Raw genomic sequence first — 130,909 nt, forward strand, 5'->3', positions numbered from 1 at the left:
TTCCAATTGGATTTCCTGTGTTTTACCCTCCAGATCGGCTTCATCAAGCCCCACCCGATACTGTCGCAGATGCAGCAGGAGGCCATGGAGACCAAGCTGACCTTTGACTCCTATGTGATGCCGATGCTGTGCCCTCCTGTGCCCTGGACGTCTGTCAAGTTTGGGGCCTACCTGCTGACACCTACCAAGCTGATGCGCACAGTGGACGGAGCCATGCAGCATACGGTGTTGTTGGAGAAATGCCAGAACCTCCATGCAGTCTTGGATTCTCTCAACCAGCTTGGGAACTGTGCCTGGAGGATCAACAAACCCTTGTTGGATATTATCATCTCCATCTTCAATGATCGGGGTAGTGATAAGTTAGACATCCCTGCTCCTCTGTCAGAGGCCCCCAAAATACCCCACTTCAACTCCCACGATCCCACTTATACTGCTTCTGAGAAAGCCCACATGAAGAGGGAGGCGATTAATGCCAAAAAGAAATACAGTGAGATGCACAGCCTGCGCATGGACGCTCTGTATAAACTCTCCATCGCCAACCACGTGCGGGATGAGATCTTCTGGTTCCCACACAACATGGACTTCCGGGGACGTACCTACCCCTGTCCTCCCTACTTTAATCACCTAGGAAGTGACGTCACACGGGCTATCCTTGTGTTTGCAGAGGGGAAGCCCCTCGGTCCGAAGGGCCTGGACTGGCTTAAGATCCACTTAGTTAATTTGACAGGACTGAAGAAGAGGAGCTCACTAGAGGGGCGGCTGGAGTACGCCGACAGCATCATGGAAGACATACTGGACTCTGCTGACAACCCTCTCAATGTTTGTCTTTATTGCTTTTTCCTTTTCATTGATGGCTTAGTCCAACCATGCATTCATTGTCCCACATAGCAGTTGTTGTTAGAACTACTTATTTTTGAAGTATCCATAATTACATTTTACAAAAACAGCGACTTTTCAATTTCTGAAATATGCAGATTACAGCATAACCCCTGCCTCTTTCACTGGGGAATGGGCACTTTAAGCAGTGACAAGATCTAAAGGGGACATGAATATCTGTCAAAACAAAAAGGGAAAATGCTTTTGAGGCACTGTTTATGTACGCAGGATAATGTGCCATGTGCTTGTGTTTGTCTTTCTCAGGGTAAGAAGTGGTGGATGAATGCAGATGAGCCTTGGCAGGCTCTGGCCTGCTGCATGGAGATAGCCAACGCTGTGAGATCTCCAGATCCAACACAGTTCATCTCTCATTTCCCTGTTCACCAGGTGCCGTAAAAAACACTTGAAAGAATTATTTATCTGTGTACAGAGTTGCATTGTGATTCGACTGTCACGTTCAGTCTCCTTCTGATGCCTTCTTACGTAAGACTGCATAAAGCTGCAAATCAGAAATGTCAAAGTAAATTCATTATTTTTCACTGAGGTCAAATAAAGAGGAAACATAATTAGGACTGATTATGTTTAGGTGTAGTTCCAGTTTATAGGCTCCTAAAAATAAGGTGTGCCACTCAGTCATGTTTTATAATGCTGTTTCAGAGGGCACATCAAAGTTAACACGGCGGGACCTCCCCAGCCGTCTGTGGCCGTTTTACGTTATCAGCCATAAACCTGCAGCCCTAATCTTACCAAGCAGACCGCAGCCTCAGCTATCCTGCATCGGGATCTGTCATATAAGCCCCAGTTTTCTCTTATACAAACCAAAGCAGTAAATAATTCGCGTCAGTTTGTTTACTGCACTGTGTGGCCCTGTAAGTGTGCAGCCTTATGTCAGGAATTGAGTGATTTCCAGGTTTAAGCAGTGCTGCCTGCCCCTCAGGCCTTTGTTAGTGGCCTTGTTATAATGCAGCTATTATTTGGCACTTGAGAATGAGTGTCTCTGATTCATGTTACTCTTAGGAATACTCATGTTCGGCAATTTCTTTGAATAATTAATGTTAATTATACCAAACAAGTTATTGAAAATCGTGTCAATAAAAGTGCCAGTAAAACTGCAGTTAATACAAGTGGCAATAATTTTCCCGACTCCGGGCTCTGAGCATAATGAAAAGAATAAGACAAAAGAAAAAAGCATTTGAGGAAAAAAAGCAGTGCAATCAAAATGGTTTAACGTATTTAGCATCTGCTCGCGGCTGTATTTAAACGCTGCAAGGCATTCACCGAGTGCAGCTCTGAACCTGCTCAGGGACCGCACATGAAAATTAGCCTTTTGGCTAAATCTGTCACAATTACGTCAAATTGATGGTAATTAATGTGTGCTATTCCTGATGAAGTAAATAAAGGAGAGGACAGAATCTGCACAGCCAAAAGGAGTCAGTTTGTGGGAGAGACTTTAACTGCAGTTACGGGAACGTTGCCAACTTCACTGCGATATTTCTATTAACGTTACCTGGTGAGCTGACTATGTGGACGTTAATGGTACCCAGATGCAGTTAATCTCATTTAAACTGCTCAGTCTCCGTCAGCTTCAGGCATTTCATTTTTAACAGGGAAGATGATAAACCCCCGACAAATGCAATATAAAATTGACCAATTACTCTTGATTCGGTGTGAACGGGCGAATAATTTATCCTCGGTTCATTTTCATCTCTTCTGATGCCAAATCCAGTCCAGATGTTACTTTGAATGATGCAGTTAATTCAAGATGCTCATAGATGGTTTGAGAGTCATCAAGTGCAAAATTCACTTTGTGGCTTTGGGCTGCGGGACATTACAACATGTTATTATGAACCATCAGCCTCAACCAAGTCTCTTTTCTCATCCATTGAGCCCGAACTTGTGTGTTCAGTTTCTCCTTGTTTCTGTCTTCCTTGCTGGTCTTTCACTTCCATATTCTTTGAATCATCTGTTCTTTGACTCGTTCAGCCTTTCTCTCTGTCTCATTTCTCTCCTCCTCCACATCACTGCTTTAATCTCTGCTCTCCTTCCCTCCGCCTCTCCTCCAGGACGGCTCCTGCAATGGTCTCCAGCACTATGCTGCTCTAGGCAGAGATGTTATTGGGGCCACGTCAGTCAACCTCATGCCCTGCGAGGTGCCCCAGGATGTGTACAGTGGAGTAGCCCAGCAGGTCAGCACCAGTGAGCTGTTTTTGGTTTGCACTGTTTTGTTCCCTTTGAACTGCACAGACTGGGAGAAAGTGAATTGTGGTAGATTTCAGCAGCGAGGCACGCTGCAGTCGCTGAGCTGTTAATATTCAGATGACTCACTATATCCCACAGTGAGTAACAGACGAGGCGCTGAGAATGTATTTCAAGTTTCTCACTTTAGGTCTTGCATTTAAAAGCGCTTAGTTTCTCATGCCTCGCATCAAAGTGCAGTGAGAGTAAACTGCCTCCCATATCCAAAGACTCAAAGGACAAGTCTGCATACAGCGCTATCAAAGGACCCAGCCTGCTGTGAACCTGCATATTTTTAACCAGAAACAATTACCTAATTGTGGTGTAGTGACATTTTAGTACAGGAGGAATCTGAGTGTGCTGAGGAAAGAAAGTCTGTCCCAGGTCGAATCCTTCCAAGGGTAGTGGCTGCAGCTGCACAATGTAATGTGGATGCGTCAGTGAGCGGAAAAGTGGAGTACAGTTTGCTGCAGGACGCTGTCTCACTGTGGTATTTTTACCTCTGGGCATTGCAGTTATTGTTAGATAATGCTGTAGATTATATCAAACGTGTGGCCGACCAGGATGAAAGAAATCTGGTTTCCTGTAAAGATAAGCTGTGCAATCAGTAACATTTCCAGCAGTCATATTAGTGGAGACCTGTTAAAACTAGTTGAGCAGCAAAAAATTAATTGACAGCTGTTTTTTTAAGTCATTTTTAAGGCAAATGTTGCTTAAAAAATATCACTATGAGAAGCTTTTCTTTGTTTTATGTGAAAATGATTTGAATATCTGGGTGTTTTTGACTTTCGATGACGTCGCCTTGGGTTTTACAAAACTCACTTTCAGCACTTCTGCCCTGATTATGTGTATTAGGATTCATGCTCAAAGTTTAAGAACATCCTCCAAAAGACATAAACAGAGGCTGTTTGACATTTGCATGTCACGTGTGTTTACCCGCGACGTGTTTCAGGTGGAGGAGTTCCGAGCACGGGATGCGAAAAGCGGTCTGAAGATCGCTCAGGTCCTGGAGGGCTTCATCAGCAGGAAGGTGGTCAAACAGACCGTGATGACTGTGGTGTACGGGGTCACGCGGTACGGGGGACGCCTCCAGATAGAGAAACGACTGAAGGAGATTGATGACTTCCCCAAGGTACGGTGGTGGTGGGTGGGTGCTTCCCTCGCCCTGCGCACTGTTTTATTTTTAGTGTTGTGTCAATGTGGTATGACAGAGTAGCCTTCCAGCTCAGGATCCCCCTCTAAATGGGGCTCTCCTCACACCTCGGGCTATACATTCTTACACACACATCGAGCCCACGCGGACTCGTAATGAAGCACAGAGTCCTTTCTACTGAGGTTTATCCTCCCTGCGTATTACAGCTCCATTGTCTCCTGCATGTGCATGAAGGCATTTATCACGCGGTTGACAGTCACTACACACAATCTCAGCACAAAGGCGTTTTCAGTAACTTTGACCTTGAAATTAAGAGTCCAGGTGAGCTGCGTGCACCAAGAGCAGAAGCTTTTAGCTTATTTTAGTATTATCTTATTGCAGTGAAAGAAGATATTCCATGGTTGTATCAGGGAGACCAGGAGATAAACAGACATATTTGATATCCTGTGCGCAGTCATTATGAATCTATTTTTAGCTCAACACCGTTTCACTTCGTTTGGGTCGACGTAAATGGTTCTTTGGTGGATACACCAGTTCTGTCAAACGACACCATGGCAGGAGAATGGAAGCGCTTAATCTTCTTATAGCTCTGTAGTGCTTGTTATCTGTCAAATAGCTATATACTTCCTTACAATAGTTGGAGTTAATCTCATTGTGTGTATAGATGGGATCGGCATGATCCTGCTGTCAGTGTATCTACCATCTCACAGCCAGAGGACTGCGCTAAATGACTTCTGCATAATGTCCCTAATTGTTTAAACAGGGAATAGGGAGGAAGTGTAATTGTGAGTGATTACAAGGGGATGGATGGGGGATGAGACGGTTCCTCCCGAGGAGGAGATCGTATCGCTCTGATAATATGAGAAATATACTGCTTTCATTCAGCGATCAGGCTTTTATCACTTATATTTGCATTATACATTTAATCCCTAATGATAACTAAGTGAAAAGGCAATCTATAGTTTGTTTTAATTGAGAAATGCAGTGGAGCAAAAAAAAGTAATCTGTGTGACTGTGTGAAAAATTACTCAAGCATGATCATATGTTGTATTTCCAGGAGCATGTGTGGGATGCGTCTCATTACCTGGTGCGTATGGTCTTCAGTGGCTTAAAGGAGATGTTTACAGGGACCAGGGAGATCCAGGTGGGTTTTTCACACCTACATAAAGTCAAACACACAGAATTTTTCTCGCTGAATTACAGCCAATACAAACTCACACTCGTGTGTCACTAATTGCACAGCAGGGCTAAACATTCGGTAAATACAGTGTTTGTTAATACAGTTGATCCTCTTATCTTTATGTTAGTCCATCATTTTCTTTTCATTTCCTAATGATTTCCTGGAAAGCAGTATGTAATTTGGCACTAATTATGGGGAAAACAGTACAATAAACAATAATGAATTAATAGTCTTAGGCTTAATTGAGTCCAATTCATTGCAAGTGTAACGAGTCTTTTAGTCACGTTCATTTCAGCATATATGAAGACTCATGAATTAATGTTGAATTTGGTTTATATTGAACTTTCTTTTCAAAGAAATTTGTCTTTAAATCAGCCGCAGCATATAAACCCAGCATAACTCTTACTAAAATACCTGAAATGAAAGAACTTTTTATCTATTTTCCTTGTAATTAATAACAAATGACATGATTCTTTCCAGGAATCTTCTTAGGAAACACCCGTAAAATAAAACATTTTACTGATATCTGACCTACTGCTGCATATAGGTTGTTATTTTATTTTCATTAGGGTCTAGTCTTCTTCACTATCACCCCAGCAGTGGTATCCATTCATCACACAGACTCCATTTCTAGATTAGGACGTGCACCTGGTGGGGGATTGTGCATTATCTCCACGGGCAGAGGAGTCTGGCCAGCAAATAGAAACACCACCTACTGATGCTGTGTGTGTGTCCTTTGGGGAATGTGTGGGGACAGCCCAGTCTGAGATGAAAAATCCCCTTCCCATCATACCTTGGGGCAGACCTGATGCTTGTGTGTGTGTGTGTGTGCGCGTGCACCCGCTGCTATTAAATAGGTCACATCCTCTCACATTTCGCCGCGGTGAGTTAGAGAGAGGGAGCTAATCAATCCCCGATGCTGTCATCCCTGACCTCTCCTATGTTCTCTGTACATTTATTCTGTCAACACCTGCTCATTCTCCTCAAACTGCGCTCCCACTGCCTGTCCACTCTTCTCCCTCCCTCCCTCTCGCTGCCTCTTATCAATCTATTGATTGATCTCTCACTCCACTTTCTTTGCTTTCATGTTCTCTTCGTTTCACTGTACCTGGGAACATAAGGAGGGAGGTGATGATGAATGGAGCAGCTTTGGGCCAGACTGCTGCCTCGAGTTGCTGGGACGTATTTATCTTTCTCACAGCTCTCTGTGTGCCTGCATGTGTGAGGAGGCTCTTGTGGGACATTAACGGAGCTTCTATTCTTATAAACTGTGCCAGACACTTATGCAAACATCACGGTTGCACTTTTAGAGTAAGCAACAACTCCCCACCTGTTCCTCAGCGACTCGGCAACAATTGCTCGCAGCTCCGGGAATTAGAACAGCAGACCTCTGTGTAAAGATCGTCCGCTGATGCTGTGGAGAGAAAGTTCCTATTTTCTGTTTATTGTTCCAAATGCGCCGTAGTTTCTTGATTTTATGAAACCCTCCACCCAGCAGAACAGGAGAACTTCATCACCCACCTGTCCAAACTCGGTGATTTCAACTTGATAGCTCCATTGCATGCACACACGCACGCACACACACACACACACACACACACACACACACACTTACAAACACAGCAGAGGTATTCACACGCCTGATTGGTGAAGGGCTTTGAATATTTTCTGAGATTGCTCATCTTACCTCTGCTGGCATCCATGTGTTGCAGGATTGGCTGACAGAGAGCGCCAGGCTCATATCCAAGTCTGGCCACACTGTGGAGTGGGTGACACCCCTGGGTTTACCCATCATTCAGCCATACCACCGCACACGCAGCCAAGTGGTAAGTCCCTTCTTAAGGCATGTGTGGAGGCTCTCTAGAAGTCTCTCAAAGTGAAGTTATGATAATTTATCTCAGTGTAGGATCTTTTTTTTTTGGGGGGGGGGGGGGGTGTACTCCACTCTCCGTCACGCTGCAGAGCTTTTGCATGATTTAAATGTAATCTCACACATTTTCAAGGGGAAGTATTTGCGCTATTCCTGTCCTCTCTTTTGTACAGCTGGTAGAGGAGCTCACCTGTCATCTTGATGCAAAGCGCCACAACCACTCTGCATCTTCGCCATAGTTTCATACACTCAATGATAGACGACTTTTCTGTGTTTTCAGAAATTCACTGGCTGACCTTTCGAGTGTTCTCCTCTCGTATCTATTCCTCTTTGTCTTGCTCCTCTTCGCTCCTTCTCTCACCTTTCACAACACTCTCAACAGCCCCACAACTGACCTTTCCACAGCACACACTGTATCCAGTTATTTAACTCACATAGACACAAGTACTTACAGTAGCCATTAATCTCTGTCCTGACACACCAGTAACTGCTGTGTGTAGCAGTTTAGTGCTGTCATGTCACAGTAAGTCTTTTGTCTTTTTGTTCCAGTTTTTCCATGAGGTATTAACGTGCTTTTAGGTCATTATCATAATTTCACAGTGTAATTTCCACTCATTATGTTTCATTGGACTTTGATGGAGGTTCTGATGAAGCTGATAATAATGAGGGTGGCCAGTCAGCTACAGCACACACGCACAGTCCAATGAGTATTTACACACTAACATAAGAACCATAGCTCTCCTTATAGCCGTCATCTTAAGACAAACTCTAAATCTTGCTAAGAATTCAGTGTTTATTCTCTGACAGCAAGCTGTTGTCCTCACGCGGCCTGCCCGTAGATTTTGCTTCACTCGTTATGGTCTGGCAAGGCTCAATAAGCATTTGCTTGAACTGGGGGCGCTGCCAACGTGCATAGACCAAAGCTACTTTGCATTCGATTTGATCAGCCTTTTTTCGACTGCTAGATTATTGACAAGTGCTCTTCTTGGCTCGAATGTGAACATGACTGGATGCCAGTCACTGGGGTGTCCAGGTTTTCAAAAAGCGCTTCAGGAATTCAATCTGGGGACAAAAGGAGAACTCAGTGATAGACCGGCGACTGCTCCAGGTTTTCCCCCAGACTGATAACTCAGCTAACTCAGATAAAGTAAAAAGTGAGCTTGTGAGAAACATTGTTGTCTGACTTTGGGTTCAATGTGTCATCCCTTTGTTTTGGTAAAACTCAAATCATTGACTTCTTATCGTTGCTCTTTCAGCTCACTCTCCCCTCTCTTATTTCCCCACCTTGAGCCTGATTTCTTTGTCTTCTGCTCCACAAAAAAAAAAAAAAAAAATCCACCTCCCTAAAATAACTATTGTCTCAGTCCTCCTACATGCGGGACACCCGACCTATCATGAAGCTGTAAGTACCGGATGCTTTGCGGCCGGAATGTCCCAGCTGGGCTGTCCAAGTCTCGATGGGTTTGGTGCGGGAGTGCACCACTGATGGTGTACTGTGATTGCTGTGAGTGGCCCAACTTTAATGGAGCTCAACAACATCACTAGAGTTGTCCGACACTATGGAGATCCTGACAGTAGCACGTCTAAGAGATACGTTCATGTGGCAGCACATGTGCAGATAGCATGCTTTTGTAAGTGTGTGTGTGTCTGTACATAGAAAGGAAAAGACTGCATATGTCTGTGTGTGTGCCATTATATAAAATCCATTTTGACCTCTCGTATCCTTCAGCTCATTAACTAAGTGAGAGGAGGAGACTGACGTGTAGCGTTTGCCAACCACAGGCAGACAGCTCGCTCATAGGCTGACGCAGCATGACGCCTGCTCTTTTAGCATGACATCAAGCAGAAGGTTGTCTTAGAGGGGCACCTCACAAGCAGGTGCGAGAGAGAAGGGTGACAGATGGTGGGTCCCCCGGGGGTGCATCTCTCTCGCTCGGAGCCGGGCGCATTCCCTTGATTTGATCTGCTTCTTTTAATGTCCAGCAGGGACAAGGAAGCTGATTAGCCTGTGCTTTTTTTCCCCAAGGCCTAAAGAAGAATAAATGAGTGAGCGAGTGAAGTGATGACTTCATGGATGAACGAGGTTTAACTTTCTTCATCCCCTGCAATAATTCTATAATCCAGTTGCATCACTGGGCAACAAAAATGAAACAAACTTGCAGAAAGGTCACCTTTTCTCTGCATAGCTGGATTAAATTCAATCTCCCAGTCGCCTCTCTGCCTCTTAAATCCAAGGCGACAGTGTTTCTGGGGGTCATTAGTAATTAGACTGGAGATAGAACGGGAAGATGAAGTGTGATGCACAGTAAGAAAACCAATAAGTGGAGAGAAAGTGGCCACAATAGCATCACATAATCAGACATGAGTGTGTGAGCTTGTACGCGCTTCTTTGCGTTTCTGTTCGTTGGGTCTTTCCAGTGAGCTTACAGAGACGAGCACAAATGGCGACCTGTGTAATCGAGTATTTTCCATGGCTGATGGGGAGGTGAGGAAATTAGAGTAGGATGGAGTCGCTGAATGCAGCATGAACATGCATCAGGGAGGCTGCTTAACAGGATTGGGAGATACTAATCGGATCAGAGGTCACTCTGGCTCAGATTCCTTCTTTATTTTTCATTCCCCCTCCCAGGCAAGGTTACAGTGAAATCTCACTCTCAGAGGATGGTGACACAGGGGAGTCGCCAACTGGATTGGCTGGATTTGACTGGATTTGTGAGTTTATAGCGTGACTAAAAGCTTGTGATCTAGTGTCCTCTATGTGGAAAGAATCAGTTTGGTTAATACACTCAAAAACGTAGTAAAGTAGCAGCTGGTGGTCTGATAGTGATACATAAACAGTACAGTGTCACCATTAATAAGCAGTTAAATATAATGTGTTCAAAGAGTTAATACCTTTAAATTAAAGAAAATAAATGAGCTTATTGATCATGGATGGATTATGAGACAAGGGGCCCCGGGCACAGACACATAAAATCTCTCTGTGTCCGTTTTGCGTCTTTTTGTAGTTGTTTTGTGGGTTTTCCTTTTCATTTCTTTCTGACTTCTTTGCAGTGGTTTTGCATCTCTTTGTGATTATTTCATGTCTCTTTGTGGTAATTTTGCAAACTTTCTGGTCTTTTTGTGTTTCTTTGGTTGTTTTGCATCTCGTTGTGGCCGCTCTGAGTTTCTTTGTGGTCATTTTTTTGTCTCTGTCTTTGTTCTGGCCACCCGGTGTTTCTTCCATCCAATCCATCCAGCCATGTTATTAATGATAAAACCATATCAGAATTATGAAGACTTCTGTTTCTATGCATTCCCAATCCCATGTATGCTGTGTCTGTCTGACTTACTGTTCCATTGTAGAAGCAGGACTGAATCAGACTCGGGGACACACTCTGGGCCTGTGCAGTCAGAACGAGTCTGCTTTTTATTCTAATTCTGGGGATCGACGTGTCTTTAAATGTCGGCGTGATGCCCTCCATGCCTCCTTTTGCTTTGGAACAGAAGCGAGCCATTCTCGGGGGTAACACAGGGTTTCGTTGAACTTGCAGAATCTTGTGGCATTTTGGGGTGAAATAATGAATGCAGCTTGAGTTTCAAGGGCGAACCCGAGCGGTCGGAAAAGTTTGGTAGAGAGGAAGTCTGGAAAAGGTCAGTGGAAGTGTGGTGAGACACAGGGGTGTGTGCGACTCTGACTCTGCACCTGACTTCATCTATCTTCAGGGGGAGGTAGAGGCCCAGGTGACCCCGTACAGCATAAAAAGGAGTGTGAGTTGTACCTGTTTCCACTTAAAGAGATGAGTCGTGCGATATTAACCTCCGTGTGATGAATGGGGATTCCCCTCTCTGCAGCATGGCTTATATATGGCTGTTGTGTCCACAACCATATGTGCCGCAACTCTCAGGTGATTTAGACGATAGAGGCTTACTCCCCACAGACACAACGGGGTTATCCAAGGTCTCATTCATCACAGCATCAGGTTTTGAATCAGGTCTTATACACAAATCATGCACATATGCATTATAATGATGAGGAGTACGGTGTATAGTAGTGACCTCATTTACAGCATGGCAGTCCATTACTCAGACCAAAGGTAACCTCCATTTCTGTTACCCTCACACCTTGGTACACACAAGTCCTCGGTGGATGGATGGATGGATGAGATAGCAGCCATGGCACAAACTAATGGGTTTTTACCACACTGCGCTTCTATTTTAAGGCCATTTCTTGATAATTGTGTGATCCTGTCGTTCATCACACAGCGACCTTCAAGCATTTGACTGGAGTCACCAAACGGAGTAGCTGGCATGCTGCCTGAGGCGAGCTTTAATGTGCTTTCATCTATGTGAACACCTGTCACTTAAATCCCTGTATGTCCATGTCTTTTTTTAATGCATGCGTTTGATTTTTACAACAGGGCTGTCACACAGAAATATTCATTACAGAGGAGTCCTGCATGCATTATTGGAGCCTTATTATCAACACATCACCTCTGATACTGTTTTCATGCTGGCCACATGGCTCGATGGATGGACTGAACTGAAATATCTAGACAGTTATTACACTTTCTTCCAGATATTCATGGTCCTCTGAGGATGACTCATACTGATCCCTGACCTTTCATCTAGCACCATCATGAGGTTTAAATTTTTTAGTCTTTTTACGGAAGTGTCGCAGCAGTCATTGGATAGATTACCTAAACAGTTGGTGCAGATATCCATGGTCCCCAGAGGATAAATCCTCCTGACTTTGATCATACCTTAACTTTTCCACCAGCGCTACCCGCAGGTCACAGTTTTCACTTGGTCTGTGAATATCTCAACATCATGAATCTCAGAAATTTTGGTCAGACTTTCATCCCTCTGAGACAATATACAGCATCCTAATGATTTTGATAAGCCAGCATGAGGTTGGCGTTACTTTTTTTGGAAAGTCTCACAAACTGTTGGATGGATCTCTGTGAAATTTGGCACAGACATTCCAGCATCTCTCCAGATGAATTTTATAACCTTGATGACTCTGTATCTCTCCATCTAGTGCCATCATCAGGTCAGATTTTTAGTTTATCCAATCCTGTAGATCATCTCTTCGTCGAATTTGGAAAAAGTCTCCATAAAAACAGCTAAGACAGATTTAAGCGGTGAGATCGTACAGAGAGGCGTCCTGGAGCTGCTCCTGAATAATGGAACTATTACGACACCTGACAGCACCCGCGGTGATTTCACTGAGACATGGAGACATTCATTCACAGCTGTAAGCCTAACATTCAATTAAACCTCATCTGGATGTAATATCTCAAGCAAATGTTCCATCAGCGATGCTGACTTAACAAAACTGACCAGAATCATTGACATAGCACAGTGTAATTCTGCTCCAGAGTCCATTTTTCCCTCTAAATGTGTGAAAATGCCTCACTATCAGGATTCACAACATATTGCTCTCATGCTAAAACCTTTACAGCTCCCAAGAGAGCGTCCCGCAGGAAATGTCTGGTTTCCAACTTTCCAGAAGGTCATTATAGACTTGGAGGAAAGAGCGTGGAGCTGAATGGGGAATAGTTTGAATTGTGGAAGGATGTGCACTTCAAAGGGCCCGTGCGTCCTCAGTGTTCATCCCATAGAGAAGCGAGCAAGATCAAATAAAAGAGCTGTACATTAGCACTGAACACATGGTTATTAAAGACTCCTCAGGGTGGCACTGGTCATGCTGTGCTCTCCTTCGCCCCTGTTCAGAAGAGTTATTTGTGTTATGGATGACAAACGAGTTGAACTCAAAGACCCCATCCAGCAATGACAATTTGTCAGAGTGTACAGTCAGTCCATGGCGGTATAAAGCAAACATTTATTTTCTTTCTGCTTATCTTGCCCCACACACAGGCAGGACACACAGACCCCACACCGAAAGGCTCGTTCCTAATCACTGAGCCACCATGCTGCCCAGTACGAATTGAGCTGTTTCTTTATTTTGCCTGTTTGTGATGCGATTCCATGTATTTGACCCAAAAACAAGGAACTGAATGCAAATCTGTCCTCATGTGAGCCCATTAATAAATGGGAACAAACAAACTCAAACACATTTTCCATTCATTCATGTTATTGCGGGGAAATCTTTTTCTGAACGGTAATGATAATAAAAGCACTTTGATTTTTTTTTTTTTTCAGAGTACAGATAGATCTAAGTGTTTGTAGGACCCTGAATATGATTTACTTGAAATGGCAGAACATTTCTGCGCCAAAGCTGCACTCCATCAGCGAAGAAAGAAAATGTGCTCAGGGAGAGCGACGGATACATTAGTGTAGGCTGAATGCAAGGTAAACAGGCTAATGCAAAGTGCTCACATTGACGAGGAGCTGGCTGCCTGCTGCCAGCCGTATCTCTTTCCTGATAGTAGCCTGTCGTTCCCACCCAGGCACCGTTCCAAGGGTCAGGGAAAGACTGCCCCGCCGCAGATGCCTCGGCACGGCTGATTGGACGGACCCTAAAGGCTTGGGAGATTAGAGGGCTAAGTCTTCCCTCCACAAGAAACTAAAAGCTTGAGTGTTGGTCTCACAGTGTAAAAAATGGGGGAATGAAGCAAAAAGATGAGCTCAAAAGCAGTTATCTGCCTGATGCCCTCTCAGCGTGCACAGACGGGCAAATAGCTCGCTGTGCTTAATTGATCCCACTGATGGTCCGTCATTGGGGTTGTATTGATAATAGTTCATTGCTAGTTACTTTCTGAAGTTGCTCTTTAAAGAAACAGGTATTGTGTAATTGATGAGGTCTTATTTCGTGATAATGTGCGCTCTTTGCCACCGCTCTCCTTCAGAGTTTTTCTTCGATTAATTAACTCTAATAGAGTCATGAATCACCATGATTTATTACCACCTACTTTGAATAAGCTGTAATTTTGTGGCATATTCTTAGTTCCTCAGTAATTAGTTGTTGTAACGTTTCCTGTGCTTGATTTCTCTTCTGTCTCTATTTTTTTTTTATCCTCTCGGCCTCTCTTTCTCATCTCTTTCCTGTCCGCGGTAAAAAAGCTCTACCTCCTGTCATGTCCAGGTCTGGATGTGTATGTTGTGTATTTCCATATACATGCTTGTGTAGCTGTGTCCAAATGTCTGCAGGTAAGGTGACAGCGGGCGTCACAGCCCCACAAAATAGCATCTTTACTCCTTTAATTGCTTAAAAGAAGATGTCAGGTTGGGTTATAAAGCTCATTTTAAACTGGAAACCAATGGCATCACTTAAGCAGGAACCAAAGGAGGGATGGGATGTCTTAAAAAGCTGTGACGGCCTTGTTGGGTGGGGTTTTGTTTACACTCACTTGTGCAGTTTTCCAGAAAATAAAACCCGTTTCGTGGAAACTTTACCAGTAGGGCGATTGAGGCGCTGCCGGTAAAGGCGAGGTCGCTCTAAAGTGCTCACACACACACACACACAATCCAAATCTCCTCTTCCTCAGCAGACTGTTTACCCTAGAATAATGCACAGTACTATCCTGATGAGCACTTTGCCACAGTACAGCTCACTTTAATCTCTTTTTTAGCCAGGATCCACTGGGAGTAGCAACACTAAAAATATCCACACAGAGGACGCTGCAAAATGACTCTGAAATGCAGCACAACAGGAAAAAAATAGACCTTTCCTGAAATTTAATAGAATAATCCATATTTGAAGATATTTTATCTGTGTACTGGGTTTAATTCATACCTCCCATTACAAAGATGACGCAGCTTTTTTTAAATGACGTATTAAAGCAGAGTTGAACCTCTGAAGCAGTCACAGCCTTTAGGGTCAAATAGCCTCCTAACCGCTTCCTGTTGCCACATCGTCTCTGACCCAGATAAGCAGCTGGATGATGGATACATGGATGGATGGAGGGATGGTTATAGTTCTACTTGCGTGTAGTAAATTCATTTTCACGCTGGATTCTGGTCCGGTAGGCTGAGAATTTGTGATGACCAATTACAGGTCAACCTGAAGCATGAAATAAAGATGGATTTAACTTTGGTATGATCACTTTCGTGGAAATTTCCATTAGGTGAAGTGACTCATGTCAGCTGTGGCCTTGTTGTGCTGAATTTGTAATCTGCAAAATGTCAAGTGCTTCTCAAGTAATGAACTGGGTTTTTCACTTTTTCTGCATTTCAGTTTTAAAACCTCGTGGAAACTCATCGATATTCTCTTGTCCTGCATTCCAGGGTTCATCCTCCTAACTCTTTTTAAGTCCTTGATATCTGATCTGTCCACTGTTTGTTGTCTGACGTTTGTCTTAAAGCACTATGTTGTTTCAAAGTTAGAAAAAATGTTTCCACACCGTGTGATACTTTCACATTTCTATGTTGCACTGGCAAAGCGATTATAAATCAATAAATCTGTTACCAGAAAATCAATCTGCAACTGTTTTGATAATCCATAAATAATTTAAGCAAATTGGTTCAATGCAATTTACTGCTTTTGAATATTTGAAATTGCAAACAAATGTCTGATTAATCAATAATGAAAACAATTGTTAGTTGCAGCTCTAATATTTCGGATCCCCTTTATCCAAGATTTTAGCGAGGCTGTGTCGTACTTAAAGGGAGTAAAATACTCAAAATATGTAGATGTCTGGTGAATAATTTCATGCACGTTGTCCTTGAATCTGACCATTTGAGAGTCACGCTCGGACTTGGACAACCATCATCATCCTGCTGGACTTGAGATCATTAACCCTCCCATTTCTTTGCCTTTGTTCTCCAGCTGAAGAGCACAATCCAACACATCAACCTCCAGATCAGACACGACACCAAAGAGTAAGTCTTCCTGCAGCTCACACCTGTTTCCGTCTGTTCCTCCGCTCTCACACTAAAACTGACCCACAGCAGATGTAATGTTACCGTGTTATTCTCTTGTGGTGCTCATTGACATTTTGTGCTGAAATGTCACATTAGTGACCTGGAACAAAGACAGAGGATAGCCGCCCAGAGAAATTGTGATTCCAGCAGGTCTTTTTGTCTTTGGCTGCAGTGAGTTTGCAGCCTCGACTTTTCCAAATGCGACTTCACACTTGACAACTTTCTGCTCAGCTTTTAGAGGTGAATGGAAGTAGAAAGTACTGTAGAGCTCTCTTGAGGCAATTAGCTTACATATTGAAGACTCACAGCAGCACAAAAGTACTGTCTCCAGTGGATATTTTCACTAATTACCTACTCAAACTTGGATGTAGCTTTGCATTTGTCAAAAAGTAGGAAATGCCATCAGAAGTGTTTGGAAACTGTTTTGAAAGCGCAGTTTTACACGCTCACTTTCAGATGGAAGAAGTCGAACTCGGGCTTCTGTTGTCCAAAAGCTGCAAAACTGCAAAATCACATTACTGCCAAAATACATTCATTAACCAGAAGAAAGGGGGACTGTGCAAGAAAAGGGCTTCTTGAGTGGCGAAACACGAAGTCGAGATATGAGATGCAGCAAAAAGCACATCAGAAAGCGCTAAAAATAGATTCCAAATGAGGTTTTATAATGAGAAGTACGTGCGGCGTTATTTAACCATGTACTCAACATGACAAAGAAAATGTGAGCGTTTTATAGTCTCACTTCAACTAAATTCAGTTTAACAATAGAAACACTTGCCAGCATTAACTGTTACACATATTATCATGTCCATGTGTAGCTTGTTATTTCAGCTGACAGGTGGCCAATAGAGATAAATATGCATTTGTTTTACTCCCAGGCAGTTATGCATGACAAATGACAGCGAAGCTTCATCCTTTTAATGCCAATCTTTTGATCAGAAGAGATTTAACATATGAATATTTCACATTGAATTATTGTGCCTTTTTATGCACCTGTGATTTACTGAGGGGGCGTCCACTTCCATAGATTGTATTTGACCTTTTGGGCTAAAAAAAGGCAGAGTGATGTGTGGTCTTCTCTGAATAAGTGCTAGATTGGGATGTGTGAATGACTGCTACAGTGAGGAGACGAGAAAAAAAAAAAGACGTGTAGATAGAGTTTTAAAAGAGATGACAGAGGAAGGGTGATGTGTTTGAGTAGAGGACAAAAAGAGACAGAGCGAGAGCACCGGACTGGAGACGGAGACGAAAAAGACTGACAGCCGTCCTCCTCAAGTTGACATCTGCAGTCCATCACAGATCCAGCTGTGTGAAGACTGAAACACCAGTAAGAGCAGAGGAGGAGATGCTGCTTTGAAAGGCCGTCCTGTCTGAAACTTGAAATGTGCTGTCGGAGAAAGCATCAGCGTTTCTCAGGCTGACATTCTCAGCTGAACGTGACACTATCGCCACGGCTGATTTTTTTCTCGGCTTCTCCTTCCGCAAGCGGGAGGACACACAATCACACACTCACTGTGATCAACAATCCTAAAAAAAAAAAGCTCGTCCAGCGTCTAAACATGTAAATGGATTCACAGACGGAACAGCGACAGCCTTCAAGCTCTGGCTTTTCTTGCCGTTTCCTCCGTCCCTCTCGTGCTGATTATCCAGGCCTCCAAACTGCACTGGAGGAAGAATCTTAAATGCTAAGCCCTATGCCAGCTTTCAGTATCTCTTGTGATATGGAGTGAACCTTCAGCTCTATAGGGAGGACGGTTGCACTTAAGAGAGCCGTGGTTGCAAACCCTTAGAGTACTGACTGTGCACCTTTCCAGTCTGTCAGGCCTCTGGGATTTGAAGGTGACATGTTTGTTGAGCGTGGGAGACAAAGGGAAGGGAAGAGGAGGAAGACGCTCTCGCTCTAAGCGTGTGCTTGCAAATACATTTCCAGGAATCTTGTTTCTGCTCAGCTCAAGCCCAGAACAGCAGAACTAAAAGCACAAAGATAAAAGTCTGACATTTTCAAGCCAAAAATAAAACGGACAGAAGGAAAACGAGACTGACAGACAGGCATCGCGTGTGCCTGTGTGGAGCTTTGGGTTTGGCCCAAGCTTTCTCCGCTCTGTCTCCATTCCCATTAGAAGAGCGTTCTGGTCTGTGGCAGCCCAGAGGATTTGAATGGCTCAGGCTCAGGGTAATGGGAACATGGGGATACAGATTGGTAGGATGCTTTTTTCACTGCCAGTCCCATCATCATCATCATCAGCAGCAGCAGCAGCAGCAGCAGCAGCAGTACTGTGTTTATATTACCTTGTTCTACTTCTTTTGTATCACTTCTGTGTTTTGTGTGCTCTCATATTGACTAATTAGAGTCCCCCAGAGGTCACATAGTAGAAAATGAATATTAATGCTCAGATCCATGCACACAAATAGACCTTTTCACAGCAGATATTCTGACTTGTCATAGCAGGAAAAACACGTCCACAGCACAACAAAGTCCCCGTGTTGAAGGAGGAGTTCAGTGAGGCTCCAGCCAGCAGACTGTTAGCTTAGCTTAGCACAAAGACTGTAAACCGGGGGAAACAGCTAGCCTGAGCCTGACCAAAGGAGCCGAATTAACAAGTTAAATCTTCCTTGTTTAAGTGTAAACATAACAATATATGTTTCAATTTTCTAGTGTTTTTATATCAAAATTCCTCTTTTTTGTCTTTTGTAAAGGTGTTCACTCTTCACTGTGACATTATCAAACTTAAAAACATCCTTAACGGTCCAGTTCTTTTTATGTTACGGTTACTAACATGAGCTGTATTCCAATCAGTGCACAAACAAAAAAGGGAATCAGAACATCGGTTTGCTAACTGTCTCCCTGGGAGTTATGAGCACGGTTCAAAATGAGGCCACATCAGACTTGTCTGAAGCATCTGGCTGAGTCTTAGAAAGCATCAAAGCACAGGTACCATTACAGAAGTGTTTTTTAAATGTCTTTGCTTGGTTTTCTGTCCATTCTCAGGAGGCCGGACACAGTGAAACAGAAGAACGCCTTCCCGCCAAACTTCATCCACTCTTTGGACTCCACACACATGATGCTGACGGCGCTCCACTGCTACAGGTATCATTTAACAAACTGTAATTAGAGCATGAACATCCTGAACAGAACAACATTCCTCGTATGTCCTGTTGCCTGTTAGGAGTCGTGTGTCTGGAGTGTGTCTGTAATGTGCTTCTGACGTTGATTCCTCATGCGTGTGTGCTCCCATTTTGAATGCAAGCATCACCTCAGATAAGGATTGGAGCATATGCGTCGTAACATAAGCTCATTTCACAGAATTGGCCTCATGACAGGTGTGATAATTCACACTGGAACTCACGCAGGCTTTGAATGAAGGTCCGCCATGGCTTCTCAAAGTCTGCCAGATTTTAATGACTGTCTCATTCTTTTATTTTCTTCCCCTGATTTCAATCCCCGCTCTCTTCACCCCTTTCATCTCCTCTCAGTGCCGGCCTGACATTCGTCTCAGTTCACGACTGTTTCTGGACCCACGCCCTCACTGTGGACACCATGAACAAGGTATCAAATCACAGCACAGCCTTTTTTAACTCCCACCTGTTCAGATTCTTTCACCGTCCTTATTGTCCTTTCAGAACTTGTCTGATTATGCATCATCAGGGTTTAGAATTCTGCTGTTTTTAGATTAATTAAAAGCTTATGGTGATTTCATTCCTCTGGTCCTTGCTTGCCTTTACACACAGACTTATTTGTTCGTTTTTGCTGAATGGAACAGAGAAATGATTGTGTGTTTCTGAAAGCACCGCGAGCTGAGCTTGTTTTACTACTTTTACAGTGGATGCTGGTGATAAAAATACATTTACAGCATCAGCAGGGCTTCTGTTCAAGTGGAAGCATCAGCTTTGTGCAGCCAGTAACCAAATATTTTCACTGTTTCATGCATTAACAGGCTGCTGGCTGCAGGTAGCATCATTAGACAGAGCCTGTTGTGCTGGATAAATGACTGTCTGCCCCTGCCTGCTGAAACTAGCTTGTCAACAGGCTCAGGCTGTGAGACAGCATAGAATAAAATGGACCAAATTACCATAAAGTCCCAGTTTTCTCTAGATGTGGCTTCAGAGCGCAGTCGCAGTTTTATGTCTTCACCCAATCTCACAGGAGTTACAACCAATGAAGCAGTTCTCCATCAGTGCATTTATTCTCTTGATGTGCGAGTGTACGCCTTCCTCATTACATAGGTGATTGAACGCAGCGGCAGAGGAGGGGTATTAAATATCTTAGTCAACACCTGAGCAAACGAAGAAGGTCCTTATTTTTTATGGCGGCTGAATCTTCCTGCCAGGCTCCGAATGACGTCATTGTTTGTGCACACATGGGGGCAGAAAGCAAACCGGGATGACTGAGAGCTTACAACCAGATCAGTCTGAGGAGCTCTTTTTGTTCTTTAAACTGCACCAACAACTGAGACATGACAAAGGTTCAAAATTTCAATAAGGAAACCAGCCTGTTAGCTCAGTTAAGATGAACTAAATTGGGATGAAAACAGCAGGAAGTGCTTTCATGCTAACAATCAGTTTCTTTATTTAATGTTATGTTTGTGACCCTTGCTCACCCCTGCTTCCTGTTGATGGGCTGAGACCGATGAGCTCATTTCTTACCGCCTGTAGAGCTAATGTTAGCCACACGACCACATGTTCTTTAACAAATTTACATCTGAAAAGTAGTTATGCTGGTTTTCCTGCAAGTTTCTGTATTTCTAAATGCACAAAATGTTTATATACAGTACAATCGTCACATGAGCACACATCCTGGGAAACCCATCTATAACCTGCACAGGTGATGCTGTCGTTCTACATTCTACCTTTTTTGTGTTGGAGCATGCAGTTCTCTCTACTCACATTTGACAAAAACATTGTTCACAGTACAAATGAAGCAGGACTGGAGAGGAGATACAGCCGAGGCAGAGTTGTTTAAGCACTGGAAAATGATCCGTTTGCCTGACGTGGTGATAGACTGATGTTTGTTCTCCCTCTTCCTTCTCTGCCCTCTTCAGTCCTTTCCTTTGCATCTTTTATCTTGCCAAGGGGCAGGGAAGTGTGGGGAGCTTGTCAGTCAAGTGTTTGGACCGCATTAACTCAAAGTATACGTCTCTCTGCCTCTTTCTCCTCCTGTCAGGTCTGTCGGGAGCAGTTTGTCGCCCTGCACAACCAGCCGATCCTTCAAGACCTGTCCAAGTTCCTGCTACTCAAATACTGCACCAGACTCCCGTGAGTTTACACACCTGCATGCAGGAACACTTTTGATTATTCACACCGTAAAAGGTATGAAACATGGACATATGCCAGACTTCACCAAACTCATGGCGAATACGCAAATGGGCGTGGGTGGAGCTGAGGCAGGTAGAATTAAACTGGTTGCTTAAACCCAGAAGTTAGCTGTCACTCAAAGCAGCCATGCCCATAATTATGCATTATGCATCAAATATAATTTAAATTAGTGAGTTTTATCAAACTTCCCCCCTGTATGGTTGGGGAAATTAGCAATAGAGACCAGGTACCAGGCTGGAAACATACTTATTTCTCCTGTAAAGTTGAGCATTTTAATATGAGGGTCTGTGTGGGGATTGACTCACTTTTGGAGCCAGCCTCAGGTGGCCATTCGCGGAACTGTAGTTTTTGTCATATTGGCTTCAATTTTCAGCCTGCGAGGTTGTCCTTTAAGTCCTTTGAGCTATCTTTTTTCACATAATAGTTACAAATTTTCACATTTATTAACTGGCGTCTGCGATCTGAGCCTCTTGTTCTGCATGAATTGTTCTTCCACAACAAGCATCGCTGCCATCTGTGTTTGTGTAAGGCTGTGTGTTATCTTTATGGACTTTTACGGTTTAGACAAAAACCATCAAACATGCAAGTCCCACATGTACATACATAATAAAAGAGGCCAAACAGAAGGCGCGCACACAGAAGAGGTTATGAGATTGTAAAAGTTATCTCAGCGTGCCAGAGTTTTTCCTCCACTTGTCTGTGACATTAGATATAAAATGATTTTTTCTCTCTCTCTCTCTCTCTCTCTCTCTCTCTCTCTCTCTCTCTCTCTCTCTCTCTCTCTGTCTTACTGGCCTCAGGCTGGGTTATGCTCATCATCTGACTGTGTTTTTCTCTCTCTGGGATAATTGGACACCTTCTCCACAGCCTTTACTCCACAGCAGCCCTCGTCCTCTTTGTCTCTCTGCCTCCCTTTCACACAGACACATGAATGCTCCCGAAGCCTCACAAACACATTATTCATTCTTGTGGGCACCGGAGAGAAAGGCGTGTGGGAATAGAAAGACTTTTTGGTTTCCTTCACTTGTCACAATGGAGAGACTTTTAACCAGGCCAGAATTTATTAAATGTAATGAGAATTTAAACCACTGCCTTTGTTAAACCAAATGTCACTTGACCATTACAATGTATTTATTTCATTGTGTCCACCACTTTAGTCCAAACTGAAATATCTCAAACACCAACTGATGGATTTCTGTGAAATTTCATACAGACGTTCATGGTTCCCAGAGGATAAATCCCTCTGACTGTGTTGTCCCCTGACTTTTCCTCTGCTGCCACCATGAGGTTAACATCTCTATCGCTATTAAATGGATTACCATAAAATTTGATTCAGACTTTCATGTCCCCTTTAGAATGAACGGTAATAATTTTGGTGATCCCTTAACTCAACTTAACTCCTCAAGCTAAAAATTAAATTCATCCTGTACTTTGGTTTGTCATCAGTCTGAGCTGTACGAGGTATTTAGTGCTAATTAGCATATGTTAGCATGCTAATACATTAAAGTATCAAAGTGGCCACAGCAAACACACCTGCATCATCAGCATATTAGCACTGTCATTTTGAGTGTGTTAGCATGCTAATATTAGCATTTAGCTCAGCGCACTGTGCTCAAACACAGCCTCAAAGAGCTGCTAGCTGCTGCTTTGCACTGTCATCAGACTACGTCTTTTGTTTGTCATTGATTTGATGGAGAGACCCTTACTTTGAGTTTTTATGTATTATTTATTTTTCTACAGCGGGGCATTCTTTTTAAAAATGACGACCAAATAAAAGATGCATGTTCTTTTATGTGCTTTTCAACGTTGACAATAGTCGAAGTCTGTTCTCATCCCACAGGCAGAACAGTGAAAGATTAACTCAGACTTTTTTGAGTGTACCAGTCACATCTCAGGCACATCAGGTGTGTTGTGACACCTCTAGCACATCACATTAGAAGAAATAATGACGGGCTCGTTCAAATGCAGTCGCTGGACTGGCTGTTTGTCTAATAAATGAATGTGAGTCCAGGTTTGTGTAACCTGCAGAGGCTGAAAAGGTGGGACCATCAGGCAGCAGAGCCGGTGAATACAGTTGATTGCAGGCTTAAACTTCTCAGTCACCTCAGAAAATCCAGTTCCCTTTGACATATTTCATACTTCTATCATTAGACACACAAAGCGTTACTTAAGTCTTAACTTGCCTTTACTCTCCTCTTTTGTGGCAGCACCGAGGCCAAGAACAAGAAGTACCAGGAGTACAGGAGGCTGATGCTGCTGCTGGACAAAGTGCCCCAGACAGGTCAGTCTTCATGCAGCTGCCAGGCTCTCAAACACCTGGCCTCACCAAGGCTCGGTTATTGTGGGAGGGAGCCAACACACAGGAGCTGGTTTTAGATTATTTTTTTCTTTCTAATTGGATTGAAGAGGACTTTTATATCCTGAAGCTCTGTTTGGGGTTAACACAGTCCTGTACTTTCTATCCTCTTCTCTAATTGCTAATTGTTGTTGCCTGTTGTTTGTGTAGTCATCCCATTGTCTGTAGTCGGCTGTCCAGCGGTCTGTGTTGCACAGAGGACGCTGATTCAAACAGGAAAAAGCCACTGAGTTCAGCTAAAATTCAATTTACACTACCGCTAGCAGGTCCCGATTCCTTGGTTTGACGCCACTGCGAGCGTTTGTCTGTTGTTGTCCAGAGTGGAGGCATCACCTCTCTGTCGGTCAGGTGGACGGAGGCTTTGCTGTTATGTAACCCCTCACTCCACCTCCATCTGTACACGTACTGTGTGCTTGGCACTGACAGCTGGGTTGTATAAATTGATTACTGTTAATTGTGTCCCTCCTCTGCATAATCAGCTTACGTGGCTGAGTTCAGTCAGGTGTGCTCCAGAGAGGGTGTGTGTGTGTGTGTGTGTGTGTGTGTGTGTGTGTGTGTGTGTGTGTGTGTGTGTGTTCCTGAATGTCCACTGTGTTCAATGTTCAACATGAGACTCAATGGATCTGGACTAAAATCCATTATAATCTTCACTATGAAGGATCCTGAATTATTATTAAGGTGAACCTGGTTTTGTTGTGGGTAATCCAGCAGGATGTCAGACAAATCAGGTGCATCTATGACCACAGAGAAGAGGGGGAAAGGAAGGCCGGAGAGCATTCTGGGTAATTTGGAGCTATTACTGTGCAAAGACACTAATGCTTCAGCAGAAGAGTCTGAGTTATCCAGTGTGCTCGTGTGTTTCCTCTTTTAAAATCTGACATTTTTTACTTTGGTGTCATTTCACACCACTGAAGCTGTGAGTTTATAAGACCCAAAGTGTTGTAAGTGGTTGTCAGGACATGTCTTTTCAGTTCTGTGTGCCGTCACTTTGCCATACGACGCTGTACATTATGCCACTATGGTAACAGTCTGTCTGTCTGGTACCATGATGACATAATGTTCTTACACAACACACACTAACTTAAGAAAAAATGCATGATAGACATAAACTACAAAGATAAACTGGATGGAGTAGACTGAGGTTTGGAGCTCCTTGCTGTGAGGATTAACATTTTAATGAGCTGAGACTGTTTCAAGAGTTTATATCAGTTCAACCTTCATGTTAATGTTTTGAGAAGTACATAAACCTTTACATAGTTTGTATTTTATCTTAAGTGTTCATGTCAACATCACTTTGTAGCCAGATTAAGTTTTAGCATTCTCAAGCTTTTTTATGGCTTTTCCTCAATAATTCAGCTGCAGCTGTCAGGAGGCGAAGAGCACACGAGGTGAAGGCAGAGTGCAGGGCAGCGTCTCATCCACAGCTAATATTAGTAATTCAAGTGGTGTTTGAAAGTTCATAGAAAATGTGCAGGTGCCCAGTAAAACTGAAAAGCTCTACCTAATTTAGAGATTAAAGTTCCTGAGTTTGACCCACTTTAAAAAAAAAAAAAAAACTTCTTTTCTCCCTCTCATGAGGATCATAACTCAGGAACAAACTACATCCTATCCACATCCTAAAATTATCAGCATCTTCTTTAATTGATCATTGATCGCATTAAGGATAGATTAATCTCCATACAAACATTTATTAGTTATCAGGATAAATAAACCTCTTGATATCTTATTTTCAAGGGTTACCACACAGTACAATACATGTACATACAATACAAAGCACATATTCTTTATCAGTGACAACCATCCCTCTCAGGATGAATTAAAATGACTTTGGTGATCCTGTCACTGCTCTGTCGCTAGCTTCTGTCCAGTGCTTTGGTTTATAAACAAATGCCTGTGAAACTACTGACATTAGCCTCATCTGTGCTTTGTGTTTTGTGCTAATTAGCATAAGTTGGCATGCTAACACGCTGAACTAAGATGGTGAACACGGTAAACATTACACCAGCCAAACATCTGCATGTTAGCATGATAATTCTCAGCGTGTTAGCATGCTGATGTTAGCATTTAGCTTAAAGCACCACCTAAGTTCACGCTCACAGAGCCAGTAGTGTAATCTTAACAGTTATACCATTTGATTATTCCATTGATTGATTATTGAAAATGTGACATCACAGATACTCAAAGTCTAGCTTGATAGTGTCAGTATTAAAGCTAAAGCAGGGAAATTATTTTTTCATCTGTTTTTAATGCTGTACTGGCTGGTTTGTGTCAAATTCAAAGCGTACCTATCTTATCATCATATGTGGTCATTTCAAGTTTTGTTTCTACTGTTATTAAAGTTGCAGTGCATGTATTTCCGTCTATCCACGGACTTGAACCTGCTCTGACACATCGCCTCTTGCCTCTCCAGGTGATTTTGATCTCCGGCAGGTGAAAGAATCCACTTACTTCTTCAGCTGAGAGGCTCATGAGGGCGATCCAGCGGAGGGAGATGAGTGGAATTGACACAGTGCAGCGGGGAAGCTGCAGGCCCCTGGGTCTCACCTGAGCCCCTCAGACATCAGGACATTGATCCAGCCGTGCCCGCTTGCCTCCCGGTCCACAGTCTGGCTGGAGCTGCTGGAGTTACTGGAGGTGTTCACACACAGTAAACCCGCCTGATTAACTGACTAGTGGGCTGATGGAAGGAGGGGAGGTGGGGGGATACTCATCCAGGCGAAAGATGAGGAAATCAGCACCAGATGGGAATGTTAAGACTTCAATCAGAGCAAAGTATCTCTTGTAATGGATATATTCAGGTGTGTGTGTGTGTGTGTGTGTGTGTGTGTGTGTGTGTGAGAGTGCGTATACACGAGCCTTACCAGCTGAATCACATGTGAGCCGTGTCTGCTCATCACTCAGCAACACCCTCGACAAGACTGAGCAAAAACTTTTCACCTGCAGACTCTAATTGCCAGCGAGTGGCGGTGTGTGAGCGTCGTCATGCTGCGAATACCTCCACAGAGCGCCGACCCGCCGCTGCGCCCATCTCACCTAATCGTGGATCCCGTCACTGACTGGGTGGCAGGATGCTCTCTGACACGATGTTCAAACATTTAAACGTTTTTCTGAGGAAGAGGAGAATTTTGAGAGGAAACGAAAGGTGTATTTTCTTGAAACGGGAGATACTGGACTGTCAGAGAAAGAGAAACGTGGAGGGATGAGCGAAGCGGCTCTTTGACAGCACTGCGTCCTCATGATTCTCACCTTCTTGGAGTGACTAAGCACTTGACAATTGCCCTAAAATAAATGTGTTCCTGAAAATGTCTCCTTATTCATTCAGTGGTTCAAAGAAATTGCTGGTATTCTTAGTGTGCTTAAATGGGATGAATGAGACAGCCTCTTATTTAGTTATATCTGCATATTTCATATTTCTATTGCGCATCACGAGATGAAGGCCTCCTTTTAGATGCACCACAAAGGGTTTGCAGGCTTTGCTAATCAACTCAGATCTTATTTTTCTGGGCCAGTGCCACATCTAGAAGTAAAAATAGCAGAAGTGCTATCTGATCATTGCTTGGAAACATTACAGCAGCTTCAGACAAAAGGTGCTGTTGATGTTCAAAGGCAAATGTAGGCTCAGACAAACAAAGCTGGCTGAGTGACAATGTAATGAAATGGAAATAATCTTCGAGGGGGCATGAATAGTGTGCTGATTAGACTGTAGGTTTCAGATGATCTGCACAGCAGCGTGCGCCTGGAGATGCTCGTCATGTTTTCTGATGTGCATGAGATGTGACCTGTGACTTGATCGGTTGTTTTATTGTTTTGGTAAGAATGAGCGATCGCCTAATGACTTAATTTTACAGCGAAATCTTCTTTGAACTGTGTTTTTCATTCTCACTGTGTGCTCTGTGAGGACCTGCCATTAATATAGCCAAATAACATGTATATTCACACACAGGGTATGTGAATATGTTGAAGGGTTTGTGTTTCTGAAATGAAGATATCGCCTGATTTTTGCTTTCGTATTTACTGACATTTTGAATGAAAGCAGAGTGATGGCGGGATGTGTGCAGAACTATTTCTTGGCGGACAAAGTACCTTCCTGGAATCTCTGCTGGTCCCCTGACAACCCCTTGATTTTTTTTTTTTTCCTGGGATGACGAAGGCAGGTCACATTCATCCAATCACAGCGAACCTTCTTGAGGTCAACCCATTAGAGTAAGGGGGCGGACTTTAAAGAGTTCGCTATGATTGGAGGATGCCGTCGCCATCATAGAAAAAAAAAAAAAAAAAAAAAAAAAATCATTGTGAACTACCGTAGGTGTCGACCGTTGCTAACGCTAGTCAGTCACAATAGCACCCAGAGCTTCTCTCTATTTTTTCCTTTTGTTTACTTCCCACTAGAAATTTGTTCCATGAAAAGTTACTGAAGGTGGAAGATAAACCTCTGAGAGCTAAGCTAAGTTGCTAATGATCAGTTAGCTTTAGCTCAGTCGCTAAACTTCACACAGTCTCTGAGAGCTAACAAGTTGCTAATGGTCAGTTAGCTTTAGCTCAATCGCTAAACTTCACATAGTTTATTTAAGAGATGTACCAGCGGTTTCATCAACTCCTGTGATTAATCTCTCATTAGCGCCTGCAAACCATTGCTCTTTGATGGGACACTTTTTACTCTGATTTGATTTTGCAGCAAAAGTTTGCAGTTTGAAACCTTATTGTTTGCAGGCCTTTGGCACTTTGATGATCTGCTCAACTGTTTGGTCGGGAACATTTTGATTCACTATGTCTTATTAAAAAAGTGCTGATGCAGCCTGATTGAACCATCTCTACTGCTCGGTTTAATTACGCTATGCAAAATATTTAAATACACACACAATAGATGTCGCTGTATATTGACATGGTATGTTTTTCAGTTTTTGGCTCCTTACAGCAAGTCAATAACAAACAAGTCCCTCCAGACCTGAGGACTCAAGGTGTCGTTTTCAAAGGTAAGGATATTTTTATGATACATTATAACTCCAAATAGCTTAATTACTGAACAGAATTATGTAACTTGGTAAAACCAAAAAGCCTAATAAGGCTGATATCAATCTCTTAAAACATGCTCTACCAAATGGTTTGAATTTTTATGGTAAAAGTAGCAAAGTTAGCATATGTAATTAAAATTGTTTGCTAAACAAATTTCTCATCATTCATTGTTTCAATATAATACATTATTCCATTTTATATATTTTCTAAGTATCAGTTGTCATTTAGTGTCAAGGTTGCAATGCTAAGACAAGAAATTTACATACTGAAAGTAAAACATTTGTGGGGGGGGGGGGGGGGGTTGTATTTGTAGTTTATATTATATACTTTAACCATGAAGCGATGTCTCCTGTGTGGTTGATTCCTATTTAAAAAAAAATTACAGTGGGACTGTTAAAACACTGATTGTTGTTATTGCTCTGAGGACACAAAAACTAGGGAAGATAAAATATCCATTATTTTTGTCTTAGTTTAAAGGGTTAATGCTAAGCTAAGCTAAGCATCTCTGCTCTTACTTTGTCTCTTTGAGGCGACTTGTCAAGGACGGAGCTCTCTCCTGTGACGTGCTCTCAGGAGCTCACATACTTAACACATATTACATTTCACAACTTAGCTTCTGACACGCAGCTGTACTGCACAGCATGACCTGAGCTCAACACCAAGGAGTGGTCATGAGCGGATGGATGGATTGTTGGAAGCTGAGGGTATAAGTGGCTCAATCAATACCTGTGACTCATGCCAGAGGGGCGGCTATGAATTAGCGTTAAAATGCTGCTGCTACAACACTTCATAAGGCAGAAAATGTAGCAGGGTCCGTGCAGAGGGGGTGACATGCACACCTAACGCCAGTTTTTGTTGAGATGACGTTTGTATTTTGGGCGTAAACTACTGTTGACTTTGGCTGAGGGAGTAAACAGGATATTGAGGATGTCCTTGCAGCAGATTGCAGTTGCCGTGTAGCTTGATGGGCCTGTCTCAGTTTCTCTGGGGTGATTCCAAGGATGTCTGCTGTTAGATCAGAGAGCTGCACCGGTCCTGCCTGCGGAGATGGAACACAGCTTGTAGCAGGAAATATTCAGATATCTTCCATCACGGGTTCCCTCCAGAGATTAAAGCATCTTGTTGATGAGTCTGTATTACGGAAATATATTGTGCGAAGATGATGGAGTTCTGACGTCCCTTGAGAGCAGAAAATGCAATTATTCAATACCTTTCAAAAACGTTTTTCCCTTTGAGTCCACGTTTCATATTTTTGCTCGACTTACTCTTTGTATGCTGATGTGTCTAAAACACAGCAAGCTTTTCAAGTATCCTTGTTTTACAGCTCTGTAGAATTAAACATGTATGAAAAGCCTGCAACCATAACTGAGCTTTTTGATTGATCCTGAGCAGCACAGTTAAGTCTGTTGATGTGCATCTAATTTAAGTTCAGCTATGATAATGTTTAAAGCAGCCAGATTTAGACAGGATGTTTATATGTTAAGGTATCAGTTAGCTACAGTGCAGTAATACTTCAATGTCACAATATAATATCAGATTCTTTGAGGTGCTCTGAAGTTAGATTCTTTATTACTGACAACGTGGTATATTTGACAATTTTAATGAACTTGAAACAAGCTGTGCAGTCCGCTTACTGCCTTCATCAGCACATAGTGATCTGCAGATGAAGACTGTGAGATGCAGCTGAAAGCTCTGGTAAAAATGTAGTAAGTGTACCTTGAGTTAAGATTATGTCATTAAGCTGTTGCCAGTGTCAGATCATTGCGTGTCTGTTCTTCCAGCTGATCTGCTTTCAGCCCACAGTCCAGCTCGATGCAAGACAAGTGGAGGCTTGAAATTTCTCATCAGCGTGAATGTGAGTGGCCCTCTATCTGTGTCAGCCTTGTGATTGAGCAGGGAGCTGTCTGCGGGTGCTTCCCTGTCTCACACCCAAAGCATGCTGGGATAGGCTGCCGCTCACCATGACCAGAAAGAGACATACGCCGTTAAAGACAGCAGACAATCATGATTGCATTAGCTGATAGAATCCAAAATGTGATGAATATTCGTCATGGCAGACACATTAGTCTGGACCACGACCTGTTTTACATTTAAATTACATTTGAATTAAATGTTTGCTGATGTGATAACATGTGAGTGAATGACACCACACCTTCAGAAGAAAGCGTATCACATCTGGACAGCAGTGTGGGGCTTTTAACAAGTTCTTTATTCCAGCCACAGGATCATCAGAAAGTGGACACTATGGAAGCGTTGGTCGCTATCTGCCAGGCATGCCAGGGCTGGAAGCCACTCTCTGATAGCTGGACCACTCACTCTCACTGAGAGTACTTTGATTTCCTTGCCAGGCTCCTGGGCTGCCCCGGCCTATCTCCTGCCCCGTGGCGTCGTGAGCGGCCAGCACTCAGCAGCACAGGCAGGGGGGCACAGTGTGCAGACAGTCACACAGTGGAGAGGGAGGCAGGTGGAACAGTGTTGGTAGGTGTGTGTAGGTGTGTGTGTGTGTGTCAGTGTCAGGTATGTCTGTGTGACATTCCTTCTTCTGACTGATGTGATGGGTTAATTAACAACCATCAAAACGCATACAGTACACACACATCTGGCGCCTGATGCAGTGATGCTTCAGTGAAGTGCATCTTCTAAGAGAGGGTGCCTTCCTTTAGAAGTTTGAATCCAAATCAAATTTTTATCTGACGTAAACATGTTTCTGCAGTGGGTTTCTAACTGTGTGGATGTATGGACTTCCACTATGGTAATAAAGCTAATATATTACAGGCAGAAAGTTCTAAATCTACAGAGGCTTCTTTAATCAGCTGCATTTAAACCTTTGGATGGCAAACTCACACGATGAGTGTCTGAAGTCTTTTCAGTGTCCCCTTTGGAGACCATCTGTCCCGACTGTGGAAGGGAAAACTCTGGCTGCTGGACCAGCAACATAGACAAGAAGGCCATCCCTGATGCCTCATCAGGGATCATTAGCAGAGGAGAATAATGGATTCTAGATGCTTGAGTGATTTCCAAATTATGCGTCTGCATTTTCAAAAAGTGTTGGTCTCCCTCTCCATAATGCAAGCCAGGGTTTTCAAATGCATTCTCACTAAAAATCTACATTTTGACTGTTGTTTGTTGTTAATGAAAAGATATTTTGTCATTCTTTAGCAGGGCCCTCTAATCACTCGTCACTAATCACATTCCTGCAGGTGGAAAACTTGCTTTCCGACCCTCTGTGCTGTGTAATCATGTCCCTGCCACACAAAAGCTGCAGCTGCTTCACAGCAACAGCTTCGTATTAGTCACTGTTGTTTGAGACTTATAACTCAGGTGCATACGTGTTTGTAAAAGACAATCTTTTGTGCTTTTTTTGTCAGCAGGTGTTTAAATGCAGAAATGCATGAGTCAGGTGATTACTGCAGTCTGGCTGAATGGCAATCTTCCAACATGTTACAAGGTAAGAAGACTATTTCTAACCCTCTTTTGTATGAATGTAAGCAAGCAGGTGCTAGCTAAAAAAATGTGTTCACACACTTAAAGTGAAAGCAAGTGTAGCAGATCTAAACTGGACAAGCATCAAAAGAAAGACCTGTATTCCAAATTATTGACAACTGCACAAAAAATAACACATTTTATCATGAAAGCGTTCAGATATTCAACATATAAATCCACTATTCCACACAAGAAATAATGCAATCTTTTACTTAGTTTGAAGAATTTTTGTTTATCTCTTGCTTACCACACAGATCATCAGTTATTAGATCAGTAAGAATGTAAACAATCAGTAGCAAAGATCCAGAGGCCATTATAACTTTGACACATGAACAACAACATCATGACTAACAGAAAGCAGAGGCATTCGCCATCACATGCCTTTATTGCATTAAGAAGTTCTGTTCATGTCAAGCATATGCAAAGTTATTAACTGCTAACCTGCTTGTTGTTTTACAATATGCTAACCCAAATTATTGATCTAAACATAATGCAGTGGAATCGTATTGTAGTCAAATACAATTTATTACAATTTATTTGTTTTCCTTTTTACATGTATTACAGTGACAGTGATGTTTGCATTGTGAGGAGCTTTTTTCCCTTTTTTTTTTCTTTTTACAGCCACACACACAAAGAATATAATACATGTAGGTGGAGACTACAATATATGCTAGGCACCGGGTATGCACAGTACATGCTATGGGATGGGACAACTGCAGAGAGGCTCAATGAAGGAGAATCAGGTCCCTGACACAAAAATGCTTCTAATGCAACGTTAGTGTCTGCCTGAGATCACCTATTTGGGGAATTCATGGCTACTGGTGAAGGTCTCAGTGTGCATTATCTGGCCTACACATGTCTGCAGTGGTTGGTTTTAGTATTTGTGTTGGCTTTGTATTCAGTCTCTGTATTACAGAATACCATTACACATGCTAACAGGTCTGAGATCAGAGACAGAAAGCAGGGATGTAAAGGAAGTAACAAATAAATGACCGCAGTTTGATATTGAATCATGTTGTTTCCTTTAAAATACAGAAATACTAGCATAAGTTTATTGGCCAATAAGAGAAATAATCTGAACTCATTAGCATGCATGTATGTTGCTTGACAGAAGTAAGCTCATTATCACTTGATCCACATGAGCAGCCCTTATAGGTTCTAAACTCTCTGACACTCCATCATTGACTTTGATGAACAAAGACACATTCGAATAAAGATTTAAATGGAAAATAGTTTGAGCTCTGGAGAAGCTGTAGCATTGCAGAGAGGAAAGAGGAGGATCTATGAAGGAGGAAAGCATTCTGAAATCAAACAACAGCTCAAATACAGATCTGCTGATGTTGCTGTGTGTGTGGCACAGATGCCTTCCCAAAGTCTGAAGGCTGCACTGATAAAATTGAAGCTGAGTTGCTGTAGAATTTACATCACACTAAATGTGTTTGTAAAATTGCAAAAATAAGAGGCAAAAGTGCATTTACGGTGGTCTGGACAACGTGCTGATTCAGTGGCACAGACGGAGAAAAATTCTGAAGGACCAGGCTTTTGCAAATGGGCTGGGGTGAGAGACTGGAAAAATAAAGAAATAAAACAAACACAATAGAGACCATGCAGATCTCACAGCAGCTGGCACAGGATTATATACAAACTGTGGGTGGTACTGTGAGCAAATGTAGGAAAAGACGTCATACATCTTTTGTAATGCAAACGGTTTTGTTCTGCTTTAATTATATGCTCAAGTAATATCAGTTCATATCAGATGATAATAAGCATTTCGCCAAAGATTAAAAACATACTCCATTTTCACACATTTTCTTTTTAATTATGTCTACAGTTACAGTAAACTAGGCTAAATAAATAAATAGTCTGGTTTACAAGATGAACACTATGTTTACACATAGAAATAACAACCATGTCAGTCAAGTAATTGTCACCAAAGAATGTGTTTTAAATCTGAACATCTGCTCAAGTTCTTCCAAAAACAGACTTTAAAGAAGTCCTCTGCAAAATTTGGGAAATCAGTCCAAAAGGTGAAATATTGCATCTCCATTAACACCTCAAGGATACAACAGAGCATCATCTGCATAAACTCACTCTTTTTCAGACAATTATTGCTTTGTGCGATACTATACATCACTTTCATACAATGTGACTGAATGAGTTTAGTGTGATATTCTCTGATTTGTATGTTTAGTCAGAATGATTCAGTCTGCGACTTGACCTTCATATCTTAACAGTTTGAAACATTTCCATAGAAAAAAAAATCCAGCCTTGAAACTTTGGTTTCACTGTTCATTCTTCAGCTTTTATTAAAATTGTGGGGTTGAGTCGCTGTCTGCTTGTGATTCAGGTTTAGCTACTGAGCCTTTTTTTTCCCATTTCATGTCTTTCTCCCTTTTTCCTGTCTTCCTCTATTGTGTGCTTTCCAATGAAATACAAAATGTCCATAAACTTATTTTGTCACTAAATGCATTTCCTGTCCAAAGGCAGTGCTTCCAGGGCTTAATATGAGGTTCAGTGAAACACTAGTCTCAAAACAAGCCTCTATATTAATTATTTTTGAGCATCCAAATAGGTTCCACAGGGCATAATTTGGGCATAAAACAAAAACACAACAGACCTCAAAAACACTGTATAAAAATACTCACAAACCTTCAACTTTGTCCCATTCTGCACTCTCAAGGTGGATAACGGTGCAGGAGCTGAAACTAAACAAAATGAAAATGCAAAAATGATCATAGAGGAGGAACTCATCATTGGCACTGCATAATGAAACCCAATCGAAGGAGAATAATAACAGTCCCAAACAGACCCGAGGGATTCCAATTTCCAGTCTCATTACCCAATAATGGTTCAGGCATTAGTGAGATGAGGCGAAGAGAATGTCAGGTCCGGGAGAAAAGGTTCCCTTCCTAATGCTTTTGGACACAAATCAGCGGCATCCGATGAACTCTTATTGAGGCATTAATGACAGAGGCACACTGTAATATAAATCCCGCAAAGTCTCTGCACTGTCCTTGGCTGTTGAGCAAAACAGTAGCGTTTACAGTAGGGCTGAGCTTTGTAGGAGCTTCATTATCTGTATGAATTGACTTTGGCATTGTGACACATTGCCCAAACTGCTGCTACAAGAAATGTGAGATTCAGGGTTGGAAAAGAATGGATTTATATTGTGATTATGTGAGTATGAATGGCTTTACATACATTTTGAGTCATATAAAATTCTTTGTTATTAACTGGCAGTGAATTATTATTTCTAAGATACGATAGAATACTTTCACAAAGTGTGGAATATTACTACTCTAGTACTACCCATTACTTCAGAAATCAAACCTGCTGTTGAGAGAAAGTGTCTTTTAGTCAGATTCATTTTCATTAGCTCTCAGTAATTCATTAATCTTAAAGTTGCAGTAATCAATTTTTGGCCACTTGGGGGCACACAAACAGCAAAACAAGCTGACAGACAGTCCTGACATATTAAGTTGTTATGGCAGACATGTTGGAAAACAACTAGCTACTTACATATCCAGCAGGCACAAGCGAGACATACTTCAACTGGAGTCCTCTTTCTGGCCACCTGACAGATGTAAATCTGATAGTTACTGGCCTTTTAGATCATGTTTAGTCTTCACCAACTCCTGAGAGAAATATCTGGCTCTTTAGATTCTTACATGTACAGGTCACACATTGTGGGTTTAAGTGAGCTTTTTTGCTAAAGAGTGGCTTTTTGCTACTGGAAACAGGGTTGATGAGGAACATTGAACTGTAGAGAAAATCTGTGGTCTTTAAAGCCAAAAACAATGAAAAAAAAAGGCTTAAAAGCTCCACAGAGTTGCAGCGTTGAGCGATCATTCTCGGTGGGTGCCTCACTACGAGCATTTCCCTTCACATTACCCTTGGTCATTTGATTCTCTGTTAATAAAATTGATTAATGCAGTGTTAAATTAAACAAACATGCAGACATTTCCTGTAGAAATCGATGGCTTGGCTGGAACTGAACAAGCTGTCCCACAGCTGTAATTTCAGTATGAAGGATTTTCATTGTCTGCAGCTCACATATTTATCTGTGGGGACTATCAGAGGCAAGGAAGACTTACAAAAGAGGCCAGCTAGATTGTGAAAATGCCAGTTTGATTTATAAATATACTCATCCATCCCTCATTCATTCATACAATATATTGAATCTTATCTCTTACTGAATATTATCCAATTTTGTGCAAATTTGGTCTTTAGGATACTTCAGAAACACAAGAAAAATACACCATTTTAACGTTCAAACTTTTTATGACATTTTAGGAAACCACAAGTAATATATCTTCGTATTGTATTTTACAGCCAGCCAACTGACAAAATGTGGTAGACACTATTTAAACCCCATTAAAGTGCCAACTTCTGATATCTGAAGTAGGTCCCTGATTTTCTTTTAGTCCCATCCGAGCCCAAATTTGCATTAAATGAGGTGAATGAAAGGATAATGAAGCGGATGTACCCCTATGGTGTTGACTATGCTGTGAGATACAGTAAACAAAGGAGTTGGACATGGACGATGCTACTTTACCACTACTGTTCTGTGCAACTACTATGGTCTGTGAATAGAAACGTCTCGATGCTGCAGATTCAAACGTCAACATACAGGCTTTATTATGTTAGAACAGTCTCCTCGCAGATTCTCCCTGCTGCCACTCACTCAACAGTCATACATTCGGATAGTCAAACTGGAGTGGGTCGAGAGAGGAGGAACTGTAGGAGAAAGACCCCCCTCCCTCCCATGTTCCTGCAGTCAAGCCCCTCATTGAGTCACTCCTCCAGAAGATTTAATTAAGATCACAAGTTTGAGGACAGCCTGGATCTGACTTTGATGTGGTCTGTCTCGGGGATGCTCACTATAGAGTCCTTCTTGGGTAGTCCCGAGTCCCCCAGCCCTGTTCCCACACCCCCTACTGCCAGCCCTGCACCAGCCCCAAAACCCTGCAGAGAACCGGGCAGGGTTGGTACAGGGAAGGCACCCACAGACATCTGGTGGGGGAGTACCACCCTAGGTGGTATGCCGCCCCGGACGCCTGTGTGACCTGATGGGGTCTGAGGGGGTCCAATAGAAGTGGAGGAGACTCTGGTAGACTGGGGTGGACTAGGGGCACCTGGTTGCACCCCCTCATGAGGCAGTGAGGGCTGAGAGGCTGACATTGACCTGGCATCTTGGCTCAGACTCCCCATTTGCAAGGAATGGGTACTCTTATGCGTGCTGGGCCGGTGGGCAGGGCTGACTATGTGCTGCTGGGCAAGAGAAAGCTGGGAGCCTGAGGTGGGACCAGCTAGTGCACTGGATCCATACTGGAATGATCGTCCTCCAACTGCCAGTGGGCTCTGGACAGGGGGGCTGGACAGGATAGGAGCAAAGGCACCAGACGCAAGGAACTGAGACTGCAGTGGAGAGGCTGAGACAGGGCTGGATACACTTTCGATCACCTGGAATCTCCTCACCATCTTGGGGGACTGCAGGTTTCCCATTCCCACTGAGTTCCCTTGCATGGGGGGACAAAAGTTCATGGCTACAGCCTGCTGCAGACTGGCAATTGCTGAATTCTGGGGCTGGGTGGAGGAACCTGGATGAGTAAAGATCCCACCATGCAGAGGAGGCGTCATGGACATGGCCCGCGGTCGTGGAACATCAACTTGCTGAACCATCTCCCGATCGTATTTAACTATCTCCTGGATCATCTCATTCTCACGGTTGTTGAAAACACCTGAGTTCAGATCATGCTGAACTTTGTGCATCAGGATTGAGTTTTTCTTGCCTGCAATGACATGGACACAGAAAGTAGCATTGTTGCTGAAGTAGTTGCTATTAGTTGCAAGAAAGAAAAACCAGCCTCAGTTGTACAAGTGAAGTTTGTTCTTGCAGTACCATACCTTCTCTTAATATCACTTAAGTTTTTCAAGACATAGAAATAACAGCTTTACTGTTTACCTTTAGCTTTTATTCTATTCCTGGCCACAGTAGATATATATATGGGACTATCTGACGTTTTCTGCACACACACAATCCATCACTGACACACACACACACACAGATAGGGAGAAAAATAGAGAGCATCTTATCTTTCTGCACTGATTCTCTGTTATGGGGATTGGCCAGTGTTTTTGCCAGCCAGAGTTTTTGCAGAGTCACCTCAGTGCTGACAGTATGAAAGAGACCATGTCTATTGCCAAAGCATTTGTTTATTTGTGCTTCTATGTCTATGGATGTACTGGCTTCTCACCGCTGTCACATAATTAAGATGAGCATGTTAGAGACCGTTGTGCCTGAAACCTGCTGACAGTTGAATTTACAAGTTCCTCCTCTCTGACATGATGACCAGAATGGGTGATGGAGGAGGTAACAGAGACATCTTTCTTCTTGATGATGCAAGAGAAGGAACCCAGAAGGGATTAATTCTTTCTAACCCATGAATCAATTGCTTTGACATGTGAAGAGAGGTAAGTAATGGCAGACGAACCCTCAATACGTCAGCTGTTTGTTTTATTAGATTTTTCCTTCAGAGATGCTGTAGTGTGTTGGGCAACACCCCTTTTCCTCCAATCTTTACTGTACAGGACAGATAGGGTTGGCACTCTAAGCTTCTCCAGACTTGTACCCAGCTGATGGGAGGGCTGAAATGTTGGAATGTCTGGAGCAGTGAGCCAATGATGACGATGACTGTAAAGGTCAGTCAGAGCAGCTCTCTGCTCAACAAGCGCTGCTGGGCAAGAAGGTTGGGACCAAAGACAAGATTTCAGCTGCTTGTTGGCTGTCGTTGCTGAACCCAGATGACCCACCATCTGCTGTACCTTGAGGACAAACTCGGTCACAGCCAGTGAAGTCACAGGATGTGTGCATGTGGGAAACTTTAGTAGTATATTGCTCTTCTGCACTACTGTCACTAGCAGTCAGCTTAGTTCTCTGACGCAGCAGGCGGTCTAGAGAGCTGACAAGAAAGCAAGGTTGTTAGTCAGCACAACAGCCTGAGTGATTCCCATGAAACAAAGAAGTCTAAAAAGCTGGTGATGAACATTTTCCTCTCTAACACTGTCAGACGCCTGGCCAGGAGGAGGAGGTAGATCCAGACTGCGATGCCTCCTGTGTTCTCCTAACATGTTGCAGGGGTTCCAACTGTGGACTGACGGAGGTTGCAGATGACGCTGTGCTGCATCCTGGAAAAGCCTGTCAGTAATGTTTGAGTTCTTGCTTAAATGGCAGTGGTTGTTCTTGGTATGCTTCCTCCTGACGAGGCTAGAAACTGGTAGATCAAGAGTGTCTGCCTCTTCCTGGTGGCACCAGCCGAGTGGCCATCTTGGGCACTCATGGATGGCAGATTCTACAGGTGACACACAGGGGTGACAACAACTTGCCAATGGCACCTCAGGGTGAGTGAACAGGGCAAGCGCCACCTGATAGGAAGGTAGGCACACAAGTTTTCTCAGGTGCCATTGCAGAGCATCACTGGGGGTTATGGAGCCTTTTAGAGGTCAGATCCCTTTTGAGATCAAAGCAGCTGGGAAGCTGAAGGTGCCTTATTTGCAGAACGCACACATCTGTTGTGTTGTTGCTTTTACAGCAATGCCTATTCATTACCAAGTAACGCCTCCATCCCCCCTTAAGGCGCTGATATGCAGCTTCCTCTGCTGATCTTATCTGACACTGTGTTTCAAATTTGATGCATTAAGAGTATGAAGACAACAGACAAGGGATTAGCCCTTCTCTATGTGGGAATGGCTCACAGGTCTGAGACTGTTTTTGTGAGAATGTATGTATGGATGGCTGCCTGTGCAGTCAGGTCTAATCAATCAGGTTGAACTGATCGTAAATATACATTCCTGCTCACAGGTGCTCAACAAAAATCTTAGATGTGACTGAAGCTAAAGATTTCAGTTTTAGAAAAAAAATAAAAAATTGACATTTCAAGCATTGGATTGCACTGGATTTTAACATCCAACAAGCATCCTTAACTCTTAAAAGGAACAAAAGCTTGTGTCATGATTTGCAAGTCTGTATTTACATTTATATTCATATTCTTAATAAAGCTTCTGGTAGCCCTGGATTGTTTGATCCTGACTAAAACTGTTGACAAAGCAAAACAAAAGAACAATTAGTGGTTAGTATTCATCAAGTGCACACGGAGCCCACTGGGAATATTTGGTTGGTTAGGTCCTAAAGCAGACATGTCAGTCTCCCTCCAAATATGTGAGCTGACTGACTGAAGGCTGCTCATGTGTGGAATCTGGCTGCTATGGCAACAGCTGGCAGGTGGCGGATGCAGGGCTTTTGTAAACATGTGAAGTGTGGTCATGTGACGGGGGGTGTGACATCAGCATAAAAATAACATGGTTCTGTTTGCTTGTTAACACGGGGCTTCCAAGGCTTCGCTAAGACAAAGCTGTCTCTGTGCATGTTTGTGTGTGTGTGTGTGTGTGTGTTTCTGCATGCAAAGATCTTGAGACAGTCACTGCTAAGCAATCATTTTAACAAAACAGTGAATTCATCTGGAGAGAGTACAGAGGTACGAAAGGTGATATTGCAGTTTCTGCCATGATATTCACAAGTGTCATGTATGTTAAAGAGCTGTTTTCTAAAATGACAGATATTCACAGCAAGCACTCAAATGTCAGGACAAATTTACACTCCACAAACTATATAATAAATGATTGACAGCCATGAATGCGTTTTCATCCTCGACTGCTCTCCTTCATACACATCGTCCCTGTGGGGATCATCCATACATTACATCACAGCTGTCAGACAGTGCAGCGTTTTGACAGAGACATCACATTAATGAATGAATACATTTTCCTTATGCCTCATTTCATCTCGTGAGTGACTCATGTGCTTATGAAGACACCATACCTGTGGCTTTTTTTCAGTGAAGCGCGATGCTAATCATCTGTGAGTAAATCTCCAAGACCATTGTTAGGTCTGGAGGGAAAGATTCATTTGTTATATTTTGTAATTTAGTTCTAAAGACATGATCAGAGGCTTAAAAACTGGACTCACGTGAGCTCGTTGAGTGGACAGAGATTTGGTCTTAAGGTTTGGATACATGACATGAACATTGAACACCTTTACACACCAATTAACGCCACCATGTTATATTGTACTGCATTGTTAAAACAATATCAAGGTGGACGTCTTACCTATCCTGTCCAATCTGTCAATGGCAACCGTCTCAAAGGCCCTCCTCATCATGGGATACTCCTCCAGCACCTCATTGAAATTGTCCACAGAGAGAGAGTACAGGCGACAGTAGGTGTCCGCTCGCACGCTGGCCGTCCGTCTGCCACGGGTCAGCAGACAGATCTCTGATGGGGTGAGAGAGAGACCAGACGAGGGAGGGCCAGATCATATGATGGCAGATTTCAGGGTGTCAGACAGTGACAGAGAAAAGAACAGAGACGCTATAAATGAGGAGGGATTTGTTGAGCAGTCTGAAGATGGTTAAAAGTTGTCTTTGCCTGGTTCTGTTTGCTTGTCTTAACTCTTAGTAAGGAAGATTCTTCTACTACTGTGTAATTCAAAGCTAATTAGGTAGAAAAAAAAACTCTTTTAGGATACTGTATGTGCCATTATTTAGATTTTATCAGGACACTTTGGCCCAAACTTTCAGTCACCTGACAGTGTTTAAATATTTGCACTCACTGAGCTTTCCAAAGTCTGGGCTGTACCAAACTCTTTCATTCTATCAGAATGAAATTGGTTTATGCGTGAACTTGTGTGTAGTGAGTCTGACCCACTAACAGTCAGACTCAGTATTTCCTTCAGCACAGGCACAGCACTGACAGCTGTGTAAAGGAGCAAACTCTATATTTGGAGATGTGCAGCCAAGCTTCATTACATTTAGTTGTTCCCCATCCCTTTCCCTGGTATCTTCTTCTCTCTAGCTTTCCTCTTCTATGAGCTGGGGCTGACTGTTGTCTTGACAACCATATGCCCTCCTTTTCCCTTGCCTGAAAGGTCGACCTCCCTGACTCTCTGTGGAAAAGGGAGAAAAATAACGAAAACGCGAGGAGACTCCATTAAGAGTGTGCATAGGGGCAGTATGCTGTGAATGGACTGTAGCTGTCTGTTCACGACTGCGGTGTCTCCAGCACAAAGCAAACAAACCAGCAGGGCTTCAAGAGACAAATGATGCATATCATTAAAGGGCAAAAGAAATATTACACGCCTAAGTAACTGCGCAAGGTTCCAGGAATAGTTCAACATTTGGGAAGTGCGCTCACTAGCTGTCTTGATGGGAGTATGATTGATAAGGCTAAGATAAGACTGGTACCTCTTTCATATCTGTCCATTAAATTTGAAGGTAAAGCCAGCAGCTGGTTAGCTTAGCTCAGCACAAAGACTGGAAACAGGGGAAATAGCTTCACTGGCTCTGTCCAAAAGTGGAAAATAAATTAAGCTCACAAGAGTGACTTCCTGGGATCTCTGATGGTTACTTTGCCACCTCGTGATGATGAGACGAGTCAATAATATGTCATTTTTACTCTTTGCTTTTTGTACTGATGAAATAAACAAGATATACCAGATACAGCAGATTTTGTTACTTGCAGAATGAGCAAAGCAACTGTTTTCCCCTTTTTTCCAGTCTTCATGCTAAGCTAAGCTAACTGGCTGCAGCTCTAGCCTTATATGTACCTTACAAACATGAGAGTGGAATCAATATTCTTGTCTAACTCTTGAAAAGAAAGTAAATTCTAAGTATATTTCCCAAAACCATGAACTATTCTTTTAAGTGTCTTCCCCTGCATATAAACACACACACTGTCTCCATTCACCAGATGCATGCAGTACATCCACATACATTCACTGAACAGAGGTTATTTAAATGCGACCTCGAGTGTGACCATGTTTCCTTCCTATCTGATACAACATTTATAAATCCAGGGTAGATTAATGATTAATAAACTATTCAGAGAGACGCTCTGCTGATTATTGTTCGTGGTTATGCTCCTCGTGGTCAGCCGCTGTGATGGAGGTTAAAGCTGTGTGATGTGCTGTTTAAAGCTCTGCTCACAGACATACTTTAGAAATACGTTTCGGAGTTTCCTTTCTTACGTGTATGAGTGTGTCATGTTTGCGAAACAGGTTCAGTTTTAAGCACTACAGATGCTCCAGTTTTGTAAGAGTTGTGGAAAAACTCTCCACAAGATGCCCCAGACATCCTTGCATAAATTGTCACTTGGGATCTTCCTGGTTTCCATAACACAACCATTTGCATATTGCTTAGCATCATTAGTGGGAAGTGCTGGGAGAGGATAACTAATGAAACCTGCAGGGCTGCATTAAAAAGCTGTTCAAACCACAGGGTAACCATTTGTAGCTCGTGGATAGGGCAACTGTCGTCCTCAAACACGATTAAAAATCCAGAAAAGTCCAGGATGGGTAAAGGGAATTCCTGTTGCCATTAATGGAAAATATAATGTCCAAAATTCTCCTTTACAATTTCATTGCCTTATATGTTCACAGCGAAACTCCTTCTCCTTCTTAGGGTACCAACAGAAACACATTCCCTCATTCTCCTCTTCTATATTCTGAAAATCTATTCCCGTTGATAAATAATCACTTAACTACAGAAGCCCCTCCATCTGCACTGCTATGAATAAAAGTTATTGGTTAATAATTTTAATTACAGACAAAAACGTGACTTTGAGGCAACATATTGTGAAAGCTTTGGCAGTCCAGAACAGTCACGACAGCGGTTAACACCTACCAACTGTAAAACTCACCAAACCCAGTTTAGGATCAAGCAGCTATTTCATGAGCAAATGCTAAGTAATGTGATGGCTGCGGCTGGACAACTGGTGCATTGTTCTGCCAGACGGCAATTTTGAGAAAACAGCCAAAGGCTAAGCTGCAGCTGCATTTACAGCCATAGAAACTGTTCAGTGAATACAATAACGACGCCAATCCAGCCAAAGTTTGCAGATGAGAAATGTGAACGGCAGAACATCGCTCTCTGCTTCCTGCCACTTACTAATTGAGTGATTTTACCACAGACGCGCACACCGCACTGCTGTGGTTAAACCGTGCTGTCCCTCCAATCCAAGCCCACCGCTAGTTTAGTCTGTGAGCTGTGATTTCCTCCCGGGCGGCAGGGATGACTCTGAGCAGTCTATGCTTGACATTACAAACGGCCCCGTCATCACCATTGTGCTGTGCTAATTAGCTGTTAATAATGGTGTGTGTGTGCATGTGCCGTGTATCTGCGGCGCTCCAGCTGTGCCCCGGGCTGCTGGCACATCAACATTACTGCCAGTGAACTCTGGTCTGCTGCGAGGGGCTGCCGGATGTTAAAAATGCAGCCCGAACACATCAACCCACGAGACTTGCAAAAGCGTGTGGGTGTGTGTTGGTGCACGCCTGTGTGGGTTTATGGGTGGCGATAGCGGCAGTGGCACCACATGTTTTTAAACAGCCATAGAGGAACAACAGCCGGGGAAAGTGGGACAGACGTGGCTGTGAGGCAAGGCTGCACGAGAAGTCCAAGTAAAATGTCAGGGTGCTGCTGTTTTTTTCATCTGCTCGCTGCTACGACTTATTTAAACAGTAAACACACATCTGTGATATCACTGTAGTGGATTCTGTCGGGATTCAAAGAGTAAACAACATATGAGTGCAAGCATAGAATAGAATAGAGTAGAACAGAATAGAATAATAAGAGCAGGCAGAGTAGACCTGTTCTATCTCATTCTGTTATTCTGTGATGTTAGATTATGTTATATTCTACTCTGTTCTGTTCTACTATGTTATGACATTTGTAAAGAGAATAAAACAGAACAGATTTTCTATGTTGCTCTATTCTGCACTGTTCTGGTATGTTCTATTCTATTCATTTATGTCTTGTTCTATTCCATCGTGTTCTATTCTTTTCTATTATATTCTATATATATTATCTGTGTATTATCTCTATCCTATAATTCCGCTCCGTTCTGTTATAGAATGGAATAAAATAGAATACTAAGACAGGCAGAACAGAGCAGAACTGTTCTATCTTATTGTTCTATTCAATTAGTGAATAATTGAATTCTGTGATGTCTGATTATGTTGCTCTGTTCTGTTGCATTCTGTTATGCTATATGGAAACAGAATAGAACACAGTAGAATAGAACAGAGTAGAGTAGAGCAGTGAGTGATGATCCTCAGGCGACAGAGGCGGTGACTTACCTCCGAAGTAGGAGCCGTCCATCAGCTTCATGCCGATGTTTCCTTTGGTCAGGACGCTGACCACCCCGTGCTGGATGAAGTACATCTTCTTGCCGATGGTGCCCTCTCTGACGATGTAGTCTCTGGGCTGGAAGACTTCAAATCTCAGTTTGGTCAGCATGGCCGTCACAAAGTTGGGATCAGCGTTGGCAAACAGCGGCATGGAGGCCACCAGCTTACGGCAGTTGAAGTTGACGATTTCCTAAAGGGTAACAGGAAACAGCGTCGACATCAGACGGTTATAGAAACTGGAGGCTAAGATTCAGCTTTTTTGTTTTTGGGGTGTTCTGCATTAACATTTCAGGAATAAGATCAACTAAAACTGGTTCCATGATGGATTCAAGGTAAACACATGATGGTTAAGTTCATTAATTTCTTTTTGTACCTGCAAACTGCTGTTTACTCTCAAAATCAGATAATAAAAGCACCATTTCCACTGCAAACACTTTGTACACGATGAACCATTTTTGTTTTTTAATTACCTTGAAAGACCCTGGCACAGCTCATTTGAGTATCCTCCCTATTTCTCTCTTCATTTTCTGTTACCTGAAGCGTACTTTGAGCTGTCCTTGAAGCAAGAGGACCTTGTTTACTGTAAAATGCGGTAAACTGTTTCTGCTGGCAGCAGGAAAAACAACTTTAGGCTGCGTGGGAACATAAAAAGCATGTGAAAATCACTCCTTACCCATCTGTTCATTAAAAATCTATTCATTTTTTTAGTGAAAACTGGTAAAAACGGGTGACTTCATTGCCCAGTGAGTGAGTAAATTGAGAGCAGTTAATTTGTAAATCGATATAGAGGCATTTTTTTAACTATCAGGTTGTGTTTTTCAGACAAAAAGACCATAGATGAGCACTTTTCCTGCTCCATTTACTCTGTGGACAGTTGAGATGTGTGTGTCATACCTCGCGCAGAGGCTCATTAAGCTCCTCCAGGATGCTCTCCTCATCAAACATCTTGCCCTGGTACCTGTGCTCGTAGTAGTCGTGGATTTTCTGCCGGAAGTCGGCGGGCAGTTTGTGGAACGACATGTACTGCTCCACTTGTTTGTACTGGAGGATGGAGAGAGGCGTGAGAGGGATGGCGGTGGAGGAGAAACAGAAGCATCAGTGAAAACAGGATCAGCGACTCTTTTGTTAATTGTGAGGAAGAGGTTTGTCTTAAATTGCAGCATCATGTTGATCTCACTACACACTTTGTTTATACTCCAAAACAACTTTTTCTCAGTATCTGTTATCATCAGCTCCGGCTCGCTCATGTGTGCCCTGATTAAGATGCACACCTCTGTGAACATGACGATCCTGTGACCCATTTATACCTCGTAGCTATGAGAGGAAAGCTGTGATGAAGCTGTTGAGGAAACATGACAGCTCTGTTAAGCCCATGAGGATTCATCACGCTCTGCTGTGTTTAGAGAAGAAAGATGCCGCTATTGTACATCTTAAGCGCGCCGAGTCTCTCTCTGGTGGTTGCGGTGTACAAAATGCTTTATTTTGAAGGGACAAATATACAGAAAATATTATCACCATTGTTCGATTCCATGAAACAACTTTTCCACAATCTGTGAAGGCCCTTGTCCACAGAAAAAAAAAAAGACAGTTACTATTCTGAGAAAGCATGATCTTTGTTATTTATGTTGGATTTGATAAATATATAATTATGTTGCTCGGAAAAAAAAAAAAAAAGAAGCTGAAAATGGAGGCTGTCTTCAGCATTTTTCTCACCCAAGTGATTCACACCATCACAAATTCACCTCTGTTTACCTACAAATGCAGCCTGAATGTCCACTGCTCTCAACTCATTATGACGCTCCGTAACACATTTCATGCCTGGATTCCCTGTGAAAACAGCAGCCACGGCATCTACTCTATGGCTTCTCTTGTAAGATGGAATTGCATGGCACAGTGTCAGTCGGGATAAATCTTGCTATTATTCCCCATTCGTGGCAAAAAAAAAAATGGCTTTGGGGTTTGTTTCATGTATACCAGGACGATGGGGGATTGCATGTGTTTTCACGTGTCACCACCTTCCTGTAGAAATAAATAAAATACACCCTTACAAATACACACAACAACATCCTGAGGGTGAAAAAGTGATTATGGGTGACCCCGGCATCGAGAGAGCTTCCTGTTATATCAGCAGCTGACTCCAAACACCGAGAAATGCAGAAAGATGCAAAAACACAAAAAAGCCCAAATCTCATTAAGTAAAAAGAAAAAGCTACAAAATATATGAGCAGAAACAATATGAATAAATCAGCTTCTCAAAGCAAGATGACGGTTAACTGAAACCAAACGGAAAACTAAAATCGGGTGGTGTGAAAAACATTTTACTGAACTAAAAATTAAAATATACAGAAAATGCCTTCAGTTTTAATCAGTTTGGTCAAATCTGTCAACACAACAATTCACAAAGAGTTGTGTTTGTATTGTAAAACCAATTCTGAACTGCTTAAGTCTGACCCCTGAGCCCTATATAAGAATAATAATCTAAAACTAATACTCAAACTCATAAAAACTAATCTACAAATAAACATTTTAAACAATAAAACTGAACTGAAACACGCTCTGGAAACTAACTGTACAGAAACCCAAAATTAAAAACAAAATCTTCAAAAGAATAAAAATCAATTCTGTGTCAGAAGTCCCCGTGGCCCTGTTGTTGGTGCGGCTTTAAAACATTACATAAGGTCTCCCAAGTGTGTGTGTTTGTGTGTGTTAAGCAGTGTGAGTCATCCCCCTGTGGAATAAACTGTCAATTGGATGAGTAGTAGATTTCTAGCAGGGGGTCAAGGGAGAATCTCCCCAGTCCAACACCACACTGGGAAAGATGCAACAAGACGCGGCGGCTCAAATGTGACGGCTGGATGAGAACTGCTCTTCTAAACAGCTTTGGGTAATAACACTCTGAATTCTTACAGTGCCACTTACTGGCAGTGAAAAAGAAATTGATTGCACCCTGTCAAGCGAAGCCGTCGTTGTTTGCAGCGCACCTGTGGTTTTTGCAACGTCTAAATTAATCAGCAGAGTTCTAATTCTTTTGCTTTCCACCTTTGATGTTCGAGCTGTCACGGCTGTCAGCTTTCATGCCAGTGAAGAGCCGCAAGTTAGAAAGACAAAATCAGAAATTTGCTGATGAAATAATTTCAGCTCTCAGTTTGATAAACTCAAAAGTGGTTGTCAAGCTAAAAAGAGAGGTGGACAGTTAAGAGAAATTCACGCTCATCCATCCATGCATCCAGGCCATATGGATAAAATCCTCTGTCACAGTGCATCTATTGTGCATTGCAATATTTATGTATGTTATAGTGCATTTTCTGGAAAACCAATTGAGAAGATCAAAAGTCAGTCATTGACTAATTCAGCAATGAACTACCTGCTTGCCGCAGTGGCTTTAAATGTGGGAGGCTGTTAGCTTCTACCAAAGGGGGAGAAAGAGGTCTGATTCACATGCTGTGTCTTCTTAGCTGGCGTGCTAACGTTAGCCACTGCTCAGCCAGGAAGGTTAGAGGGCGCCTCAATGACATGGAAGAGCTGCTAATGCTGATGGAGCTGAGTGATGCAACCAGCTATTTACTTTAAGTAATGAGACTAATAATTGACTTCAATTTCTTTCCCAACACTGTATGTATCATCCGGTCACTGAGCCCCTGCTATTGTTGCCACAGTCATCACATCTCAACCCGACTGATCACCTCTGCAAGTGAAAACACTGATCAGAGCATATCTTACATAGACCTACAGCAGCACTGCTCTGCAGTATGTCAGGAGTCAGTGGAGGCTTCTGGTGGCTCAACACTTTTTCATGACTTTATTTCCTTTAATTTGTCACCGATCTGCACCTCATTAAACCACTGGATGGCCAGCAGATGTTTTAGTGACTGAGGTGTAGGAACGGTGCAGTAAATATAACAGAAGATTATCTTCAGCTGCCTCTGCGTGTACATGAATCAAGAGGAATCTGATTCTTTCATTACCTAGAGTGCCGATACTTTCCACCCTGTGAGTCTTAACCAGACAGTCAAGATTTATTAGGACACGCCACGTATGGAGGACCAGCGGGGGCGCTGACAGTGACCTTGCTTGTAACAGTCGATGACACATGCATGGGATAGGATGGCTCGCTGTCCAGGAAATTACATTTTGTCACACTGTAAGGTGACATATGGGTTGGAGAAGAAAATGGAGGCTTGACCCTGGTGGATTGGGTGACACGGCAAATCACAATATCCTTAATACAGCACATACTGGCTGTCGTGGGAGGACATCATTAATTTTGTTCCTCTACAGGGGGATTTTCTCTCCATGATATAAAGCTGTGATTGATTCTTACAAAAGGGAGAAACTTTATGTAAGAACGTCTGTGGAAGAGACGGTTTTCCCTGTTTTTCTAATTTTTTTAGCCTGTTCTTGTTCTCCAGTGTGATTTATATACTGCACAAATAAATACTACATGCACATACATGCAGAACAGCACATCCTTACACACAAGATGAAAGCCTATGTGGATCACTTACTTTAATGAACCATATAATGACATTACATCTGCAAAAACAATTTACTGCATCTCTTTCTTTATGACACGAATCAATTTTGTATTTGAATCTCATTCAGTTTTAATTAATTGCCTTCAGCGCGCTTCATTGAGCATGAAAAGCCACGGCAGCGCTAAATGAAAATCTTAACAGGTTGTCACTTTCAGCCATCTTTTCAGATTTCTAACACATCTTGAAAGGGTTAACAGAATCCAGGCAACAACAGTCTGAATTTTCTTTTGTTTTCATTTGGGACGTAAGATGGGATTCAGCAAAATGAACTAACAAACCAAATACAACAAAAACAGGAGGAAAGTCATTTTACTCCTCGCCACGTGTCAGTACCAATAAAGATGCATCTGACTCCCGGAGTATCCAGCTCATTCAATCAAGCATGGGGATAAACTTGGATGCTCCTATTAAATGTTCCCTGCCTCGAAATTCAGTGTGTGACAGTCTCAATTAAACTGAAATGACGTCTCTCTCTAACTCTTTCTCTCTCGTTCCCTCGCTCCTTTTAAAGAGCTTGTTGGAGGAGCTGGGTTTTATTGACTTTCTGATTTTCTCAGCATTAGACTTAGATTAGTGACCATGTCACTCAAAGCCAGTGGAATGGGCGTGAGACTCAAAAGGCCTCGTGTTTCCAAAAAAATAAAATAAAAACCTGCCAAGTGAGACGCAGTTGGAGCAAAGCTGAAATGCATCTCCCTCAAGTGTTGCATTTTGAGAGAATATCAAAGGGGAAGATGGGACAGGTGACAGGTGTCAGTCAATGCTCTGCCAACAAACACACATAAAAAGACATACAACCCGTATATATGAGCAAACCAACATGTTTATAACCAGGTTTACAGAACTTATATTCTCCAAATTCCACTTATTGTGGAGTAACTGTATTAATAATGCAGTGCCCATGATGTTGTGACCGTGAATGCAGATAAAACTGGACTTACACCCCCCTGCAGTACTTGTATAAAACTAACAAATGCATTACATGACTTATATCAAATCTGCTCCTCTCAGCCTGTGGACTTAGTTAAGGGGAGAGGGCGAAGCAGCATGGAGGTTTTTTATGGGACATAAAGCCTCTAGTTTGTGGCTTGCAAGCGTGATGCATGGCTGTCACTGTAAGCTGCCACAGAGGGAAGGGAGAAATTGAATTGGCCCTTCTATTAATGGGCCATGTCACTGAGCGTCAGGGCTCAGGATATGACAAGTCTTATATCTGTGTGTGTGTGCGTGTGTGTCTGTGTGTGTATAAAACCCAAGTTGACTTTAGCAGCATCCTTTAGCTCGTTGACTGAAGAGCACACAGACCCACAGAAATAAACACACAAATGTGAGCACACATAAACACACCCTCGGGCACACACAAGTAGGAGCGCACACACTCACCACATTACAAGTGTGTGCGTTGATGATGGCGCGGAGGGACTGAAAAACATGTCAGAGGAGACGAGAAAAGCTCACAGTGTTCATACGAGAAGACGTGTGATGTGTTTGAACTTATTATTGATATGTTGCCTTCATCATATTCATTTGTCTTGATGTATATAAACCAAACATAAAAGAGAAAATGTAGATAAGGAGAAGCAGATGAGGAACGCCCACAGTGGTAACATCAAAAAAGCAACCACTGGGGTCAGAGACACGGAGAATGAATGAGTTGGCAGCGGCATCTGGACTCCACCAGTGTCATCTGGACAAAAACTTATCCTGTTGGGATAATTAATGAACCTATAATCACAAAGATAAATCGACACGTACTGGCTACGAGGATGGAAAAGTGTCGCCTAAAGTGAGAAATCAGGCGAAACTCTTTTCAATATAAGAAAACGCGATTAAGTCAAACACATTTCAATAGAAAAATCTTAACTCAGGGTCCACTTATTGGCTGTTTCTGGAGCTTTCAATGTCTCTCTGTCTCTCTTTCAATTATGAAATGTGGTTGAAAGGTCCAGAAAAAGCAAGAGCACCTTGAGCTCGAATTTTATTTTTTGTCAGTCTCTAGCTGATGTGTTTAATCTATCAAATCTAAGTGTCAGAGAGCCAGATTGTCCGGGTCAGGTCATCGTGCAGGTTATGAAGTCGCTGTTTGACGTGTCAAGGCTCAGTGGATCACTGCTCGTAACCAGAGGCCCACAGGGGTCACATCTACCTCCTCTCAACACTATTCGGACACTCTGCTCTATTGTGATTGAGGGGGAGGAAGTGATGGGGGAGGAGGACTGGGAGTGTAGTTACATAATGGCTAATGCCCTCTGTCCATGTGCGGTGTCCGCTGGCAGATGGTGTGTTGCCCAACAGTCAAGGACGAATGGACAGATGAAGTAGGGGAGGGCTGGAGATGGGAAGAGTGGAGAAACAGGGGATGGAGGCACCAGTCACCTCAGCACGAAGGAGGGGACGACCGCTGAGCTGCCGCCACCGCCTCATTTATACTGTATTGTTTGTGGAGATGGTGTGAACAGCCGCAGACACGTGTACAAAGAGGCAAACGGCATCATCTACAACATCTTCACACGTCAGTGCCTCTTTAACTCCGGCCACATCATCGCTTCGTTATCCTACAAGTCATGGATAAACAGTTCAGATCGCTAGCTAAAGTACAGTGGTTGGAATAGTTTTTTTAGTCCAAGCCATAACAGCCTGCGAGAAACGGATGCCAGCTGGGAGGCACTGCTCTCCAGAGTTCCTCATGAGCATCTTCTCTCCTCTCACATCCATATTCTGGACCTTCTAAACACACCGCTAACCAAACAACATGTGTCCATTCTGATAAAGCAGTAGAAATACCAGCATGCTCTGTTTAACTCTTGAACCGACAGTAAACAGTCAGAACCCACGCCTCTCTTTGGTCAGCGGGGTCTTTGCCTGCAGACCGGAGACGACGCTTAGTGCTGGAGCTATGACATTTCTGTCTCAACGCTGAGCACGATGCTAACTGTTTACTCTGTGCTGTGTCAACAGAGGTCCACACTGTCACGAGCATTTACACTATCTTAGACAAAGCTTGTGCTTTGTCAGAGAGGCGAGTTCCCACCCATAGCTTTGTCTCCAGCCTGTTATCTCGTGGCGAGACTTACTGTGGACCGCAGTGCAGCATGGTCCAGTTCATTGGTTAATGATAAACAGAGTCACGGGGGACTGGAGAGGGAAGGCATGTTGGATGAGCTGCCTCAGAGGCTGCTGCCACTTTGTTCATTATTTCACTCGTGTGCACAGAAGAGGAGGACGGTGACAGCGATAGCAGGAGCTGACAGAGAACAGCTACATGTAGCTGACAGAGAACAGAGACTCCAGCATAGACTCAGCAGCTCATTTACCCTTTCTCTCAAAGCTTCTGTGCTCGCTGCAAGAGGACATCCTTCAGACTTCTGGCATTAATGTCAAACAGCCCATCTGGAAACCAATTACAGAGTAATTGTGGAGCAACTTCTTCCAACTAAGTTACAAACCAAATTTGGCAAAAGACTGGATGAAGTTTAAGGAAAGTAAGACATGGTGGAACATCTGTTTTGACAGAAATGGCATGGCCAACCAAAAAAATCCAGGAAGCAAGAAGTATTCCTCTGTGCCCTCAGGAGTTAGGAGGCAAAATGCTCAATGTTTCATAAATGGTCAGTTGCTAGTCCTTGCCAAACACTAATCACAGCCTCCTTAGAACGATGTAGCTTTCCAGCAACTTCCATTAAAATCTGCCAACAACTTTTTGAGCAGTGCCTGCTAATTAACAGACTAACAGACTGAACCAATGGTATAACCCTGTTTGCAGAAGGACAACAAAAATGAGAAACTTTGTTTACTGCTATTTCAAAGTTTACAAAGTTCATGGCAGGAAAGCATAAAGGCAAGAATGAAATGGTAAAAGACAAAACAGTAAAGAATGAAACCCAACAAAGATGTAAAAACAGAAAACATGATCAAAGGAAAAATAACTTTAGAAACTGGATTTTAAAAAATGCACGGGGAAACAACACAAGGTTAAAAGTTGGTGAGATCAAAAGGCGATTACATAAACGCAAGTCTAGGAGAAGTGGATTTAGAAGACGGTGCTGAATTAGTGAGTCTTTGGCCAGTCTTCAGATCTGAGCCCGCTGACTGGAGAATCGGGTCTAGTCTCCGAGTCTCAGTTTAAAATCCTGCATAACATGTAGGAAACTACAGCAGGACTGACTCATTTAAGGGTGAGTTTACCCAAATTACATTATTAAAAGCATTAAAAATTACATTTAAAAGTACTAAATCAATGGGCAGTTTCCTAACTTCCTCTCACCTTTGTATTGTGATGGCAGCAGAGTCCTTTTGTATTTTCGGTAAACCGACCCTTTAAATTTTACGTTGTCTTCCACCGATTTCACTGAAACTGGGCTCACACAACATGGACCTCTTGTGTGTTTGCCTGTACCCATCACGTTCAGCTATATGCTCAGTAATTATGGATGCTTTATGGATGTATCTATTAAAAATGTACCATTCCCTGCTGTGTATACCACGCTCATGAAATCTGACACATACATACAGACCACCACAGCCCCTCCCACGGGAGAGCTGGTGTGATATAAAGTCGGCATCATCATGGATACTCGCTGATATCATGACCTAGAAAATAAAGCAAGATGATTATCCCTCAAACATGTTGCACAACCAAGCCGAAGAGCCGGAACATCAACAGGATGAAGCTCCACGTTGAGGCCGGATCAGCATTTGTTGCAGAAAGAGACGTAAACCTGATCACCCTTTGTTCTAAACATTGGCCAGAGGCTTTAAGTCAACAACAAAGCTTGACCAACCGCTCTGATGTGTATGTGCAAGTCTGCATGCATGTGCACGCGTGACAGACAACATGAGACATCTCCACATCACCCAGGATCTAAGGAAGCTAACAAGACGCAGAGCAGCGCTGACACCATGGCCTTATAAAGCCGGAGCGCGCTCCCCTCCCTGGCCCGCAGACACAGAAAGCTTTGATCTGCCGTTGTACGGAGATGACAGACAGGCCGAGGCCCAGCGAGCTGCAGCCATGAATATCGAACTAATGGAACAGATGCTGTTCCTATCAAAGTATGTTGGAATCAAATGAGCAAACCCTCTCTGCTCATATCAAATGTGATAACCTTATCCGTATTGTTGTAGAGGACAAGCACTGTAGATTACACCTCTGCATGCAGTCTCCTTATGGTGTCTTGCAATACTTGAGACAGAGGGGCCACCTGGGTACAGGTAATCCTGCAGCTAACCCCCTGCTTTATTTCACCACTGATCTAAAGATATACACTGGTAGAACATCACTCCTTTTTTCTGTTCCTTTTCTCCACAAGATCTCTGCTGATAGGTTCAGATTTATTCATCCAAGTCTTTGACATATCTTTTTCTGAGATTTCTGCTGCCACCTCAGTGGTGAGCTGGTGCTCACGCCAACCAGAAACGAAATTAAAAAATATCAACGTAAACAACTCTTGTGTCCCAGTGACTCTGGATAATCCAAAGAACACAGAGTCCAAAGTTCTCATAGGGATTATTCCCTCGGTGAAAAGAGGTGTTGCTGCTGGATTTATTGACAGAACAGCTTGGGAAACATGCCTATTGGTTCTCTTTCTGGAGAGTGAGATGAGAACACTGATCTCAGTGGCAGTAAGCATGAACCAGGTGCAGATTATTTTATCTTTGCAGACTGGAAACGGGGGAACACATGCAGCACGTAACTCCCTGTAAAAACACAACTTGTCATTACTTTTGTCCCATGTAACGTGTTATTTAGTGAGCTGTAAAGCCACTAGTAGACATATAGTTTAACGTTGGACAGAGCCAGGCTAGCTGTTTCCCCCTACTTCCAGTCTTTATGCTAAGCTAAGCTACTAACCTCCTGGCCTTAGCTTCACACTTAACGCAAACACAAGAGAGTGGTATCGATCTTCTCATCACACTCTTAGCAAGAAAGCAAAGAACAAATGATTCTGTTAAAAGTTAAAAGAAAGCTCCATTTTCTACTGCTGTAATGCTGAAATCTCAGAGACGGACATCTCAAAACCTGGACAACTTAAAACCACAACTGCCTGCATGTCCAGGTGCTGTTTTTCTTTGGTACTTTGGATAAACTGACCATTAATCTACCCCAAACTATCAACATTAGCTTGATTTGCTAACCCCACCTCAAGCACAACAAAACAACTTTAACTCCAGTGAAATAACAGCAGAAACTAGCCAGATCCTTACCTTTTCTTGGTATTGTCGTCGGGATGAGTCCAGAGACTGGATGAGTGCGGTTGCATGGCCAATGAACATGGCGTAGCAGGTGGCTCCAACGATCATACTGAGCATGGTCAGCCAGATGTCCGACATGCTCTCTGGGGCTTGTCTTCCGTATCCAATGCACAGCATGTGGCTCATGGCCTTAAAGAGGGCAAAGGAGTAGAGCTCGCTCCAGGAGTCATTCTGTAGGGAGAGAGCAAAGAGACAAAAAGGCAAAATTAAGTCGGGAAAACAAATTATTAGGAAGGTGGAGGAGATGGAAGAGAAAGGAGAAAAATCTGGGTTATTCTCCTCCTGAAATATCACCATACTTTTATACTCTTACTTCCATGCTACAGTGATTTTGACCTGATGACCCGAGCCTGTCGTCTCTGCCAAAGGGAGACTGTTAAAGGCAAACTCCAGTTAAAGCTTTACACATTAGAGTGTGACACAAGTGGTGAGAGAGAGAGTGAATTTAACAATAAGAGGGCTCAGGAGCGAGTCATTCCTTATAAGTACATGACCGTGTGTCTGGTGATTGTTTCAGGTTTGGTGGAGAGCCTTATCATCATCAATGAGCACCACGCAGAAGGAGAAGAGGAAAAAAGCGAGCGCTAATGAGGAGCCTGTACATCTGCCTGCTCCGGTCTGCCTTTGATTGGTGCTCACACACTCAGTCAACCCTAATTCTCCCATGTTAGATTCATTAGAAAGCCCTCTACAGGCACCGCTGAACCTCACATCCTCCCCTCCAACAGCTGTGGTTCACACACTGTCCAGAGTTTACCGCTGTGTGTGTGTGTGTGTGTGTGTGTGTGTGTGTGTGTGTGTGTGTGTGTGTGTGTGTGTGTGTGCGTGTGTGTGTGTGTGTGTGTGTGTTTCTCCTCCAGCTCCCTCTCTGGGACAAGTGGTGTCTTCAGTCACTGATTGACTGGTTGGATTCTTGTCTGATTTGTGTTTTTCCAGGGGCATTTGCATTTCATTTGAGATTCAAATTGGACTGGTTTTGGAGGAGGTGAAAGAGGACGAACTGGCAAAAACGAGTGCCTGGAAAGGTGATTGGGAGGAACAGCACAGAGGGATGATTTTAAAGGCACTTAGCCTCACGCAGCAGGATAACCAGAAACCCTGGTGTCAGACTGTGAGCTTAGCTCAAGCCCTCGAGCACAACTCAAAGTTTCATATCTGTTTTGAGCTGTCAGCTGCATCAGTTTTCTGGATTTCTTTGAGGAGATAAACTGGACCTTCTAATCTTCGATACAAAACAGAGACACCCACGGTAACAGTTTGAAGCCTTTAAGATTATAAGCACCATTGTCACATCTCTGGCTTTGTTGTTGTTTCTATACGATGCAGCCTTGTATCTGCAGTCCTTGTCTTGCTGTCATCCGCAGCCCTTAAGCCCATTATAATAAGCAGCATTTCCCCACAAAACCCTGACAGAACATTTACATTGCCTCAGCCTGAGCCTCATCCCTGCTGGTGAACAGACGTGGAGCTGAATCCCTCCAGCCAGCCATCAGCATGCTGGCCACATTGCTGGTGGGTAAACAGCAGGAGTAGGAGGCCCTAACCCAGAGCTCAGGCACAGAAATAAACACCTTGTTACACATCACACGGCTGCATCTGTCCGTCTCAGCTCTCACAGACAGACACACAATACTGATATACAGTATTTTGGAGCACAGAGCACCAGACAATCTATTCTAAATGCACTGTATAAAGGAAACTAGATTACACAAACGCTAACAAAAATGAAAAATGGACTGCTGCTGAGTAGATACTGCCCCAGGCTTGTCTGTCTGCGCTCTATACGACTCCTGATGATGAAACAGGCTGTCTACTACAGTCACATGCTACTGTGGCATTTATAAGACAACATTACTGTAAAACCACTGGCGTCCGGCCAGTAACAGTATAACTCATCTGTGGGTCGAAGATGCATTACTCTTAGTCTGTCTGTGTCTGTGTGAGCGTTGGTGAAAGCCCACTGGTGTGAATCAGCTCCTGTATTCCTAGAAATGATTTTGTTGACGTCAATGCCTACGCTGCAGGCGAGTCTCCCGTTTCTGATTTCCATACAAATACACATCAGGCACAACTGATGCTCCAAGCTCACGTATTGAGCGGAAAAAAACATTATACGCGTAGTATGAAGCTACAGCTAATTAGCTTAGCTGAGCAAAAAGTCTGGAAACAGTGAAAAAAGCTAGCCTGCCCACTTGTTAACAATCTCTAAAGCACACTTTAAAGCTCCTTTGTTAAATTTCTGATTGTTTCTTGGCCAGGCGCTGTAACTTCATCGAGTTTCCACTGCTTGTTTGGCAGCTAGCCGGGCTAACTGTTACTTCCTGTTTCCTGTCTTCATGCTAGGCTAAGCTAACAGGCTACCAACTTCCTATTCAACAGAATGGAATGTACTTCTAATGTATTGTAACTCTTGGCAAAATAATCATATTTTCCAGAACGTTTCCGAAACTATTCCTTCACATTAGTAGCTCTAACGGGTCAGTTTGAGATGATAGCTCATTAAAGCCGACACAGTGTACAGCTGTCTCTTACAATTGGAAATTACAGCCTTCATAGTAACACAATAAACTAATTCTACAGAGATATCACCCAGTGTGAGGTGGGCGGGTGGGGTGGGGGGCAAATTAGATTAGCTGTGTTCATCTTATTTGCCATCAGTCTTCACTGAGCAGCGTGGATGATAGCTCATTGTGCATAATGCATTTAGGGAGGAACACAACGGGAGAGTGGGACATCTACGATGCATGAAGTATAGAATAGTGAGTATACATGCATGCTGGCTGTTTTACTGTGTGTGCGTGTGTGTGTGTGTGTGTGTGAGTGTGTGTGACAGTCATGCTGCTGAGCATCTCTTTGACAGGGTGCACCGCCTCTCTGATGGTCTATAACTGACATGGTGAGTTTGGTTTGCTTGAAAGGGCTGACATTTAGATGACACTGACATTAAGAATTTTAATATGTAAACTGCCATAAAAGACCTTGTTAGCGATGTTAAGATTCATTATTTAGAAGCTGTGGGTTCATGTATTCATTATTTAATACCAGATGAGTATGGAAAGCTGCAAGTGCTTGACAATAATTGAGGAATGCCGACGTTAACAGCTAAAATATCCTCTTGATTACTAATGCATAAGCTTAAATTGGAGTGTGTGTTGAAGTAAAAATAACGGACTAATGAGCAAACGTTAAAGGCATCGTGGTGTGTTTGTAAAAGCAATTGCAACACCACAAGTCTGAATTCAAGACTTGAACTGCAGCATCAGATCCTCGTGTTGCTCTCTGAAGTAAACTATTAGCTTTTACTCAAAATTGAAAGTGGTACCAAATGGTTTTTCTGGGGGGGTCATGAAGCCAATTAACATGTTGAGGAAAAGTCAGGAGATCATCAAAGTCAGCAGGATTAATCCTCTGAGGACCATAAATAAGTTAAGTATTTCATGGCAGTCCTTTCAATAGTTCTTGAAGTACTGCAGACTGGACCACAGAGGACCAGCAAACGGACCAACACTGCCATCCCCAGAGCCTCATCGTTAGCACAGCTACAACGCACAGGGCGCTCTTCTCGACTTTAATCTTTCAGGTCCGTCTGCTTTACGAAAGTCTTTCTGAGCCGACACCTGTGTATCCTTAATTGACTTCATCAGATGTGAAATGGATGCTTGTAAATCATGTGGCAGCATTTTAATTGATTTGCACGAGGAATTTGACTCAGTGGATCATAGCTCGCTGCTCAATAAGCTGCCGTTATTGGGTTTGAGCTCATTAGCATTAATTGGTGTTTCTCCTTTGACAGATGAAGAGGAAGCAGCCCGACATCGCGTGTTCAACCGACTTCCACATAATGCAATAGATTAGATGAAATGATCTGTTTACGTGTTGGTTAGACTAACGATATTTCATGTCTCCGGTATAATTATAATTTACACTCTGCAATGACATTATTGATCCATCATTGAACTGCTGCATGAGTTACAGCGGCTAACGGGAGAGTCTGAGTTATTTTTGAGAGTTTCTTGTCCAGCTCTATGTTTCAGGTCTTCCTCTTATGGTCCATTGTGCTTCTTTAAATATTGTTAACTTCTCCTCTCTGCTGACACAACATACAAAAATTGAGATCTGATGCACTGAAAATCATTGTCACATCCTTCCCTTCACTCTGCTGTAATTTGAGAATATGAAAACGTTTGTGATCACTTTCCGAGTCTCTCTGAGTAATTTTTTTCCTCTACACACCTTGTCTGCAAAAGGTCCACTTGTATGGCTGAATGTCTTGCAAAAGCTGTTTTCAGTTTTTACTTCCATCATGTGGCCTGACCCGTGTTGTCCTGATGCAGAAGTGAATGCTTACGGACCACATGACCACCAGAGGGCCCTCAAGAGCACTAGAAAGAGAGGTTTTTCAAGAATATGACACTATGCTAATGCTGACGAGCTAATACTGCTATTTTAATTGTCCTCAATTTCCTCATCTCAGGCATTGCCAAAAGAAAAATGAAGAAAACAAAGAGAGAGAGCAGAAGTCAGGATTCAGGTGTGTTAAAATTATTTGATTATTTTCACAAAGTTCAAAAAAGTTTCCTCGAACTCAACAACTCAAAAACTCAGGGGAAAAAAAATCTAATTGTGTTATAATTTTTCTATCATTGAAAATTTCACTTCTTCCAGCAAATATCGTAAATAATATAACTGTAATAATTCTACATTATTATCTAATAATTATTACCTGTACTGCAACCAGCCACCAGGGGGCTTTCACGTAGCTTTTCACGTCACCTGTCTTTATACAGAGTCTGTGGTTCAGCCTCACAGAGCCGCTGGCATGGCTGTGGCATATACTTTTTAAAAATTAAATATGCGGATCTGTACAGTTTTCCATCCTAAAGAAACTTTATTTAACTGTTCAAAATAGTCTGTGTGTCTGTGTCACCTCCTTTACTCTTAATTCTGCTCTTGTCTTTACAGAAGATATAAAGGCAGAATTTTATCCTCTTATTCAATAACACTGCATACCACTGCAAAGCTAAATATGACAACACAGCCTTTCTTCTTAAATTGGGGTTGGTCTCACAGGGGCAACTTGCCCCACAAAGACTGCAGCTCCAACTAGGCTGTGCAGCATTTTCTTAAAGTTAGCTCACACATGGTTTCACACAGCAAAACACAAGTGAACCCAGATAATAATAATAATAATAATAATAATAATAATAATAATAATAATAATAATAATAATAATAATAATAATAATCGGCCGATGCACGTATCCTTATGCATTCATTCAACACATTAGAGCTTCATTATAATCAAAGACACATAAAATCACTTTACCTGGAGGTTTCAGGTCTTTGGAATAATTGCACCATGTGGGACAGCAGAAAAACATTCAACCACTGTAGGCAACCAGCCCACATGTATATGTACTCTCCCATTAAAGAGAGACAAAAATACCCTGAGAAAACCTGTATACAACACTGAACTGCACCACCCACTTCAAACTTTCACCATATGAGCACTGAAAGAGGCTGTTGGATCCTAGCAGGCAAGTGTCACTCGCTCACACACACACCAACACCTCCACACACACATCTGAGCAACTGTCCATTGTTCTCATGTGCGCTGACAGGACTGCCTGCCATTTAGATCACTTCAGTAACTGAATGAATGGAGGATATCCTTATTAACTTTCAAAGCAGGAGGGTTTCTTGAAGTGCATCTGTGTATGTGTGTGTTTGCATAGATAACAAAGCCACACAAATCGGGGTACTACTGCAATTACAGCAACTCCTCTGCTACAGCACGATGCCTCTCAGCAGCCGAAATATTAAATACAGAGAGCGAGCTCTGAGTGAAGCAGAGGGAAACTGAGAGGAAGAGAGGCTTTATTCTAATGCCACTGATCCAACAGCCAATCAGGCTGATGTACACGGAACAAAACCACCTGTCATCCATGTAACAGAGAGCCCCCTAAATAACAGCCGTGATGATTTGGTCTCTTGTGCTGCAGGAGCCTGATTGTCAGGCTTATAATAAACACAACTGCCTGCTGCGCACATATCTTTCACAAGCATCAGATATTGTTTTTGAGTGTTCTGAAGCAGAGCTGCATACATTACAGGAAAGGAGTTGCAAGGAGACTATATTGATTGTTTGTATGTTACATATTCTCACATATGCACAAAGACAGACACATGGAAGCAGGTATGAAAGTGCATATGAGAGTGCCTTCTGAGGGAGTCAATGAATCACGTGCTGATCCTATCAGGCTGTAAGTGCATGGACGATGCCAAGAGGAAAGCAGGGTGGAGTCCGGTAAATGTCCGGCGCAGGCAGACAGCCCGTCCGCCTGAAGTGAAGCACGAGGATCATTTAACGCTGCATCTCTCATTCAAAGCCACTCCGAAGAGGATCTCTGACCTTGATTACCCCGAGATGAGAAAGCAGCGCAAGCACAGCGGGCGGCCACGCCCACGTGGGTGCTCGCTGGCACGGTGGCATCGAAATAACACGCCTCAGTCTGAGGCATCACAGAGGAAAGTGAATGCAAACACACGGGAGGAAAGGAGTGCAGAAAGAGGGGGAAAAGAGGGGATTCATGGGCGACAGCTTCGAGAACAATGTGCTTTCTCTGCATTCATACCCTCTGGTGATCATTAACACTGTACACAAAAAAGGAATTGTGCAACATGGAAGCTGCCTGTTCTCTGAGATTGGAAGACGGAGTGATAATAAGGGATCAGCACATTTATATTTGCATATCTGTGACCTGAGAAAACAAGTCCAGATGTCGAGGTGGTCGGCATGTTTGAGCACTGCAGGCAGGAAACAAGCGGAGGCCAGTAACAAATAAACTTCAGCCACTTTATTCCCTCAAACCAAGTCAAAGTCTATGACGTTACTGATGTTTACTGTCAGTCAGACGGGACATGCAGAGCTGAAGCACTGCAGTGGACTTCTTCTTCCACCAGTGATGGAAAGTAAATTACATTTACTTAAGTGTAATATTGAGGTACTTGTATTTCCATTTTCTGCTATTTTATAATTCTGCTTGACTACACTACAAGAAGGAAATACTGCACTTTTTACTCCACTACATTTATGTGATATCTTTAGTTTTGCAGGTTAAGTGTTGTACACATTACTGCATCAATCATTATAATCCAACAATATAATAACCAGTATTCTGAAATGGACCATTCTGCATAATGAGTACATTTGCTTTTGATACTTTAAGTGTATTTTGATGCTGAATTTTTAGTAAATATCTGTTTATTCTGTATTTGATGCAGCAACACAAATTAAAAAAAGTTTTGAAGAAGCTTAAGACTGGGAAAGATGTGGAACGCTCCAAAGATGTTTGGATCATTCCACAGGTAAACAGGTTCATTGGTAACAGGTGACAGGATCATCCTGGAAAGGCTCAGTCGCTCACAAGCGAGGATGGAGCGAGGTTCACCACTTCATGAACACATGATTGTATAAAGGAGAATACTACATGGACTCAGGAACACTTTGGAAAACTGTTGTCAGTAAACAAAGTTTGTTTGCAAATGATTACGTTCTGTTTTTATTTACATTTTACACAGTGGCCCACCTTTTTTGGAATGTATTGGGGTCGTATTTCTGCAGTGTAGTATATTCTTCTTCCTCCACTGTCATCTAGTGATATAGAAGAGATGTGTGAAATGTGTGTGTGTGTGTGTGTGTGTGTAGACAGAGATGGACAGTGACAAAGAGAAACAAGAGATGGAACGACAGAGAAGCAACAGCGATGTCCCCTAAGGTCAATGGGTGTGAGATCCATCTGGTCCTGGAGATCTCAGGCACACACACACAGGCACACACACACAGGCACACACACGCGCGCGCACACACACACACACACCTATACGCGCAGGCACACGCAACAGTGTGTCATGGCACACACTGTTTTCAGGGGAGTATTTTCGAGGCCTGAGTGTCACAAATCTATGAGCTAAAATTAGAAGGTTCATTCTCAGCATATGAAACATTTCTTAGCGACAGCAGCGTCAGGCGGCTCAGGAAACAGCCTGCGCCTGACAAAAGCACCAGGAAGGAATTATCCAGTCTGCTGAACTTCCCTAGACACAACAACGATATGATGCTCCCGCCGAGAAAAAAAGTTTAGGCTTCCTCGAAAGCCAGTTTAAATTATTTGCAGCTTCTGATGCTGCAGCGATTAACAGCAGTCAGCCAGAGTCTCTAACACTCATTTGTCCTATTGGGGCTGAGCACAGGTAATACAGGGAATGTGTTTAAATGTGTATATGCATGTGAAAAACAGTGAGTAAGACAGAAAGAAAACAGGCTTACGTGTTTCACTGCTCATAAGCTCTGACTCAAACCCACCAAAATCAATTCAAATTCTACTCAAGTTAAGTTGCTACTCAAAGTTTCTGAAATGACAAAATGCCTGACTAGTTTTGGGGAAATGTGTCTAAAAAGATGCAAATCATAGTGAACTGATTTAAGCATTTGAGCATCTTTGGTTTTGACAGCCGCGCACAGAATCCTTCCTTCATTAAGGTACAAATGTTCAGCGTTCATTGAAGCCGTTTTGGAAGCTGCAGTTTGTGCTACTGTTGAATTTTATTCATGTGGACTTTTTCTAGTTCTAAAGCTACTTGAAATTGGATGTAAAGAAAATTTTAGGGTTCAAAGGTTGACTGAGCAAGTGATGCTCCTATTTGGCCAAATACTGGCTGGTTAAAGTTCAAAATGAACACACTTTTAATAATGATTTTTCATCAATTGCCTGGTTCAATAATTGTTTTTCATGCAGCTTGAATGTAGCTTCCACTCGCTCTCCAGAGAGCCTTTTTCTTTCATGCCAGCACTCGTTTTGGAGAAAACCTCTCCTAATGGTCCGTCTATCAGCAGATGGCCACAAGCTACCTGCCAGCGAGAAGGAAGGAAAGACATCTGAGAGCAGAAGTAAATACGAGAGGGATACAGAAGAGAATGGACGAAGAACAAACCGCATGACGGGCTGCACGAACTGAGCAAAAACAGGCTTTTTTCATCCCTCGCTTTGTGTACACTGGCATGTCTCCTGGGTTTAACTAGAGAGGGTTTAATTGAGGCCGGTCCTGTGTGTGTGTGTGTGTGTGTGTGTGTGTGTGTGTGTGTGTGTGTGTGTGTGTGTGTGTGTGTGTGTGTGAGCGCGAGCGTGTGTGCATGCATGTGTGCAGGACTCAACCTTAAATAAATCCCATTTCCCCATCTGCCTGCAAATAACACACCTTTGTGCTCCGTGGAGGATACTGTATGTTGCATGCTCTGCTTTGCAGTAATTGTTCGGCCAGACACTTTTGCATACTGATGTTCGTGTGACTGTGCACGCAAACAAACACATACACACAGCATTTTACTTACCACCATCTTGTTGAGGGACACCCAGCAGTCAGACGGAAAGTCCTGCAGCATGGGAACCAGGAACTGGAGACAGCCATCCCAGTGACACAGCAGCAGCATCATACCAATCAGGTTGAATATTCGCATCACAGCACTGGCCAGGTCATAGGTCATGTGGAAGATCTGTCAGGAGGAGAGGAGACAAGCAGAGAGGGGGTTATGAAAGTGGAGAGGAGGGAAGGACAGATAGATGTGTGAGAGGAATGAAAAATCAGTTTGTTTATCCAGACGGAGGTAAAGTGTTGAAGTCTTGAATGTGTTTTCAGAGACAGGACGAGCAGCACATCGTTAGACTGAGGAGAGAACGGGAAGCAGCTGAGATACAGCTGTTGTGCAGCTTGTGCATATTTTAACAGTACAGATCCTGATTCACGCTGCAGTTTGGACTTTAATTAATAATCAGAAAACATTCAGCACATGTTATATTTCAAAGAGGAAGTCATCACAGAGTACATCAAATCAATCAAAGGTCTTAAAGTCGTAGCAATAACCCTGATGATATCTGTTCCTCACCGTTATCTATGGGAAATAATTTGACTAGCATACCGTTAAAGCAGCATTAATTATTTCCTTTTTTGCCACTTGGGGGCAGCAGAACAAAGTGTGAACACAACTTTGATATATTATCTTTAAGTTGATATTGTTTCAGTTGCTTATTTATACAAATAGCAGATATCAACATTAGCATTCAGCTGGAGTTGTGTTTCTGCCCACCTGGCTAATATAAGTCCAATATTCCCTCTTTCTAGCTAGTTGCTAACTTTGCTAGTGTGCCGTTTGATGCTGGGCAGGTAGAAACAGTGTGTTTATCAGAGCTTTTAGCCAAAAACAGCCATCTGCTGTGTCTGATGTGGAAATGCTCTGTAGAGCTGAAGGGAACTGCAGAGTCTGATGATGACACCAGATGACAGCGAGTCATGTGACTGTTTGTTAGTATTAAGTGCAGCTTTAAGTAGAACAACAGCCTGAGAGGAGAAGCTGAAGGGAAGTTAATGTTAAAAGTTCTTCAGCAGTGGTGGAAAACTCGCCGGGTTTCCCACTGATGTATGTGTGACTATAACAGGAAACACGTGCTGTATGTCTCTCCTCCTCCATCTCAGTGGAATAATGTGTCGGGCTGAGGTTCTACTTCATAATCAGGTGGGGAAAATGAAGCAGCGCAGTCTGCGGTCTGTTCTCGCTCATGATAAAAACCTCATCGGACTCTAATGAAGCTTTGATCAGCAGCCCGGGCCGGCCTCTCTCTACATTTACTCCCCCTCAGGTGAGGAGGCTCATTTGTGAGGAGCTGGTGTTGTGGTCGCAGCCTTGTAAACACCACTTGCTGTGGCTTCGCTGGCTGCTGGCCAGGCCTTGTTACCAGTATGTGTGACTGTGCATGAGGGTAGATGTTCGTGTATGTGTGTGTGTGTGTGTGTGTGTGTGTGTGCACTGGTGTGTAATCCTTGCTTAGCTGGGCCAACTGGAGGCTTTGCTAAATTGTGAGAAAAGCGTATTCTCCACAAGGGACAGAGAATTGCCCTATAAGAGAAGTGGGCCAGATGCTGCATGTTCTATATGCCTGCATATTATATATATATACATACATAAATTCATGTTTATTGGAGAGTCCCGCCTTATGGGCTAATTTGACAGTTTCTGAAAAACAAAGGCTCATTTCTCACTTCAGACGAGAGAAGCATCCAAACATATGAACTCGGCAGACACACACACACACACACACACACACACACTGCTGTGAGTTTAGAGTTTGGGAGCAGCCAGGTCAGGACATTCGGTGACTCATCCGTACTTCAGAGGCCTCGCTGCCCTAAACTCGCAGCTTTGCTTGAATATCAAAACCTGCTCTCGTCTAAAACCCCGGGGTGCAAATGTCTCTTTTTAAATACAGTGCCAACACAAGAGAGCCAACCAGTCGAAATATTCCTCCATTCAACGCAGCCAACACGCATGTTAAACTCCACTCGCTAATGTGCATGTGCTCCTGCAGCTCTGGGTCTTTTCTTACGGTCAGTGTTTGGCTGCATATGTTTACCAAACCCTGTGGATTTCTCTGAATTCATCCTGTGTGTAACATTACACATCGACTCCTTTAAATGCTCATTACACATAAGTGTTGTGTACGTTGGCTGCCTCATTATCCTCCATATATCCTCGTATCCTCATGTATTCAGCATCAAGGTGTTGTTTCTACTTGGCAGCTTACATCCTGTTTGAATATACATGAAATATATGTCGAGTTTCATCTTTATTCTTCACTCTTCTGCATATTTTAAGACCAGATGCCAAAGAAAGTACTTTCTAGACTCTTTCGGACTATTTCCTATCGTGGCTAATGAGCTTAGCTAATTGGGAGAGGGAGAAAGGGAAACACACTGTAAGGCCCTGCCCTGTGATTAGGAAGCGATCCCATCATGATTAATGAGGCTCCAGGACTAATGTCCCCCCCGACACCAGAACAGCACCTGGCCATGTGTCACTGTCAGACCACAATCTGGGTCAAGGCGCATTGCTGTGACCACAACTCACAGCCTGACAAAACACAGATAAAGTACTTTCTGCCGCTCTCGGCTGCACATGGTCAAGCGCACGGTGATCCAGACGACTCCCCCCGAAAACATTTAGAGGAAGCTGTTTGAACCTGATTAATATTACTCCCGCTACCGATCCCCACTCTCATGCGTACACTCCCGCTGCCACCCTTTCACCATCATTGCATCGCTTATGAAAAAAGGCATCCTCTGAGGCACGTCAGCAAGTGGAGAGCCTTGATACAAGCTTCCTGCCTCAGGAAATTGCTCTGGTTATTCCTGACAATACTTATCTCTGCTTCACGTCAGTGTATTCCTGTCAGAAATACACTCTGTTAACTTGCTGTGTCTTTTTTAATGCCTGCGCATCGTCGTTGACCAGTGCTCCCGGCCTGCAGCCGAGCTAAACGGCGAAATCATCACAACAGTAAGACGATCTTTTAGGAAACCCCCGCTGCAGCTGATCTGAGCTAAGCCGAGCCGAGCCGAGCCGGGCAGAGGGGAGCCACGCTCGGATCGAGCTGAGCAGACAGAGCTCAGCTGAGCTAAGCTGATGGAGGGCAGGGCTGAGGCGAAGCAGAGGAGCATTCAGCTGCGAGCGTTTGAATCAGTGATTAGGGTTCTCGTCAAGCTCAAATTACCACTCTGTAATCAGGAGAGCGGTGGTTATTTTCAGAGTGAGGGAACGCACACCTAGATGCTTGATTAGCCCAAACAGGGATCCTCAGTTTATATACGCACCAATCACGTGCGCGCAGCAGGCCTGGGTTAATTGTGTTTACGCAGCATATTGTTCCATGATGGATGATAATGCATCTATCTATCTATGGACCAGCACTATTTCCTGTCATGTCATCAGAAAGCTTGCATTAGCCAGTCTGTGATTTCTGTTTTGACCAGTTTGTTGCCTCGATTGGTTGAGATGCAGCATAACGAAAGGTAGCTCTTGTTCTGAGAAGAGAAAAAAAGTAATTAGTGTCCCCGGTGGTTCATTCCTCAGAAAATCCCTTTTCACTTTCCCACCGATAAGCACAAATGAATTTTTCATGAATTCTTAACTGCATCAGTACACTGAGTTATGATGAGCTATTATCCCGCTATCAGGCTTATTGTTACACAACATGGTAAAACCTCATTTTTGAGTGTCTGGAAGTAATTATACAGAGGAGGATTGTTTTGATGAACAAACAGAATTATTTGCATGCTGACAGAAGCCACTGCACTGGAATCCAATATTTTATCATTAATTAGCCAGACAGTCAGACTGCTTTCTGTCTTTCTTTTTAGAAATTAAAAACGGTGGTGCAGCTTACTGGAACATCAGTGACGATCAATACAGCTCTGATCTGGAGTGAAGCTGACGACCCTAAAATTCATCAGCAGGATTCATAATAAACAAACTCGCTGTCTTACAGTCTGCATAGTACAGAATCACTGCAACATGACAGTCTTCATGCTAACTCAAGATGCTTCACGATGTTCAAGTAAATGCAGAAATGTTCGGAATATCGTCATTAAAGCAACAGACATAATCTCACATAGCCCAACCGATACTGGATGTTTGGGACAGATACCAATATGGATATTTGGGAGCACAAAATCATGATATATTAAACATAAATCACATACTAAGCGGGACATTCGGCAGTTGAAAAATCGACTCATCAGCGCCCTCTGGTGGAAAACACTGTCACACCGTCAACAGTGTTTTTGACCAACATATGTTGATACAGGTATATCTGCAATAAGCTAAAACCAGCAGCTAATATCGCGGTCAAGATGTGGTGTCATTTAACCATAACGGGACAACAACTTACAAACAAGAGGAGGCAGAAAGTATCGAAACACGTCAGTGCCCGAGCAAGTTGATATTATCGGCCGATACTCGCTGATCAGATAGAGGCAGGTGACAAATAAAATGACAAACCAACGTAAAGTGTCTTTGTAAGGTGCACCTCGGTGATCACTCAGAACAATTTTGCATTGATTGCTGTGAATGGACCCAAACCATGGCAGCAAAACGCATCGTAACAGAGCCAGCGGATCCCCTCGCTGTGGGGGTCGAGCGTTCAGGCCGGTGCTGTCCTCTTGGCGTACGCCACACATGCAATCGCACACTTGTCAAGAATATGGTGAAGGATGACTCGTCTGATCCTATCACTTCTTTCCACACCTCTGTGGTTTTTGCACCACTGAACTCGAACGTGCGCATTCATCTTTGTAATGAGGGGTTTATGCACCGCAACCAAACAGTGATTTCCCTCTCTGTGTAACGACTGATGGACTGTGGCTGACACAGTCTGATCACATCCTGCCTCCACATTCAGTCACCTGAGGAAGACTTTTTCACATGAGCATCACAGTCATCAAACGAGCATCGACCACAGTTTCTGACTCCGTTTACGGATGTTTTTCCCATAGATCTACAGCCGCTGTTTCCACTGAATCACCAGCCAGCTGAGCAGTCTTTGTGACTGAAGCCCCTGCCATCCGAGCCCCAGCAATGAACCCTCTTTCGAAGTCACTTAGATCTTTTCCTCTCGGCGTCTTGAAACAAAATCAGAATCAACTGGGCCTGCTCGACACTTTTACACGTCACGGTGCAGGAGTGGGTGTAAAGTGTGTGACTGCACACTGTGGTGCACCTGTGTGGAAGCACCTGCTTTCCTTATGTTTCTGCATGTATCTGCATGTGTGCAATGCAAAGATTAAGAGAACAGTAAAGCGTGTGTGTGTGTGTGCGTATTTCTGTTTTAATTGCTGGTTATTTGCACATAAAAGAATTTCATTTGCTGTGTTTTTTTTGCTCTTATAGAATATTGACTGTTACAGTAAACTTATAACATTCAATGCATAATATTAAACACAACTCTTAAATAATCCAATTTGACGCATTATCACTAAAAATATCTATTTATGGAATATTGGCTGATATATCATCCCATATCAGGCAGGTTACAGCTGTACAGACGGCTACCTTTGGCACAGCTGGGTTTTGTGTCTTTCTCATGTACCTCCATTACATGATTTTTGTCATCTAGTCACTAGACTCGTCTGCTCACTGTGTACCTAGTTTAAATGTCATCACAGAGACTCATTCTCCAACCTAACTGCTTCTTCCTTTAGTGGTCGGAGTAACAACCAGATTCCCATTCGTCCCTGTCACTGGATTATAAATGTTGACTGTCAGCCTACCTCCTCCCATTGGTGGATGTAACGGATGAGTCTGGACAGCCTGAGGAGCCGCAGCAGACTGAGGATCTTGGTGAAGCGGACGATGCGGAGCGCCCGGGCCGTCTTGTACACCTCCGAGTCGATCCCTTTCTCCACGATGAGGAAGATATAATCCACAGGTATGGAAGAGACAAAGTCCACCACGAACCAGGTCTTCAGGTACTTCTTCTTGATCTTGTCGGGATCGAGGATGATCTCGGTGTTGTCCTCGAACACGATGCCGGTCCTGAAGTTCAGCACCAGGTCCATGAGGAAGAAGGTGTCAGAGACCACGTTGAAGATGATCCAGGGCGTGGTGGTCTCGTCCTTAAAGAAGGTGATGCCCACGGGGATGATGATCAGGTTGCCCACCATGAACATCAGCATGGTGAAGTCCCAGTAGAACCTGATGGGGTAAAGCAGTGGAGAGAAACCGCTCTGAAATATGAGGGCAGTCAACACAGAAAAGAGCTAAACCTGAGCCAGGTTCAGCGTGTGGCAACTGAAATAATGAAGTCTAGACGCTCACAGAGTTTCTGTTCGCTATGCGCATCACCTGTTAGCAAACATGCTGATGCAACGTGATCTATGACAAATGACTTTTCTGGCTTTCATGAAGCAGCGCTCTCTCAGAACACAGCGCCTCTCCTGAACACAGTGACAAATGGCCGATCGGCCCACTAAGTGCGCCGTATCATCTCCTGGTGAGGCAACCTATACTATCTGACTGGAGACAAGGTCAAACCAAGGACAAGCACAGAGACGGGAACACTACAGGAAAGATAAGCTGGGTGCAACTCACTCCAAATCAGAGAACAACAGACAGTGAAGTGGCAGACAGAGGATGCGTCAGCAGTTATCACAGCGACAGCTCTGCGCTTCAGACCTGATTCATAGTGCTGATCCACCATAGTTAAGAATTTTAAGCCCTGCATCATGACAGCGATGACTCTGAAATGATTAGTCAATTAATTGTTTAGTGGATTAACATGAAGTTAATAAGCAACTATTTTGATAACTGATTAATCAATATTCAAGCAAAAAAAAAAAAAAAACAGCTTTCCCAATGGGATTATTCGCTGCTCTTCTTTAACACGTTTAAAGACGTCACACTGGGCTTCAGGAAACGGTGATTTTTCACTACTCTGAATTATTATGCACCAAATGTTAAGACAAGAAAACAATTGGCATATTAATCTTTAATAGGAATAACGCCCTATATGTTTCTGTCAGGGTTGTCCAGAAATCTGCTGTCTGATCAGCTGAAAGTCAGAGAGAGCCTGCAAAGCAAAGGGAGGAACTGAGTGAAGAGCGGTGCTGAGTCACGACTTAAATCCTCAGAAAACTGCTCAGTTTTGAACGTTCCTTGACATAAATGCTCATAAAACCGCTCATCAATAGTCTGGGGGATGATGTGTCGATAGCAAATTGGGAATAAAAGGCAGTGAAGAGCTCAGATGGTCGGTTTATCGACTGCCTGCTGCTGTTTCACACTGGAGATACCTGGAGGAGCTGCCCTTGGTGCTGAAGCAGATGTTCTGACACATTTTCAGCTCCATGACATAACTTTTACAACTTCATCGTTAAGACCAAACTCATTAGATGAAGCCTGCTTTGAGGACACTTGTGGTTACAAACACACGACGGCCAAATGCTTTAGTTTGACCAGATGGTCCACAGCGCAGCCTCAGAGTTTAAATCAGTATTCCTCTGAGGAAATACACAAAAACTAACAAAAAAAGAGGGTGGGTGGGGGTGCGGGTGTGTTTCATATGATCCCATTGTGTGTCTTGGGGCGTGCACTGTGGAAATCAAAGGATTATTTACTCAAGTTTAACCTATTTGGCATCCATAAATAATTTTCATAATCCCCCATAAATTTTCAGAACAATAACAAATATATAAATATTTAGCAGTTTTTGCATTTATTTCTGTTTTTATTTCATTTTCTTCTTGGCTGCAGGTACAGTACTTTCTATGGAGTGCCTTTCATAAACACGCGAATATTCTATTTTCAGTCTTTTCTCTTATGAAGTTTGATATGGAGGAGGAGTACCACAGTATGTGCTGTTTATGAGCGTAACTCAGTTTGACCCATACCTGAAGTCGCTGTATGGGTGGATAATCCAATTACCCGCTGACTTTACGCGCTCTTGTTCTTTCTCCACCGCCTTCTGGCTGCCAAACATGCGCAGGGAGAACTTGTTAACTCCGGGCTGAAGCATGGCACTAAACTGCCGCTGCATGTAAGTCTGATTCCCCCGAGAGTCTCCATCATCCGGCACTATCTGAGAGCCATCCTCAGCTTTGGAAAATGTGACAGAGTTTCGCGACTGCTGGCTCGGGGTCTGTCCTTTACTAGTTGGGGCATTGGAGAAAGAAACTCTGGAGTCCTTTTTCTCCATCGCCGCCACGGTCTTGACCTCGGCCCCCGGCCCCTGTGTCAGGGACCCCGCTGAGGGGACGGAGCCGTCCATGACTGCAGCCTTGCCGTCTTCGGCTGCTGCTGCTACTCCATCTGTCTGCTTCTCCTGCCTTGAGATGAGAGAGGAGAGGCTCCCTGAACTGGTCGGGTCCCTTCTACAATCTCCGTTTTTGTTGCATATCATGCCGATGGCTCCCGCTCCTATCACGCCTGCCTCTGAGACTGTGTCCCCTCCACCTCTGTGGTCTGACTCTGAGCCGCCAGTAGCATCCCTCTGGCACAGCCGAGCAGAGGCTGTGCTGCCACTGGCACTGACAGGTGCGGAGTCCTCGTCCTGCAGGAGCCACAGCTCATTGTTGTTGGAGTTTTTGCGCGCAATGGACGCGGCTCCGCCTCCTGGCGTAAATTTCTTCATCTTGGCTCCTCCGCTGCTCTCATGGTCCTCGCATCCGACCAGGCTGGCTACTTGAGGTGGTCGAGGCTGCTGGAATTTGGACTCCTCCTCGCCGTCCTCCGCCTCGTCCATCGCAGGCAGACAAAGACTGGACTTTGAACCTGGCGAAGACTGGGCGGCGGCTGAGGAAGGAGTGTGGAGTTCAAAGCAGCAACAGCCCTCTGCTTTCCATCCACACACCACTTTCAGGATAACAGCGCACCGGTGGCGTTGCTATGGCTGCAACCTGGCTCCTGTTATTGTGTGTGTGCGTGTGTGTGTGTGTGTGTGTGTGTATGAGAGAGAGAGAGGGAGAGAGAGCATTACCTCTAGGCTGCAACCACCGACAGGTAGCTTCCATAAAAAAAAAAAAAAACAAAGCAGGACACACCCAATCACCTCACAGTGTAATAAGAAACAAAACTGTTCAGCTGATAAATAAAGTAAACATATTATTAAATCCATGAATAAACTCACCCGAAAGGAACAAGTCACAGCGGGACAAAGGTGACACATGAAGGTCAAGACACGACCAAGTTCTCCATCTTCTGTCATCCACAGCTGAGCTCAGGTAGATTCAAGGCAGCCGGTGATCTATACTGCCACGCTCAGGTGATCCATCAAGTATCAGTCTGATGCTACATCTGTCTTCATTATTATGACAGACTGTAGAAGGAGCGTCTGCCTGTTGCTTTCGGTCTGCCAATAAGGTCGAGTCCTCCCATTCTTAGCTAAATGGCTCCACCTAGTGGAAGAAGATGCACATTGCACAGTCTCCAGCTCCCTGAACAGATGGTTTTTCTTCACTCAAACGCACCAATGACACATTGTACATAGCATGTTTGCTTTTGAGGCACCGCCAAGTAAGACCGGACCTTAACTGAACATCAGCTTCCTTTCTTTTCTGCGGTCCTTGCTAAAATGTTTACCTTCATTTACTGTCGTGTTTTGCGCCACTTTTATTTAGATGGTCACTATTCTGCTGAAGCTTCCCATTGGGCTCACACACATTCCAATGGGGCAATCATTCCAGCTTTCAGTATCTAATACTTACAGATAAATGTCTTCACAGTGAGGGAGCACACAAGGGAATCAGTGACACAGATAAACACGGGTCACAAACAATGCTTTTTATTGGCTTTTACTGAGCACGTCTTGGCCTGAAACAGGAATTTATGTGGGGGTAAAGTCAATAAGAAAGCATTGAAGCAGAACATTTAAAGACACATCTGAGCTTTAATATGAATTTCCAGTTTTAAAAATAGATTTTGTGTAGCTACAACTGCCACGCTGGATTGTGTTTGAATGCACTGCGCATGCAGCTGCAGGGGACTTCGGCGAGGTTTACTCTGCATGTTTAATGATGATGATCAACATTTCAGTGAGGTACGGTTAAGTCGATTTTTTCTTGTCACATTGTGTGTCTGTTAAAGCATGTCATAGTCTCCAGTGATAAAGCTGCTGATTCTCAGCCTCAGTCTTTATCAGCTGCAGACTAAAGGTAACAGGCACTTTGATGTCATGCTGACATAGTTAAACAGTCGATGACTGTTTTCAGAAACACCTTCCACTTGTTTTAACTGGGTTATACCTTAACCAGTTATACCTTGATACACTGATGGTGTTCGTTTGCAGGACAGTAAATACAACAGATTGTGCTCTTCTGTGCAGGTATTTGGGCTAACAGGTCAAGGCCTCATGACCTGCTATTCTAGGCCACCCTTTCATCATGTTAAAACAAAACTACGTAAACAGACGTAAAATCCAATATTTATTCAGTTTGTGCAAGTTGTACAATAGATGGTGTCTCATGTATTTGGAAGGTACAACAATTAACACAATTCTGACTAGGTCTTTTTTTTATTTGTAACTCTGAAATGGTAACATCCAATCACAACACTACTCAGATTAAATGGAACATATGGCTTCTGAATCATCTACACAGTGAAAGGAACAGAGACGACAGTCCTACAATCGCACACGAACGTTTCATCTCAGATCACATCGAGTGAGAAAGAAAAGCTTCTTCTTAAACCTTTATCTGTTACCTTAGATTGGAACATCAGCGCGTAGTATTCAAGTTGCCTTCAACAGACGCAATGGATGTTGCATCTCTTGCACTTGGTCCTCAAGAATATATATTTGTATTACGATGTGATGTTGGCAGCAAAAACATTGGTGACTAAAACTTCCAATTTAAAATATGTGAAGAGGAAAAGGAAATAAAAGCATGATTTAAAGGGACTCAAGCTCTCCTACTACAAGAACTGTAATTTCTTACGGCAACAAAACCCAGCAGACATTGAACCTTACGTCATTTCTGCATTTCAGTGTCACATTTAAATTTTGTAACAGGTAACAAAATGCAAAAAGACAAAATGGGGAAATGACGCTTTTTTAAGGCAAAGTATGAAACTCTGCTAAGGGAGGTGTGTGGCGGTGTGGGGAGAGATCAAACGTGTGAATTCCTCAAACACACTGCAGTCGTTGCTATAAAAGAATGGCAGTGATGCATCAGGATCAAAAATGTCTCAGATCCTCGAGACACAACTTGTGCTGCTTTCCAAGTGACCATTCCAGATCGGAGAACATAAAAGCAAAACGACTGACAAATGTGAGGTCAGTGTAGGAAGCGTTAGCGTCAACAGAAAATAACCACAAACTAAGCATTCCTCACATGAACTTTCTAATGATTTTACAACAAACACACACTTTTATATAACAGCATTTAAACTCATGCAATATTTGCCCCACGGCCTCAAGCAGAAATTATTTCACGCTATGTTCTCTGGCTGAGCAATGTGGAGGAGAGAGGAAAAGAAAACGAGAGGAAATCAGTCAACTTCTTAAAACATTAACACCCAAGCACAAAAAAGGTACTTAAAATTGCAGGGTGCACAGTATAATGTGCAACACGTCAGCTGAGTCCTGGACCGCCATCTGGACGTCCATCTAGGAAAGAAAAGAAGCTGCATGAGTGAAGGTCGACGTTTGTTTCAAAGCCTCTGTCTTCGATTCAGATTGTACATTTAGTTCATTCGAGGATTCTTTTGGGGTCAAGGGTGGTATTAAGCATGCAGACACTGAGTATTGACTTTAAAGAACTTCATCTCACATGGATATTTACCTCTTTCAGCTTCTAGTTAGAATTCCTTTGCCTCACATTCTTGTCTTTGTGATTTGCATTAGAATTGCTCTTCCTGAAAAACACATTACAAAGCAAACATGAGTTATAAAGAAAACAAATCAACAGAAATCTACAGTGAAAATGAAGGTAGTAAGCTGCTGGCTGTACTTACAGAGGAGCAGATCCTGAGTCGTCATCTGGACGGCAGTAATGATCAATGAAGGGAGGGCAAAAAAAAAAAAAAAAAGTCAGTCAACGGCAGGCTGCATGGCTGTGACTGATGCAAGCACTGCATGCCACCCCTCCCCCACAAGATGATGGTAGCATGTTATAACATGAGATCCTCTGCAACAGGATTCCAATGAAGTTATGATCAAATCTACCATGACCTGAAGCATGCCCACCTGTTGCACTTCTGACAATGAATGGTTCAACAAAATCCTTAGAAAATCATTTATCGGGCAATTCCACACATGTTCTATAAAAGACATGTTACTGAACGTCACTTAAGTAACGTAGGTCCCTTCAGGAAATCTCTCGTAAGATTTGACAACGGCCATTCATGAACATTTTTGTACATTGTCCAGAATCACCCCTCAGCATCACAGAGGCTCATGCAATACAAGCAAATGACACCAAAGGAACACTGCAGAGGCTGTATTAAGATACAAACGTCTTTAAAGTGGCAGCGCTAACACAACCTAGCATGTATAGTGGCAGTAAGGCACAAGGTAAGGCAAGAGTACGCCATTTCTGTGGCCAAATGGTGAATGAGAGAAATGTAAATGATGTACTGCTCTTTAGAGAGTTGGCATTTATCATGCATAGAGTACAAGATGCAGAAGGCATGCAGACAGAACGCTGAAACCTCTCACTTGTCAACCTATCCAATTTCATGTCAAACCATTACACTAGCTTGTGTGACTCATTTGACTCTTTCATTGGCTCACACACAGTTATCTTAAAGACCAATACATGACGTGAAAAGAAAATTATTTGAAAGCTTGCTCTGATGGCAGGGCCAGTGAAAGAGTGAGCAAATCTTCGAGCACATTCCTCTCAGAAGTGGCGACTATGAAAGCCGTTCATTCAGACTCCCATAGCTTTGTCCACGCGGTCATCGCAGCTCAACCACTTCAGTCTGACATGCAGTTTTGTTCACTTACCAAAATGCAAAATCAGCAGCGAACAGAGAAGTAAAAATGTAAATAAAAATAATAGTTTCTATCACAGATTGATTGCACACAACGTGAAGCTAACACCTGATCTTTATTTAAAAAAAATAATAATAATAGCAAAACCAAAGGGCTCATATGGAATGCATGCAACTGCAGTATATACACGTCACCCTGAGGAGCAACGCTTTGCCTAAACAGTCTCCAAGTAGCCACTGGGGGGGGGGGGGGGGGACTAAATCTTCTCAGCTCACAGTTTGGTCAACAAGGCCTACAGTTTGATATTTCTGTCCTGTAGGAAGTTTAATGACTTAATCCACACATTATGACAGAGGACAGAAGTCAAGTGCATGTTGGGAAAAGGTCACAATCTACCCTCCAAATTTCAATGCATGTTTTCAGACCCCTTTGGTAGCCAATTATTCATGATATGAGGGTGCTGTTCTACAACTACAGTAAAACCTGTGAAATTAGTAAAACTAATTTTTGCAACCATTGTGGCCAATTGACAAAATTCTCAGCTCTAATTGGCCATTCAGACCAAAAACAGCACAGTGCACTGGTGGCAGTGTGTTTCAGGTATCATTAGATTAAATATGACCTAGGGGGTCCAGTACTGGCATCATTAGTACTTTATAGTAGTATGAGACAAGACTTTACAAAAAGAATTTGACCTTGCATGTATTTGACTAGCAGATGCACAGCCATGCGGGATGATGTGAATGACCCGCAGTTATTTATTTTTTTTTTTTGCCTGAACTCTGACACTAACCCCTAACCCTAACCCTGTGTCAACACTGTGGTCTCATTGAAATGAATGAGACGGTAGTGCTCTATAACGCAGTGCTACTGTCACTCCTAGGAGTTGATGTAACGTGTAGTGGTGGAAACAGCGTGGTGTACGTACCATCGTTGATCTCATCGGGCTTTCTCCTCTTCTCATAGATGAAGATGATGGTCACCAGGATGATAACCTCGGCCACGATGCCAAGGAAGGGCCAGAGAGCAGCCAAGCGACTGCGGACACGCAGGTGAATTTTGTCGCTGGCTGTGCCAAGTTCATTGGTTCCAGAGCAGATGTAGTCTCCAATGTCGTTTTCGATGCTCAGGTCTTTAACGGTCAGGACGGTCTTGTTTGGGGTACTCTTGATTTCATATTTATCGCTGGTGCCGTTGATGATGGGCTGAGGGTTAGGTTAGCAACGAGTCAGTAACACAAACAAAAGGCAGGTGTGACCATTCTGCATTATTTCAGTTCATTTTACAACAGGACAGACGTTATTTGCAATTCATAAACCATAATATGAAGGGTGACCAAAAAGGATAGGTACATGTGCTCCGGATTAACAGTGCATGTCAAAAACACATCATGAATAATTTCAAGATAATAAAAATGATTAGGTTGAGAGACACATACCGTTTGGGCACCATCTTCCTCTTTGAACCAGGTCCAGTCAGTGGGCAGTGGGTAGCCGTGGCTCACACAGACCATCACACCTTTGTCCTTCTCATTGCCATGCTCGGAGTGTTTGTAGGCAGCGACATGGGGGAGTGCTACAGCAGGAGGTGGAACACATAGCAAAACCAGCATTACTGCCTTGTGGGTCTACGCCTCCACCAACCACTCAAGTTGCAGTTTTTAATCGATGTCTGTCCAAACTCGTATGTAGTGAAGCCGCCTGTAAAACGTGGACACTTCACACAACGCTTCAACCCGGCAGCACAGAAGGTCTATACAATCACCACCGTTTCAAGGTGGGTCCCCAAGATTAGTGTCAGCAATTCTGTATCTGACCAAATGTGAAATATGATCACAATAACAATCATGATGTTGAATAATGGCCAGAAGAGTACTTTTGTAGAACATTATGATGTCACAGTGAAGGTGACATTTGACCTTATGGAAATAAAATGCCATCACTTCTTCATTTTTATCCTATGAGACATTTGTGTCAAGTTTTGTTACATGGCATGACAGATGAATGCAACTTTGATCTATGATATTCATGAACTGACTTACTTTTGACTTCAATGGTCTGCTTCACCTCTGGATCAGTCAGGAACACACACTCATACTGTCCACCAGAGCTGTACGTGATCTTGTCCAAACTATGGAAAGAGAACAAAGTGAAGCTTTGCGACCCTCTTGCGACTCTCTCCATGACAGAAATGAGGTATACGTTTCTCTGCAGACCTAGTGACCGAGCATATAGCAAGTGGTGACTTCAAACTGATTCAACCGAAGCCCCATTTATGACAGTGACTATTTTTCCACTTAGCTGAGTAGAAAATTCACAGTAGAACCCTGTTTATGCTCAAGAGGCGAAGATAAATACGAAGCTGCTTGTCCACGCAACAAATACTGCACATTTCCTCTGGTAATTACAATCCCACTTTTGTTTGGTGTTTCTGTCCCATGCAGTCCTGCCTGCTCTCTCTAATGGGGAATTAAGGTCAGGGCAAGCGAGCACACTGCTAAGGGCGCTTATCCCTGCTGCCAAGACTACTGGCAAAGCTGCACGACTGCACGGTCCATCTCTCTGCTAATGAAGAGCAGCGAAAGCCTGAAGAGCGCCCCCAGCTTTGCTGCTAATGGAGGCAGCAAAGCTGGGGGCGAGGAAGGGAGGACAGTGAGGACGGGAGGGATGGTAGACGAGCAAAAGGCAAAGTGGGAGGGGAAAAAAACATTGGAGGATAAAGAAGGCTATTGACTGTAACTGAGCCAGCAAGGAGCAGTATAAAAGTAGGGAAGAAATAAAGACTAGAGCAAGACATGCAAGGCCAGCAGCTCCCTTTTAGACTAGGAAATGGTTAAATGTCTTCCAACATCAGTGATGCTCAGTCTTCCAGCCCAGAGGACATCTACAAGTATTAAAGCCGGCTGGATTCGCCATTTTCTTGTATGGTTCAATCACTCAGTACTACTTATCAGTGAATTGTACAATTGTACAAAACAGAAACAAGCCTCTCGGGGATAAAAAGCTTTACAAAATAGTGGGAAACAGCACACTTAAATCACTATCATAGAATGAGTGCCTTTATTCTGCCACAGTAGCCACAGGGCATATCTGCCCATATGGCACATGGGTGGATGTAGCAACTTACCGGAGGACCGTGAATGGAGCAGAATCAGTAGACTTGGAGCTTTCAATGACTTTGCCATTGTGTAGCCACTCGGAGCCCTTGATGGGAAGGCTGGGCTCCGTCAAGTTGCAGCTCAGGGTGGCAGCTGTCTGGTTGATTACCTCAATGGGGTCAGTAATGATGTTTGGGGCTTGAGATAAACAGAGAGGGAAAAATAAATTACTATCCTTTTACAAAAGGACAGAATGAAAACCTTAACACCCCTATTCTTCACTGCTGACCTCAAGGTACTGCCTTGAAATGTATCAGAGCGTTTTAATTTCTGGAGAGACATTTTGTCTTGACACTCAACAGTTGTCTTTACAGAAATAATTGATTGTACAAAATGTCACAGGGCATGTACATGACAGCCCTACACCTTATACTCACATTCAATGATGAGCAAAGACATAAAGCTCGGTCGGCAGGGTGGAAAAAGTCAACTGTGAGATCAACGCACTTGACTGTCTCTCAGTTATTCCTCTTACTGTCAACCAGGGTGTGAATATGAATTGGGATACAAAGTCATTTTATTTTTGTTGAGACAATTGTTGAGTGTGAAGTGTTCAGGCAGAAATCAAAGAAGAATTACTAACTACATTCTTGGCATTTTCCTTCAACTTACCGAATTTGAGAAGGAAAAAAAAAATCTGTTTTCACGAATTAAACCAATAAAACAGAGGACACAAGTACAAGTTCTGAACAAATGCACAGAAGATTCCAAGAAGGGTGGAAAGAGCTCCCCAAAATGAGGAGATCTGTCCCACCAACAGCAGAATGGAGGGAAGAATAGGAGCTGTAATGGAAATCTAGTAGATGGTCTACAACAAGGTCATGGGGGAAAGATGTATTCATAAATACTTGCAGAAGAAGCAACAAAAGGGAACGAGAGAAAAAAAATTGTTGACAGTTTCACTGCCAATCACACGATCAAATGTAACAATCGAGTATTTTTGCTTCAATCAGGTGAAGAAACTGACCAATTCTTCCAAAGAGGCAAAAAATAATACTGGACCACAAGGCAGAAAGATGCCCCATGGCTGAGAATCTGTTTTTAATAATCAGTTGCCATCTTCTGTGCCTACCGTTCAGTAGGCTATAAGCCACAGCAATGGTCTACAAGCATAAATGAAAGGGGCACTGCGAATGTTAGTATCAATTAAGGAAAATATGAGCAAAATAAATATCTACCAAGAAGCAAAACTACTCAAGTAATCTGACACCCCTTTTTTGTTTTTCCTCAAAATTTTGAAATATTCATATTTTGCTGATACACAAAAATTTTCCTGCAGGAGCCATTTGCAAATTTCCAACCTTATGACCAGTATTATATGCAAGAAAAAAATCGTAATGGTCCCTAAGCCTTAAAACGGGAAAAAAAAAGGCATCAGATTGAAGACGTGTTGTGTGCGAGGTAAATACAGGATTAGGGAGCAGTCCAGCCACGCTTTAAGACCAGGTTCGTGCTCTACTACAGGACAACCTTGGAGCTTTTGGGGAGAGGAGAGGGAGAGTGTATACTGGGTGAAGCAGGGTGGAGAGGGTACTGGACCGGGAAGCATGGGAGCTGAATGTCCAGGACTTCACTAATGAGGAGGTAACAGCCAAGCTACTTCTCCTCATGCTTCCTCTGCCACTCACTTTCGATCACAATAATGTTTGCCTGCGAGCGGATCCACTTGATTTTTGGCGTCTTCTTCAGTTCATTGCGGTCGGGGTCGTTGGAAGCGCGGCACTCGTACGTGCCCGAGTCGTCGAAGGTGAGGCGAGTGAGGTGAATGGTGCTAGTGGCATGTGCTATATATGTGGCATTTATCTGCACACGGTCGTCCCGTGCCCCGTCAAAGAGCTGGGTGAAGGTCTCATTGGGCTCCTCACCCTCTACAAACCACCACTGCACCTCAGGGATGGGGTTCCCTATCACCTCACAATGCAGCTGTGCACTGTCACTGAGCAGCTTCATCTGAGACAGGGGAGACTTGATGAAGCCCGCTGAGCACCGATTACAGTCAGCCCAGCAAACGGATTTTACAAAATATTGAATGTGGTGAGTTTAAAGCAAGCCAGGTGATTTCATGGATGATTAAAGGCAGTGATGGAAGACAGACAAGCAAATAGGAAAAAGAAAGAAAAAGAAACAATGTTAATAAAACACAAATGAAATGAAAATATGAAAGCAAGCACACAGAAAAGGCAGAGATCAGAGAAACATTTTCACCCAGTTGTTTTGGGAAATGTTTTGATTGTTCCTGGTATTCTGACCCATAATGCCGAAAGTAAGAAATGCAGCATAAAAAGCAATTCGGGATGACCAGAGCTGATTTGTGAGCACATCGCCAAGCTATACAACTTAAATATAATGACATTCAATACAGCAGCCTAGCAATAAATCCTACCTTTGTGGAGACTATGTTTCATTCTTCATGCTCTTTTAGAAAAACACTGACTCAATGTTAAAGTCGTTTTGGAGGCTGTGATTTGCGTTGCGGTTGAACTGTACTGCATTACAATTGGACGTGTTTCCAATCTCTTGTCCACCTCATTTATCTCAATGAGAGTAGATTTAGCAGCAATGGGCGATCCTCTCTGTGATAGGCTGAAACTGTTATCAGTGGACTTTCATGCCAATTTCATAAGTACATTCCTACAAAGGCTTAGTATGAGCAATTACTCAATAATGAATGTTGGAAAAATGCTTGGTCGAGACATCCCTAAAGACACTCAGGGCAAGAAAACAAAACAACAAAAACATTAAACGCATGTAATAGCATTCCCATGAAATCAAAACAATGTGCAATGAGTTTAACAGAACATGAAAAGCAGATGAGATTGAAATGAAATAAAAAAAAAATTCACATAATAAAATTAAATTAAAAATCCATGAAAGCCTTCGGGCCTTTGGGTTGGTGCCTTTTCTCTGCTGTGCTTAGTGTCAGCCAACAGCGGTTAGTGTGTTAAACTAGGTTAACACATAGCCTACTTTTCCGAACACACTGCTGATGATTTAATGCAGGATCTGCATGACCTCAATGTACGTGGAAGTCAACATGGTCAAACCCACTGAGTTCAGCATCTGCCACTGATGCCCTCACATGAGCATAACACTAAAAACACTTGTTTTTAGTGGTTGTGGAACTGACTGTACCAAACAGATTTAGAAAGAATACATGTCTTTTTTTTTGACTGAAATGTTTTTACAAACCTATTGGTGGATGATAAGAATATCCTTTTAAAGAGCAGGTGAGTCTGATTTTTCTGTGTGTGTACGGGAGTGTGTACGGGTAAGGAAAGTGGTTTTCTGGCTATGCGTAAATGCTCACAAACTTCTTTTTATTTTGTCATACATACTCACTTTCTGAAGGATTTATTTCTTTAGGTATTTGCCTCACCCCCACTATGGCAGCTCTCCACACTCATAGTGGGCAGGGGAGATTTGTTTGGCTACTCAGTGTTGGTCAGCGGGGTGAAAAACTTAGGTGGGCCCAGGGAGGAATAACATTCTCACACTACTGGCCATAGCACAGCAAGCTTGCTCCACTCCTCCAAAGCAGAAAAAACAGGGATGGGCCCAGGCAACTATACGAAAAACAACTGCACAAATCAAAATTGAGTTCATCCTCAATATCAAACTGCTACGTGTTTTTCAAAAATTCCAGAAAAGATGCACTCTCTCTGCATTCCCTTCCTGAAAATATGCTTGATATTGTGTTGGGGAAGATCAATTTTCAAAACATGTCCACTCAAAACTGTCAGCAGATGTCATTTAAAGAAAAAACAGGCTGACTTGGGGTTAACTTGTACAATAGTATATGTGATGGTGGAAATGTGTCCACCAGCAGAGATTTGGTAATACCACTGCAGGAGATATGCCTTACAGCCATATTTACATATAGTGTTTGCACTGCTACCCTCCCATACAGCAAGCAAGTGGGCATGTGGATAACATTGTATTGAGTGTAGCACTTTGTACTCTTGTCTGCATGCCTGTATACTGCTTTCCACTCTTTTGTTGAATTGCGGATAAGTCCGGTTACATGTAGTGCTGATATAAGCAGTCGTCATTACAGATGAGTCTTCCTCTTCCTCCTGCTAACTTTATGTAGGCACCACCTCTCGCCTAAACGAAACGGAGCCTTTCCACTAGTTGAGAAGAGGTCTGACCTGAACAAATGTGCTACGTGTTATGAAAGGTCCTTTGTCTGGTCCTGATTCTGTGGTCATTGTCCACATGTAATATGAAGAAACTGTTTCATTGTGTCTGCTATAAATTTGGGGCGGGCGGCACAATGTAGCAATCCAGATGCCTAGCCAGGTCACTTGATTTGGGCAGCAGGACTACAGTTGGTGGCAATAACACACCTCTACTGCATCTCTGTTCTCATATGGGGCATTAAAGCTTCCATTTTGAAAGAAAGTAAGTTTCACTGTTGTGCATATTTTGTATTTAAACTGTAGTGTTGTCTGATGTGAGGTAGCTTTCTGTTTGTATGGAAGTTCCAAATAAAAGAAGAAAATGATCAAATGTGATGAATTATATTACAGTCTGGTTATTTAAACCATTTCTAAACGTAATTTACATAACAATTACTATACTGTCATATATACCATTACCGTAATATAAAATTACCTTTATCGTGATAGATGATTTGGCCATATCGACCACCCCATGGCAGACTTGTGAACTTATCAACAAGAGCCTGAGTCTCTACATGCTTATCATGTAACCTTTCTTGTAGTGGTTTCCAAAGGTCAACTTCCAAGCAACACCTTCCTGCCATATTATATTAAAATTAAATATAGTCTAGGCCTCAGTCCCAACAACGATTAGAGGTAAAACACATGAAGCGTGACAGTGCAGATTAAACTGTTACTGTCTTCAGCCCTCTGCTCTACAACATGAGAACCAGTTGCACATGTTTTGAGCCTTTTTAGAGAACAAATTCACAGCTGTTATTCTATGTTTACATGTGGTCAACAACATGCTAAACGGCCTGAACAATGTACAAAACAAGCCTGGAAATCTATAATTTTAACATACGGGGGGGAAAAGCTTAAACATTTGATGCAATACAGAGTTAGCATGACATTGGTTAAACACAAAAGAAGTAGTGTGGAGCAAATAAGCCCAACTATGGGGATATATACTTTATCCTCAAAGAAAGTTCAACTTCTCACCAGCTGGTTGAAAATTAACAACTCAAGTTGAAATTTAGCATTTCAAAAGACAAACGGTATAACAAAGACTAAAACACATTATCCTGAGGCCATTTTCAAAAGTCGCAAGTATATTGAAATTTTCTTTCAGTGCAGGAAAAGCTAGTACAATGCAACATTCTTTCCAACAGAAATGAATCTCAATGGCTCCAACATGATGAAAGCAGTGTCAAGCATGGAAGCAGACATTGTTGAAAGCGACAATTTAAAGCTTTGATTTGTATTCTGCTCTGTTGTATTCTTTGGTCAAGGTCACTGTGTGGACATTAACGCTGTCTGATGAGGGGGAAAGTACATGTCACTCTCAGCCCACATAAATCCGTTGGACTTGACCTGATCTTTGAAGTCTTTTGTCTGTATATGTGGAGCGCACTAATGTAGAAGCCCACTTTGTCCGTGAATTAATTGAGCTGTGGCAGACAAGCAAAAACTTGCCGCCATCATAAGAAGGACATCAACCCCCTACAAAACGACAAAACCTGTCAATGTCAGTGCTACTGCTTAGACAGTAGGCTTTTATCTTGAAATGATCATATTAGTCTGAGTAGGTTAAGCAGCTGGAGTCTCAAAATGGTGGCCAATAACAAATGAGTCCATATTCAACACCATTTAACAAATTACTGGGACTAAACATCAAGTTTTTAACATAAGCTGGGGGAAAAAGGCTTCCTCAGCTTATTTTTTTTTCCCAAGTAGCCTTACCTATGTGTCTGCCTGGTAACCCACTTTTCACACCAAAGTTAAGCTAGAGAAGAAGCTGAAACTCTAGGGAAATCTAATTTTATTCTGGTCTACTCCAGAGCTGTCATTACCAAAGCAAGAAACATAAGAGTGGCATGGGGGCTCCTTGTGTGTGTTAAACCAATACACACATGCACGTATCATTCATAGACAGTCTGGTTGCTGGTATCAACTCTGCGCAAAATAAAAATGTTACCCTGTTTTACCCATGCTTCAGGAAAACATGCCAAATAACGTGTGCATTTGACATGGGTCCATAGTTTCACAACTAATATGACAGTGTATGTACTTGCCCATCTCTCTTAACTGCCCTAGGATGATGACATACTGAGGAAAAAATGACTCAGTTTGGATTCTTTCTCAGTATTTAAATGAATATGAGTAATTCCTTTGGTGTAAAAACTCAATAGCAAATTTCAACAATATTGCATTTTGAACAATACATAGATATTAATGTCATAAAAACACACAAGAAACTAAAATTCAGACACGACTGAGTGCAATGACAACTGAATCAATGTGCATTTTGTATAATGTGTGGAGTATTGTTATGTTTTAAGACTAACATGCTCATTGGGGGGACAATTCTTTAACAGTTAAGACAATAATTGTGAGCTAGCTTTGTAATAAAACTGAAAGACTGCTACCATGTGTATTGCTAAAAGATACAACATAATATCGCTCCCATCTAATTCTTTGGTGCCTGTAAGTTTTTAATCAGAGGTTGTTCACAGCAGAACTGCCTGTCCTTTAATCTGTTATCTATCATACTACCTGTTAAGGCAAAGTTGGCACGTGACACATCCAACACATAATTATTAATTTCTGTTAGCAAGCCAAGGGTCATATACATAAAATGGAGATCTTTATCGAGTTTATCAATGACGACCTTATGGAGACTAATGGGAAGCTGAAGGGCTAGCAGCAGGCGATTTAAGGACCATCAATGAGACACGGTTCTCAATCCTTTGATAGCAAACAACAGAACACTGGAAATACTGCTGATCCACATCACGTGGATAGGGCCTACGGCTCACTTAATCAATGACAACTTTTGACCGTTTAATCAGAACAAGGCACCAACTAAAGCAGGACATTTCAACATTACCAGAAAGGGCTCAGGTTCCGAAAAAGCAAAGCTAGACGAACACTATTTTGCCCTTCTGGTTCTGGAAAACATTGCCCAGAACAGTGAAAACAACAGAGGGCCTTATGTTAATTCCTAACGTCGATGCATAGCAAACCCTTCTCTGTGAGTACAGTGGACATGTCAACAGCATACGTTTTTTCACCACCATACGTTTTACATTAACGTCCGAGTTCACGTGACCGATTACATTTGCTAACGTTCGGCATGAAAAATCCCTTTCTATAACCTAAAACAGTGACAGACGAAGAGGATTTGGAAAAAAACCGCACGCAACGTTATTGACATTTAGTAGCGAAAAACTCGATAGGATTGTACAATGGCAAATTAGCTAACGTTAGCTAACTGCGTCGCTAGCAATGACACTACGCCTAATGCAGCTCTCGCTACGATGTTTCTCACCAACGCTGCCTGAAGTGGCTTATATTTTGCGTTAATGGAAACTGTAAAGATGTACTCGACATCGAGAAACACAGCTATCGTGACGTTAACAAACGCGGAATCTGAATGAAACATTTTTGGCCGTTAATGTTCGCAATCAGGGTAAAGTCTACATCTTCAACCAACATGGCTGACACAAAATTCTTACCTGTGGACGCGTCGGCTCGCCAACAGCACAAGAGCAGGGCACTGACAGCCCACAGTAACTTCATGGTTTACTTTAGTGTTTACTAAGTCGTCGAATAGACGCAATGTTAACTACGACGTGTTAAATCTTCTTCCCCCTTCTCCTGCGAACTTTCTGGCGATATGTGCGAGCCGAATGTTGTACAGTGGAGCCGTCGGTCGTCCTCCAGTTGCACCTCACGCACACGCCCTGATCAGCACGTACACATGACGTAGTCTCGGGGGCGTGGTCACGTCAAGAGAGTTGCATTAGACTTCAATAAAAGCAGTTTAAACTTATGTAATGATCATATAGTTATATAATGTGGCAAATCATATACTCGATTTAATATCTAATGAAAAACAGGAAAAGCACTCACCAGTGGTGATGATTTTTTCTTTACCCACGGATAATTAGGCGTGTTTTAATGAAGGAAGTTATTTATGAAGGCTATTAAAATCTCCAAAAATATGGACGGAAGCATGGGGCTTGGCCTAGCATATATGTGAGCCACCACAGCATCAAAAGGAAATTCACTCAGATGTCAGTGTTTGTTGCAAAAACTCTCAAAAGTGCAAGGAAATCAAATCAAAGACTGAGCTGTTAGGTTTCATCTCCTTAAATTCTCACATGGAAACTTATAGAGGGAATAGTAATTTAAAAACACATAAGGCAAATCCATGACATGTTTTACAGTCAAAACACAACTCGAAAGAGTGTCTGTGGCCAGATTTTAATCCTGTTAAAATTTGGTGGAACTACCTTCAGATTACTAACCCAATATTCCCTATCAACTCCAACAATGTTAAGTAAATGTACGAGAAAGTACGTTATAAAATCCAGGTGGGTCATGCAGATGTTTCTGAAAAGAGCAGGATTGCTCCCAACTTATTGAAATCCATTTGAATATTTTCACAAGACATTTTGTGTAGATTCACAAAGTATAAACCCACTTCACATTCAGGCTGTAACACTTTAAAAACAAACCCACCAACATATTCACAATTTTAAAGGTCTACAATGGTCTAAACATTGAATCTGTAGTAATTAAACACTGAAACAGCTTTCCATGTTTCAAGGTAAGTGTTACAAGGGCACACATGTAACAATAACCTACAAGTATGAATCAGCAATTTCACATTGTGAAGTCAAACTCGTAGCTGTAAATCAAGCATATTCATTCCATCTGTCCACAACAACAATCCCCTCAGATTAAAGGCCTTTGAACCAAAACCCCAGAGGAGAAGAGAGGTACAATGTAGAGGAAATACACCCATGGGGCTACACAATAAAAGGAAGCAGAATTTATTGGCTTATTGATAATATTTAACAGGCAAGTACCCTGTTGAAAGATATATTATGAATTCTGTTTACTATCTGCACATCAGGCCTTACTTTGAAAGTACAAAACAACCTCAAAACTGTATTATGCATTGAAATCACTTCCAGCAGTGCTCGCTCGTGTTATTGTTCCCCGGTTGACGCTTGGTTGTTCTCAGAACATGCAACATGTCATTAAAGGGACAAAGAATTCAGTCCAGCATAGCTTAGAAGTTTGCCAGAAAATGTTTACCATACTACTATTTTATTTATTTGGTTTTAGGACAAACAAGTGACTATTTTATTTTTTTTCAATGATAGCTTATTTGCTGTACCAATTAAAAAATTCTGGAAATTTTCCTGCTTGTTTTACTGCACTCCCATCTCGTGTCTGACCACAGCACCACATAGTAAGCGCAGAAAAAGAAAACAGACTTTGTCCCAGTGGTTGTTTACATACAATTAAAACACATTTGTTTGCAGTTACTGTCAGTTCTTGAAACACGCTGTTTTACCACTGTGTCCAAGTCAATTTCATGACTCCTGTTGCTCATATGAGAGTTTCAGAGAACATTATACATACACACGCTGTGAATGCTTTACATGGATTTTGAATGGTAACACTCAAACATCTTTATTTTCATAGCAGTTCATATTTTTTTGGGACACAATCATACTGCAAATCAATATTTTTTCAACTGGCAACTTTAAAAAATATTTAATTTACCTTTAAGTTAAAATGCACGTATTCGCTGTGTATTCGTGAAAAGCTGATCCACATCGTAGGCTTGAAGATGAAATTAAATAAATCCTCGTGTGTGTAATTGATAGTGATTATCCACATCATTATCCAAAGAGCACAAAATTACTGCAATTCTGCATAATTTCAAGTGCAAACAATGGTACCTGTGTTTCCTCAGGTAATCCTAAAACTATAAGAGGATCTTGACGATAAAATTGTTTTATAAACTAACATCATTTTGTTTTAAGAGCTAAGGGGTTCAAATGTAACATCCTTCCAAACCACGAAGAAGTGCACACTTAAACAGTGCACTTCAGTGCACTTTGGGTCATTCTACCTGTGAGATATGAATGCTACTTATAAAAAGGAATAACTGTACATTTCTTTTTGCTTCATTGGCAAAAGTGGATCATTTTAAATCATACAAGTCTGGAGTTTTAAAAAAAAGAAAAAGAAAAAGAAGAACAGCAACTGTCTTGTTGTCCCGAGTCTTCTACCTTTGGATTCCTTTGTGTTCTCTTCCTGTACGAAGTGACTGAGGCAGATCGAGCCTTTTGAAGTTGACGTGATTCTCCACACATCCTCCCTGACAGAAGCTGCAGTCCAGGCCTCGGCCCCTTCCTTCGGTCAGGTTCCTGATGAAGGTGGGAGCAACGGGACGGGCAGAAACACATGGACCTCACGTATCACTTACCCCTGAATCAGGCTTGAGTGCTCCTGGCAAGATGCATTCAGGTCTCTGCCCAACAGCAGGGAGAGACTGGAGGTCACCCCTCTGAAGTACAGCAGCCTAGGAGCTATAAACAGCTCATAGGGTGATAAGGACAAATGGCTCTCTATGAGTTATCGGTGGAGTTCTCATTGCTGGTCGAACTTGAGGACTGAGGGGTAGAGGAAGATGAAGAGGAGGAGGAGGAGGAGGAAGAGGAGGAGGTAAAGTTCATCCCTGATAGTTCTGGAGGGTTCGTTGCTGTGTTCTGACCACTTAGGCTTTTCCTGCACACTGGACAAGTGTCATGCTGGAGAGAAAGAGGGGCACAAATATGAAGCTGTGTCAGTGTCATTGTTACCCCAAAGCTCATTGGTGTGTGAAGAGCATTAGATGGATGGTGTCTAATACCTGCTCCAGCCAAGGGACTATGCAATCATTGTGGAACATGTGATTGCATGGGAGCTGCCTCACATTTTCTCCAACACTGTAATCTTCTTTACACACTGGGCATTCCAGTCCAGAAGCTGAAAGACAGAACATGTTCAAGATGAAAAATTGTTAAATATGATCCGTCAAGTGTTTCCGGGTTAAACGTTTAACAGTAGTGACATTACGTTTTTAAATGTTATTCAGAAAAACATGGTCTTTTCTAGCCAGCAGCCAAAGTAACGCCCTGCCAGGTCTGCAACATTTCGCAGGGCTGGATGCTACTGGCCTGACTTGCCTTCAGCTATGCAAAGTGACAGTTGCACAACCAGTTCTCTAAATCCATATGTGACTGGTGTGTTAAACAACGAGCATAATAACAAAACCGGCAGGTAAGGCTGGGACATTGTGACGCATGCCAGAACATGAAAAAGGTCCCGTTTTCCAACTGTCAGATGATGCTGCTGCTTGAGTTACCTGTGTCACCAGCATTTTTCCTTCTTTTACAGAATCACGCCTCTGAGATCACTTCAATTATTAAGTCCATGACAAGACGCTTCAAATGAAGCACTCTCATAATGTTCAAAAGAAGCTTGATGAAATCAACTTGTCTGGCAAAATGGTGCTCGCATAAAAACTAGACTGCAATGTAGTGTGCAAGTGTGCAACCATCTGCTGTAAAGAAAATTACACAGCTGTCAAATGTGCAAATAACTCAGTCCAAAATATCCAAAGAAAGGAAAGCAGCCATAAAACAGTCTATTACAGCAGTGGCGATCATTATGTTCCAACTTACCAACATGCTCATCTGTAACTTGTACTGTAGGAAGACTTTTTATTTTATCCCGATCTGCAGGCGGAGGCCCCGTGTTCTCAAACTGGTTTAATAACTAAAGACGAGAGAAAAAAAAAAAAGAGTAGAAAAGAAATGTAATTAAATACATTTGTTATTCTAAAAGATAAAAATCAAAACCTTCTCCTTGTTATTAAGCACCGTAATCAATTTAAAAAGGTTTCTTTGAAATACCTGAGTTATAATTGCATCTAGTCCATTAGCACCCCAGGCATAATCCATAGGATTTGAATGAAGAACACCCCTTGATAAAAAAAAGAATCATGAGCACAGTTAGGAGTCACATAGCACATGTTGTTTCCTGCTTCAATAAAGCTGTTCTAGAGACTTACCAAGGTCCAACACCAATATTTGGCATTGCAGTAGGTGCAATTATTCCATTCACTAGTTGCTGAATGATACTACAAAAGAGAAGGGACAGCATGATACAGATGTACTGAGGGTGAAACTAAACTGTTTTCCAAGTGTTGAAAGGTGACATTATTAACTTAAATCCCACAGTCACACACTGTGCTCCTCACCCCTCTAAAGTAGGAACTCCCTCATGCCGCCCAGCTTGTCGTCTTGAACCATGACGACTTCTCGGTTGCCTGGCACCATATCGCTGTCGTGATGCATTTTCCCTTTCCCGCCTGTTTTCAGCGTCCCGGTTGTCCTCTGCTCCCAGTCCAGCCCCGAAGTCAAAGCGGTCATCAAACACACCCAGGGTAAACTGGCCATAGCCCGAAGGGAATGTAAACAGGTGTTGGTCGGGATTCTGGAAGAAAACAAGCTGAAATATCTCAACATGTCTGCAGCTATTTATGGTCAATATAAAACACTTGAAGCATTGAGAGTTTTGTTGACAGTCAGGTCAAATTTCAACCTGATGGAAATGCATGCTGACATACAGACTTTCCCACAGCCCCAGTATTTTCCAATAAAAAGTATTGTACACTTACATGAACTACATATCAAACTTAGAATGTTACTCATCTTCAGGCAAAGTTAAAACAGCTGAATCATTTAATTTAATGTTACTATAAAGAGCGAGACTGTGGTCAGTCACAAAAGAAGAAGTGGAAACTCTACGATGACTTCTATCATGTCCAGTACATGATCAGCAAAACGTCAGTGGAAACTATTTCAGGAATTTCTGACAATATTATGCAATAGTGTCGTTCGACAGAGAGAGGTTGTGTAGAAAAGAACAGGTTAGAAACCTCAAATGGTTGCTGGTTCTGGGGCCCGCTGGAGATGGTAGACATGGAGCCATTGTCAGCACTAAACAGGAGATAAACAGTTGACAAAGTTGCATCTTGACTTAGTTATATTAAAGAAGATATTTTTTTTTCCACCATGCGCCATAGTAGTTTCCATCATCCCTAACAGTTATGATACCAAGTGATTTTCTGTGTTCTGTGTTTTCAGACCAAGAAAAAGCCAGCAATGCATGGCTCCGTTGTCGAGTGGTTAAAGTTAATTACCCTTTTTGAAGAGCCACTTCAAAAGAGAAAGAACGATTCTGTTCCACACGGCTTTACAATGACATCTTTTAGCACAAGCAACAAAATGTATCATAATAACTGAAATCACTTATTTCAGAGATAAATCAAATGTACATGTTCAAAGTTGTCACTGGGAACTTGGCTACAATCATTCATGTGATACATGATTGTAAAGAAGCATGTTTGTAGGCAAAGACAGCGTCATGTTGATTGAATCTGTTGCAGGAAGAACACAGTCAAAGCTCATGTTGCTGGCTCTTTGCAGGGTGCTTTCATTGTAAATGTCAGCTGCTGTTGATGGTGAGTAACATAACTGTTGGGAATGATGGCCAAACAAATGAAGACCCAGATTAAAAAAGAAAAAAATGCCTTGATTAGGACGACTGTATTTGATATACACTTTATACACACCTTCTCTCCTCCAACAGTTCCTCAATAAACCCTGAATCACATCTTGGACATGTGTACTCCTGTAAACAAACAAAATGTTGTACAAATCAACACATTAGGCTCATCATTACAAGCTAAACTGTTTTACAAACAGTCACTGACATTCTACTTCATCTTTTTGTTATTTAATGCTACTACAGCTAAAGCCCATTAGTGTGTCAATGTGTGGCACGTGTTAACTGCAAATCAGATATGTCAAACACAACTCTGCTAATGGAATGGCTGGACAGTGAGATGAAGAAGACAGAAGATGATAATCCATTTCACGCAACCAAACCTAGATCTAACCTCAAAAAGTCAGGAAAAACCGTGTGAAGTGTGTGGAGGTGTGATAAAACACCGTCACGTACACAATGCCTAATTGTCCCATTTGTAGTGGCAAAACAACACCCAATTTCACTACAGGATGCTGAGTGGAGACTGAAGTAAGCAAGTCTTTCCACCCCATCCTGTTGGGAAACTGTTTAAAGTGTCCTGACCATTGTGTCACTGTATACAGATACGGGGACTGTAGTCTGTAAGGCCCTTCAGCAAATACAGAGGACAACTGAGAGGATCAACCAGGTCTCTTTCCTTTCCATTCAGGACATCTACTGATAAGAGCGATTTAGGAAAAGCCTCCAGGTACAGCAACCCGAGACACTGAATTAATATAAACACACACTACACCTTGTCACCTTATTCTTGGATATATAAATGTTTTTGTCCTTGTGTTTTGTTGTATGTTTAGTGGGGTTTTTTTCTACAGCAGTTGCACAGCTGTATGTGGTATTAATGCGACCACAGGTCATTGCCAGCAACCCACAGAAACCTATAGCTGATCTTTTACATTGTGAAGGGTACGTTTACAGCTCTATGGCAGATCATTCTAGCCTGTGACAGGCATGCCACTTGCGTGCCTTACTGAATAGCACAACAAGAAAAGGACGCAGTGGCATTGTTGCCGCTGCATCATTCACAGAAATCATGATCAATATGGTGCACCAAGTCTTAAGGCAGGCGGAGTGTTAACAGCATTTGGTCAATAAAAGAAATGGCTGAAGTCTATCATTATATGCGATTAGGTGTTGCCGTTGACAGTTAACGTTAATGCTAACCGATATAGCTAACAGTTAGGCTAATGTCTCTCGTAAACCCTCAGTAATAAACAAATGATCGCACCAAACGTTGCTACAAATTATGCAAAAAGGCAGCAGTATTTTGCCTGTAACACTGATGACTACGCAGTTCAGTGTTTGTACTCGGATCGACTACTTGGATAACAAGCTAACTAACACTGGGTAGAGTTAGCAAGATAAACGGGACCCCGCAGCAAGCCAGCTAATACTGCTAGCATGCTAACAGTTGGCTCCACCGCTACAACGATTTCTACTAAAGTAACAACAATACTGTTGTGTTTTTTATTTCTCCAAATATCTCTATCTTTAGTTTGTGTCTCTGATACTTACGGGAAGCCGAGGACTAATCTCTGCCGAGCATCTGTGACAGAAGAACCGGCTGGGCCATGGAGGAGCTTCCGCCATCTTTAGCCACTAAACAGGTAGAGAGGGGGAAGGACTACGGAGCACCGAAAAGGTCAATGTTAACGTCCTAGAAAATACGACAACCATGTGATTGTCACGACTGCGCTGCATCATAGAACTATTAACCTGTGGTATATGAAAAAAGGTACTGCCCACCATGACTACAAAAATTAGATTGGAACATTACTGAATAAAATATATATACGCTATCATACAATTACATACTAAAAGTTATGTGAGGTTTGTATTAAATTGATTAATTCTGTAAACACAATGCATAAAAAACAGCTTATCTTGCTGTAAAAAGTTGATTTTATTAGTTATTTGCATGTGATACAACCACTGGCAATTATTTGTCTTATAAGATATTGCCACATGGTGGTGCTTTTGTGTATCAAGTGTTACTGTATTTCACACTGTAGCCAGGGACTGAGGATATAATAAACTCTTGGTAAGATTCCTTTGGAATTTAGAAGATCTTCAGTCAGGTTATACGTGTTGGGAAAGCTGGGTTATGGTATCCTTTATTCATGCTGACATGAAGTCTCAGAGAAGAGAAGAACTGAAGACCAGTGAGTGTAATACCCCCAACAAATGTGTATCATGTATCACCACACTGTGTCTCCACTGGCCTCATGTCTTATCCCTGCGGGTTCGCGCCCCCTTGCTCTCCCGGTTCACATGAAAACCTGAGATGTGTTTTTGCAATCTGGCATTGCGCTGGATTTATTTTGACACATGTTACTTTTCCATTGGATTCCTGTCAACCACCTCTTGAGCCCAACAGACATACTTTTAAGTGTCCAGAAGTTGTGTAGCATCTGGTTTTGAGCAACACATCGCGTCAAAGGTAGATTTGTTTGCTGTCCTCGATGATTTGACAGTAGCTGTCGTAACAATTTATCAAGAGTCAATTCTGAGACACAAAACAATAAATAAGTAGCCTCCCGCATGGGAAAGACATTGTCTCCTTTCATGTGAACACAGCCAAGTTCTTGCTGGCAGCTATCTGGTAACACTGAGATATCAGTGAAGGTCTCAGAGATCATTTAGTTACATAAGAGCTGGAGGGGGACATGATTGATTTTATTTAGTCAGTTTTTATTTTGAAAGTTATAAATTAAAATTTCCTCAATATTTTTTTTTCACAGGTATTTTTAATGTGATTACCATAACTGCAGATTGACGGAGATAAACATGTCACACACTGTCCTGAGCATTGTGTGTTTGGCACCACATGTTGAGAGTTCAGTAGGAGTTCCCATCCGACTGCCCATCAGCCAATCACATTTCTCAAGCTGTCTGGCCTGATTTTTATTGACAAATGTTCACTTTTATGCTCTTGAGAGTAGCCCTGAATGCAACCAGTGGTGTTTTATGGGTGTCCTGCTTTGAATGAAATGCATTGTTTGGCTTAAGCGTTGTACTCATTGTGTCCATTATCAATCATGCAGCTAGCACGCTGGATTGCTCTGTTATTATTATGCAGAAAAACCTGTTCTGTTGCATGTTTTTGTAGCCTGACAGTGAAACCAAGGCAAAATTTCACTGACACCATGGCCTAATTTCCCAACGTGGCACCTACAAGCATAGATATGATTACTTAAAATAAGAATGGATATTTCCAAACTCACAGTGTAACCTATTATGTCCTATTACAACACTTTACTCACACTGATACAACTCTACACTGCTGCCATACTTGTACTATACTTATTGGTACTGTATTTATGTGCATACCTGTATACAGTCTGTTATTATGTATATAAATACTACATCGCTGCATCACTGTGCAATCTGTTTACATTACAGTCAATACATTCTACTATTACCCACCAGGCTACCTCATTATCCTATTTGACTTTATATTTTATGTTTTAGTTGCTGCACTATTTTTTTTTAGATTTCTTTCTACATATTTTCCTATATACAGCTGTAAGAGCACAGATGGAGGGAGCCTGAGGCCGAAAACTCACACTGCCAGCGACTGCTTCACTGTAACTGTTGTTTACGTGACAATAAAAGAACTTGAACTTGAACTAATGTCCTCCCTCTCAGCCGGCGTTGTGTCTGATCTGGCCTTGTGGGAGCAGGAAAGACACGGCTGTCCCATGGGCTGAGATTAGAGAGGGTCTGATAGCACCGAGGTTTGCTATGTCTGCCTGGCTGAGGTAAGCTATTGTCTCTCTGCGCCCAGTGCGTCACTGCCATCCCAGTCGAATGCTTATGCAATCTGGGGAGTGAGTGACTTTGGGTCAGAGACAGGTCATGTGAGCAGCAGAAAACAGCTCTATCAGACAGAGGGACCTTCTACATAAGTTTAGGTCACCACTAATCTGGATTTGGAAAACGATGACCAAAAAACATATTATTGTACAAGTGAGCCACGGTGTTTTTGAGGAAGTATAAGCCCATGAAATGTTTTCTTGCTGCGATGTGGATTGAAACACTGAATGCATGCTGGAATACACTGCAAGGGGTGGAAGCAATTAATTGTATTTCTTCCTGCCACTGTAATTAAGCGTTCAGACTGCACATGCACACATGCATCCACGTGCAGTGACGTACACAATAGAATAACTGTTCTCCTCCTTTTTACGGTTTCATTTCTATCACACTCTTAAAGGCACTAAAGTGTTGCAGCCAAGGCAGCAGACAGATATGTTGCAAGGGACACTGCTGCTTTTGTCACTCCATAGAGTTTTTCCAGACACTCCAGCCGGGATTGCCCCACACAGTCCCTCTGGGCCCCCGAATCACACTCACACACACACACATAAACACACACATAGACACACACACCCACACACTCAGCAATAACAGCCGCCTGCTGGAACTTCCTGGGCCTCTTAGTCATGCGTCACTTGTTTTCAGTCCCACCCATCGAAGACTCTCTCTGCCTCCAGACACACTCTGTCTGAGGCCATGTGTCACAAGAGCTGTGCATCACACACACAACTTACGATCCCAGGACAAACAGCAAGAAGGCTGTAAAGGTCGACATTAGTGATGGCCGAAGCTGCCCTTGAAAAAATAAACCTAACGTGCTCAACATGTACAGTATATACACATATTTGAATCACAGCAGGGATCCCTTCGGTTCTGTACAGTGTTTTTCCGCTCTGCTTGTGTCCCAGAACAAAATCTCTCCGTACTACATTGGTACATAGCTGTTTGGGATTACATCACTGGGCAGCTAACAAAATATAGATGTTTCTAGAGGAACATATGTGTACAATTAGCAACTTCGGCTCAACCACGTTTGTTGTTGCGGAGTGTTTGTGGTCTCTCGCTGCAGATGTTTCGGCAGAGTTTGAAATGTATCTGCTTTTACTGACCCATTGTCATTAAAAATACTGTTGTTTTCCAGTTTAAATCCTCCTCGCTCTGTCGATGTCTGTTTGGATTTACTCACAAGGTGACTGGTGATGCTACTTTTTAACCACGTTAGCAGCATCGTTGTAGGGATGGTAATACAGGTCCGTTCGGTGAGGTTAACTTTTTTGGATTTTAGTGTAGATGTCTCCACAGCATTCTCATCAGCCTCAGTAGAACTTTGTGATTACCGTTAATTAGTAAGCGTTAGAATGCTAACATGCTGAAATAAGCTGGTAAACATGATTGCTAAACTTTGGCATGTTTACATCATCACTGAGGGCATGTTAACACACTAACATTAGCATTTAGCTCAAAGCGCTGGTGTGTCTTGCTGCTATGGCTGTGGACTTTTAGTTTTGCTAAATAATACTGGTCACTGGTTGTATAAATGTAATTTTGAGGATGTCAGAATGGCCCAAGTCTTGCGTACGATAGAACATAAAGCAAAAGACAGCATGCTGGAAAGACAGCGTTATCTGTTCTACCCAGCTGATGCTACATAGCAACACCAACCGCAAACCTCCACAGGAGACAAGAATTTCCATTTCAACAAGAAATTCCCCAACAGGTGGCTGAGTGTGAAACAAGCACCAAAAAAAAAGAAAGAAGACAATTACAGAGTGTGTGTTTGAGAAGAGGGCTGTGTAGAATATCCCCTACAGGAGTGTCTGCAGTGTTATTTTTGGCATGCACTCTGTGTATGTGTAAATCTGTGTCTGTTTGTGTGTGTGAGTGCGCTGTTTGAATATTTTGCGTGCAGATCGTGTATACGGTATGTGTGAGTCTGCACATATGTATTCGCTCACACGGTTGTCTGTCTCGTAGCCTCCACAGTCCACACCAAGCAACACTGGGGCTAACAACACAATGCATGGGTGCAGTTGCTGCCCTAATCTCAAACTGATCACCAGTCTGTTTACAAGATGTGCAGCTCTGCAGTCTGGAGGAATAGATACCACATGGGCCTCCCGAGTTCATTTGTGGTACACTGTCCCACTTCAACTAACAGAGTATGGTCTAACGGATGATTTAATTACGTGTGTCCTGGTGGCTATTGTAGCTGTTCAAGTAAAAGAAGCTGCTGATAATAAGCGGATAAAATCGAATGAAACCCGAAACTGAGGCAACTTTCCCACTCTCATGTTTGCTGAATTGACATGGCATACCGTAACGCATGATGGCAAATTAAATGTTCAACAAACTTTCCATGATAACCAACCAACTTTCCATTATGAACATAGGTATCTGGGCCAAGGCGTATAAAAAAAAGGTATTTGTGTCTTGTTTCTATGTGAGAGCCACCTGCAAAGCTGATGTGAAATTATGGTCATGGCCTGGTAACTTTCCAAGCCGCAAATTGCACAATTGGACTCAATTTGAGTCAAGTTTGGGAACTAAGTGCAGCCCAATTATCACACTTCATTGACTTTTTTTCAGTTATGTGGCTTGATATTTCAACATGAACTCAAACCAGAGTTAATTCAATGACCTTGTCAGTGCCAAGACAGGGCCGGCAACAATCTCACATTATACTTTCCTCAGACACACGCGTTCCAAAACAATTTAAAACCCCAGAGGAGCCTCTGATAGTACCCACATATTTACTGAATACTGTAACAAAGTGGCTTAACCTCAGATAAAAATTCATTTTTTTAAAAATCAAATCCTTACAGTATATTTTTTTTTGTATTCCCAGCACTTTATCCTTGCCTTGTGGGACCACACAGAGAGCCAGAAGAGAAGCCATCCCAGAGGTCATGACGAGGAAGTGAAACAATTCACCAAGAATAATTGGGGACAATTAGCATTTGCACAACTTCCTAACTCTGCTGATTTGTTGTTGGTGATTTGACCATGACCAAATCACTGACAAACGTTACTCATTTTCAGTAAACCTGCCTGGATTTTCAACTGTTGCTTAAAGTGGTGATAGCAGCCATAGCAAATGAATCACAAGCCTGGCAAACATTTCCATCCTGAGGCTCTAAAAGCTTGAATGTATGATTAATGTGGCAAATCAAGGAGCAGAATTACACTTTTGCACATTTCCTGAACAGTTATGTTTTCTTTTTCCTCTCTATCAGATGCTGTCATCTTCACCGTGTCTAAAAACTGTTAAATGAGTCTTCATCTGCGATGACAGTGTGGCTGATAGGTCGTCTGAAGCGCCTCATTAAAATACACATGAGCTGAGTTTCTGAGAAATCCATAAAACATCATCTGCAGCAGCATAAGACTGGGGTGTGGGCTGTTGCATCAGTGCAGTGCAGTTGTCAAAAGTTAAATGTCAGGCTTGTGGAAAATTAAAAGACTTGCTGTGTAACAAAGCAAGTCTGGGAAATAATGTCTGAGGCAGATAGATTGTGATGGAGTGATGGATCTGATATCTATTAGTTTCAGCTGTGGGGCCGAGCTGTTTACAATCCAGTGGCGCGATCCAGAGAGTGGGTGGTCTCCGAAACACTCGGCAGTGCCTGCTCTCATCACAACATCATTTCAGATCTAAATGCTGGCTGTTAACTTACTGGAAGTAGTAAGGCAACTTGGCGGAAATGAAACCATGTGGACATCGTTGAGAAAGCAGCTCGACATATCAGAGCAGGATGATTACGCATCCCTGAAATGTCAGTGTGGGCGTCACATTATAACCCCATGTGTTTGCAGGGATATAAACAACTCAGCCAGAAGTTGTGATGTAATGTGTGTGACTGATCCCATGCTTATAACAGGTGAGCTCCAGGAGGAGAGAAGCACCCACAATCACACCCACACACTCAAACAGACGGACAAACACACACACACACACACACACACACACACACACACACACACACACACACACACACACACACACACACACACACACAAAGCTGTGCTCCAGTGGAAGTGAGGCTGACCCCTCACCGGCCACACCGCAGACCATAACATGCAGGAAAAAAGGATGAAATATGGAGCAAAGTGGGCAGAGGATTCCTGAGGTCTCATGTTGAGTGTAATTAGAATAGCTCTGAAATGGCTCATAGGTTTACTCTGTGGTTATGTCATTACCACCGATGGTGTGACACAGGCGCATCATATCCGACATCAGTCACGGGGCTGTGTGTTAACGACATGCAGGTTGTTCCTGGAGAAGGTATTACACAGTCATAATGACAACAGCAAATGGGATTTTACTCGTCTTCTATCCATCGAGACGCTTTGTCCAGATCTATGTATCAAAAGTACTGCCTCAGCTTATTGTTCAGCTGTGTATTTTACTGCAAGACCACAGCCATTTCAACATATGCACCGCAAAGTGTGGCAAATGCTTTATTGTAGTGGGTGTTCACTGCAAATTCCTGCGGAGCTGCCACTTTTCAAACTATGGCGAGGAACACTGGTTTGGTGAGTTTATTGTGTGGGTGGCAGAAGAATTTATAGATGCCTCACGCTCATAAAGGTATGGGAATGATTGGCTTTAGCATTATATTTTCCACGTAGTGAGGTTTATGGCTATTGCTATTAGCGCTATTAGTTTAAGGCTAGATGGAATATCTGGAATATGTTACTATGTATTAATCAGAAAGATGAAAAACTAAACAGACATGAGATGCTTCACTGGACAGAAAGTCTTCCTCTGCCCAGACACGTCTGATGTGCCACACTGAGGTCATGTCTGACCAGTGTCCCTGTGTGGTCAAGCTAATTTATTTGGATCAATCAATCATGTATAACTTTACCCACCGTACACAGATATATTTCTGAAAAAGACAATTTTGAGTGTTCTACGTGCGGGCACAGCCACAGCCCCTCGTGGCATTGTTATTTGCCCTGTTCGAACTAACAAAACATCTAATTCCATTCCCAGTGTAATAAAAGGGTACTTGGACAGGAATATAAACATCTCCCTAAAGTTGAACCAGATGCTGCTGCATGACGGAGCGAAGGATCCAGGGAGAGGGAGAGAGAAAGACAGAAAAACAAGGGAGGTACTTTACACAGGAAAGTGAGTCAGTACCCAGGCCTCGGAACTTCGAAACATTCATTCCTCCGCTCCTTCGCCCTCCATCCCCCTGTCCCCTCCCACCGAAGCCAGAGCGGGGGGATATCCCTGAGGAAAAAAGCCACCCAGCCTGGATTTGATTCTCCGTCGCTTCTCGCATGAGGCCTCGAGAGGCCTGACGGAGAGGCGACGCAGCCACTGCACGCACAGGAGAGGAGGTCTAACCACCGCACGCATAAACCGACTGGCTGCTGGAGCCTGACCCACCACTCTCAACCCCAGCATGACAGGAAAGCTGTCCAGTTCCCTTTACGGTGCAAGTATGATCTCATTTGGCTGAAACTGGCTATGATTAAGACTGTGACACAGTTTAGAAAAATCCAAATATTATAAAATACATGTCAGAGACCGTTTCACAGTTGCAGAGTACTGCGTCTTTTGTTAGTGAATGTACTCTAATAGACTGCAGACAATGTGTTGAGGTGAGCTGAGTAAGAGGAGAAGCAGGTTGCAGAGTGTGTTCTGTGGCTCAAGTATGTTCCCGTTTCAGAAGCAGTAAAAGAAAGAAGACACCTTGTGACAAATATTAAACTTTATGTTGTTTTGAAATGGCAGTATAAAAATACAAAAATATGTTGATGCATTCATCATTCAAATTTCACAGTAAGTACACAGGTAGGTACACACGAGGCTGTTATTTACACGAGTCGTCGAAATGTTCCATCATACACTGAAAGGATTACTGAAAGTATTTCAGACATCTGCTTTGAGTTGTAAGATTTAACTGGATCACTTGACTGTTTGAAGTTGGCCATTTGTATCGAGATGTACCAGGTTTACCAGCGTCACCACTGAACAGGCTGATTCACCTCTGATGGCACTATAATCAGGTATGCTCACTTGGCCTAAACTGCGGTCCATTCTCAGACAAATTTAATTTTCCTTTCACTCAGACGATGCTAATTACATTTGTCTGTCCAGAAAGTTCTTTAAAAAAAAAAAAATCCATTCAAATCAAAGCAGCAAAACAGCAACGGAATGAACTAGCATGACCTACAAAAATGCATTTGGAAAACAAAGCCAAGCGCTCGACAGAGGAGGTATTGTGGAGGGTTTGGGGTTGTACCAGCAGTCCTCTGAGACTCCTACAAACACAACCAAACTGTTAATTTGAGTGATCAGCGGGTGGCCGAGAGTTTGGATCAGCATCTAGAGTAAACATGTGTGGGGGGAGAGAGACTATACAGGTTTGTTTAGGCTGAGCCCCTTCCTCACCTCCAGACAAAGGGCACACAGCGCAACTGTAGTTGTTCTGTTCTTGTTTGTTGGTGAGATGAAACCACATTGGCACGCTCTAAAGTGGTATCAACTTTCCAAACAAATTAACATTGTTTTCCATCAACTTATGAGGGAAAACTGTTTGTTTGTGGGGAATGGAGACTGTAAAAAAAAGCTGTAAAATGCCAATGCCAGTGGCCGCTTTTGTACATACACAATAAACAAAACACAATAAATACATTTTTTTTGCATCAGCTTTCCCAAGGATATATGGATTTGTTACTAGGATAAAAACATAAATAGAGTTTGATACCTTCTCCAATAAATAGTAATGGTATTCTATTTACAATATGCACACATCTCCCAAAGAGCTCATGAGATATTTCTATCCCGAGAAACGTGTTCACCTGCCTCTATTTCCCAAACTGACACAAGACTAACACAACTTATTTTTTGGAGCTCTTTTAGAGGCGGTTACACTCTTGCCCTGTAAGTCTTCCATATCAAACCTATTGTCATTCTGCGTACAAAGGGGAGGGGGAGTGATTGTCAAAAAAAAAAAAAAAAAAAAAAAAGAGGTCAACATGGGAAGCTAGTGGTGTGACACTGAACTCGTCTCTTGAAAAAGGGCTGTGTCAGGAGTCGTCCGTCTAGACCGCGTTTTCCTCGCTGCCTTCCAAATCGGATACTTTCCGAGGGGGATCTGCACGAAAGGAGAGTCAAAATCGACTTGCATAAAAGCTATAATGGCCTAAATGCTGCGTATATTATTAGGGACAAGTGAGACAGGCACAAAGAGGCGTTTTTGTAGCCTTACTGTTGCAGTTGCCATAGTGGCGGACTCCTATGGAGCGGCCGAGGAAGCAGGTGGCCCGGCGGAGGTGGCAGGCGCTGGGGTAAGTGATGTTGTCATTGCCACAAATTGCCTGCTCAGACAGCATGGGTATCGGGCAAGGGGTTGTGCGGCACATGACGCAGTGAGCGCTGTTGGTCTGGTCAGTCACACAGGTGTGGGTACCTGGACACACCACGTTGGAGCACGACTCTGCGCAGGGCAAGAAGAAAGAAGGACTATTAGTGGAGAGGAAACAAGTGTGGTGTTTTGCTGCTGTGCACAAACTTGATGAATCTCGCTTACTTTTGCAGTCTCCTTGGTACATGACCTCCAGGTCCGGGTGTCCCATGCAGCGGGCCATCAGCAGAGAACACTCATCCTTGTATGACTTCCCGTCGCTGCCGCACACAGCATGCTTCCGGGAAATGTGAGAGCAGTCTGGAGAGCACACACACTGGGGCCTTCCCGTCTTCATTTTGCAAACCTTCCCGGGACTGCATTTGACTCCCTCGCAAGTCTCTACAAAAGCACAGCGAGCGGTTTCGTATGTGTGTGAGCGCTGTGCAGTGTCAGTGTAATGTTACTGTATTAACAAGTCTGCAGACATCAGGTGATCCGCAGGCATTTTCATACAAAACAAGCTCGAGATCTGGGGTTTTCCCAGACCATAACACAATTTTCACCTTGCATAATATTTACAATAATCACATCTCTTTATTGACCATTACACACAGGGGTGTCTCGCCTGGTGGAATGTGAGGCTGGCGTGTTTTCATAACAGATCTATGTGTACGGCTGCACACAGGCTGGGCTAAGCTCCTGCAGAGGGATGGAGGGGCTGTGAGGTAGACGGAGTTCAAATAGCTGTCAGAGAAGTTTGCAGGCTGAGAAATGAGGGAGCCCCGGGCTGCTCTGACACCCCATAATGTCAGAGCGCAGGAGGAGCTGTAATCCTACACAGTGCAGAGTCAACACTAGACAACGCACACAGGTCTCTTCCCAGGACCTTTTGGAGTCTTTAGAGATGATGCCTGCTCAGCTCTGAGTCCTGAGGATTCTGTAAACAATGAGCAACTTATTTCTTATTTCCTGTCTCAAGCAGCACTTCAATATCCTGTTTTATTCCAGAGCTCTTTTTTCTCTCTCTCTCTCTTTTGGTTGATTTCCATCTTTCACTGTCTCTTGTCGTGTATACATTTTCTCTCCATCGCCTCCGCGTCTCCCAGTGAGGGAATGGAAATGAGGTATGATGTAGGTGTCTTACATCTGAAATGACAGGCCACCGCTTAACTTTCATCGACGTTCGTGATACTGACATTTTCCTCCCACAGAATTCCAAGTGATCAAGATAGTGTTGCACATTATGAGTCCCAGACGTCTGGGCATGTGGCAGGCATTTATTCCAGCCTGCAGGAATGCATTTTCTTATTTTGCTAATGGAAGCGAACAGGGCTCCTTTTTAACTAGCTGTTTACCTTTAGGTGAGATGCAAGCTGTTCGGCTACCTTTGACTGCGGCAGCTTTTTTCAGCTTTATCTAAACACAATCCACATCTCGGCTTCTCTAAGCCATCTGACGAGGCCGGAAAAACCCGGGGCTGCAGTTGCCAGTAGCTCGATCTTCACTGGAACTTATCAGCATGGAGAAATTCACATTTTTGGCCTGCGATCACATAGTGTAACGCTGCTTATGAAAACAGAATTTATCTGCGAGTGAACCTGAATGAACCTTGCAGAGATTCCAGGAGGGGAAGCTTCTCAGGACAGCTGGGTGGAGTTATGTGGAATGCCTCTCCTCCATCCACGTCTGCATTTTGTTAGAAAGCCGCCCCGGGAACTCATTGTTTAAATATCTCGATTCACAAATGACGTGGTTTCAATTAACTTTCACTAACTCCCCACAGACTGTTATTGTGTGTTGCGGAACAGCCAATTTTGTCCCTGTGATATTTAATGATGATATCTAAGCAGTGATTAAAACAAATACTTACCTTAAAACTTGCACTAACAGCCACAGCATGAGTCCAGTGAAACGTATTTATCATGTTTATTCACAGCGTGACTGTTAAGACTTAAAATGTGGGCTTAAAGCAGTTTCGTGTGTTTGGGTTGCATGCAATGATGAACGCTGCGATAAAACGGAGCATGAGTAAGTGATTCCTTCTACTTGGCAGATTCAGCTTGCTCTTTAAAGGTTTGTTTGTTTACCTTTGCATGGTTTACAGGAGACGATTCCGAGGAAACCCAGCAGGCTGACCTCATTCATGGGCAGGCTGGCGTTGGACCATGCTGTGTCCAGGCGGCCCCCGGCACAGCACTCCTCTCTGGTCACCCCTCTCATCAGCACCATGTCACACCTTTGGTCTTGACTCTGCTGCAGCCAGCACATCCCAGCTGGAGATAAGGACATATTACAGTGTATAAAAACATATATTAAATAAGCTAATTTACTCAAGCACATATAAGGTAATACATAAAAAAAAGTGTATCACAGCAATCTGAATTGTTCACCAATATCTATCAAATAAATGGCGGATTATAAAATTCAAGTTCTGTGTTTTCCATTAGAAAATGCTAATATGTGGCACCTGTCTGCTGGGATGTTTTCACATGTCTTAACTGTGTATATTCTTATTAAGTATATAAAGAAAACACATATAAAATGTAGGGAAACACTATTTTTCCAAAAGGCTGACGTAGACGCTACATCAATATGAATTTGTTGGGGAAAAAAGTATCTCATCATTCTGATAACTGCAAGAAGATTCGCTCATTCAGTTACTTTAAAAACATTTTACATCGTGGGCTTAAGTTTTCACAAGAAAAAGAAAGAAAAGAGTCCACTCACCACTGGCAGGATTCCTCCCAATCTGGTACAAAGTGAGAATCACTGCAAAAGCACAGATGAAGAAGCTCATTGTGTTCTCTGGTTGGTACAAACCCGTTTTCTGAAAGCTTGTCCAAAGCAAATATCAGCAAGAACAAGAAGAAGTGATGGTCCAAACAGAGCGGATCACTCTAAGTCCACTCTTGAAGTAGCTCTCCCTTATGTGAATGAACGTGTTGTGGATAAGTGATGTCGTTCCCCCTCTGTATAAATATTTAGCCCAGATGGAATTATGCTGCTGGGATGGGCGATCCTCTCAGCCAGTAATAAGCCAGGGCAGGACACAGTTTGACTCTGACTCAATTTCCAGAGTCGGGAAATGATCCATGCCCTCCAGCGCCAGACGCTGGGCACTTGTATGACCTCACAAAACATTTTCACACCATATTAGACTAATTAAGGGCTAATTAAGTCCTGGAGAAGGTTTAGAAAGTTTTAGATTAACCTTTTCATTATCAAACTTTAAATTACATTTTTTCATTCAGCTTATTGAATAGACTAATTGAATTAGCTGTTCAGGTATTTGGGGAAAAACTTTATTGCATAATGTGAATGTGACCTAATAAGACACAGTTAAAGTCACTTGTTATTTCTTTTTTGTGTGGTGGGTCCTGAATGTTTTGTTCTGAGTTGTCTCAACTCTCTCTTTAATGTGGTGCAGCTCAGACGTATTCATCTCCTCATAAATAACATGCTGTTCGATTATGGCAGTTTTCTGTCTGTAAGCCACTTGGTGTGGTTTTGGAGGGAAAAGCAGCCTATAGAAATTCCATACTGATTTCCTCTTATCTCATTATTGTCTTCGGAAATAATCTTTTCAAGCAATGTGACCCAGCACTGACCAGAAATTGCGTTTCTTTGTAGTGTAAATGCAGAAGAAAGACAGGACAACCGCAGCAAAGTGGTTACAGTGACTTCTGAGGGTATTTTAAAATGGTTTCTGGCCATATGATGCTAAATGAAATGAATTTCAAGTGCCTGAAATATGCAGAACAACAGTCCTTGGATGGAAATGACGCCTTTCACCTCTCCAACACTGTCAGTCCTCATTTCGTTGTCTGTGTTAATCAATGAATGCCGATATTTCACTCTACAGCTGCGGTTGGAATGATACTGAGAGACGAGGGGTAGAGTGGGAGTGAAGGTGGTCTGCCCTTGAGCAATATATCAAGTTCAATAAACACGACCATGTTGGAGCTTATCAAGAACATTCATGTCTGCCCCCTCAGTTTCGGTCTATGATCAAACACAGACAGCTGCAGCGAGCGAGACTGAAAACACTCAAATACTGTGGATACATATACAGTATCTGTCTACCAGAGGGACAGGCATGTTTGTTTAACACCATCCAGTCTTCATTAACCAGGTGGCTGGAGGCGAATCTGCATTATCATCATGTCTGATCAGAACATCTGCACTGCTCGTCTCTCGTCTTGCACTCATTCACCTCTGACACTGAGGTATGCTACTAATGCCAAAGTAATGCGAGTCTGCCCATTCGTCTGTCAGTTTTTTTCAGGTTCCCGTTTGATCGTTGGGGGGAAATGAAGGTAGCATATGCTGTAGTATCTGAGTCTTTGTGAATGATGTTCCCTCCTTCAGCGGAGATCCCCAGGGCACTGAAGGAATGCTGCCTGACCTAGGAGGGGAGGAAGGAGAGCAGTGAGCGATGGCTGTGGGTGGCCTGCCTCTTCACTGGGTCTCTGCAGATCCACTCAGCTCCTCATATGGTTTGGATCATCACTGCTGAGCCATACAAATGAATACAGCATGGTGGGGACCCACTAATGTATGATCTTTATTAGGGTGCAGCTTACTGTGTCTCATCTTTTAGAAATATTGGTCTCTTTCAAGTGGTCGGACTCTATGGGGCAGCATGAAATTGAAGGAGCCCATGGTGAAGTGTGTCTAAAGTGAAATATAGCGAGTGCATCTCTGACAGGGCAGGTGTGAAGCTGTTTTACTGTACATTTGCCCGGTAATAATGCACAAAAGGCAAAAACACCACTGCCATCTAGTGGGGAATGTGGTCAGGTTTTTGCAATGGGGTTTTACATATTCTTCACCCTCTTTACTTCAAACCTGTGTAAAGTTTTTCTGTGTATATGTTATTCCATCCTGATCAGATGCCCAAAGCAACTCAACTGGTTCCCTTTGCTGCAAAAAGTTGCTGCTTGTATCCAAAATCACTTTCTTTCGGTCACTATCAAAAACTCGTCTGTCTTGCCATTGCAAGCCCGATATTAGGTCAACATCACTGATACAATCTGCCTCTTCATCTCACACTCCATTTTTCCTTCACTTGTGAACTCTTGAACCCCTTCGCTTGGGTCAGCATCTCACTCCCAACCCAGAGGGAGCAATCCACAGATCTGCTGCACACCTGGATGCAAACCGTCCCAGTGCGTGCTATTTCACAGCCTGAGCAGGTCCGCATAACCACATCATTAAAAAGCAGAGATGCAATTCTGAGGTCCCCACACTGGACACTCTGCTTCCTTGGCAGTGCCTTGAGATCCGTCCACGATGGATGACAGCCCTGGCAGAGGCTAACACCTACTGGAAACATTCTTGACTTTGTGCCAAGAATACGGACACAGCTCTCACTTTGGTTACACAATTGTGGCAATAGTACTGGTAAACATACTTCAGCAGTATCCCCCACAGGAATCCCCAATGGACATGGTTGTAAAACGTCCAGAACCTTCATCATCTCAGGCCAAATCTCATCCACACCTGGAGTTTCTTGACTCAGACAAAGAGGGTCGGGTTCAGGAGTTCCTCAAAGTGAAGCAAAGGTTTGACATTATGGCCTTCTTTATGCGATCCATATCATTATTAATTACGATACCGCTTGAGGATATCATAAACGGTCATTGCTACTCATACACAGTTCTTTTTTTTCTTTTTTTTTATACCATATGTGGCATAATACAAGTGATGCATGTGCATACTGCATTGCTGAGTCCAAGCTGTTGCAATTGCAACTAACCTAAAATACCAGAAGGGGGCGCCCATCACCCATCTCTCAATCTTCCACCTTTTTTCAGCCAGTGCTAGTTTACCTCTGCAGCCTCCTGAAGTCACCACATGTCCTCACTTCATAAAAAGGTCATTAGCCTTTAACTTTGGCCATCAGAGAAGTCCTAAATTTAATTTGTACTTGTTGTCTCTCAGACACATCTGTCATCTTCTAGATAAACCAGTGATGTCTGTCACAGCGCCTGCCCTGAGGAATGACAGCTGACGCCTCAGTGAGGAGCCCAAGCTGTTACATGACCATTGGACCTTGAAGCCATATGTTTTCTTCTTTTGGTTGCAGTCACACCGACAAGTTGTCAGCATATTGAGAATAACCTTCTCCTGTTTGGTACAGAATTGCTTTCTTTAAATTTTACATTTTTGTTTTCTCAATTTCTTGAAATATACAGTGACTCCCCTTCAGTGACATCATTCTGTGGCTACTGTGTGAACTACATCCTTCACTTTACAGGTGAAAGAACTTCACTCCTGTCTGACAGAGGCTACGAAGTAATATCTTGGTTCAGAGCATGAAAGAAAGCACTCGTTTTATTGCTAATACAGCCACCGAATCAGTTGAGAAAGCAGAGCTGCTCCCACCCCATTACAATCCACCCACTGCCCGATCTGAAGTCATAGTGTTGGTGTGTACGTCACACGGCTGAACAGGGCTCAGCAGTGGTAATTGCTCTGTCTGCCCCAGACTGCCTGAAAGCAGCGTCATCTATCCACTCAATTTACTCCTAATGTGTGTTACTGATTGAACCGGCAATGAGAGCGGGAAAAGTGACAAGGCCGGATTGAATCGCCCCCCCGTCCCTCAGCACACAGCTCTCCACCTCCTCGTCCACCTCATCCTCTCCTTCCCTGCTTCCTTCCTGTGTTTAGAGTCGCCCATGTGAAGTCCCTCCAGCGGTTCATTAATGGGGAAGGTTAATGTCAGCACACGCGCTCCTCGTACAAACAGCCCCCCCCCCCCCTCTGGCCCCACGTCACCTTTTCCGCTCTCCAGCCCCCTCTCATTTTGTAACCAGAGCAGGGCGCCGAGGTGGTCGTGACTAAGGGTCTCCCTCTGTGTCAGAGTGGCTGTCATTTCGCCGCGTCCGTGTGCTGCTTCGGCTCTCTCAGTGGGCAGGAATACCCCCTTGTGTTCATCTCCTGTATAGACGCCTCACGCTCCTGCATTCATTCAACTTGCATAACAGACCTTCATGACCCTGGTGTCTCCAGACTTATGAGACACATCTATAATAAAATACATCGTTTTTGGAAGTACTTCTCATTTAAAGTTTAGCCGAAGCTGCAATTTCCAAGTCAGCTAAGGGTAACTGTGCAGTGATGCTGATGCTACTTATTATGAGTATATCCAACAAATATAATCTGCGTCAAATTACTGTTGTGTGGGGTCATGAAAGCTTCCAATTTGTCTTTTTATGACAGGAAGTGAGGTTGCCTCAGTCAATAGTTCGAGTATGCTCATTGCCATATGTTAAGTGGTAATTTCCTTAACTGGGTTATGCGTTGATGGACTACTGAGTGCACAAGATGCAGGAAAAAGTGAGAAAATGTTTCCTGTGTGTTCGGTGCCTTGGTGTGTAATTGTATTACAGCGTATCAATAATTGCCGCTGTAGTTTCATCATACGAGCACTGCCAGCAACGCAAGTGCTCAGTTCAACCTGCCATGCTGGGTCTCTTTTAGCTATTTCTGTGAGTTGCTGGAGCACCTGCACAGTGAGGGCAAGGATCAAAGTTTTGTGTTGTGTTTTTGAAGTGGTTTGCAGATTTCATCTTTATGGTTTTCTGCTTTAGAGAGCCTGTAGCTGTTTGAATGTCTCAGCTTAGCTCTGATTTGTTGTTGTGTGTGGTAAATGAATGATCCCAAGCAAAATGTTATTAAAAACTACCAAAATAACAATGATTTACACTCAAGTTTTCTGTGATGTGATGCATAACAGTGGAAGCAATTCATTCCATTAAACATCAATTTGATTATTTTCAACCACATCACTCAACCCTGCTGTCCTAATTCATCTTAAATGAATCTAATTAAAGATTCAAAAGCATCATTAAACATTTTCATTTATTCTTTGTAAAGTCAGTTTTGCAGAAACAGCGGTGAACTCCAGCTGTGCCCTGACGACAGCTACACCACAGCCGCACTGGTCTACATGCCTTGTCGAGCTCGTGATGGCGACTGATGCGCCGCGAACCATCTGCGGTCTTTATACTTCAAGCTGCCTTATATTGCCCTGAGAGCTCACTTATACAAACAGTGTTTGTCAGAGCTCATCTAAGGCTGCCACATGCCGTCCTGCTAATTGGTATTCAACTCAATATGACTCACTTACTGTAGGCAGGCAGCCACTAGTTACTGTAGTCGCTTCCTGGATTGCTGGTGCAGCATTCCCAGACACTGCAACATGATGTAATGTGGCACAGGAGGAAGTCTCAAAAGTCATGATGATATTAAACAAACACAGAAAAGTTATTGGAAAAGAAGAAAAGCGAGCACAAGCTGACTCTGAAGGACACTTGATATATTTGCTGAACAACAACACGAACTTGAATCAACACCACTGACAGTCTGAAGAAAAAGAATTTTTTTCAACTTTATCAGAAGTGTTAACGTCATTTTTTCCCACTCCTTGCAAAAGTGAGATGTAATTCTAATGGAATAAAGAGACTTTGCAATCTTGTGTGCTGTACCGCTTGTTTCAGATACATCACAACCAGTTTGGAGTCACTTGAAGCTTTAAGATTCACAAGCTCTTTGAGGCCACAGTGAACGTGGAGCACTGGGAGGCTCTTCTCTCTTTGACCTACTTAACATCTTCTTTTTAACACTGGGTGATGAGACAGAAATCAGGTGTAAATGCATCCATGTATATAAGATGCATTCACTTCAAGAGCTGACCAGAAACAATGCAGCTTCAGTAACGTCGTCACATGCTTGGGAATACGCAGTGAGAGAAAAATCTAATTTCAGCTCGTACCAGGAGTGTAATTCCAGTTGTGAAAACAGTCTCGCAGTGTCAGCTGTAGGTGCAATCCGGATATGAGTCACAGGTGTAAAACAAGTGTCTGCCAGCCTGTCTCTTGTGACGGCTTCATCCTCTCTTATGCTGCATGAATTTACCACTGAAGCTTTAGATATCAGGACATCATTGAACACATTTTCCAGGAGTATGCAGCAGAAAACATAATGACTGCTTAGTTTCCAAAAACAAATACGCAAGATAATCTCATCCTTTACAAAATGCATCTGTTGATCACTACTGAAATCCAGCGTGTCTGATGGAAAATGTTGGATTATTACTGTTCAGATTCAGAGAAGAGCACAGAACATGTTTGTTGCTTGTCCTTAAATGACACCTTTTCTGCTGTTACATGATGCTTGAGTATGACCCCGCTGAGAGGGTCTTGATACAACACATCACACGGCATAAGTAAGTAATCATTCTCCTGTTCGCCTCCGAAGCAGCAATTCAGCTCACCTTGATACGGGCCTGAGAGAAAGTGCTCCTAAAAAATGAAGTGCAGATTACATCTGAGGTGAAATGAAACATCATTAGTAGTTTTTTTTCTGTGTGTGTCTGAAAACAAGCTCTCGTTTCGTCATTTGCATTAAGCCTTGTGTTCGCGGCTCCTTTTCTCTGCAGCCTGTTTTGTGTTGAAGTGTACTTGTTTCGAGCCTTTCGTCGTCGTCTTGCGCGTTTGCCTGGCCTGTTCTGTGGAGATGGATTCACAGGAGTTCGTCAAGCCTCGTGCACTGATCACACCCTGCAAAACGGGGCAACTGTGGTTGGCTCAGAGTAAGAAACAGGACACCAGTCTATGCCATGTTATCACTGACAAAGAGCTGGTGAGAAACAAACAGGGACGAGCAGATTTCAGTTTCGTTTCCACATGCATGATTTGATTAGAAGTTTGCTCAGGTGCTACAGAGGAGCATCAGCTGTTCAAATAAACAACAGGTGACCCGAAGCTGCAGCATCGACACACTGGAAGGACGTATTCATAGTTGCTGTCTGTATCATCTCTTTAACTTCCCAGCTGGTCTCCCTCTGCGAGCTAGCCCTTTAAAGACTCTTGACTGCACAAGAGCTGATGCTCATGCTGGCAGCAGTTACCATGGCAACAAATGACTGAAGTATATTTGTTGCCGCCGTTGTGTCGAAAGCTGTCAGAAACTGATAAATAAAACAAAACAGGGGAGGGAAAGTTTGGATTCCGTCTCTCAGAACTGAGCGCCATGTGACAGCTCTGCGACCGCGTGACTCTGATTCACCGCATTCGGGGAGAAAATGAATCAGTCAGAGATGAAAACAGGCACATTCATGTGTCAAGTACGCACGGACTGATACTACTATCGCTTACTGTCGCCAACGGCGTGATTTTACATTCCAGCTCTTGATGTTTGCTGCTGTTTTTTGGGTTGCGGGTTCATGTTCGACAAGCTGATTAATGGGCCTCCTTTGCCAAACCGCTCTTTGGTCATTAACAGCAATGAATTATTCCAGAGAATTAAATCAATCTCTCCATATATGGTCGCTGCTTCCTTACAGTCTCAGGCTGCTGTATAAATATTTAAACAAGCGAAAGGGCAGATGGGTCCATTTAGAATTAATTACCCCGCTCAGTGTAAATACGAACATTAGGGCCGACTTACAATCGGTCGAGGCACCATGCTGGTGTGTATGCAGTATTAATGCAGCTCACCTCTTGGAGTGGAATGTGTTCACTGGGCCACGAGCCTCACCGTGTTACTGTTGCTATAAGGATGAACGAATGAATCTTGATACTCAGCAGCACTTGTTGTAAAATAAGACATCAGGGCTGTGCAGGACTGGTGCTCATGTTTGTGATCAGGTACCCGTGTGGCGTCACTTCATATGCAGACAGTGTTTCAGAACATTTCTTAGACTGATAACTGTATGTTGGTATAAGAACCCACCCAGGCCATAATATCTGTACTGTGTTTAGTTATTACCTGTTAAACGAATGGCATTCCCATTCAGCTCAGCTATGGTTTGAATGCTACATAACATACATGTTAGCATGCTAACATGCTAAGCCAAGGTGATGGCATAGAAATCGTACTACTGCTACTGACAGGTAAGCATTGTTGTTGTGAGCATGTTAGCATGCTGATGTTAGCATTTATTTCACAGCACCACTGTGCTGAAGTGCAGCCTTTGAGAGCGTTTAGTGGAGTCATCTGAGCAGCAAGCTACGGGGCAGGAAAATGAAGCCAGCAGTTCCACAAATGGCCACCTTAAAAAACAGAATCTGTTGGGCTGCAATTAGTATTAGTAAGTAGATGTCAAAAGTCCGTGCTCAATGAAGACAGACAAGGTGCTAACAACACAAATGGACCATGGAGAGAAAATAAGAAGCTTAACACTCGCTTATTATTAAATATAGTATAAAGCTCTTCTCATTAAAACATGAGTTTGGCCATGATGACACAGGATATTTTAATTAGGAAATGGAAGTTATAGAGTATATTTCTACATACATACTGTTGATCCTTCTCTCTCCAAAATCAATATGCTTAAAACATCCTCCTCAAATCCATTTGTCGCTGCCTTTGTGCTCTGAAAACAGTCCAAAAATATACTGACATTAACATGACAACTGCACAACTCTAACTGTTGGCAATATGCAATTTAGAGATCTAAATAGACCAGAAGATGCTGAGAGGCTTTGTTATATGCTACACTTTCTAATGTGATTATCTAATAAGAGGTTTTTTTTAAATAAAGCTCAAAGTCTTGGGTACACCGTGCACCAGCATACGTCCAAAAATCACTCTTGCCAAAAACATTTCCTGTTCTTTTTTGAACTTGTTGAAAGTACAGATAATTGCCCCTTTTAGTGTTTTTTTATGTAACTGCAGTGGTGGAGGTGGCGGAGTAAGATGAGCTGTTTAACGTCGGAGAATGGGAGTGGGTAGAAGAGCTCTCAGTCGCACGGAAAAAGGGAGAAAAACTCATTTCTGGAAATAATGGATATCTCTGATTACGGAGAGAAATAAAGCGAAGCGATAACAAGTCAGACAAACATGGACTGTACATGTGACAACAACACAAAGACAGCAATATCTCCCAGCGTGTGCGTCTCCATCTACAGTACATGAAAGCATACACATGCACCTCCCACGCATCACACACTCTTCACTACACTCACACCTTCCACACTTGTGCCCACACGTACACACATACTACTTCATGCAGTTGGGTTATAAAAAAGCTCTCCACACACACACATGCGTGCGCGCGCACACACACGCGCGCACACACACACACACACAGTCACTCACAGCTACCTACCTCATGCCCCTGTGGCTCAGCTGGCATCACTCATGCTCTGTGAGCTGTTACAAAACGAAAGGTCTTCAGCCCTCCATCTCCAAACATTACTCACTGCTCTCACAGAGAGGAAGCTGTGTGTATGCAGTGGGCCGCTCTATTCAATATATCTGGCAATAGGAAGGACATGTGGGCCATTTTGACGATACGTAATCTGAACATGAGAGAGCCACCTACTGAGGACACATGGAGTATCACAGTGACTGTGAATGCGACCGTTGTGAAACCATCTTTTATAAACTCTCCCTGGTCCTTTTGTGCGAATCCTTGGGCTTGTTTTCTATTGGCTGAGGGCGACTGGTAGCACGTTGAAAGTCAAGCAAGTTTTTATGTAATTTTTAAGCTTACATGGTTAGATTGGAGGGGAAACTCACATTTTCATTCAGCTCATGTTTAGGTTTCCACCAAAATGTCATTTTCTCTTCTCCGTCATTTAAAAATAATCATTGATGATTATTAAAGGGTGGAGGTCTGTCCGGGTGCAGTTCCACCATTATTCTGAATTCAAAAATGGATTTTGATATTCATGAATGGCAAACTTAATATTCATGCCAGTCGGGAGGGAGAATCTGAATGGGTTTCCACCAGGCCCTAATTAAGACCAGAGAAGCTCCATTACTGTGTGTGTGTGTGTGTGTGTGTGTGTGTGTGTGTGTGTGTGTGTGTGAGATGAGAGGACAGATTGAAATGTGCGAAAGAGACATACTCCATTATGAGATGACACGAGTCACGACACCGTTTGCCTGCACAACACACACACACGGTGTTTGTCAGCGTGTCCTTTGTAGATCTGTGGGCTCGTTTCAGGTCTACTAACAAGCAGTCAGAGGGCTGATTTATTGTCTTTGTCCCTGCTGCTGAGATGCTGATTTGAAAAATAAATTAGATGTGAGGATAACAGTTTGCTCTACTGTGCACGGACAAATGTTAGTTGCAGAGGGAGAGACGATTAAAGCGTAATCTGATGTTCGGATTTTCCATCCTTTCCTCTGGATGTTTACTGTGTTGTGATGAAGAGCAGGAGGACGGCGAGGATGAGCCTTCCTCTGGGGAGAATGATGTCATCTACCCCCAGCTAAGCGAGTGCTATATAAAGCAGAGCCCTGGAGAGCAACGAGAGGATGCCGGCAGAGGAGAGGCTTAGAGTTTTCAGACTGGCACGACAGATTTCAGTGTGCGACTGTGATGTTATTTTCAATTTCAAAAAACTTTATTTATCCCAGAGGGTCAGTTCCTGAATGCCAAACCCCAGCCGCTCATCACAAAAGCAGTGCCCAATTCATGATTAACCACATCATTTAATATTATCAACAAAACAAGATATTAAATTCATAAAAACACCTTTTTCAAGATCAACTTTTACATAACTCTTAATTTGGTGTAATCGCATTTGCGCATAACAACCCTTTATGATTTATTACTACTTATAATCATTTATGATTGCATGAGATACAAATTAAAGATAGACAAAAGATGTGCATTCACACCCATTTAAACAAAGTTATTGTCGTCTGGCAGTATGATTAACAAAATCGTTCCCTAATTTTTCTAACTTTGCTTTGACGAGTTCGAGCCATTAGGGATGAGCCACTTTGATCCTCATCAATTAGAATATCTGAATCATGTAAAACACAAGTGCTGAGATTAAAGAGACGGCGCTAATCAGCATTAAAGAGCCACGCAGGCTGTGTGTAAATAAGATGCTGGAACACTATTGGCCAATTATGCTAGTCTATCACTGCCCAGCTAAAGGGGTGTAGACACTATAAAACCACGTGTTATTAAAGGCACGAGTTAAGGCGTCACTCTGAACGTGGAACGTGGGAGAAACTGGTGTTTGTTGGTGGGAAACATGAGTGAGGGATCATGTTTTTGATGCTGCGCCACCAGGTTCCACTTGTGGGTCAGGGCAGCTTTGTGTAGTTTGTTGGCAGCTGGGATGGGATAGCCCGAGCCACGCCGTGACGAAAGGTTTGTTTTGTCATTTTGAGCACATAATTACACCTTCACAGGTATAAATGATAGGGCACAGAAATTAACTAAGACGTGGCACTGTACAAAAATGCTGCACCAGTGACAAGCCAATGTATAAAAAAGGTCTAATACTGTAGTTTTTTACAGTGCTGTGGTACTGAAATCCACTGGGTGTTACCACGCTACTGAAAGTTGTTGTTATAGGAATTTACATATTCTTAGTCGGCTAATCTCTTTCACTTTACATCTGCCATTGTTCCATTTAAACCCTGGTAAATACTAATCTAGTATTCACAATTACTGGAAACTTCTTCTTCTTGTATGTTGATTTGTTTGCTTGCCTGCAGACGAATGTCATATTTTTGGATGTTCAGCAGACCTGCTGTGCACTGAATAAAAGACACTCTGTTCGAGCTAGCAGTGAATTTGAATCAACTAATTAAAAGCGTACGAACTGAACGCTCTCTCTACTTTATAATTAGCACCAAATTACCCACTTCTTTCCAGGAAACTTGGGTGGAAATTATTTGAAAATTACAGACGCATAACAGAAGTCATTATGTAGCATCTTCCCAGCATGCATCACATAGAGCTTTAAATAATTTGAGAAAACTTACATTTCAAACACCTTGTGTGTAGTCACATACGGCTTTGTTTTCTTGAAGTCTGACCTGCTGCAACATGAAGCAGTGTGTGATGCTGCTCAGGATGATACTGTCGTGGTGTCAGCAGCGATGGCCTGAAGAGAAATTTGTAGGCCGACTAACAGAAGGTGCTAGCAGCACTCAATATGTCATTGTCTCTTGTTTGGCTAATTGCAGCATGGTGCCGGTGTCAGCCCTCTAGCAAGCCAACACACCACGCACGCACACACACTCACATGCAGACATCCAGATATGCAAACGTATTGATCACTCGTGGCTTCAAAACACACGATCTCACATTAATGCGTGTGGGCTAAGAAACAGATTGTGGTGATAAAAACAGCAAAACTTATTATGGTTTGCACAGTTTGCAGCAATTCTGCAGCGGTGGACAAACCACACACATCCATTACTCGAGTTAAAGTACAGATACTCCTGGTCAAATACAACAACAGACTGAATGCGTGTGCGTGTGTGTGTGTGTGTGGAGGAGCCAGGGGCCTGTTTAATCCCGGGTTTTGGTACAAATTCAGACTAATAGTACTGCGTTTTTTTAACAAGATTAAAACATATACTTCAGAAAGGACTTCAGTTAACTATTAGCATACATCAGCAGTGAATCACAGTATCACAGTACTGCTATCACAGTAACGTACAGATAGTCGTACTATGAACCAAAGCACAGAACTCAAGCAAACGTTTGTCCACCGAGCACCTTCAGAAAGTCTCCACTGGCTCTGTCATTCTTATGAAATAACTTTTTTCATCTACCCACTCTCACTGTGGCGACTTCCTAGTGAGTCAAACAAGGTGACAAAGTCTCCAGTGCTACAGTCTCTGCGGAGTCATTTACGCTGAAGCCTCCTCAGTCACAGACCCGGTCAGCGTGTTGCGGTGGCGGGCATGTCGGAAGTTGAAAGGAATGACTGTTAATCTTTTTATTCCCTGTTATTACATGTTTGTCCGACTGCACGACAGCATGCGACCTACTTCTCCTGAAGTCAGACCTGTCTCTGGGGTCACAGGGGAAATCATGTCTATTTATTTATTAGCCCATCTTGTTTTATTGTGTTAGTCTTTGAATTGGAACATTTATTTTTCCATAGTGGAGCTTAATGAGCTGCCTGGAACTGTGACTGTGTCCACACAGGACCCAATTAAATTAAATATGAGGACCATCACTCCTCTCTCCCCTTACTTCTGTATTTTCTGCTTCTCCCACCTCCGGAACAGTTGGACTTGGGGAAGGGAATGGTCTGATTCATTTTCTATTGCCAATTAATTGTACGTTAAGCATGTCAGGCGGGGGTCTTGTGTATGTGTTGCGGGAAATTAGATCACTTCCTCTTCCAATTTGAAGTGAGGACACAATTTAGACACTGTACACAAACTATTAGGAGGGAAGTGAGGTAAGAAATGGGGGAGGATTACGTATTTCTTCTTTTTGCTGGGGGGAGGAAAGTATTAGTTTTTAAAGACAGAAAGTTATTTTTATTTCATAACCTCCCCAGTCCAAATTTCAGGTGTCACTTGCAGGATTAAAAAGCTGTGAGAGATGCTTCTAGAGCGCACAACGGGCCATAAACATGTATTTTTCCATATGCAGAGGAGACTGAGAATGTCAATTAGATAACACTATCATAAAAATCTTAAATAAAACTGGTGAGGTCTTGCTGTACTAAAAACAGATATATAAGACTGACTCCCCCTTCCTGCCTTAACCCAGCAATTCTGCTGTCTGTGATGACAGAAGATAATCTTCTGTTCATGATCATCATCACTATTTTCCTATTCACTTCCTTTTGCTATGAGTGGGAGTTTCTGTCGGCTCACAGTTACAAAACACAAACAAAACATGCTCCAGTTTACTGACAGTCAAGGCTTTTCATCCTCATTTCCGTCACTGCTCTCCGATATTCGCAGTTTTATGAAGTTAAATTCACTTGCGTGTCACTGAAAATGAATGGAAATGTATCATAGGGAGCAGGAATAACGGGAACAATCAAAACTTTGGCTTATAATGAATTCTAGAGGGGTTTCAGCTCTGTGGTGGGAGGCCAGACTTTATCCGACATGGCTTTTACTTACCAAGGGCATTCGGGCTGAACACCCACACACATCAGTCCACTACAGCGGAGAAGAAGCAGCTGCTGGCTTTCATACTGCAGTGCTGAGAGAGAGAGAGAGCAGGAGAGAGAGAGGTGTGGTTGAGTCGAGCGTGTTGTCTTCGTTTTTCTTGACACCTTTTGCTTTTTCCTGTACGGAGGCTTTTCTGCTGGCCCCGCGTGCCCACACCCTGCCCTCCGCAACCCGCCTTTCCCTCGACCGTTTCCCGAAACCGGCGCATTTTCTCCCCGTTAGCCGGCAGCCACCAGCGGCCGAAATCGCACATTAGAGGAGAGCGTGTCTTTAGGGTTGCCATGGCAACAGGGTGAGTCATTCTGCTGCAGTCGGTTTAGTCACACTCGCACCGACTGTATGTTTCCCCTTTCTTCTCCATCACACTGTCCCTCTGCCTTAATGCACACACATGCATGCACACACGCACGGGCGCGCGCGTGCGCACACACACACACACACACACACACACACACACACACACACACACACACACACACACACACACACACACTTTCCAACCCTCCAAATCGCTCTGTGAATTTTGTCAGAGCAGGAGATCAAGTTCTGTCTCTCAGTTTAACCCAATTATCCCAAAACACAAAAGGTGTAAAAGGGGGTCAAAAAAAGTGTGTGTGTGTCTGTGTGTGTGTGTGTGTGTGTGTGTGTGTGTGTGTGTGTGATAGAGCAGCCTGATAATAAGGGCGAGCAAAATGCCGTTGCTCCCGCTCTGATTACTTATTTATGGATCAGGCTAATCAGTAAACCCACAGCTGAGAAGCACACTGTGAAGGAGGCGGGTGGTGCGAGAAGAGATGAGGAAAGGAGGAGGAGGAGGAAGGGGGCACCTAACACTCCTCTTCTCTTCCAAGAACACTTGTTAGCTCTGATTAAATGAGCAAAATTTGCATAAAGCAGAGGTTTTTTTTTGGTTTACTTGATTGCCATTATGGGAAGTTATTTCCTGTTTTCTTATAATAAGACTTTGCAAGTTTACAGCTGTGTCTCCCAACATCACCAGAACGCCCCTGCTTCAGAAATGAATCATCAGACACCTCGTTGTCATTTTACTGTCACACAGCTCCAACGAAGACACGCTCTGCTGGTGTGAAAACAACATTTTATGGATGAAGTTGAGGTTGTTCGCAGATGCTGTGTGCTCTCCTGTTTTGCATCTGTGGCCAAAAAATGTATTAGTTGGGGTAAAATCTGGCTTTGTGCTAGTCGCTAACTGCCTCTATCTGCTGTTCATTCCTTGACAAGAAGTGTGCCAGTCTTGTGCTGAGTTATACATATGTTTTGGGTTGTGATATTGAAGATAAGAACGGTAAGTGAAGCACGATGCTGTGACACTGTCCGACCAATCACAGACACACAGATGTTTGAAAGGGTGGCACACATCTTTAAGAAAGCTTGCAGACGGACTGTGTGATTTCCTTAGGTTCACCTTTGGCATCTGGGTAAAAACATTTTTTGCTGACACTAAAGCCTGGTTTATGCTTCTGTGTCGCGTTGACGGCGTAGGTACGACGTCGACGCCTACACGGACCCTACGCCGTAGCCTGACGTGCACCTCCAAAAAATCCTGACTACGCATTGAGTCGACGCATCGTGACGTGAACGTCGAGGACTGTGATTGGTCCGCTCAGAACGTAATTTCCGGTTCAGTCGCAGCCTAATGGTCGCAGCACAACAACACCGCCATTTTCAAAGTTTCTGTGGTGAGAGCTACAAGAAAAAATGGTTGTTGTTCAATATCGATGAGCTCCATCTTCAAAAACAACCGCTCCATCTTGCCATTGTTGTCTCTGACCAGAAGAAAACCAAGGAATCCGACAAGAGCCCCCCGAAACCATACCAAGACACAGCCACACCCCCCTAGCGGCTTAGCGGTGAATTGCGGAGCAACGCGTTCCCTCGACGCAGAACTATGAATGCTCAGTGACAGCGTCGGGTGTATGCCGTAGGTACGGCGTCGCCGCAACGCAGAAGCATAAACCAGGCTTAAATCATCCACACTGGTATTTCACTGACATGCTGTGGCATTACTCCCCCCCCGACTCCTACCACCCCCTGGGAATCAGATCACTGATAGTCTGCAATCAAAAGTAACCACGATTGGACGATATGAAAACAGAAACAATGGCCCAACGCTGTAGTGTACAATAGGATTTTAGTAATATTTCCCTGAAAGCAGCAGCCTGCTGCAGCCAGAAAAGAGAGAGCAGTGAGAGGGAACCAGGGGCTGATCAGCTAAACAATGAGCTGAAGCGTCATATCACGCTCCACAGAGCCAGAGGGGAGCTGCAAATTCAGGTGGCAATTCTCTACCACTTTTGATATTGTTTTTACGAAAATATTGATTATAGCTGCTAATCTGCTGTAGCTAATCTTCTGTTTTTTATCTTTTCTATCAGGCCTGATGACAATCACAATGTGAATTAGATTAGAAGTGAGGCTGGTCTTAATTTCTCTTCTTCAACAACTTCACTAATCCCATCCTGCCCCTCGGGCCCTGCTTGACCTGGACATGTATTGATATTTTGACGAGGAGGATAACTTGAGTCACAGCCCTCCAGTCGGGTCCCTGCGGTAGTGTTGACATTAGTGTTGATGTATGTCTCAAGATGTAGTGAGTCACTCTCCTCAGTGCTGACCCACATCTATCCCCGGGTTGGCTTAAGGAGGACTGCGAGGGCGACATGGTCACTATAGGGTCGTCTGAATGCAGGGAGGGCACTAACGAGTCTCTGTGCGACAGGTTAACAAGAGCGAGACGGAGAATCTCCATCTGCAGGATCAGACAAAGGTCTGGACGATGAACTTTCCACCTGCAGCTGTAATTGCAGTAACCACAAACAGGACCAGTGAGGAAACCCCCAACAACACACTCACGCTATTTTATACAAATCGTCCACAAATTAGCTCATAAATACTGTTCCTGTTATCAGCCGGCAGTTACATACATTTAACACAAAGATGGAAATGGAATCCTCGACTTTCTTAAAGCCGGGGTGGGATCTTTCACCGAGCTTTAATGAAACGCATGACTGCGGCTAAAGGGGTTTTTCCTGGCTGGCTGATAAATAAATGATAACTCTCCTGTGTGTGGATTAATGTCTGCATGTGTGTGGGTGTGTTTTTGTCCTTCAACCCATCATGAAGTGTAGCCACTGCAACAAATAGCCCAAAAGCTTCAGTCTGCGTGTAATAATGAGGCTACGCAGTGGAGACTTCTGTTCCCCAGAGAGGTGGGAGGAGGGTGGATGAAGAGCTGGATGACGCAGCTGAGATGGGGAAGGGCGGGAGGAATGGTTCGAGCAGAATCCTGAACAAGGAGAGGAGGAAGAGGAGGATGAGGAGGAGGTGGAGAGAGGGATCGTGGGCAGACTGCGTGGGAAGGAGATGCTGCATAATCAGCTTTCTAGGGTTTTCTCCTGCTCTCTTTTTCTCTTTACTTTCTTCGCTGTCTTTTTTTTTTTTGTTTGAGTGGTACCGGCCCGTTTATCTGTCAGTACTATTACCTTGCTCATCTCATCTTCTTGTTTTTCTCTCTATCACTGTCTTAATGCTGGCTCGTTTCTATCTTCCACTTCTTTTCTCTGACTCATAGCGTAAGTTTTGGCGCTATAATCGAGAATTTGTTTGCAGAAGAATGAAAAACCACCTCATCTTCACCATCACCATCACCATCCATGTGTATGCCTGTAGGCACACACACTTCACATCTAACAGAACAGACTGGCAATGTTCTTTTAATTTACTAGAACTGCCGTTTGCTTCCATTTTGTGCATCATAATCAGAGGAACACAAAAAACTAGACAATAATTTGGTTGTGTGTTATTTCCGCACTGTAGTAGCAAAACCCTTTTTAGCTTTATGGCTGTCTAACACACAGCAAAGGTCTGCTCAGGCAACATTATTTCACACTTATCAGCTTTTGGCATCCCATTTATTTAGCCTCATAAAATAAGTGAGAAACAGAAAAGCAGCGTAATCGTGAGCAAAGAGGAACCCGGTGAGTCATCGGCATCTCTCGCACATTCAAACGCCGCCTGGAGCAGCTCGGTTAAAAGGAAATCTGGTGAGAGAGAAGCGGGGAGGAGGGGAATGCGTGGGTGTAGGGGGAACAGAGGAGCAGGTGGTGGTGAAGGGGAGCGATGAGGAGGGACTGAGGGCGGGGGTTTTCCCTCTCAGAAGCATCCCTGAATACAGACGTCTTATGTTGGAGGCAGAGCAGGAGGGGAGGTGGAGGGGATTGCGGAGGCAAATATGTGTTCATTCATGTGTGTAAGGTGGATCTTAAATGTGCAGCGTGGGTGGGTGTGTGAAGCAAGGGCACAAAACAGGGAACACCATCACCGTCACTATTTGTGGTTCTTGACTGTATGAGTAACAGTTGTGAATGGACGAGCCTGAGTAAGTTACTGTGTTTACGCAGTGGAGTGAAGTAACATTCTGTAACAGATCATGACAGCTTAAGCATCTCATAACATCTGTATTTGTGGGATTTGGGGTTTTTTTGTGGCTTTTCTGTCTGTCTGGCTAAAGATCAACATCAATTTTCATGCCAACATAAAAAAACAAAAAACAAATGCGGGATGCATAATAAGATGTGGAAGGAGAAGATTTTGGTTAGGGGGGCCATCCTCCACACACAAGGTGATAAGTTCAATCCCCAAAGCCTCCACTGTCTCAACGAAGAAGCACATCTGGACCACTGCGTCACTAGGTTCTGTAACTCAATGCAATCTCTCATTTAGCCTTTGCCTCATGAGTTTCTCTGCATCAATCCTTTCCTCAGCGTTTACTATCTGTACTGTAAGACAAATTGTCATCTGCTATCGTACCAACTATTAGAAGTTGAAACCTTTGTGACTTTTAACTGTGCCAAAGATTCGTTTGTGAGCTCCAACAAAAAATTAACCAGCAGGCACATCAGCCTAACATGGTTTTGTCCATATAAATAATACTCTGGACTGTGGCATGTGACATGTTGTTGAATGAAGCTGTGTTCTAAGGCCGGATTTTTTTATTATTTGCCTTACTAGAAATGTCACTGTCGATGGCAGTTGCCCACTTCACCTGGTTGGTCATGCAGCCTCAGAAAGAGCATCTGCAAAACGTAAATGTTAGCGTGCCGACACTTGGAGATGCATATGTGGACAGCCTCAAAGGATGTTCCACTGGATTTTCCACACTGCACAGACGTTGACGTAACGTACTGAAGGAACCCCCCTCTACAAACTCCTAACTGGCTGACTGGTGAGGTGTTGAGCTCAGCGATTGGCTGACAGACAACAAAGGGTGATGACGGTAAGGCACACGATGATGCAAAAGAGTGAAACAAACACAGAGGAGGGGCGTTCTGAAACCATAGCTGTCCCCCCTCTTTCAGGAAGATTCCCCAAAACCGCCGGTTCACCCTCCCCACCGTTCACTGAGTGACTGCAGCTGGTTCAGTCGGCACTGTTCACCCTGCAGTCCGTCAGTATGAGGTGCAAAGTGATGTGTATTAAATCGACAGACTGGCAGTTATTTCATAGAGGACAATGCATTTGTTGTTATGAAAAATGCATTTTTCCAAGTGAAATGATGTAGCTTGCGGCACTCAAAACAAACTCAGTCTCATGAATTCTTATTGCTTTTCACTGACTTGAAGGAATATTTAATAATCATTCATTGACCATTGCAATTAACCCAATGATGCCCTACTTCAAATGCACTCACATATTCTGACATACACACAGCATGCCTGCTGTGCATCTGTGACTTTCTTCGCTGCATCTGGAGCAGCAGCAGCCTGTGAGCTCATCCACCAACGCTCTGCAGTTAACGCTTCACCTTGACTTTGATGTATCATTTCTGTGGGCTGGCGCGATCCCAGACTTTGATAAGGCGATCTGGGACTTCCGCTGTGACACGCCCGTTCCTGTACAGGAAGAGTCGGGCTTTGCATTAATGTGTATTAATCCGTATCCCTCACTTTCCATTTGAGCTCGATGAAGAGTGTGTTTTAGATTGATGGAAAGGAGTCTTCTTTTACACTGAGCTCAAACCCACACATTCATACACAGCTGTGCCGCCGGTGCTTCTTGAATTAGTCATTGTACCTTTTGTTGGGTGTTACAGCTTGCTGATTAAAATGCTGAATTTCTCTCTTTGGGCAACACAGGAAAATATTCTATTGCTGATTTTAGCCCTGCAGTCTAGACTGAACTATCTTATGAACTATTAAACGGCCTGCCATTAAATTCTCAACAGACATTCATGCCCCCCTCAGGATGAAATAATGATCCATAAATCTTTCATCAGGTCAAAATTACAGTTCGTCTGAGGTTTATGATCAAATGTATGCAATGTAATGCCGTTCCCATAAGTCTCATCTGCCGTTTTTAGTTGCTATCACACTGAAGTAAGATGGTGAAGATGGTAAGCTTCATTCCAGTTTAACATGTATGTAGCTGAATGTAAGGAACCGAAACATCCACAGTTCAGATCTGGTTGTGGATGCTGTTAACCTCTGTTTTGCTTATTATGTTGTTTACTCGCTTCTCATATCTTGCTTCTTGTTTTTACAGACACTTCTTACTATTACACTATCCATTTTGCTGCCATAACACTGCAAATCTCCCTGCCGTGGCATTAATAAAGGATTATCTTATCTTAAATGAAGAGAGCTACAGACACAGCGGCGGTTGCCACAGGCAATATTAGGCCACAGAGAGGAAATGAGTGCCCCTGTGACAGCAGGAGAAAACATCAGCAAAGCAGACAACACTGAGATGAATAAACAAAATAAACTCGGCTGCAGCCACAAACACATACTGATGCAAAGAGAGCTGCACAGTTTGTACACACAAACACGCAGACACACGTTTCTAGGCAGCAGCGGCTGTTGGTGGGTCTGTAGCTAGCTTGTTGTACTCACCTGTGAACTTCCGTCCTCACTCTGCTTTTGGTTTAACAACCAGTCTCCGTCCCAATACGACCAGTCCACCTCCCTGTCCATCAAAAATTCCAAACATTTTGAGCTGAAAGAGGCTCTGTAGTCTCAAGTGTGACAGAATGTCCCCGCTGGAGGATCCACTGTTTGCATCTCAGCGTTTAGTCAAATCCAGCTGTGGTAGCAGTACGGCTGCTAACGTTAGCTAGCAGAAGTTAGCTCCTTCAGCTAACCTACTTGTTGCTTCTCCGTCCTGGAGGCCGTTTTATTTTGAAAAATGCCTGTTTAGGTAAACTTTACTTAAATCGGACATCTTCCTATTTTGTCTTTCTCTCCTCAAATCCATTTTGAAAACGCTTCAGTTTTGTTACGACCGTCTCAAAGGGACAGCTACAACGTTTGATTTGGCTAATTTACACATGCAAAGGTCGAAGGTCAACATGGAATAGTCCATTAAAAGTGAAATGCGGGTGATAGCAAATATTGACAA

The 130,909-nt window shown here is 43.0% G+C and overlaps 5 protein-coding genes across 7 annotated transcripts in view; 1 reads left to right on the forward strand and 4 right to left on the reverse strand.

Moving 5' to 3' along the window:
* Positions 1-27,089, forward strand: part of polrmt (polymerase (RNA) mitochondrial (DNA directed)) — a 44,271-nt gene extending 17,182 nt beyond the window's left edge. The window contains exons 10-21 of the mRNA XM_076727142.1: positions 34-819; positions 1,141-1,263; positions 2,940-3,062; positions 4,064-4,243; positions 5,322-5,408; positions 7,157-7,270; positions 16,022-16,074; positions 19,103-19,201; positions 19,588-19,660; positions 21,275-21,366; positions 23,634-23,707; positions 26,193-27,089. Coding sequence (XP_076583257.1) covers positions 34-819; positions 1,141-1,263; positions 2,940-3,062; positions 4,064-4,243; positions 5,322-5,408; positions 7,157-7,270; positions 16,022-16,074; positions 19,103-19,201; positions 19,588-19,660; positions 21,275-21,366; positions 23,634-23,707; positions 26,193-26,242 — 1,854 coding nt within the window. The 3' untranslated portion in view covers positions 26,243-27,089. The remainder of the gene's footprint in view (positions 1-33; positions 820-1,140; positions 1,264-2,939; positions 3,063-4,063; positions 4,244-5,321; positions 5,409-7,156; positions 7,271-16,021; positions 16,075-19,102; positions 19,202-19,587; positions 19,661-21,274; positions 21,367-23,633; positions 23,708-26,192) is intronic.
* A 9,455-nt stretch (positions 27,090-36,544) lies between these two features.
* On the reverse strand, positions 36,545-74,553 carry hcn2b (hyperpolarization activated cyclic nucleotide-gated potassium channel 2b). The gene is made up of 8 exons (XM_076726914.1): positions 73,579-74,553; positions 71,461-71,884; positions 65,696-65,857; positions 56,258-56,476; positions 46,413-46,559; positions 45,468-45,708; positions 41,444-41,608; positions 36,545-38,070 (listed from the first exon to the last, which is right to left on the reverse strand). The coding sequence occupies exons 1-8, from the start codon at positions 74,427-74,429 to the stop codon at positions 37,100-37,102; spliced, it is 3,180 nt and encodes a 1,059-aa protein (XP_076583029.1). The 5' UTR covers positions 74,430-74,553; the 3' UTR covers positions 36,545-37,099.
* Positions 74,554-76,094: 1,541 nt separating this feature from the next.
* bsg (basigin) lies at positions 76,095-89,682 on the reverse strand. 3 transcript variants are annotated; one of them, XM_076726184.1, is made up of 9 exons: positions 89,453-89,665; positions 83,403-83,753; positions 81,744-81,912; positions 80,659-80,747; positions 80,056-80,192; positions 79,546-79,822; positions 77,636-77,648; positions 77,464-77,536; positions 76,095-77,288 (listed from the first exon to the last, which is right to left on the reverse strand). In XM_076726184.1, exons 1-8 carry the CDS (start codon positions 89,514-89,516, stop codon positions 77,476-77,478), a joined length of 1,161 nt encoding a protein of 386 aa, XP_076582299.1. In that variant the 5' UTR covers positions 89,517-89,665; the 3' UTR covers positions 76,095-77,288; positions 77,464-77,475. The 3 variants fall into 3 exon arrangements, with proteins under 3 accessions (XP_076582299.1, XP_076582298.1, XP_076582300.1); XM_076726183.1 differs by having other exon boundaries at positions 77,636-77,660; XM_076726185.1 differs by lacking the exon at positions 83,403-83,753 and having other exon boundaries at positions 77,636-77,660; positions 89,453-89,682.
* Positions 89,683-90,759: 1,077 nt separating this feature from the next.
* On the reverse strand, positions 90,760-97,019 carry LOC143318694 (E3 ubiquitin-protein ligase RNF126-like). The gene is made up of 9 exons (XM_076727154.1): positions 96,909-97,019; positions 95,422-95,480; positions 94,726-94,786; positions 94,045-94,280; positions 93,856-93,924; positions 93,698-93,767; positions 93,467-93,560; positions 92,653-92,768; positions 90,760-92,551 (listed from the first exon to the last, which is right to left on the reverse strand). The coding sequence occupies exons 1-9, from the start codon at positions 96,981-96,983 to the stop codon at positions 92,369-92,371; spliced, it is 963 nt and encodes a 320-aa protein (XP_076583269.1). The 5' UTR covers positions 96,984-97,019; the 3' UTR covers positions 90,760-92,368.
* Positions 97,020-104,917: 7,898 nt separating this feature from the next.
* fstl3 (follistatin-like 3 (secreted glycoprotein)) lies at positions 104,918-109,522 on the reverse strand. The gene is made up of 5 exons (XM_076727133.1): positions 109,304-109,522; positions 108,664-108,849; positions 106,760-106,975; positions 106,439-106,666; positions 104,918-106,324 (listed from the first exon to the last, which is right to left on the reverse strand). The coding sequence occupies exons 1-5, from the start codon at positions 109,371-109,373 to the stop codon at positions 106,272-106,274; spliced, it is 753 nt and encodes a 250-aa protein (XP_076583248.1). The 5' UTR covers positions 109,374-109,522; the 3' UTR covers positions 104,918-106,271.
* Between the last annotated feature and the right edge of the window lie 21,387 nt (positions 109,523-130,909).

Source organism: Chaetodon auriga, chromosome 3, assembly GCF_051107435.1.
Source record: "Chaetodon auriga isolate fChaAug3 chromosome 3, fChaAug3.hap1, whole genome shotgun sequence".
NCBI lineage: Eukaryota > Metazoa > Chordata > Actinopteri > Chaetodontiformes > Chaetodontidae > Chaetodon > Chaetodon auriga.

Excerpts from the sequence above, each read along its gene's own strand:
- hcn2b (XM_076726914.1), bottom strand. The coding sequence starts at position 74,429 with ATGGACGAGGCGGAGGACGGCGAGGAGGAGTCCAAATTCCAGCAGCCT. Across the intron at positions 71,885-73,578 it reads CACCCATACAGCGACTTCAG|GTTCTACTGGGACTTCACCA; the intron begins GTATGGGTCAAA and ends TTACCCCATCAG. Across the intron at positions 38,071-41,443 it reads TGACAGATTGGACAGGATAG|GCAAGAAAAACTCAATCCTG; the intron begins GTAAGACGTCCA and ends ATGTCATTGCAG.
- bsg (XM_076726183.1), bottom strand. The coding sequence starts at position 89,516 with ATGAAGTTACTGTGGGCTGTCAGTGCCCTGCTCTTGTGCTGTTGGCGA. Across the intron at positions 81,913-83,402 it reads AAACATTATTGTGATCGAAA|CCCCAAACATCATTACTGAC; the intron begins GTGAGTGGCAGA and ends GTTTATCTCAAG. Across the intron at positions 79,823-80,055 it reads AGGAAGATGGTGCCCAAACG|CCCATCATCAACGGCACCAG; the intron begins GTATGTGTCTCT and ends CCTAACCCTCAG.
- LOC143318694 (XM_076727154.1), bottom strand. The coding sequence starts at position 96,983 with ATGGCGGAAGCTCCTCCATGGCCCAGCCGGTTCTTCTGTCACAGATGC. Across the intron at positions 94,281-94,725 it reads AGAACCAGCAACCATTTGAG|AATCCCGACCAACACCTGTT; the intron begins GTTTCTAACCTG and ends GTTTTCTTCCAG. Across the intron at positions 92,769-93,466 it reads AGTTACAGATGAGCATGTTG|CTTCTGGACTGGAATGCCCA; the intron begins GTAAGTTGGAAC and ends TCTGTCTTTCAG.
- fstl3 (XM_076727133.1), bottom strand. The coding sequence starts at position 109,373 with ATGAGCTTCTTCATCTGTGCTTTTGCAGTGATTCTCACTTTGTACCAG. Across the intron at positions 108,850-109,303 it reads TGGGAGGAATCCTGCCAGTG|CTGGGATGTGCTGGCTGCAG; the intron begins GTGAGTGGACTC and ends CCTTATCTCCAG. Across the intron at positions 106,325-106,438 it reads CCACTATGGCAACTGCAACA|ATCCCCCTCGGAAAGTATCC; the intron begins GTAAGGCTACAA and ends CCTTTCGTGCAG.